The sequence below is a fragment of the Schistocerca piceifrons genome, chromosome 4 (assembly GCF_021461385.2).
Source record: "Schistocerca piceifrons isolate TAMUIC-IGC-003096 chromosome 4, iqSchPice1.1, whole genome shotgun sequence".
NCBI lineage: Eukaryota > Metazoa > Arthropoda > Insecta > Orthoptera > Acrididae > Schistocerca > Schistocerca piceifrons.
In genome coordinates this window covers 772,653,926-772,798,104 of record NC_060141.1, presented here as the reverse complement: position 1 = coordinate 772,798,104, position 144,179 = coordinate 772,653,926, and positions in this window count along the sequence as shown.

The following is a 144,179-nucleotide window of genomic DNA, read 5'->3' as shown; positions in this document are numbered from 1 at the left end:
AGGAACTTCGCGGTATGTCATAAATAGTAGGGAATCTGATTTAATAATAGTGACTCAGGTAGACAATACATTTTGCTTGGTATTTCATGGTTAAATCCAAGGGACGTCAATTCTCATTAACAATGTTCGTTACGTTGGAAAACAGTCAATCTTTTTATCTGAGAAATCGTTATCTTTCAGTTCTTGGAGATCTTCTGTAACTAATTGCGAGAGACTAAATGTACAAGTCTGAAGTTATCTCTAGTCAAAACTCCTTTCTTGGTAGTAACCTCCATCTTGAGATTCATTTAATATGCCAGCCATTATGAGAATCGTTGTCCATATCGTATGTTGCAAACGAGTCTCCGCCTCTCAGTGCTGAACACCACAGTCAAAACTGAAACACCGTATCCACTCACTACACTCAGGGTATCGAACAAGGCAAACATTTTACACTGAAGAGCCAAAGGAACTGGTACATCTGCCGAACATCGTGCGAGCAATTCAGACGTGCAGCAACATGACGTGTCATGGACTCCACTAATGCCTTAAGTAGTGCTCGGGGGAACTGACACCATGAATCCTGCACGGTTGTCCATAAATCCGTAAGGGTACGAGGGGGTGGAGATATCTTCTGAACAGCAAGTTGCAAGGCATCCCAGATAAGCCCAATAATTTTCATGTCTGGGGAGTTTGGTGACCAGCGGAACAGTCCTGGAGCCACTCTGTAGCAATTCTGGACGTGTGGGGTGTCGCTTTGTCCTTGCTGGAATTGCCCTAGTCCGTTGGAATGCACAATGGACAAGATAGGATGCAAGTGATCATACAGGATGCTAACGTACCTTTCACCTGTCAGAGTCGTATCCAGACGTGTTGGGGGTCCCGTATCACTAAAATATCACATGCCTCACACCATTATAGAGACTCCACCAGTTCGAACAGTTCCCTGCTGACATGCAGGGCTCATGGATCTATGAGGTTGTCTTCATATCCGTAAACGTCCATCCGCTCGATACAATTTGAAACGAGAGTTGTCCTACCAGGAAACATGTTTCTTGTCATTAACAGTCCAATGTCGGTGTTGAAAGACCCAGGCGAGGCGTACAGCATTGTGTCATGCAGTCATCAAGGTTACGCGAGTGGGCCGTCGGCTCCAAAAGCCCATTTCGATGATGTTTCGTTGACTGGTTCGCACGTTAACACTTGTTGATGGCCAGCATTGAAATCTGCACCAATTTACCGAAGGGCTGAACTTCTGTCACGTTGAAAGATTCTCTGCAGTCGTCGTTGGTCTCTTTCTTGCAAGAACTTTTTCTGGCCGCAGCGATGTCGGAGATTTGATGTTTTACCATTCCTGATATTCACGGTACACTGGTGAAATTGTCGTACGGGACAATTCTCACTTCATCGCTATCTCAGAGATCCTGTGTCCCATCGCTCGTGCGCTGACTACAACACCAGGTTCAAACTCACTTAAATCTTGACAATCCGCCATTGTAGCAACAGTAACCGTTCTAACAACTGCGCCAGACGCTTGTTGTCTTATACGGGGGTTAACGACCGCAGTAGCTATTGTGCCTGTTTACCTTTCTGTATATTTGAATACGCCTGCCTATACCAGTTTCTTTGGAGCTTCAGTGTATTTTCAGTTGATTAATTTTTAGGTGATCTGGTAAGGTCTCAGTCGCAGTTTCCAATCGCAGGCCGGGTCATTTGCTGCGAGCTGGATTTATTCTATCTTTGTGCGACTAGGTGCCACTCATGCATTTATTCGTTTATTACTCTGAGTCACTACGAAGCCTCGTTCTCTATTTTGTATTGCAAGAATCTAAGGGACTTTAATATAGCTTCACTCTTTTAGACACTTACATGTTCTCTTAGGATTGTTTTCATGTACGATTCTGAAGTGAGAAAGACGTTTGCTCCACTCTGTTGTCCATTTATGAGTAACTTGCTGTCCTATGAAACTATTTTCCAATTCAGATTAGTATTATTCGATTATTTTTTTACTATATGCCGAATTTCTGGACAAAATCACTAGCTTCGAATCTGCAGAGGAATGTACATAAGCCAGACCAGGTTATGAAGATAAGAGCCAGATACGGTGTTATCTCTGATTTACGTACTACGATACACCGTGTTAAAAATGTTGCAATTAGTTTTAATTGCATATCGGTTGAGTTAATTTACAGAATTAAAAAAGGCTATTGTATGTTTCAATTCGTAGCATACTTTTTCCCGATCAGCTAGCGTTAGATCATATTGAGCGAATTTTGCAGGTGGAATCCGACAAAACTCTGATGTGTAGCAGTACCAATTGTCGATGTCGCCAATTCCCTTACAAGAAAACATTTCATTACGGAGTTTGTTAGAGTGTATACAAGGTTTGTACGCACTTGCGAGTACGTTTCTCATCAGTGAGTACATTTTTTCTCGTGGTCTGTGATCCTTGTGTCATTTACGTCAAGCACAAACGGGTGCTTATTATCAATCAGGCTCAGTTTCGTATTCATGTGTCTGCGCGCTTACTAGTAATTGGTTCACTGTATCAGCTTTCCTGCCAAGTAAATTACGTGCAGTTCGCCATCAGAAACGGATTCAGATCCGGCAGAAGAATTCCAGTTTTCTAAAATCAGTAGGGGAAGTGGCGTGAGAACTGTTATGCAAGTTAGTGTGTAGAAGAAATACTAGAAGTACCATCAGGATGTTGGAAGAACATCATTCACGCAATCCCGAATATATCAAGGGCCAATAAGTGCGAGAATTACTCCAAATCAGCTTAACAGAGTTGTGCTTCGAAGTTTCTGACGAAAAAAATAAACAGAAGAAATGGAAAGATTACTCTGCATCTGTTAGATGACGAGCAGTTTGGGTTTAGGAACGTTAGAGGCACCAGAGAGACAGTTCTATCGTGCTTGATTACAGGATCAAGAGTTAAGAAAATTTACGACACCTTCATAGGGTTTATCGACCTATAAAAAGCATTCGACAATGAATAATGGTGCAAAATGTTTTAAGTTCTCAGCAAAATTTTTTTAAGATATAGGTAAAAAGTGGAAAAAGTATATGATACGCACAAAAACCTAGAAGGATTGAAAATAATGGATGACTAGATGAAGTGCACGGATTGGAAAGGGTGTAAGATAGTGCCTTTCGCTGCTACAGCTAAATAAATACATCACAAAAGGAATAACAGAAATATAAGAAAGGTTCAGGACTGCGACTGAAATTCACAGAGACAGGATACCAATGATAAGCCCAACATACACAATAACGTGGCCACCCTCAATCTATGTGAGGAACAGTTACGGGATCTATTAAATGGAAAAAGAGTCAAACTAGCACATGAGATTTAATCAGATAATGCAAATAAAGACGAAAATAAGGGGACGTATATTTAATTACCTGATCTCAGAATAGAAGGAAAGAGGGGGGGGGGGGAGCAGAAAAATCTTCCCAAACATCATAAAAAGGGGAGTGGGAAAGAATATCTCACGTCAATTGAAAGGATGTTATTACGAATAACTTTTTGTTTTCTGCAGTTAATCCCGAACATAGACATTATTAAAGGACATACAGATCTTTGTAGCGTCTCGGAACTTACTGCTATACATGTGTGAATGTCTGGGATCCCTAGAATTGAAACAAGTGCCGCACAAGTGTCAGACATTATTCAAATATTTCCCACCCTACCTGTCAGTCAGTCAGTCGTGATAATTTGCAACATATTTTGTCGCCTTAATTAATAATGTATATGATGTGTGAATAAAAGGCAGATTTGAGTTATCTACCAAAACGGTTAATACTCTTACCACGGAACCTGTTCGTCTAAAACAGTGTTGCCAAAACCGCTATTTAATACACTTTTCAAATGTAGATGCTGCGCTTTTTGTGCGAAATTGGATATGGTAACGATATCTACGTTTCAGATCCACTATAACGAGTTGAATTAAATTAATGGTTTTGGAGTCTGCCAAATGTTAGAGATTATTCAGAGGATTTCCGTTATTATAATGGATAACATTTTGTTTAATAATATCAATTACGAGCCACTTAATATGGATTTTAGTGATATGAAGCAAAACAATGAACATACCAAATAAATTAAATAGTTTTTTCTTCTTAAAAGACCTCATAGTCGCCGTTGACTGTAGAAAATATTTATTGTTACTATTTCAATTTCGGCCTTATGGTCATTTTCAAGTGACACTGCAAAAGTTGCCTAAACACAAAAATACAAAAGTGAAGCACAGGGTGTATATATGTAATTAAGCAAATATTTCATTAAGAAAGTAGCTCAGTTATAAAAATCGGAGATAAATGTACATTACTTACATTTTTCAGAATAAAGAACTTTCTGACATGGGTACATGTCGTCGTTTATTTTTTTGTTTTCCTTTATTGAATTTAGATTCCCCCCGAAGGGGGCGGGCTGGCAGCAACTTAGTATGCCGCTCTTCAGCCTACAGACTTTTTTTAAAAAAGATGAAGGTAATAAATAATAAGAAAGGCGATAAAATCGGAGACTTAAATGGTAACATGGCAAAAAAATCGAGGTACTTCAAACATAGAACAAAAGGATGATGATGCTAATAAAATACATATGAAGCAGACAGGTAAAATAATAGACAGACAATTAAAAAACATGGCGACAGTCTGGTTTCTGTTCACAACACTTTGGAAAGGCGAACAACACTGACCATTCACTGGAACACTGCACTAAAATGTTGGCAAATATGACACACTACAGCCGAGAGCATGTGGGGGGGGGGGGGGTGGCGGGACTGGACAGGTGATGGGAAAATAAAAAGGGGGAAAGAAGAGGAAAAACAAAGGGGGGAGGGGGAAAGGAGCCGATGGAGAATCAGGTCCCATAAGAGGTGTGGGGGATGCTGGGCAGACGAGACAGGGAGTGGGGAAGGCCGAGGAGGGGAATACAAGAGGACTCAGGGGGGGGGGGGAGAAGGGAGGTAGGGAGAGGTTAGGTAGGGAGAAAACAGGATGGAAGTGGGGGAATAGGGAGCCTAGGGAATAGACAGAGGGAAGGAGGGGGGGGGTGAGGATCAGAGTTGATAGGAGGGATAAATAGAGGGAGAGAGTGCATCATCCGGAAGGGGGAGTTGATGGAAGCCACCTTGGGGAAGGAGATGAAGGGTGTAGAGATGGCTCAAATGGCTCTGAGCACTATGGGACTTAACATCTATGGTCATCAGTCCCCTAGAACTTAGAACTACTTAAATCTAACTAACCTAAGGACATCACACGACACCCAGTCATCACGAGGCAGAGAAAATCCATGACCCCGCCGGGAATCGAACCTGGGAACCCGGGTGCGGGAAGCGAGAATGCTACCGCACGACCACGAGCTGCAGACGTGTAGAGATGGAGGGTAGGGGGGACACAAGAGTGAAGGCGTGGCAGGGAGCAGGGATGGGAGAGGAGAGGCGCAACCAGGGGGTGAGGGGGATAAATGTGGCGGGAGGTGTAGAGTATGCAGATATGTTCGAGGAATAGTAGCAGATGGCGGACAGGAATGAGGTCATAGAGGATCTATGTGGGGGACGGGAGGCGTATACGGAAGGCGAGGCAGAGTGCATGTCGCTCAAGGATCTGGAGGGACTTATAGAATTTGGGGCGAGCAGATATCCAGGTAGGTCTGGCATAACAGAGGATGGGATGGATTAATGATTTGTAGGTGTGGAGGATGGTAGAGAACTCCCATGTCCGGCCATAGAGGAGTTTGAGGAGTCAGAGGCAGTTGTGGGCTTTGGATTGGATGGAGCAGAGATGAGGGATCCAGGTGAGGTGATGGTCCATGGTGAGGCCAAGGTAAGTGAGGGTGGGGGACAGGCGGACTGGACAGGCACAGATGGTAAGAGAGAAATCCAGGAGCTGGAAGGAGCGAGTGGTACGACCTACGATGATTGCCTGCATCTTGGAAGGATTGATTTTCAGGAGCCACTAGTTACACCATGCCCAAAAAGGTCAAGGTGATTCTGGAGAAGGCGTTGGGATCATTGGAGGATAGGAGCGAGTTCAAGGAACATGGTGTCATTGGCGTACTGCAAGAGGTATACTGGATGGGGGGAGGGGGGGTTGGGGTATATCTGCCATGTACAGGAGGTAGAGGAGAGGGGAGCGGACATAGCCCTGGGGCACACCAGCAGAGGGGTAGAAGGTGTGGGAATTGGCATTATGGATGGTAACATAGGAGGGGCGGCGGGACAGGAAGGAGGCCATCAGATGGATGTAATTGACAGGAAGCACGTAGGTTTGGAGTTTAAAGGAGACCGGGATGCCAGACACAGTCGTAGGCCTTTTCGAGGTCAAGGGAGGCAAAAATGGTGGAGCGACGGGAGTTAAGCTGGACGGAGAGGAGATGAGTGGGGCATAGGAGTTGGCCATCGGCAGAGGAGGATGGTCGAAAGCCACATTGGGTGTGAGGAGGAGGTGGTTTCGGTGGAGGTGGTGATGGATGCGCCAGATAAGGATTGATTGCAATAAATGTTGAACAACGATGAGAGACAGATAGGACGATAGGAAGAGGCATCAGATGGAGGCTTGTTGGGTTTGGAGAACATCTGGATACAGGATGTTTTCCACAGGTCGGGGTAGAAGCCGGTGGCAAGGATTACGTTGTAGAGGGTGGCAAGGACTGAAAGGAAGGAGCGAGGGCAGTGTTTGAGATGGTGGTAGGTAACGTGGTCATGGCCGGGAGCAGTGTTGCGTTTAGAGTGTGAGGCTAATGTCCTGTGTAGTGATGTGAGGTTAAGTTCAGATGGTGGTGTGTGGCCCTAGTACTGGAAGCTAGGAGCAAGGGGAGGAACAGAGGTATCTGTATGGTCAATGACGTCAGGGAAGAGGGTATAATCAAATTAAGGATCATTTGGTATGGAAAAAACATCAGAGAGGTGAGAGGCAAAGTGGTTGGCCTTACTGAGGTTGTCAGGAAAGGGACGATCATCAAGTAGGAGAGGGTACTGGGGGGGCGCAGTTCCCAGTTAGGCGGTGGAAAGCCGACCAATACTTGGAAGAGTTTATTGGAAGTGTGGTGTTGAGTTGTGTACATGTCTGGCGCCAGGTGCAGCGTTAATTCACAGTAAGCAGGTTGCAGATATGTCGTCGTAATTGTCGGTGGCGGGTAAGTGTGTCCTGGTCATGAGTGCAGAGGAAAGAGCGGTAGAGGCAGCAGGACTCTCGAAGGAGAAGGACAGCCTGTGGAGGCAGGGCAGGGCGGTGAGGGTGGATGGCTTTGGTGGGGATATAGGTGGTGACAGCATTAGACAAGGTCTGGTGCAGGAAGGCAGCAGTGCAAGAGATGTCACCACGAGATTGGAGGATAGGGTCGTGGCCTTCAACCTGGGCTTGAATGGAGTCCCGGTAGGCATCCCAGTTGGCACAGGAGTAATCATGGACAAGTTTAGAAGGGATGTTGGGGCGAGGAGCTGGGCAGGGATGGCGACCACTAGAGATATTGAGGAGAACAGGAGCATGGTCGCTGCCAATGAGGTCAAGGAGGTTGGGAGAGGCAAGGACCACATCAGGAGTGGTGTTGGATTTGGGTCAGGTGTGCTGGGGAAGGGGTGCAAGGTCTCCCTGGATGGTGGTGAGAAAACGATTCCACCGCTGGAGATTGGCAGGATCACGGCTGTGGATATTGAGGTCGACGGCAATCACGTACATGGAGAAGGTGCAGTCAATGTGTGCCAGGAAATTGTATGGGATGGGGGTGCTAGAGCCGACATAAATGGTGGCACAGGTGACGATAAGGGTGGGGTTGAGGAGGCTGAGGGTTAGATGTTCGGCAGGATTGTTAAGGAGAGTTTGGCCAGAGAGGGAGGTGCTTGAGGTGGCCTATAGCAACTCTGCCATGCTCCAGAGGATACGGGTTATCGGTGTGGTGAGAGCAGAGGAGGCAGGGGCGCCGCTGGAGTGCTTAACAGCGACTGAAGGGTGAGAGGAGGCGTGTGGACAGGAGCAACTGGCCCTCCGGGCCACTACCCTAGCAGGGGCTGCAGGGATGGAGGGAACAGGGTGAGGGAGTGGAGGGAAGGGATCAGAGGTGGAGGCACAGGATGAAAGAGCAGGGAACGGGGCTACAAAGAGCGAAGGGAGGGTAGGAAGTAGGGGGATGGAATGAGGGGGGGGGGGGCGACTGGGCACACAACGTAATTGTGGTGGTGTTGGCGGAAGGAGAGGTATATACAATGGCGGTGGTGGTAGTATGGTAGTGGTGGTGGGGGTACTCATGGTTACAATGAGAAAAGGAGGAAAGGAACAGGAGAAGACAGGACAAAACTAAAGAAGAAAACAAGGAACTCACAAAGATGGACGAAGACAGACGAAACGCTGACTGGGTCTGAAGCCCCACTTCGCTGCCGTTGGCGGGAGGCGACCGCAGAGGCTGCTGGGCTGGATAGCTGTCTGGCTGGAACACTGGCTGGCTGACCAGAACGCTGGCTGGCTGGCTCACTGCCTGCCGGGCTGGCTGGTCCTGGAACAAGTAAAACTTTGATATGTGACTATGCCGTTATCGAAGGGCGGTACTCTTTCGAGGTACTGCCGGAGATGCGAAACATTTATACACATATAAAGTATTATACAGGGTGAGTCACCTAACGTTACCGCTGGATATGTTTCGTAAACCACATCAAATACTGACGAACCTATTCCACAGACCGAACGTGAGGATAGGGGCTAGTGTAATTGTTTAATACAAACCATACAAAAACGCACGGAAGTATGTTTTTTAACACAAACCTACGTTTTTTTAAAATGGAACCACGTTAGTTTTGTTAGCATATCTGATCATATAAACAAATACGTAATCAGTGCCGTTTGTTGCATTGTAAAATGTTAATTACATCCGGAGATACTGTAACCGAAAGTGGACGCTTGAAACCTCCGACGTTCAGTTGCGTATTGTAACAAACACGGGCCACGGTCGGCGAGCAGCATCTGCAGCGACATGTTTACGATGACGACCGTGTTTACGAGCTTGGCTGTAGTGCACTGTTATGGTTTGGTCTAGCTGTCACAGTGTCCGCATGTAGCGCTTGCTGCTATTGTTATTCTGCATTCGTCTCCTCGCGCAGACCAACTGCAGTACACCAAGTTACCAGACGTCTGTGATAGTGTAGTGTTGTAGGAACTGTGACCATGGTGTATTCGAACTCTGAAAAGGCGGAGATGATACTCATCTATGGCGAGTGTCGACGAAATGCAGCTGAAGCCTGCAGGGTGTATGCAGAACGGTACCCGGACAGAGAGCATCCAACGTGCCGCACATTGCAAAACATCTACCGCCAGCTGTATGCAACAGGTATGGTCGTAGCACGCAAACGGGTCCGTAACAGGCCCGTCACAGGAGAAGCGGGTGCAGTTGGTGTGTTAGCTGCTGTTGCCATGAACCCACACATGAGTAGACGGGACATTGCGAGAGCCGGTGGTCTGAGTCAAAGTAGTGTCATGCGCATACTGCATCGTCACCGCTTTCACCCGTTGCCTGTGTCGCTACATCAGCAATTACATGGTGATGACTTTAATCATCGAGTGCAATTCTGACAATGGGCATTAACAGAGAATGCGTTGTAGTTCTACCTGTTTACCGATGAAGCGGGTTTCACAAACCATGGGGCAGTGAATCTACGGAACATGCATTACTGGTCCGTGGACAATCCTCGCTGGCTCAGACAGGTAGAGCGACAGCGACCGTGGACTGTAAATGTATGGTGCGGAATCACTGGCGACCACCTCATTGGTCCTCACTTCATTGCAGGGGCCCAAAAAGCTGCAACATATATCGCGTTTCTACAGACGCGTCGACGTATGTGGTATCAGCATGATGATGCACATGCACATTCCGCAATTAACACTAGGCTGACCCTAGACAGGATGTTCGACGGGCGTTTCATAGGACGTGGAGGACGCATAAATTGGCCAGACCGTTCTCCTGATCTTACACCTCTGGACTTTTTTCTGTGGGGTACTTTAAAGGAGAATGTGTGCCGTGATGTGCCTACAACCGCAGAGGATATGAAACAACGTATTGTGGCAGCCTGCGGCGACATTACACCAGATGTACTGCGTCGTGTACGACATTCATTACGCCAGAGATTGCAATTGTGTGCAGCGAATGATGGCCACCACACTGGACATCTATTGGCCTGACATGTCGGGACACACTCTATTCCACTCCTTAATTGAAAACGGAAACCACGTGTATACGTGTACCTCACCCCTCATGGTAATGTACATGTGCGTCAGTGAAAAAGACCAATAAAAAGGTGTTAGCATGTGAACGTAATGTGCTTTTCCAGTCTCTTCTGTGCCTATGGTCCATCACCGTTCCCTTTGAATCCCTACGTAATTCGGTGCTCTCCGATACACATGATCGAACAGCGGAGGAGTGGTACTCAAGCGTCAACTTTAGGTTACAATATCTCTGGATGTAATTAACATTTTACAATGCACCAAACGGCACTGATTACGTATTTGTTTATATGTTCAGATGTGCTAACAAAACTAACGGGGTTCCATTTAAAAAAAGTAGGTTTGTGTTAAGAAACATACTTCCGTGCATTTTATTATGGTTTGTATTAACCAATTACACTAGCCCTTCTCCTCACGTTCGGTCTGTGGAATCGATTCGTCAGTATTTGACGTGGTTTACGAAATACACTCCTGAAAATGGAAAAAAGAACACATTGACACCGGTGTGTCAGACCCACCATACTTGCTCCGGACACTGCGAGAGGGCTGTACAAGCAATGATCACACGCACGGCACAGCGGACACACCAGGAACCGCGGTGTTGGCCGTCGAATGGCGCTAGCTGCGCAGCATTTGTGCACCGCCGCCGTCAGTGTCAGCCAGCTTGCCGTGGCATACGGAGCTCCATCGCAGTCTTTAACACTGGTAGCATGCCGCGACAGCGTGGACGCGAGCCGTATGTGCAGTTGACGGACTTTGAGCGAGGGCGTATAGTGGGCATGCGGGAGGCCGGGTGGACGTACCGCCGAATTGCTCAACACGTGGGGCGTGAGGTCTCCACAGTACATCGATGTTGTCGCCAGTGGTCGGCGGAATGTGCACGTGCCCGTCGACCTGGGACCGGACCGCAGGGACGCACGGATGCACGCCAAGACCGTAGGATCCTACGCAGTGCCGTAGGGGGCCGCACCGCCACTTCCCAGCATATTAGGGACACTGTTGCTCCTGGGGTATCGGCGAGGACCATTCGCAACCGTCTCCATGAAGCTGGGCTACGGTCCCGCACACCGTTAGGCCGTCTTCCGCTCAAGCCCCAACATCGTGCAGCCCGCCTCCAGTGGTGTCGCGACAGGCGTGAATGGAGGGACGAATGGAGACGTGTCGTCTTCAGCGATGAGAGTCGCTTCTGCCTTGGTGCCAATGATGGTCGTATGCGTGTTTGGCGCCGTGCAGGTGAGCGCCACAATCAGGACTGCATACGACCGAGGCACACAGGGCCAACACCCGGCATCATGGTGTGGGGAGCGATCTCCTACACTGGCCGTACACCACTGGTGATCGTCGAGGGGACACAGAATAGTGCACGGTACATCCAAACCGCCATCGAACCCATCGTTCTACCATTCCTAGACCGGCAAGGGAACTTGCTGTTCCAACAGGACAATGCACGTCCGCATGTATCCCGTGCCACCCAACGTGCTCTAGAAGGTGTAAGTCAACTACCCTGGCCAGCAAGATCTCCAGATCTGTCCCCCATTGAGCATGTTTGGGACTGGATGAAGCGTCGTCTCACGCGGTCTGCACGTCCAGCACGAACGCTGGTCCAACTGAGGCGCCAGGTGGAAATGGCATGGCAAGCCGTTCCACAGGACTACATCCAGCATCTCTACGATCGTCTCCATGGGAGAATAGCAGCCTGCATTGCTGCGAAAGGTGGATATACACTGTACTAGTGCCCACATTGTGCATGCTCTGTTGCCTGTGTCTATGTGCCTGTGGTTCTGTCAGTGTGATCATGTGATGTATCTGACCCCAGGAATGTGTCAATAAAGTTTCCCCTTCCTGGGACAATGAATTCACGGTGTTCTTATTTCAATTTCCAGGAGTGTATATCCAGCGGTAATGTTAGGTGACTCACCCTGTATATCAGAGCTCTGTCTTCATCTCATTTACGAGCTTATTAACAGATAACACATGTTTTATCCTCTATTATGTTATAAATAAATATTCCCATCCTATCGTACTGTCGATTACAATCACAGCACTACTTAGTAAGCTGTATGATGTCGACAGATGAAAAGACTTTATGTTATAAAGCTTATAAGTTGTATCCTTGGAGTGCACTATCTTTGCTATGTGCACAAGCAGTATCTTTAGTAAATGTATTTTCGCGCCAAATGATTTAGCTCCACATATTGTACGTGCACCTGAACTTGCATGTGTGATAGATTATTATAACGATGGTAACATCGACAGTTCAGTATATATTCAACAAGATATTACAATGTAATAAGTGTTGTACTCATCGGATCTCACAGTCAAAAGGCTTCATTTTGACAATGACTTCACATTCGAGGGTTGGATTCCACACTTCCTGATCGAGGACTCACACTGCATGGGCTACACTCAGGGTGTATCTTCGATGTGGAAGAGCCCCAACTTTTCCTGTCGTGTTGTCACCTGTCTGCACGCCGTCACTGCTGCCAGCCATCCGATCCTCGCGGCCGCCACCTGCCAGTGCTCGGCACCGCCTCCCAATGCTCGCTGCCACTGCCGCTCCCACCGACGTCGCCGCCGCCGCCGCCGCACCGCCGTCTTCGCCACCCTCTCGCGCGCCGCCATCATGTCCCAACCCACCACCAGTATCATTTTCACCCCTCCCTCCGCTCCTCTAACGACCATCACATGGCGCTCATCCTCTACCCCCATTCCTGTCCTTCCTTCCTTCCCTGTCCACCCCACTTCTGCGCCCCCCCCCCCCCCCAAGATGCCTTGGATGTCTCTCCGCCTGTCCCTTCTGCCATCTCCGCTACCTCCTCGTCCTCCTCCTCCTCCTCCTCCTCCTCCTACAAATACCTCCTCTCCCGTCATGATCCCTCCCTCCTCGAGGCCCAGAACCTCATGCAACTCCTCCGCCAACACTAATCCAGAGCTCCCATCTCCGTCCTCAATCCTCGTCGAGAATCTGTTCTCATCCCCTCCCATAGCCCCACCCTTCAGTCAGACATCCTCTCCTGCATCCCCATCACCCACTTTGCCCCAGTGTCTCCCTCTCCCCTGCTCTTTCCCCTTCCACCTAGCGCCGACCCCAAGCCCTGCGTCGCCCGCCAACCATCACTGCGTGATCACTCGGCTCAGTCCAACAATCATGGAGGAGGAGGTGCAGGTGGGGCTTAAGGTGCATCCCTACCTAGACGTCTGTGCAGTGCACAGGATCTACAATCCTGCCAGACCCATCTGTCTTATGCAGGTATTTTCTAAGCACGCCCCCTCCATCTCTATTTTGGTCATCAGTCTACTGACTGGTTTGATGCAGCCTGCCACGAATTCCTTTCCTGTGCTAACCTCTTCATCTCAGAGTAGCACTTGCAACCTACGTCGTCAATTATTTGCTTTATGTATTCCAATCTCTGTCTTCCTCTACAGTTTTTGCCCTCTACAGCTCCCTCTAGTACCATGGAAGTCATTCCCTCATGTCTTAGCAGATGTCCTATCATCCTGTCCCTTCTTCATAGTAGTGTTTTCCACATATTCCTTTCCTCTCCGATTCTGCGTAGAACCTCCTCATTCCTTACCTTATCAGTCCACCTAATTTTCGACATTCGTCTATAGCATCACATCTCAAATGCTTTGATTCTCTTCTGTTCAGGTTTTCCCACAGCCCATGTTTCACTACCATACAATGCTGTACTCCAGATGTACATCCTCAGAAATTTCTTCCTCAAATTGAGGCCGGTATTTGATATTAGAAGACTTCTCTTGGCCAGAAAAGCCTTTTTTTGCCATAGCGAGTCTGCTTTTGATGTCCTCCTTGCTCCGTCCGTCATTGGTTATTTTACTGCCTAGGTAGCAGAATTCCTTAACTTCATTGACTTCGTGACCATCAATCCTGATGTTAAGTTTCTCGCTGTTCTCATTTCTACTACTTCTCATTACCTTCGTCTTTCTCCGATTTACTCTCAAACCATACTGTGTACTCATTAGACTGTTCATTCCGTTCAGCAGATCATTTAATTCTTCTTCACTTTCACCCAGGATAGCAATGTCATCAGCGAATAGCATCATTGATATCCTTTCACCTTGTATTTTAATTCCACTCCTGAACCTTTCTTTTATTTCCATCATTGTTTCCCGGATGTACAGATTGAATAGTAGGGGCGAAATGCTACAGCCTTGTCTTACACCCTTCTTAATACGAGCACTTCGTTCTTGCTCGTCCACTCTTATTATTCCTTCTTGGTTGTTGTACATATTGTATATGACCCGTCTCTCCTTATAGCTTATCCCCTACTTTTTTCAGAATCTCCAACAGCTTGCACCATTTTATATTCTCGAACGCTTTTTCCAGGTCGACAAATCCTATGAAAGGGTCTTGATTTTTCTTTAGCCTTGCTTCCATTATTAGCCGTAACGTCAGAATTGCCCCTCTCGCCCATTTACTTTTCCTAAAGCCAAACTGATCGTCACTTAGCGCGTTCTCAATTTTCTTTTCCATTCTTCAGTATATTGTTCTTGTAAGCAGCTTCGATGCATGAGCTGTTAAGCTGATTGTGCGATAATTCTCGCACTTGTCAGCTCGTGCCGTCTTCGGAATTGTGTGGATGATGCTTTTCCGAAAGTGAGATGGTATGTCGCCAGGCTCATATGTTCTACACACCAACGTGAATAGTCGTTTTGTTGCCACTTCCCCCAATGATTTTAGAAATTCTGATGGAATGTTATCTATCCCTTCTGCTTTATTTGACCATAAGTCCTCCAAAGCTCTTTTAAATTCCGAATCTAATACTGGATCCCCTATCTCTTCTAAGTCGACTCCTGTTTCTTCTTCTATCACATCAGAAAAACCTTCACCCTCATAGAGGCTTTCAATGTATTCTTTCCACCTATCTGCTCTCTCCTCTGCATTTAACAGTGGAATTCCTGTTGCACTCTTAACGTTACCACAGTTGCTTGTAATGTTACCAAAGGTTGTTTTGACTTTCCTGTATGCTGAGTCTGTCCTTCCGACAATCATATCTTTTTCGATGTCTTCACATTTTTCCTGCAGCCATTTCGTCTAAGCTTCCCTGCACTTCCTATTTATTTCATTCCTCAGCGACTTGTATTTCTGTATTCCTGATTTTCCCGGAACATGTTTGTACTTCCTCCTTTCATCAATCAACTGAAGTATTTCTTCTGTTACCCATGGTTTCTTCGCAGCTACCTTCTTTGTACATATATTTTCCTTCCCAACTTCTGTGATGGCCCTTTTTAGAGATGTCCATTCCTCTTCAACTGTACTACCTTCTCCTAAAGGAGGGTGCCCTTCTGTTCCATCGCCAGTACAAGGTCGACCCCTCTCATTCCCCTCCTCAATCCATCTGCTGCCAGAGGTGCCTGCACTACAACACACACCCAACATCAGAGTGCCATGAGGCCCTCGTCTGCCCGCACTGCAAACACGCGCACTTCCTCAGGTAGTGTGCAAGGCCTGACCCCCCCTGCAACTCCTGAACTGACCGTCCCCGTCCGCCTTCTGGACGCGCCCACCCCTCCTGGCAACTCCCTCCGTACCCCCCCCCCCCCCACTGCTGAGGACATCATCAGGTTTGTCACTGTTGTCCTCCCGTTCCAGTGCCCCCACACCCTCCAGCAGGTATTCCTCACTCACCGCCCGATCCATCTTCCACCTTAACACCTATGCCACCTATTCCCACAACCAGGCACACTTCACCTTCTCCCGCCCCAACACCCTTGCCTAAATTCCTGTCATGGCGCGACACCACCGTATCATGTTTAACTACATCCACTCCCCACCCACCAAAAATAATGTCTTCCTGCACACCCTCACAACCCACCACATGGATGCCTTCCTCTTAAAAAAAAAAAAACTTTCTACAGCCCCAACATACCATCCACACTTCGCCCTACCTCCTCCACCACTCCAATAATCCACTCCCAATAGCGCATGGTGGATGGCCATCGACCACCACAGCCACATCCCTGTTTGGCGCCAAACCCACCTTCCCGACCCCACATAGACAGCACTTTCTCCTCCTACATGATCGCTGCTGACCTCAACATCCATAGTCATTCCGCTGCCCAGTTACGGCGGTGGAATCGGTTCCTCTCCTCCCTCCAAGACGACCTCGTTCCCATTCCCCAGCACACCCATCCTGAATCCAGTACCACTCTAGATGTCATTCTCTCCTCACCCAACCTGCTTGGCACTGTTTCCTCCTACAATCCTGTCAGCCTTACCTCAGTCTTCAGCAAGGTATTAGTATCCATCCTTACCCAACGCATCCACCAACATCTCCGCCAGCACTGCCTCCTTCCAATTACCCAGTGTGGCTTTCGACAGCCCTTCTCTACCGATGACCTTCTTCTTCACCTTACTCATCTGCTCTCCGAACAGCTCAACTCCCATCGCTCCGCCATCTTCCTCTCCCTCGACCTTCAACGCGCCTATGACCGTGTGTGTAATTTCAGTCTCCTCTTCAAGCCGCAAACCTTCGCCCTTTCCCATCAACTATGTCTGTCTGATCGGGTCCTATCTTTCCTAACGTCCTTCCTATGTCACCATCCATAACATGGATTCCTACACCTTCTACCCCTCCGCCGGTGTGCCCCAAGATTCTGTACTCTCTACTCTTCTATACCTTTTGTATATGGCGGACATGCCGCCTCCTTCACCCCCCCATCTGCCTTCTCCAGTACGCCGATGAGACGGCCTTCCTTGCCCTCCCGCCAACCTCCAACGCTCCCAAAACCTTCTCTAATCCTATCTTGACTGGTTCACCGCTTGGTGTAACCAGTGGTTGCTCAAGGTCAATCTTTCCAATACCCAGGCGATCATTGTAGGCAAAACCACCCCTTCCTTCCATCTCCTCGACTTCTGTCTCACCATTTATGGCTGTCCTATTGCCCTCATCCCCACCCTTAAGTACCTTGGCGTCACCCTTGGCCGTCGCCTCTCCTCGACACCCCATCTCCGGACAATCCAAGCCTAGGCACGCTCCCGACTCTGTCTTCTGAAGCTGCTTTCTGGCCGCACATGGGATCTGGACCCCTCCACCATCCTCCACACCCATAAATCACTCGTCCGCCCTATCCTCTGCTGCGCCCACCCTACTTGGATCTCCGCCCCTCCTACCTTTTACAAATCCCTTCAAATCCTAAAACGCCATGCGCTCCACCTCGCCTATCGTATCTGTCTCTCATCCCCCACATGCATCCTCTATGACCTAATTTTGTTCCCGTACCTCCTTCTTCTTCTCGAACGAATACGGATCCTCTACACCTCCTGCAAACTTGATCCCCCTCACCTGCTGGTCTCTCCCATCCTCTCCCACCCCTGTCCGTTGCCATGCCTGCATTCACACATCACACCTGCTCTCCATCTCTCCACTCTCCTTATCTCTCCACTCTCCTTACCCTCGCCCAAAGTGGCTTCCACCAACTCCCCCTCCCTAATGATGCCCTCATCGCCTCCATCTACCCCTCCTACCATCGTCCTCTACCGCACCCTGTTTTTCTCCCGAGGGCAATCACTAAAACTGCACAATCCCCTCTCTCCAGAGTCGTATCTAGAGGTATCGGGGGGTGGGGGGTCCCGATCACTAAAACTGCACAATCCCCTCACCATTATGGAGCCTCCACCAGCTTGAACAGTCCCCTGCTGACGCGCAGGGCACAAGGATTCAAGTGTTTGTCTTCATACCCATACATGTCCACCCGCTCGATACAATTTGAAACGAGACTCGTCCGGCCAGCAAACATGTTTCTAGTCATCAATACTCCAATGTCGGTGTTGACGGGCTCAGACGAGGCGTAAAGCTTCGTGTCATGCAGTCATCAAGGTTAAGCAAGTGGGCCATCGGCTCCGAAAGCCCATATCAACGATATTTGGTTGAATTGTTCGCACGCTGACAATTGTCAATGCCTCAGCAATGAAATCTGCAGCAATTTTCTGAACGGTTGCACTCCTGTCACGTTCAACGATTCTCTTCAGTCGTCTTTGGTCCCGTTCTTGCAGGATCTTTTTCCGGCCGCAGCGATGTCGGAGATTTGATGTTTCACCGGATTCCTGATATTCACGGTATACTCGTGAAATGATCGTACGGGAAATCCCCACTTCATCGCTGCCTCGGAGATGCTGTGTCCCACCGCTCGTCCACTACGTTCAAATTAAATTAAAACGTGACAACAGCCATCGTAGCAACAGTGACCTGCGCCAAACACTTTTTATCTTATATTGTCGTTGCCGACCGTTGCGCCGTATTCTGTTTACATGTCTCTGTATTTGAATACACATGCCTGTACCACTTTCTTCGGGGCTTTAGCGTATTTTGAGGTAAGATATCCATCATCATTCAGTCACAGCTACACTGGGGTTAAAAAAGTCTTGGAATACCTCTGAATGTCGTGCCGGACCTCATTTCGCGTAATGTACTGCAGCAACTCGACGTGGCATGGACTCAAAAAGTCGTTGGAAGTCCCCTGGAGAAATATTGAGCCAAATTGCCACCACAGCCTTTCATAATAGCGGAAGTTTTGCCGGTGCAGGATTTTCTATACGAACTCTCCTTTCGATTACGTCCCGTAAATGTTCATTGGGATTCTGGGCCGCTCGGTCATTGATTCGAATTGTCCTGAATGTTCTTCAAACCATTCGCGAACAGTTGTGGCCTAGTGACATGTTGGGGAGCATGAAGTCCATAAATGGCTGCAAATGGTCTCCAAGTAGCAGAATATAACCATTTGCAGTCAATAATCAGTTCAGTCGGACCAGAGGACCCGGTTCATCCCACGTAAACACAGCCTACCCATTATGGTTCCACCACAAGCTTGCACATTTCCTTGTCGACAACTTGGGTCCATGGCTTCGTGGAGTCTTCGTCAAACTCGAGCCCTACCTGAGTTCTTGCCAAGTGCAATGTGGACTCATCTGACCAATCCACGGCTTTCCACACGTGTTTGGCCAACCAATATGGTCACGAGCCGAGGAGAGGTACCGCAGGCAATGTTGGGTTGGGATGACATAGTCCGCTAACACCAAATTTCGCTGTACTTTCCTAATGAATACGTTCGTCGTATGTGCAGCATTGATTTCTGCGATTATTTGACTCAATGTTGCTTTTCTGCTAGCACTGACAACTCTACGCAAAGGCCACTGCTCTCGGTAGTTAAGCGATGGCCTCCAGCCACTGCGTTGTCCGTGGTAAGAGGTAATGCCTGAAATGCTCTATACACTCTTGACAATGTGGATCTCGGAATATTGAATTCCCTAACGATTTCAGAAATGCGGTGTACCATGCGTGTAGCTCCAATTGCCATTCCACGTTCAAAGTCTGTTAATTCCCGTCGTGCGGCCTTAATTACATCAGAAACCATTTCACAACAATCACCTGTGTACAAATGACAGTTCTGCTGCTTCACTGCTCTTTTATACCTTGTGTTCGCAATACCACCGCCATTTGTATCAGGGCATATCGTTATCTCATGACTTCTGTTACCTCAGTGTATATTTATTATTTACTATGCATTTGGAATCATATGGCTTGTTGTAGCTAACCTTGTCACATAAATGCTGCGCTTCCAGTAATGATCATTAATAAAGGAGCCTTGTTCTTACTGTGGGTGACTGCTCGTTCAGCCTCCTAGCTGAGAGCCTTATTGACTGCTCGTTCAGCCTCCTAGCTGAGAGCCTTATTAACGATTTGGGGAAATAATTTTCAGGATCTAATGCATGTCATTGAATAATATAGTTGGACAAACTACTATCAAATGTACATTGTTAATTTATTATTTAAACTTAGTGGCATAAAAAATGAAACTGATCAACGACTAATATGATAGAAAAACATGTGTACAATGAGAACGTGGCCATTCCATAAACTTCTGAAGTCTCATAATCATTAGCGAAAAGGAAAATGTGATTGTTATTTAAAGGAAACTAAGAGCTACAGACATCAACATATTTTTACATTATATCACTTACACCAGTAAAAATATTGATGGAATTGAGCTCTGGTTCACACTGTGTGAATGTGTACCGTATACGGTGTATGTGTTGCATATGTTTTGTTTTTATGTTTCGCATATCAGCGAAGACACAGTAAAAAACATAAATAAATATGAGGAAAATGTAAGTCGTCGATTTCATAGGTATACAGCGCAATACGTGGTCAACTTTTTCCCTAAAGAGATTGAAATAGGCAAACTGTATAACACCTACAAATCATTAACTACACGATATGTACAATATGATATATCAGAAGCCACATAATCCGTGTGAATACAATTCTGCACTTGTTTCATTTTCCTTTTTTGCTTGGTCCTGCAGAGATGAATACAGTCTAAGGAACTATATATAAGGCACTAACATATTTACAATGAACAAATACTACTAGCTATTTCTGGATGTACAAGTGTACTGCTATATGCAAATATATGTGCTTTAATTCTTTCAGAAGTCACAAAGATATTCACAACAGAAAGACACACTTGCTGATTTGAAGGAACTCAATCGAACAGACTCTCAGATTCCTAATCGGCTATTATGGGACTTCTCTCACTGCCATCTTTTTTCACCTCAGTTCATTTATGAAAGGGCGCTGTGCAGTTCAGATTTTGGTGGGGAATCAGTAAATAATCAGTTTCAGATCTAATTCACAGAAACTTTCAGTGTATAAGTTAATACATGCTATCGTTTTCTAGGCTCATTGGCAGTGTTCTTCTTATAGATACTGCAATTTAGCTCTAATGTAACTGTAGAAGTGTTTCAGTATTCCCATTTTTCATGTGGTGATCTGCATTTACTATAGACCTGCAGTTTAAATACATAGCTACAGAAGTAAAAAAACGTAATCTAAAATATATGTTTAGTAATACAATCATTAAATAAGCAGTATCTAGCACTAACCTGACCCATGTATTCCAGTCTAATTGACTTTTTTATTACCTGCTTTCAGAAGAAATCGACGTAAGTCAGCTTGATACAACTTTGACAGAAGACAAACTTGCACCATTCATTCACTACAATGCTGACCCTTATAATCAGATTTTTTTTTTACTTTCTTAGATGCATTTATAGACTAATATTATGTCCCACACAAATAGATTTGGTTGTACGTATGTTAATTATCTGACTTCTCTATGACATGCGAAATGACTAGTAGCATTTTGTAACTGATGGAAAGTGATATGGATCAGTAGAAGCAGACTTGGTGGCTATGTACGATTATTTACTGATTCCCCACCAAAATCTGAACTGCACAGCGCCCTTTCATAAATGAACTGAGGTAAAAAAAGATGGCAGTGAGAGAAGCCCCATAATAGCCGGTTAGGAATCTGAGAGGCTGTTCGATTGAGTTCCTTCAAATCAGCAAGTGTGTCTTTCTGTTGTGAATATCTTTGTGTCTTCTGAATGAATTAATGCACATATATTTGCATATAGCAGTACACTTGTACATCCAGAAATAGCTAGTAGTATTTGTTCATTGTAAATATGTTAGTGCCTTATATATAGTTCCTTAGACTGTATTCATCTCTGCAGGACCTAGCAAAAAAGGAAAATGAAACAAGTGCAGAATTGTATTCACACCAAACAAGATTGGCTTACTTAGGCAGTTAATTATGTCACATATTTATTGTACTGTGTACCTCGATAGACACAGAAAAATGGATATAGAGTTTTCTAATTTCAATTTAGTGTATGGTCAACCCAAAAGTGAGTAACATACTACTTCAGTTTAGCCATTGATGTATTAGATTAGATTAGATTTTTTCTTCTAACAAGTCCATTGTGAGAACCTCCTCAAGGATAAAGAATGTCATAAAAAAACACAATACATATATTTACAAATAAAAAGAGAAATGCTGATTTACTGTTCATACAGCACAAGTGAACTAGAACTCACAATGTGGGATAAGGGAAAAAGGGCTTAACATATAATGCAATGAAAAATCATGTCATGTTCATGTAAATATACATTGCACTAACGTGTACACACTAAGTCTTAGCCTATTATACTCACACACAATCTAAGAGAAGTTTATTTTTCAGTTCTCATTCATGTACTTAACATGTTCAGAAGATAGATTTTACATAACGCTCACATTATCTGATATTACCCATTAGTCGAATGGTGTGGAAGAAGTTGGCGACCGATAAATGCCTCTTGGCTCATTTTAACTGAACTTTATTTGTAAGTTAATGGAATAATGGACACATTTCTGAATGTAAGTGAGTGACTTTATATTTTTGTGGAGTTTGTTATTACGTCTAGTACTGATTCAATGAACAGAAAATCTGGCTGATAATGAGGTGTCTAATTTATGACAATTTTATTTAAGGAACACAAGTAGGATGTTTCACGATTCATATCACACAATTTTGGAGATTGTAGAGGGGACTCGGTAGATCAACTTTTACATAGTAAGTCCGGAACTGTCATCCATCGACGCTATAGAGCACCAAAGTTATAGTCACTGGTGCCTGTAAATGTATGTGTACACGAGATGATTCTGTAACGACGTTACAGACTTTCGCGGATGATGGAGAAGGATGAACGTATCAATTTGTAGTAAGGGTCGCTGTATCAAAAATGTACGAGTTCGAAGTTATAAACGAAAAGCGTTCTGGTACCTCTGACAGTGTGCCAGTACTGTTGTTGCTAAGACTGTAGAGTAGACAACTTTCACAAGTGGTAGAATGGACCAAAACAAAACAGAAAGTCTAGTAAACATGAGCTGTAAAATGTACGCCTTAACAGCTACAGTATGAGCACCTGTTCAATACAGGAGATGTGTTGCACAGTAGCGAAGATGAACAAGTGCTCTCAGCTATTATGGTATCCATTTCAGAGATCATGTTTACTCGTAATTTTTTCTTTTCTTGGCCCATACTACCAATATCTTAAAGTTGCATATCCTGCATTTTTAGCAACAACAGTACCAGTACATGTATTCCACTGTCACCGCGCGACTGCTACGGTCGCAGGTTCGAATCCTGCCTCGGGCATGGACGTGTGTGATGTCCTTAGGTTAGTTAGGTTTAAGTACTTCTAAGTTCTAGGGGACTGATGACCACAGTAGTTAAGTCCCATAGTGCTCAGAGCCACTGTCAGAAGTATCAGAACGATTTTTGCTTGTAACTTCCGATTCTTTCCTTTCCAAAGTGGGGAGCCTTACCTCAAACTCATACATATTTTGCCACACACGGTAGCCATACACTCTGAGGCGCTTGGCCACGGTTCGCGCGGCTCCCTCCATAGGAGGTTCGAGTCCTTCTTCAGGCATGGGTGTGTGTGTTGTCCTTAGCGTATGTTAGTTTAAGTTAGGTTAGGTATTGTACAAATCGGGGGACCGATGACCTCACACTTTTCGGTCCCATGGGAACTTACCACCAATCAATTAAACATTTTTTTTTGTCCATCATCCGCGAAAGTTTGTAAAATGATCACCGAATCATCCTGTATGTACATACATTTACAGGCGCTGGCGCTGGTGCCTATAAATTTGATGCTCTGCAGCGTCACTGGATGACGTTTCCGGAGATGGGTTGATCTAAGTATCCTATACAGCTTGTAGAAGATACTTACTAACCTGAATTAGTGAGTAACGTGAATTGTGAAATATTGGGAAATATTGGTTATTGTCTTCAGTTCCTTGAAAAGGCTCGGCAGGACGTTTCTGAGTTCACACCACGTTTGTGGACTGGAAAAACTTCAGATTTACTTGATGAGATACCCCAAAAAGTTATCCAGCTTGACTTTGTGGAATGAAAGTACGATAGCTTTTTTGTTTTAATGAAAGAGCGGCGTAAGGAGTATGGAAGTGTGACTCTAGTGATATTTGGAAGGTAGAAGCGTCGGTATCCAGTAACTCGAGTACTTCTTAAGACCGGAACCTGTCCACGAGACATCAGTCTGCTACCGGGGCTACACAGCTGTAGCTCGGAAGACAATGCCTGTTCCCCGGGAGTCTGAAGTCAGTGGGGGAGACGGCGAGCTGCTCTGCTGGCAGTTCAGACCCTGTGGCGCCGTCAACGCAGCGTTAGCAGGCCTGCCTCCGGCTGAGCGGGTGGCAGACTGGCAGAACAATGGCCGCGCCGGGCACAAAGCGCCCCCACCTGTTCCTCCGCCGTAAGCCGTTCCGAGCTCGGCAGCCGCTGCGGCTTCAGCTTCCAGATGTGACGGAGCGCGCAGAGAATTAGCGTCAATGATTAATGCCGTTCCCATGAGCTCCTGCCGTGCTGTAATTGCAGAATTAGCTGCAGGGTATGACATTTTCTGTCGTGAGCCAAAGCGTGATGCATGTGCATAATGTATGTTATGGAAAATGAATCACGAGCCTGGGTAAATCATCTCTCATTACATTACTTAGTAATTACCACTCTACGTTCTCCTAGATGGTGAGTGTTCATCGGAGGTGAGGGTATCATCTGGAGTGCCCCATGGAAGTGTGGTAGGCCCGTTGTTGTTTTTTATCTACGTAAATGATCTTTTGGATAGGGTGGATAGCAATGTGCGGCTGTTTGCTGATGATGCTGTGGTGTACGGGAAGGTGTCGTCGTTGAGTGACTGTAGGAGGATACAAGATGACTTGGACAGGATTTCTGATTGGTGTAAAGAATGGCAGCTAACTCTAAATATAGATAAATGGAAATTAATGCAGATGAATAGGGAAAAGAATCCCGTAATGTGTGACACAGTCACCTCGATTAAATATTTGGGCGTAACATTGCAGAGCGATATGAAGTGGGACAAGCATGTAATGGCAGTTGTGGGGAAGGTGGCTAGTCGTCTTCGGTTCATTGGTAGAATTTTGGGAAGACGTGTTTCATCTATAAAGGAGACCGATTATAAAACACTAATACGACGTAATCTTGAGTATTGCTCGAGCGTTTGGGATCCGTATCAGGTCGGATTGAGGGAGGACATAGAAGCAATTCAGAGGTGGTATGCTAGATTTGTTACTGGTAGGTTTGATCATCACGCGAGTGTTACGGAAATGCTTCAAGAATTCGGGTGGGAGTCTCTGGAGGAATGGAGGCGTTCTTTTCGTGAATCACTATTGAGGAAATTTAGAGAACCAGTATTTGAGGCTCACTGCACTACAGTTTTACTGCCGCCAACTTATATTTCGCGGAAAGACCACAAAGGTAAGAGAGATTAGGGCTCGTACAGAGGCATATAGGCAGTCATTTTTCCCTCTTTCTGTTTGGGAGTGGAACAAGGAGAGAAGATGCTAGTTGTGGTACGAGGTACCCTTCACAACGCACCGTATGGTGGATTGCGGAGTATGTATGTAGATGTAAATGTAGATGTAGATGTGTTGAGGCAAGATCTCTTGTGAAATCTTTCATGAGTCTTTATTTTAAGATCAGAAGATGACAACAATGTCTGTCACATATTTTTTCAAATAAAGAAACGTTTATGCGATCTTGACTTTCGAGTGTTTTTAGCGTGTTCCAGTGTGGTCATTACACTTCTTATACCTGTATTTATAACTCTTCCTCTACGACTACCATTTAAAATACTAGTAAAAGGAAGGAAAGTTAGAGTTCACAGCCAGTCAACTTCGAGATCGTTAAGAGTCAGACCATCATCTCTGAATACGCAAGAATGGGGAAGGAAATCACCCGAACACTTTTCAACGGAAGCACATCAACAATTACTTGGAGCGGTTCAAGGAAAATCAAGAAAAACATAACTCTGGCTGCCCAGATTTAAACTGTCGTCCTCCAGAGAGCGAGCCCAGTGTGTGAACCGCTGCGCCACCTCGTTCGGTAGCACGCGTGGTAAGTCTCTTTCAATGCCCAGTGGGCCACATTGAAGTTGCTTTTGTGCTGAAGCACGGAAATGGGAAACGCACGTGTATGAATTAATAAATCAGTTACACTGACAGATACATTACCTTCTGTGTAAAATTCCTGCCTCAAAACATGTTACCGAACGTTTGCGTACCAGATATCAGTTACTGCTACTGAGTCATGAAATCAGTCCAAGGTAAGCAATATTGTTATTAACTGGGATATTCCTAACTCACCGATTCATTACTACAGGTAATTTGTCAATACATTAATGGGTGTAACAGGAGTCTTTAACAAGATGTCAACTTCACTCACACACACGAATAAACAGATACTGGAATGAGCATATTGTTTCAGCCTGATCTGAGTTGTCTTAAAAATAGTACCACTTTCTCGGTTGTAGCCTAGGTATTCGAGAGGTTTCTTCGTTTCAAAGCAAATGAAGAAACTGAAAACCCCCTCACAAATATTTCAAATTCGTTGACCTCTCTTCCTAAACAGTTTGCCTGGTTCGGATGAAGAAAATCTGGACCCTCTGGGTTAGATAATGAAACGCCTTGAAATAAGGTGACACGAGGGGAATTATTCTTAAATAGACCCTCTAACTTCTTGTTTATAGCCCCAGGTGGTATGCGAAAGAACAGTGTCGTATGCAATTTCGCACGGCAAATTTGTTTTCTCCTCATTGTCGTTTTCAGAACAGATGTTCTAAACAAACCTGACATATATTGTCACTTCGTAACGACCCTCACACCTAAGTGTCCAAATTCAAAGCTGGATTATCAGTGAGGCACAGTAAACTCGAATTATCCGAATACTAACTATCCAAATCATAAATTATCCGGGTCGCGTTGAGGAAAAATAAATTTGTACTGTATGACTAAAATTGTTGGGTTTGTTCGATTGTTTTTACAGTATACAGTATACTGTACGTTCCTCTATCGTTCTACAATCAACCTGCAGTGAATGAATTGAAAGACAAAATCATCCCGTGATTAATGAATACATTAAGTGCATTGTTGTACGTGCAATACGCCCATGGTCGTGTTTGTGGCGCCCTTCATTCAGTGCGGCTACATTAGTCTGTGTCATAATTTTAACATATACACTGATTCGTCGCAATAAGTTCGGATTTTCTTGTCCTTTGTTTTGTTTTGTGCATGTATTTTTGCTTAACAATTACACAAAGGTCATTGAAGACAGCAAAGAAGTAACTGGTCGATGCGTTCAAGAACTGAAATTGTATGTAAGTACGGTCTGTACACATTCTAAGCAGCGTAATTTTGTAGTCGTTAAATTAATTATGAAAGACACCACATATATTATTAAGGCAATGACGGATAGTGAATACTTGGAGATGCACACCAAACTCCGACTCTTACGGCAATAGGCGAGATGCCGCGATTAGTGAGGCTAACGAGCAAGGGCACTACATCATTAGTGCGTCGGGTCTGTCTTGAGGGATGCTAAGATAGTTCATGCGATTGCAGTGACCAGTGTTCCCGAATGAGAAGCGATATGGTCCAAATTAGCACATTAGCAACATTTCCAATAATCCCACTCCCTCTGATATCTTTCTCATTCGTTCCTGGTCATTCGATGATCACGCTGCGCTCCTGACGATCTTCTGGTTGAAACGAGAACAGTTTATGTATAGCAACTTTGGCCTCTGATCGTGCAGCAAAAATTACTGTGTGTAGCCAGTAGTGTCCCGATACCCTGCGTTGTATGTATTACAACAGGCAGGATTGTATCTCAGTCGCCCTGTTCGACATGAGCATACATCCACAGCGCATCTGATAAAGTCATATCAAAGCGTTCTACAATGCAGTTCATCTGTGGGTGCTACACAGTTGTCATACTGTGAGGCCGACCGGAGTGGCCGCTCGGTTCTAGGCGCTACAGTCTGGAACTGCGTGACCGCTACGGTCGCAGGTTCGAATCCTGCCTCGGGCATGGATGTGTGTGATGTCCTTAGGTTAGTTAGGTTTAAGTAGTTCTAAGTTCTAGGGGACTGATGACCTCAGATGTTAAGTCCCATATTGTTCAGAGTCATTTGAGCCATTTGAATCATACTCTGAGTCTCGTTGTAACGTGATATTACCTGTGATACTAGTCTGGACCGACTGCAGATCATTACACAGGGTGATCCATACTTCAGAATGCTGTCTTTCATAATGAACGTTGCAATTTCCAAACCTTTGGCTGTTGGTACAGCTTTTTTCTCCTCCTTCCTTTTTCTCTGCATCAGTCATCTGACTGTTTAGATGCGGCCCACTATGAATTCTTCTCCTGTGCAAACCTTTTCATCTCAGAGTAGCACTTGCAAACTACGAGTATGTCATCAATTTTTTTTCCTGGATGTATTCCAATCCAACCTCTGACGTCTTATATTTATTATTCTCTGCAGTTCCCTCTAGTGTCATGGGGGTTATTCCCTGCTGTTTTAAGAGATGTTCTATCATCCTGTCCCTTCGCCTTGTCAGAGTTTTCCACAAATTCATTTCCTGTCCACTTCTGCACATAACCTCCTCATTACTTACCTTATTAGTCCACCAAAAGAGTCATCAGTGACCCATATCACTGACATCCTTCACCTTGGATTTTAATTGCACTCCTGAATCTTTCTTTTATTTCCTTCATTGCTTATTTACGTGTAAATTGAACCGTAGTGACAAAAGACTACATCCCTATTTACACCTTTATCAATCCAAGTGCCTCTTTCTTGGTCTTCCACTCTTATTTATCGCTCCTGGTTCTTGTACATGTTGCACAGTACCTATCTCTCCCTATAGCTTATCCCTATTCTCCTCAGAATTCCGAACGTCTTGCAACAATTGATACTGTCGAACGCTTTTTCGAGGTCGACAAACCTTACGATCATATCTTGGTATTTCTGATGCAGACTATTTTCCACAAATTCCCAGTAGCTGATTCAGGAACCTCCCCTTGAAGTCGACAACAGTTCAGTGTAATACACTGCAGGCAGAATTGATACTAGGTGCCTAGGAGGTAATTACATCTTGTGCTTCTGACATTGCCATTCCTTATTGTGGCTCACATATTGTCTAACGAATCGGTGGAGATATGGACAGTAATACACGTGTCTGATTCAGTGTAGTGTCTCCAAGAATCCTAGATGACCAGACGTTGCCGTGTCGTGGATAGAACAGCTGGCTATTGATGAGCCTGGATGAGAAGCAACTATTGCTGCCCCACCGAATCACAGTTTCTCTTACGCAAAGTTCCATTTATTATTTGGAGTTCTATTTTGATTGATTTCCTCTTTCTCGAGGCTTCTATGGTTTTCAGCAGTGCTTGATCTTCCTTTGCTCAGCGGCAAAGTCATGTAGAGCGGCGATGAAAGAGGTTTTATCCATGTTGCTTTGTTACCCCACAAGATTCCTTGAAAGACAGTTGCCACCCTTATGCTCATATCTGCTTTTGCATACAGTGTGTCGCACTGTTGAGGTCTGTGTGCCCGTCTCGGCAGTCGACCCAACAAGTTCTTGAGGCTAGTCAGCCAGTGTAGATTATGGTGGTCTTTTACGGTGGTAATGTACTGCGAAAAAAGTGTGGCTGGAATATTTAGACGGCCCAAGTGCCACACACTCATTTTCAGAGCCTACTCGTCATCAACTATTTCGTCCAATTGTATGAAACATGCAGCACTTGGCCAGAAATGAAACTGAAATAAGTGAAAGCTCCAGATGTCTAATAGTTTAGAAAAAACCTGAAGTTTTCGCGAATGTAGGGCGAGACATGAGCCGTTTAGACGAGTATAGGGCGAGACATGAGCCATTTAGTTTAGTGTAGTTTTCAGGCAGTGGCAGGAAGAGTGCAGAACGGTAATCCGACGGATTTAGGATCGGGTGTCCACATGGAACTTTTTTTTTACTCTACGCTCTCAGTAAACTGAAATAATGCTGATTATGATGTATTCATTATTATTTTCGTACATAGTACGAAAAGGGAAGGCAAAGGAAAATTTATCATTACGATTAAATTTTCAGTAAGGGATTGTAAGTAATCTAGAAGAACGCAGTGTACGAAATTAGATACATTTCTTATTTTACAGTCGATGACTTACAGTTTCTGGGGTGATATTCATTTTAAAAACAGGAGATGAACTAATTTTATCGGGGTCCTGCATACTCATCAGAAGATCAAAACAACTTGCAAAACGATTTAGAAAAGATATCTGACTTGTGCGAAAATTGGCAAGTGACCCTAAATAATGAAAAGTGTGAGGTCATCTACATGAGTTCTACAAGGAATCCGTTAAACTTCGGTTACACGAAAAATCAGTCACAACTGAAGGCCGTAAATTCCACTAAATACCTAGGAATTACAATTAAGAACAATTAAAATTGGAAAGAACATTTAAAAACTAATGTACCGAAGGCAAACCAAAGACTGTGTTTCATTAACAGAAAGAAAATATAACAGATCTACTGAAGACACTGCATACACTACGCATGTCCATCCTCTTTTTGGAGTACCATTGCGCAGTCTAGGACCCTTACCAGATAGGATGGGGGAGAGAGTGGCTATGACATGATACAGGATTTGGGATGGATTTCATTAAAACAAAGATGTTTTTCATTGCGACGGCGTCTTCTCACGAAATGTCAACCAACTTTCTCCACTGAATGCGAAAATTTTTTTTGACGCTGACCTACATAGGGAAAAACGATCATCATAACATAATAAGGGAAATTAGAGCTCACACGGAAAGATATAGGTGTTCGCTTTCTCCTCGCGCTGTTCGAGAATGCAATAATAGAGAATTATTGTGAAGATGGTTCGATGAACCCTCTGGCAGGCACTGAAGTGCGATTTTCAGAGTATCCATGTAGATGCAGACATTATGAGTGCTGCATTTTTGAAATTAGATGATTGTTTTGAAGTTTCTGTAGGAAAACAAACTTGGTTTACATTCATTCATATAAAGTTCTCTCTCATCACACTATTTAGCAGCAAAGCCAGCTACTGGCGAAGGTAACTGGTGAAATACAATGGAATTTTGATAATTTTACCGTGGTTTAGAGAAAATCGTGTAATGCTTTTTAAAAGAAACTTCCGTCATTTGGCATTAGAGATCAATTATTCACGATTAAGGCCTTTTCCCATTTTCAAGTACCACAATGTTGGGCACGATCACACTTCCACAAATAAAGTCAACGTTGAAAAATATTAAACTTGATTCTATAACGCACGTGTCATAGCATAAAAACGAGAACATATTCACAAAGTGTGGTATAAATAAAAGAAACGTGTGTGACATTCATTGAATAACTGTGCCACAAAATGACCACTACATTTATAGAATTATGGTTTGCTACATACATCAGCACCCCCATGAACCATGGACCTTGCCGTTGGTGGGGAGGCTTGCGTGCCTCAGCGATACAGATAGCCGTACCGTAAGTGCAACCACAACGGAGGGGTATCTGTTGAGAGGCCAGACAAACGTGCGGTTCCTGAAGAGGGGCAGCAGCCTTTTCAGTAGTTGCAGGGGCAACAGTCTGGATGATTGACTGATCTGGCGTTGTAACACTAACCAAAACGGCCTTGTTGTGCTGTTACTGTGAACGGCTGAAAGCAAGGGGAAACGACAGCCGTAATTTTTCCCGAGGGCATGCAGCTTTACTGTATGGTTAAATGACGACTGCGTCCTCTTGGGTGAAATATTGCAGAGGTAACATAGTCCCTCATGCGGATCTCCTGGCGGGGACTATTCAGGAGGACGTCGTTATCAGAAGAAAGAAAACTGGCGTTCTACTGATTGGAGCGTGGAATGTCAGATCCCTTAATCGGACAGGTAGGTTGGAAAATTTAAAAAGGGAAATGGATAGGTTAATGGGAATTAGTGAAGTTCGGTGGCAGGAGGAACAAGACTCTTGGTCAGGTGATTACAGGGTTATAAATATAAAATCAAATAGGCGTAATGCAGGAGTAGGTTTAATAATAAATAAAAAAATAGGAGTGCGGGTAAGCTACTACAAACAGCATAGTGAACGTATTATTGTGGCCAAGATAGACACAAAGCCCATGTCTACTACAGTAGTACAAGTATATATGCCAACTAGCTCAGCAGATGTTGAAGAAGTTGAAATGTATGATGAGATAATTGAAATTATTCAGGTAGTGAAGGGAGACGAAAATTTAATAGTCATGGGTGACTGGAATTCGAGAGTAGAAAAAGGGAGAGATGGAAACATAGTAGGTGAATATGGATTGGGGGTAAGAAATGAAAAAGGAAGGCTTCTGGTAGAATTTTGAACAGAGTATAAATTAATCATAGCTAACACTTGGTTCAAGAATCATGAAAGAAGGTTGTATACATGCAAGAACTCTGGAGATACTAAAAGGTCTCATATAGATTATATAATGGTAACAGAGAGATTTAGGAACCAATTTTTAAATTGTAAGACATTTCCAGGGGCAGATGTGGACTCTGACCACAATCTATTGGTTATGAACTGTAGGTTAAAACTGAAGAAACTGCAAAAAGGTGGGAATTTAAGGAGATGGGACCTGGATAAACTGACTAAATCAGAGGTCGTAGAGAGTTTCAGGGAGAGCATAAGGGAACAATTGACAGGAATGGGGGAAAGAAATACAGTAGCAGAAGAATGGGTAGCTCTGAGGAATGAAGAAGTGAAGGCAGCAGACGATCAAGTAGGTAAAAAGACGAGGGCTGGTAGGAATCCTTGGGTAACAGAAGAAATATTGAATTTAATTGGTGAAAGGAGACAATATAAAAATGCGGTAAATGAAGCAGGCAAAAAAGAATACAAACGTCTCAAAAATGAGATCAACAGGAAGTGCAAAACTGCTAATCAGGGATGGCTAGAGGACAAATGTAAGGATGTAGAGGCTTATCTCACTAGGGGTAAGATAGATACTGCCTACAGGAAAATTAAAGAGACAATTGGAGAAAACAGAACCACTTGATGAATATCAAGAGCTCAGATGGAAACTTAGTTCTAAGCAAAGAAGGGAAAGCAGAAAGGTGGAAGGAGTATATAGAGGGTCTATACAAGGGCGATGTACTTGAGGACAATATTATGGAAATAGAAGAGGATGTAGATGAAGATGAAATGCGAGATATGATACTGCGGGAAGAGTTTGACAGAGCAATGAAAGACCTGAGTCGAAACAGGGCCCCGGGAGTAGACAACATTCCGTTAGAACTACTGACGGCCTTGGGAGAACCAGTCATGACAAAACTCTACCATCTGGTGAGCAAGATGTACGAGACATGCGAAATACCCTCAGACTTCAAGAAGAATATACTCTTTCCAATCCCAAAGAAATCAGGTAGTGACAGATGAGAAAATTACCGAACTATCAGTTTTATAAGTCACAGCTGCAAAATATTAACGCGAATTCTTTACACACGAATGGAAAAACTGGTTGAGGTCGACCTCGGGGAAGATCAATTTGGATTCCGTAGAAATGTTGGAACACGTGAGGCAATATTGACCTTACACCTTATCTTAGAAGAAAGATTAAGGTAAGGCGAACCTACGTTTCTAGAATTCGTAGACTTGGAGAAAGCTTTTGACAATGTTGACTAGAATACTCTCTTTCAAATTTTAAAGGTGGCAGGGAGCGAGAGGCTATTTACAATTTGTACAGAAAACAGATGGCAGTTATAAGAGTCGAGTGACATGAAAGTGAAGCAGTGGTTGGGAAGGGAGTGAGACAGGGTTGTATCCTCTCCCCGATGTTATTCAATCTGTATATTGAGCAAGCAGTGAAGGAATCAAAAGAAAAATTCGGAGTAGGTATTAAAATCCATGGAGAAGAAATAAAAGCTTTGAGGTTCGTCAATGACATTGTAATTCTGTCAGAGACAGCAAAGGACTTTGCAGTGCAGTTGAACGGAAAGGACAGTGTCTTGAAAGGAGGATGTAAGATGAACATCAACAAAACCAAAACGAGAATCATGGAATGTAGTCGAATTAAGTCAAGTGATGCTGAGGGAATTAGATTAGGAAATGAGACACTTAAAGCAGTAAAGGAGTTTTGCTATTTGGGGAACAAAATAACTGATGATGGTCGAAGTCGAGACGATATAAAATGTAGACTGGCAATGGCAAGGAAAGCGTTTCTGAAGAAGAGGAATTTGTTAACATTGAGTATTGGTTTAAGTGTCAGGAAGTCGTTTCTGAAAGTATTTGTATGGAATGTAGCCATGTATGGAAGTGAAACATGGACGATAAATAGTTTGGACAAGAGGAGAATAGAAGCTTTCGAAAGGTGGTGCTACAGAAGAATGCTGAAGATTAGATGGGTAGATCACGTAACTAATGAGGAGGTATTGAATAGAATTGGGGAGAAGAGGAGTTTGTGGCACAACTTGACTAGAAGAAGGGATCGGTTGGTAGGACATATTCTGAGGCATCGAGGGATCACCAATTTAGTATTGGAGGGCAGCGTGGAGGGTAAAAATCGTAGAGGGAGACCAAGAGATGAATACACTAAGCAGATTCAGAAGGACAACAACAACAACATAAATCAGAAGTCCTTGATATTCTTATGATATCGATATCTCAACTGCTGTTACACCGTAGAATAAGTTCGCTCCTTTGATGTTGTTGGACTTACAGTAGAAGTTAATTTTTTCTTTGAGCAGTTATTTATGTAGTTGTAGAATTGTGAGGGGTTATTTCATAATGACCTTTTGTAACAGTTCTACTGACTGTTGAGGCAGCGATGTTACATGGTTCCAGGTTGTTTGCTTCTTTGGTATACTCTACGTCGTATCTTTGTTCCTACCAGCTTATTACATTGCTTCTACGTAGGATTAGCGTTTCGTGCGGTTCTATGATCATAAGTAAGTTAATGCCACGTTCATGGAATATTTTACGCCAGATAGTGTTGTGGTGTGTAAAATTTGTGGATTTTGCCCGATATGGTTTTCGTAATTTTTCACAGAAAATAAAGAATAAAATAAAACTACATGAGATCGTAGAACCTCATAAAAAGTAGAACAATATAACAAAAGATATGACCTAGACAATATCAAAGAAGCAAACAGCCTCTAACCATGTCACTCCGCTGACTCAAAGCGCCAAGGAAGCTATAACTAAACGTTACTATCAAATAACCTTTCATAATTCGACAACTCCGTAAATAACCACTCCAACAATGTATTTAGCATCTACTATAACTCAAACAGTATCGTAGGAACGAACTTCTACAACAGTGTGACACAAACTAGACATCGATGTCATGTGGGTATCGAGACCACGTAATGTTGTACGGTGGCAGGGTACTTTTCCACCTCACATATGATTTCCACGACACGCGATTCAATAGCTACGGCACACGCCCTACTTTGAACGTAATTAGCTTAATTTGCATAATGAGGAGTGCAATGAACAATGGGTACATACATTGTTCCTTCCCAAACTGCATGCACATGAATGCGTACATTTTTATAGCAACGTAGTACTGAAGTGAAAGAAATTAGTCGCTCAGGCTAGGACGCAGCAGCGCGACATGGAAATTCACTTTAGGAAACATTTGCGAGGGACAAGAAGCCGAGCCTCACTGCAGGGAGTCAGTTGAAGATGACAATGGTCTGGCCGCTCTTCTCTGCGCATTTCTGAGGCAGGTGGAAAAACCCTTTGCGTCGCAGTTTTAGTAAATACTGGATCATGTGATCATGTTGTGAATAGTGCGTGGGCATGTAAAAACACCTGCCCTGGCAAAACTAAGGCGCAAGAATAAAAACTCTGACGCTGACTGAAATGAAAGGAAGACAAAGAGGAAGAAGGCGACGTTATTGTGACGCAAAAGTTCACGAGAAAAATTCTGATTGGCTCGAACAAGCAAGTACAGAATGTACCGAGCGCTCCCACTGGCCGACACTAGTGTTGATGTGCGGCAAGGCAGCGGTACAGTTGGGGACATTCACAACAGAATAGTCGTGAATGATGGATAATTGAGTCGAGTGCTGCAGGAAGCGCTTAACGCCCTGTGATGATGCAAGGAGAGGTTTTCTGGGAACATTTTTGGTTCGTTAGGCTCTGTTTCAACCATATTTGTACTGAATCCCTCGTAGATCTCCAAAGTGGAGAAAACGAGATCAGTCGTTCCAGTTCACTTACTTGCGAGAAGTTGGAGGACAATATTGTGCACATTGCCCAGCCTTTGCGAATGTACAGAACAATTTTCTCTTAGCCCAGAGACATAATATACTGTCTTCCGCTTAACGGGAACTTTCGACTGGTTAAATTGTCAGAGGCCAGCATAGTGCCATAAGGTTGACAGGTAAAAGGCACGTCACACGCAGCCACCGAAGCCAATGTCGCTGCACGCTTCGAAACGAAAAAATGACACACTTCTAAGGCACTAAAATGCTGAAGTCATTAGCTTGCTTTCACTTTAGAACTGTGTAAGCTTCGAGTAATAGCTACAAGTTCGTCGTGGTTGTGACAGCCATGTCATGCTGAGGTTTAAATTTGGATAAGTCATACAGTTTATAGGAAACATTGCCCACCTACGGTAGCTTAGTTTATGTTGACAGAGTGAATGTTTCTGACTGGAAGTTTCAGTTGAGATTTCTGCTTCAACTTCTGTCATTAATTTGTAGTAGGTTTTGGTAAATTTGATGAATATACTCCTCTTTTTTTATATTTTGACACAGGATCTTCCTAGACCGTATAGTATTTTCCTAAGATTACTATTTTCGCATCCTGAACCCCAATGCGTATAGTAATTTATGTAATAAACAATTGCTATGCAGAGGGAACAGACAGTTTGTTTGTTCTAGAATAGAGGTCCCCTTCCTCACTGACATATTTTAGGCACACTGACAGCAGCTGATCTTCTGATATCTCACAGAGGGCGTCTCTGGGATCTCCCTACCTGGCAGGGCATGCGTTCACATTCTTAGCATTTACCTTTTCAGAGCACTCCTTGTAAGCTAAGTGGTGGGGTAGATTACACAAAAACCAGAGCACTCCGTATGTTACAGTTTATGTAGCCAACCACAATTCTATAACAGATTAAACTATCTGCTTGATTTTCTTTCTGCTTAAATATTTGAAATACTGTACTGAACTACAGATAATGTGGAGATGACCGTTACACCGAAATAGATCTACAATAATAAACAATACGATCAAACACAGCTCTCACAACATAATAAATTTCATATATACGATGCAATGGGCCCAGGTAAGTAGCAACTGAACTGCATAAAATGACACAAATGTTGCCATCTACATTCTCATTACTCAACAGATAATCATTTCTGAAGTAAGTGCAAAGTCACACTGGTAGATTTCATTGGAAGCTATAAAAATATCACCCACTTGGAATATTAGAAAAAGTTTATAACTCTCCATAATAGTTGAAAATCAACTTTGGCTTATTCAGTGAAATTAATAAATTAGTAATATTTAATTGTCAAATCTGAATTTCATTTTAAAAACTACTCCAAAAATATTCTAAAAGAAGAATTAAAATAAACTGACAAAATTGCCAAAAGTCATAAAGGATCTACAGCTGCTTTTTGAGAACATTTGCAAAACCGAAAAGATTCCAGTTGAATGGAAAACAGCATTAATTCACCTGCTACATAAAAAGGGAGACAAACATAATTTCAGTAATTACAGAGGAGTGCCACTTCTGCCAGTGGCACACAAAATATTATCATAAATTGTCCTGAACACAGTGGAAGATACTTTAGACAAATAACTGGGAGAATATTAGGGTGGTTTTCGAAAGGGAAGATCCCACGCAGAACAAATTTTTAACTTAAGGCCAATAATACTCCATAGAATGTTAACCAGCAAACCAAGAATAATGTCAATTATTGATTTCAAGAAAGCATTTGATTGTAAAGACAGAGAAACAATGGAGCAGGTCATTAGAGAATTTGGTGTTCATTGAAAATTAACAAATATAATTCGTGAAACACTAACAGGTACAATATCTAAAGTCAAATTTATTGGAGAAGTAGATCAGCCATTTGAAATAAAAGCTGGTGCTAGACAAGGTGATGGTTTATCACTTTTACTGTTTAATTGTGTTCTAGAAAAAATTGTAAGGATCTGGGATTCGGAACTAAACAGTCACAAAACTGAACCAATAACTCTGGGAATGAAAACAAATGGAATTAAGATAAACTGCTTGGCTTTTGTGGATGATTCTGCAATACTTTCAGAAAACCTGACAGAAGCAGTTATTCAAATAAACCTTCTGGAGAAAATAGCAAACAGAACAGGTCTCAAAATTTCAGCTGAAAAACTAAATTCATGACAAATATAAAAAATGTACCAAAATTCATAGAAACAGAAACAGGTAAAATAGAGCGAGTAAATAAATTTTAAATATCTTGGAGAAACTATACAACAGATTGGACTAGTAAAATCTGCAATAGATGTAAGAATTAACTAAATGAAAAGAGCGTATGCTCTGACCAAAAATATTTACAACAAAAAATGTATATCTAGACAAACAAAACTGAAACACTACACCACAGTGGTATGACCAGAATGTTTATATGGATCTGAAAGACTAACGATGAACTATAAGATGGACAAAGAGGCACTGGATAGAAGGACTCTTAGAAAAATAATGGCTGCAATAAAAACTGCAGATCGTTGGAAAATAAGAAGTAATGAGGAGATGTACAAAAATATAGAGAAAGTATAAGAAGTAATGGTCAAACAAAGATTAACCTCTTTCGGATACCTCTACTGAATGGATCGATATAGACTAACAATAATCCTATATTTCTGGAAGAAGAAATCGAGAATAGCATGGATTACAAAAGTAAGGAAAGATCTAGAAAGAAACAACATCAAAGAATCAGAAATAGCAGAAAGAAACGGTTTTAAAAATAAAATACTAAATTTGGAAGGCTTTCAAAGCAGAAGAAATAAAAAATCGGGAACAACATGGACAGAAGAAAGGAAGAGACTTCATGGGAAGAAAATGAGGGAATATTGGAAAAATAGGAAACAACAACCAAGGATGAAGAGGAACTGAAGTTGTCATTGTGATCCTAGTTGGTCAATATGATTGTACAAATAAAAAAATAATAAAAAAAACACTGATGCTGTATGATCCAGTAGCTTGTCTTCATCAACAGATGGTATTACTGGTAAATCTTTCAAAGAATCATCTAAGAAGCCAATCTTGGTTTAAAACGCAATTGTGCCTCAGATTCATTGTTTACCACATATATTACGCTTTCTAATTGTCACAATATTGTTTAGAAATCGATAAAAATACAACTATGTCTCATAAGACTGTTTTATTTTCGTCAGATTTGTGTAAAAACATGATTATGCACTCTCAAGTAAGTACCACAATGTTATTTTGTGTGGCCTGCTAGACAGTTATTTAAACTTAGTAATTCTGCTTCCTCTCAACAGGTGGAAAATACATAATTCCGTAGATTAAAGTTGAAATAGAATGAACGGTTGGCTTTATTGGCTGCTAAACTCTACTTGGGGTTGTTCAGCCACCTGCCGTTGGTCATTACTTGATGTCACTTTCTACGACACATGTGTCTTTGTGATGAAGATTAGATGAAATCATTAGGACAATTCAATTCAATTTATTACCACAAACTTTAGACCTCGTGTCTGGAAGCTAAACAGGCCATACATGGCCAAAAGTACATAGTAATAAGTTACGTTAATGGTTACTGTTGGTATTATTAACGTCGAAATAAAACAGAGTACTGAATATAAGAATCGATTTAAAAACAACATAAATGGAAATAACTCAAGTTCCAAGTATATAACTTACAGCTCACGTGATTATATGCCTTAGAATAAATTGTGGTTTGCCGACTAAGTACAACTATACTGATTTATAAACCCATTCTTGCTACCCTGTTATGCGAAAGTAAGTCAGTTATAATCCGAAAATAGTTATAAAACTTTATTGTAATCAAATAATAAACTTACAATAACATAATTTTCCGACATAGTCACCTTGCGTTTCAACGCATTTGGTCCATCGTTGTACAAGCTTCCTGATGCCCTCATAAAGCAAGGTTCTCGGTTGAGCTGTGAACTAGGAATGCGCCGCTTCTTTCACTGCTTCGTTCGAGGCAAAGCAACGGCCGCTTAATGCCTGTTTGAGTGGACCAAACAAGTGATAGGCAGAAGGGGCAAGATGGGGACTATGTGGAGGATGATCCAGTACTTCGAATTTGAGTTTCTGGAGCGTTTCAACAGTGTGGGCAGCAGTATGCGGATGGGCATTGTCGTGCAACAACACAACACCTTTTGACAGCAATCCTCGGTGTTTGCTTCGAATTGCAATCTTTAGCCTGGCAGTAAGTATCTCGCTGTAACGTACACTGTTTAATGTTGTGTCCCCTTCCAATAATGTTCAAGTACCGGACCTTGTGCGTCCCAAAAAACCGAAAGCATCAGTTTTCCTGCGGACGTTTGGGTCTTTAACTTTTTCTTGCACGGCGAATTTGAATGTTTCCATTCCATACTCTGCCGTTTACTCTCCGGCTCGTTATGATGGATCCATGTTTCGTCACCAGTAACGATCCTGTCTACGAAGTTGTCCCCCTTGTTACCATAGCGATCCAAATGTTTTCTGCAGAAGACCAAGCGCGTTTGTTTATGCAACTGTGTGAGTTGTTTTGGGACCCATTTTACAAAGACTTAATTAAACCCAAGTCTGTTGTGGATGATTTCATAGGCAGAACCATGACTAATTTGCAGACGATTTACCACTCTGCCTCGGGCATGGATGTGTGTGATGTCCTTAGGTTAGTTAGGTTTAATTAGTTCTAAGTTCTAGGCGACTGATGACCTCAGAAGTTAAGTCGCATAGTGCTCAGAGCCATTTGAACCATTTGATTTACCACTTCGTCAACAGTTAAGCATCTGTCTAAGACAATCATTTCAAGTGAACGCTCTATGGTTTCCTCATTTGTGGCGGTAAGTGGTCTCCCGGCTCCTTCATCGTGCGTAACAGTTGTGCGACGATTTCGGAATTTTTCAATCCGTTCGTAGACACTCCGTTGTAGCAAGACACTGTTACGGAACTGTACCGATGAATTTCGGTCCCTGATACGCCTTCCGACCACAAAATACGGATCGCGGAACGTTGTTCTTCTATGGTGCAAACAGACAGCGCAGCAGCCATGATTAACAGCACGGCAGCGATAACGAAATTAACCTAGCAGCTTGAAAATTGCAAAGATATTGCAACAAAAAAAAAGCTTGCGTCATTAGCGTAAAACGGCGGTACTACCAAAATAAACAAAAATATAGGGTAACTATATTGCGGATAGTAATTGACTTACCCTCATACATCCCCCATACTGACATGTGCATGCTTTGGCAGTACTCACGTTTATGCATACATGTGTAGGCGGCCATAGCATTCTTCGTTTTAACAGAAGCTGCTGGCCGGAATGAAGGCCACTGTTTAATATCCGATAAAATCGGATACCACATCTTACTTAAAGGGAAATCCTTATCCCTATTATGACATATATCGTCTTGCCCATTTCTTTCACCGCTGCAATACTAATTCTTTCGCACTGTGGCCAGTCGGACGGCTGAATTGTATTAAGGAGTCGCTGATTCTGTTGGAAACTGTGTTCTGGCGAGGTTGTGCATCGGCATACTCACCTGAAGATGGCGGCCAATTGGTCACGATGACTACTTTACGGGTCTGCATACTCAAGAGGAGTATCACCACTCATTAGACTGCTAAAGACTATGTAATCACGTATTGACCATAGTCTACAAGTTTTGTTCATTTACAATTCAAACACCCTGTTTTTCGAACCATCCGGGAATCGAACACTGGAGACCGAGACCGAGAGACGGTGAAATTAATCACTAGGTTGAAGTTAAGAAGTTAGCAAACAACCGGTGCATGACAGCTGTAAGTACTACTAAATGCCCCAGTGTATATGTGCGCTGGAACTTGGTGTCGACAGCTGCCTGATATGATCCATTCTTGGGCCTGAGGATGAGCCACAACAGGATAAAAAACAGACCTTTAGGCTAGTAATACGTTTCTACGTACAGGACAGGAGAACAAAAGGATTTATATCTTTCGGATAAGGTACGGGAGACCAGCTCAACGGCCAAGCATGTGATGGAAAGAGCAGCATCAATTATTGACAAGGTTAAACGATGCTTGATATGTAAAGAAAATCGTTTAACATAGCTGTACTACAAAACCATATCGTTTCCCACAGGATCCGAGTTTTACCAATTAAGTAGCAAATATTTTATGCACTGTTAGGTCTAGCTTGAAGTCTGGGATGGTAAATATTATTACGAATGAATCGGGAGAAAGACATCTGTAGATTGCAATTACAGTTGTTTACCAGTAGTAGATACAGTTTATAGCCTTTCTCTTGGGGGGGGGGGGGGGCAAAAGAAAAAGAATTATTATTTTACTTTTTTTTTAATGTCGAAAAAGTGAATATTTTGGTGGGCCACTTGGTAACAGAATCAGGGATTGATTACACTATTGTAATAACATACGTTGAGCATTAAATACCAGAATAAGAGCAGCAGATTGATTTATTTGAGATCGTTCGGAAGAAACATTATCATTTCTGTGCATTTTTATAGTCGCGATGTTGTCAAAACCGGAACAACACTCAGAGACCAGAAGATTCATAGACTTTAAAAGAAATGCAACACTACAGAATTTAAAAAAAGGAGCTGGTTCACAAGTAATAGGAAAACAATAATGTTCCTTCTGCCTCATGCTGTGTTCGGACCATTAGCGTGATCGTAATTTCTAGTGACGAACTAGCAAAAAATAATTACCATTCGTGTAAATGAGGAGATGGAAATCATCAAGGTCAATTTACTAAAATAAGCACACTTATCTTTAACACGCATGTTTTGATGCTATGTACCTTTTCATATTAAATTACAATAGATGACCATTGTGGTTAAATACTTTATAAATAAAAGTCAAAATGTCCTTTTGATGCTGTGTCTTCGTAATTAATTATAAGAAACTACATGTTTTCTGATTGGAAAAATAACAATTAGCAAATTTATTGAATATATTCACGTAAACTATAAAATACCGATGCGGAACGCAGCAAGTCTGCGTCCGCCTTTCATGGAATACAAACAGTAAAAGGTGAGGCGCCCAATGCCTCATTTGCCTTGAAACAACAGAATTCTTTTTTATATCATTAATCGATACATATACATAGAGATTTACAGGCACGGCGCAAGAACGGCAAAGATAAAGAACAATAGATTCTGTCGCTGCTATGCGATGGTTCATTTCTTTTACTTTACAATTGTTCGATAACTTTAGGCCATCAGGCGTTTACTATTGAGCGTATATTAATCTTTTTGAGGCGAAAATTACTAATATCACAAATTACAAGTGACAATTAAGGGGTTAAGATGTGTTTCTCTTGAAACAGGCACTTCCTACCATTGTGTAAGTTATCAGGGTAAACGATAGATGCTCCTAATGGCACGAATTCGTCACTGGAGTAGCGCGTGTGTCTGTCAGTGATGTCAGACTCGCTCCCCACGTAGGCGCATTGACACACATGGCACAGGCCACTTTCCCACGGGGGCAGCCGCGCTAATGAGCGCTTTGAGGTCGAAGCCATGTTGCGCCGTCTTTCTCTACTGTGCTCTGCCCTGGTCTTTATTAAAACCGATCGCGGTGCAGCTCATGGCGCCCCCGCACACCGAGATATACTGTTATTGCCTCGGCCAGTGTAATTAAATTGGACACACTCCTCCTTTGTTTGCTATATTGCTATATTCACTGCCCGGTCCAGTTACAGCCAGTTCTTCCGGACCGAATAAAGCTTCCTCTGTTAATTTACCATCGCAACGGTAAAGCTGTGTAACTGCAAAGCACGATTCGTTTCCCGTCTGACTGTAAACAAATATTCGTATGCGATGCTGGCTGCCATGTTATCTGAACAAATTTGGAATGGCTTGTTACTCTGTACCTTCACTTTCTTCCCAGAAGCATTACTAAATGGCTATAACGTCGAGAGCTTTCCTTTTAATAGCTGCTTATCGTCCAATGATGGTGCGTTGGCGAACCCAGTTTATCCTTTCAAATACGTAGACCATGTTTACAGGGTGCCACAGCAAGATGATTTGTAGTATTTATTATTTGAATTTTATAGGACTCATTGGTTGATTAAAAGTATTGATGCAACTAGACTAGTTATTTTTATCAATACTTTTCTTGACACACTTGTGTATCATGCGTCACTGAACCAACTTTCCTACGAATATTAACAAGGAGCAAGTGACAGTGAATGATTCTCACTGAACCACATGTACACCTTGCCAGAACAACAATCATAGGAAGTTCACAAGAGCGAGTTCTAACAGCAGCCTTGACGGAACTTTGCGCCACTTTATAGCCGTATATTCCTCCATTGTTGGTACAGCAAATGTTACCTCCTACGTTTTTCGTACAATTCGATACGGTCTCCCGTGATACATCATGATTACAGAGATTAAGCTACATATACAACAAATTTCAGTGCTACTTAATCTATTGTCATTTCTGTTTACTACATTCTTCAACCCATCCATGCTGCATCATTCAACCGACTTTCCTTATGAAAGGAGTACATCACTTTTAAAACAGTGTATCACATCCAGTATGTAGGTCTCTGCATGATTTATGTTTTTTGTACTTTTTTCACACTATCACACTTTCACACTATCATTCACTCTAAACACATTTTTATGTTATTTTATTATTACACATTGTAAATAATTAAATTATATATATATATATATATATATATATATATATATATATATATGATTATTTATATTTTAATAATTTTTGTTGAACTGAATTGATATGGATGGAAATATTTAAAAATCAGTGAATATATTTAAACCATGATAAGGTGGCATCGGACATATACTTCGAGAATTTCGTCGCCGTAAGAAGGAGGTTCATGGGGCATGTTATTTCTGAGCTAAAATGAGATAAATACTGAAAATACACTTTACATATAATTTTGATATTTTAGGATCATGGATTAAACAAATAATGAAATCACAATAGCGTTAATCATAACTATAATTTCTGAAGCGCACTATGCTACTTACATTGGGAATACAATATTAATCATTAGTGATATGTTGATTATCCGCACCTTTCATGCTTTATTAAGCAAGGTTCTTTGATTTAAAAAAATAGATTTACATGCTATGGCTAAAAATGTGTCTTTAAAAGATCTCACTGAAGATGATATGACTGATAGAAACCAGTTGTTAAATAAAGGACCCCTGCGACCAAAGATTTACACAAATTAAAAATTTTGTCCCAGTTCCCTTTATTGGGACCTTTTCTAGTTTTGTACACAAAAAGAATACATTTTAACGATTTCAGTGACTGCTCTGTCTACGAAAGAATTAGGTCGTAAAATGCAACAAAGGTTTCAGTTGTGAGGAAACGGAGGGAGTGATGCCTTTGAAAACACTGAATTTCCTCCGGGTTTAGCTAGGAGGGCTACATGGCCATAGTTGTCGGAAGAACATGGTGTACATTTTTTTGCATGTAACTGCGGCGCATGGTCATCAGGGACAAGGAAGTCTCTTCTAAAACTGCTTGTTCCGATAGCCTTGTAAAACTGTCAGTTCGAACCACAGGTGATTTGTGAAGGTCGTTCCTACAAGCAAAACACTTTGACATCAGTTAGTCACTAAAAGGTTGGCCGAACAGAAATAAAACGTGCTTCTGTATGAAAATTCAGCACTGACGTCATTTTCCATAATTTTGAGAATGTAATATATTCTACAATACCTGAGCAACAATAATATCTTCTGTAAGTCACAGTTTGGATTTTAAAAGAGCTTGGTAGCTGAGAATGCCATTTACGAGTACATCCGCCAAATTTTAAGAAATTTAAATAACAAAACAGCATCGGCTGGTACTTTATACGTCCTATCTACGGAATCTGACCGTGTGAATTACCGTATTTTCCAAGATAATTTATGGATTTGATAGGGGAGGCAATCAAATATCATATTTAACCAAACGAATGCAGAAATGTAACCAGGTGAGAGACTCCCGAATTGAGAGGAATCGCTTGCAAGGCTATACAAGGCTCAATCTTAAGTGCATTTCTATTTGTCATGTGCACAAAAGGTCTTCCAATTAATATACATAAAGCAAAATTAGTTCATTTTGCAAATAGTTCTAATATTGTAATCGATCTACACATAGCAGTATAGACAGCAACAGATGAAATGGTGAATAACGTATTATTCGGCAGTTACCTGCAAATGGTATCACTCTCAATTTCAAAAAGATGCAACATATTCAGTTCTGCGCATCTGGAGATGCTACAGTGATAATAAATACAGTATAATAGATGGTGAGGGAATAATAAATAAGATGGGAATTTTGAAACTCTTAGGTGTCCACATTGATGTGAACTTGAACTGCAAAAGAAAACACGTTTAGGAAATCCTGAAGGAGCTTAGCTGTACCACATTTGTTCTTCGAGTCATTGCAAATATTGGGGAGAGAAAAATCAGTAATTTAACATATTTTGCTAATTTTCATTCAGTAATGTCATATGGAACAGTCCATCTCTAAGAAAGGAAGTCTTCATTGTTCACAAAGGTGCAACAAATATATATCAATAATATGTTGTGCTCACTTACGATCATCTTTAAGGAGTTAAGTATTTTGTCTGCTACGTCACATCATATTTATTCTCTCACAAAATTCGTTGCAAATAAACCACAACAGTTCAAGAAGAACAATGATGAACGTAATGACAATACCAGATGGTAAAATGACTTTTATTATTCTAGATTAAGACTGTTAGCACAGCAAAAGGTGCAGAATGCTTCCACAAAAATTCTTATACAGTTACCCAATGATATACAATATCTGACAGTAAGCTGAAGAATGAAAACAAAATGTAATTTTCTCCTTTACAACACCTTCTATTCAATTGGAAAACTTGTATTTTTGTAATGTGTGAAATTTGCTGAGTAACAATTACGAACTTGTATCTGTATTTAACAATTAATTAACTAATTAATTTATTAAACGAAATTTGTGTGCAGAGACTGGTTTGATGCAGCCCTCCATGCTACTTTATTCTGCGCAAGCTTCTTCATCTCCAAGCAACTATTGCAACCTACATCATTCTGAATGTGATTAGTGTATTCATCCCCTTCGTCTCCCTCTACGATTTTAACCGTCCACGCTGCCCTCCAGTACTAAATTGGTTATCCCTTGATGCCTCAGAACATGCCCTACCAACCGATCCCTTCACCTTGTCAAGTTTGCCACAAATTTCTCTTCTCCCCAATTCTATTCAATATCTCCTCATTAGTTACGTGATCTACCCATCTAATCTTCAACATTCTCGTGTAGCGCCACATCTCGGAAGCCTCTATTCTCTTCTTGTAAACTAGTTATCGTCCATGTTGCACTTCCGTACACGGCCACACTCCATACAAATACTTTCAGAAAAGGCTTCCTGACGCTTAAATCTATACTCGATGTTACCAAATCTCCCTTTGTCAGAAAGGTATTCCTTGCCATTGCCAGTCTACATTTTATATCCGCTCTAGTTCGACCACCCTCAGTTATATTTTTGCCGAAATTGGAAGACTCATCTACTACTTTAAGTTCAAATGTGTGTGAAATCTTATGGGACTTAACTGCTAAGGTCATCAGTCCCTAAGCTTACACACTGCTTAACCTAAATTATCCAAAGGACAAACACACACACCCATGCCCGAGGGAACTACTTTAAGTGTCTCTTTTCCTAATCGAATTCCCTCAGCATCACCTGATTTAGTTAGACTGCATTCCACTATTCTCGTTTATTTTTGTTGATGTACATCTTACATCCTCCTTTAAAGACACAGTCCATTACGTTCAACTACTTTTCGAGGTCCTTTGCTGTCTCTGACACAATCAGAATGTCATCCGAAAACCTCACTATTTTTGTTTCTTCTCCCTGGTTTTTAATTCCTACTTTCCTTTACTGCTTCCTCAATATACAGATGGAATAACATCTGGAATAGGCTACAACCCTTTCTCACTCTCTTCCCAAACACTGCTTCCGTTTTATGCCCCACGTCTCTTATAACTGCCGTCTGATTTCTATACAAATTGTAAGTAGTCTTCCGCTCCCTGTAATTGATTCCTGCCACCTTCAGAATTTGAAAGAGAGTATTCCAGTCAACATTGTCAAAAGCCATCTACACATGCTATAAACGTACGTTTACCTTGCATTAATCTATCTTCTAAGATACGTTGTAGGGTCAGTATTGCCTCACGTAATCAGATATTTCTACGGAATACAAACTGATCCTTCCCGAGGTCGGCTTCTACCAGTTTTGTCATTCATCTGAAAATAATTCGTATTAGTATTTTGCAGACGTGGTAATTTTCACACCTGTCAGCACCTGCTTTCTTTGGTTAAGTGGTTCAAATGGCTCTGAGCACTATGGAACTTAACTTCTGAGGTCATTAGTCCCCTAGAATTTAGAACTACTTAAACATAACTAACCTCCAGGACATTACACGCATCCATGTCCGAGGCAGGATTCGAATCTGCCATCGTAGCGGTCGCGCAGTTCCAGACTGCAGCGCCTAGAACCGCTCGGCCACCTCGACCGATTGCTTTCTTTGGGACTGGAAGTATTATATTCTTCTTGATGTCTGAGGGCATTTCACCTGTCTGATACATCTTGGTCAACAGATAGAGTTTTGTCAGGGCTGGCTCTCCCAAGGCTATTAATATTTCTAATGTAATGTTGTCTACTCCTCGGGCCTTGTTTCGACTTAGATCTTTCAGTTCTTCGTCAAATTATTCACGCAGTATCTTATCTCCCGTTTCATCTTCATCAATGTCCATTTCCATAATATCGCTCTCAAGTACATCGTCCTTGTGTAGACTCTTTCTATACTCCTTCCTCTCTATATACTCCTTTCACCATCTTTGCTTACAACTAGTTCTCCATCTGAGCTCTTGATATTCGTACAAGTGGTTCTCTTTTCTCCAAAGGTCTCTTTAATTTTCCTGTAGGCAGTATCTATCTTACCCCTAGTGGTATATGCCTCTACAACCTTACATTTGTCTTGTAGTCATTTTAGCAATTTGCATTGCCTGTCGATCTCATTTTTGAGATATTTCAATTCCTTTTTGCCTGCTTCATTTATTGCATTTTTATATTTTATCCTTTCATCAGTTAAGCTCAATATCTCTTCTGCTACCTAAGGATTTCTACCAGCCCTCGTCATTTTACCTACTTGATCCTCTGCTGCCTTTACAATTTCATCTCTCAAAGCTACCCATTCTTTTCTACTGTATTTCTTTCCCCCATTCTTGTCAATCGTTCTCTAATACTCTCTCTGAAACTCACTACAACCTCTGGTTCTTTCGGTTTATCCAGATCCCATCTCCTTAAATTCCCAACTTCTCGCAGTTTCTTTAGTTTTAATCTACAGTTTATAACCAATAAGTTGAGGTCAGAGTTCACATCTGCCTGTGGAAGTGTCTTACAATTTAGAACCTGGTATCTAAATCTGTGTCTTACCATTATATAATCTATCTGAAACCTTCCTGTGTCTCCCATGCTCTACCACGTATACAACCTTCTTTGATGATTTTTAAACCAAGTGTTAGCTATGATTTAAGTTATGCTCTGGGCAAAATTCTACCAGGCAGCTTCCTCTTTCATTCCTTACCCCAATTCCATATTCACCCACAACTTTTCCATCTCTTCCTTTTTCTACTATTGAATTCCATTTCCCCATGACTATTAAATTTTTGTCTCATTCCACTATCTTTATGTCATCACACATTTTTTCAATCTCTTCGTCATCTGCGGAGCTAGTTGGCATACAAACGAGTACTACTGTGGTAGGCGTGGGCTTCATGTCTATCTTGGCTACAATAATGCGTTGACTACACTGTTTGTAGTAGCTTACTCCTGAATTACCCAAATTTGATTTTGTACTTATAACCATGTATTCACCTGATCAGAAATTTTGTTCCTCCTGCCACCGAACTTCACTAATTCCCACTATATGTAACTTTAACCTATCCATTTCCCTTTCTAAATTTTCTAACCTACCTACCCGATTAAGGGATCTGTCATTCCTCGCTCCGATCCGTAGAAAGCCAATTTTCTTTCTCCTGATAACCATGTCCTCCTGAGTAGTTCCAGGCCGAAGGGGGGAATATTTAACCTCCAGAATGTTTTACCCAAGAGGACGCCATCATCATTTAACCATACATTAAAGCTGCATGCCCTCGGGAAAAGTTACAGCTGTAGTATTGCCTTGCTTTCAGCCGTTCTCAGTACCAGCACAGAAAGGCCGTTTTAGTTAGTGTTACAGGGACAGATCAGTCGATCATCCAGACTGTTGCTCCTGCAACTACTGAAAAGTTTGCTGCCCCTCTTCAGGAACCACATGTTCGTCAGGCCTCTTAACAGATACTATTAAGATATGAGCCCACTTATTGAGGTATGAGCTCACGTACTGCGGTACAAGCGCACCTACTCAGTTATGAGCGCACCTAATGAATTATGAGTTCACATTCTGTGACATGGGAGCACATAATGGGTGCTGTTCCCATGCATCATCGAATACAGCGATTGTGTTGTGTGTAAAATAGCCAGTACAATGAATACTTTAGATATTTCCTTTTCCTCCAGCCTGGATAAATTTTAATATTATTTCTCAGAATACCACGGGTGGCCGAGCGGTTCTAGGCGCTACAGTCTGGAACCGCGCGACCTCTACGGTTTCAGGTTCGGATCCTGTCTCGGGCATGGATATGTGTGATGTACTTCGGTTAGTTAGTTTTAAGTAGTTCTAAGTTCTAGGGAACTGATGACCTCAGGAGTTCCATAGTGCTCAGAGCCATTTGGAAAGCGTCGAAGTTACAGAGGCCGCTATGCCACTCCTTCGGGAGCAAACACGAGTTTCTATGCTCTCCAGTGTTAAACTAACATACTAACATGCTGCAGATACCATGTAAATTCCTGACGGGCGTCAGCATCACTTCGGAATTTTGAGATGTCGTCCGATGTCATACTGACTAACCTAGGATGACGAAGGGGTGACGTAGACGCAGGCATTCTCTTTGTAAATTCAGCAACCTGTAGTACTATAGATGTCGTTTTTGGACATCGATTTGTATCCTCAATTTGTTCTGCACGACACATTTATAATTCCATGAGGCTGGTAGCTGTCGCTTTGTTACGACCTCTAGGCCTCTCTTTGGACCACTACTCTGAGATTGCCACTGGACGATACGTACTTAGGTTATCATCTTTTCTTACATTCTGTGTGACGTTTGTCTCATAAGAATGAGGTGGAGGTTGTTCATCTACAACTGTAACGATGAAGGCTTTTAGATAAGTTCAGTGCCACGTATGCAAATATAACAGGAGCTTAGTTAGCAAGACCAGAAGAAAGAGGCATAGAAGAGGAAAAACCAGCAGGCTTTCATTAATCTGTAGAAGCTAAGTCGGGACACGAATAGATCTTATTAAATCAAAATCTGACAGAATCACGTCCTCCATCTTCGCCTACTTTTCCAATTTTTGATAATAATGAAATAAAATTGAAAACTTGCCTGAAGAGATACGTACATCATACTAGGTAACATGACCAGAGCAATAACGTGTATTAGTCCGCTTTTCGCCTTTTCCTGATGCTACAGGGTATCAGTGTTCAGTTAAGGAAAATAACTTCTAGGATCGCAGTGTCCTATAGTTTACTGTGCTCTCTCATGTAATAACGGTTCGGTTTACTCATAAGAATCCTGTAATTGCAGCATAGAAATACTGGAGGCATCGTACACTTCAGCCACAATCGTATTATGCCAGGAATTAAGCAATTTCGTGAGTACGAATTCCTAGCACCAATAATCATAGACCGTTTCCTTGCCCTCCCTTTATGGTCCCTCTGTTATCAGAAAATCAAGTTGGTTCAGCAGTATTAAAACTGACAGGTCATAACTTGGTTAAAGAATCGGCCATAATCAGGACGTTAAGATGTTAGTGCTCTATGGGCGTAACATGTAAACTGAACATAATAGGAGTTAGTATTCAGCTCACCAATTTCCCCACCAGCCCACAGGCTCTCTCAGCTATGTGAACCACCGGCCATTCGATACTGAGGCATGGCATTCCTCTTCCCCACTCTATTTATTAAATTTCATTTTATTAGATTCAAGAGACGCACAGTGAACGAGGGACAATTACTAGTGATCCGCCCTGCTTTCGCGCTGATTGCACGAAGTATCAGCTTCTCTGACGTAGGAGAAACAGATTACATACACAAATTGTCGTCGTGAATCAGGCTACCGACTTGTAAAAACCTTGTCAGAAATCATGTAGTAGTTTCTGAGATTCACAAGGAGACAGAAAAAATGCGTCGGGTGCTTCAGTTCATCATAGTTCAGGTAATTTGCACGAAACGTTAATGAGATATATATTAAAACATCTATCTACTAGTCGAACCTCTACAAAATCCCAACAGTAGCTCCTAAGATTAGCATTCACATACAGACAAAAAACGCGGAGTGGACTTTCAGTTCATCATAATTTAGCCAGCTTCTACGAAATATTTATAACTTTTCCATCCGTACTTTCCTTACTAATCAGTCTCCCTCCAGTAGTTGCTGAGATTAACCTTCACATACTGTCAGAAAAAAATGGTAGAGAACTTAAATGTAGTACTATGCATGGATAGTTATACAAACAGGATATTTGTCTGGTATCATTACAAAATATAAAAAGCAATTGTGCAAGGTAAATCAGTCTGCAACATAGATTAGTCAGTCTGCCCCATTGAACCGAAAGCCACACATTTTTAACATAAAATCGAATTACATACACTGCATGACAAAAAAAAGAAGCACTCATAAGGCGAGGAATAAATAAAGTGAAACTGAATGGGTTGAGAACGTACGTGTTATTATTGAAGTCACTACAAATTTGAGTCGCATTTGTAAAGAACTTGGGAACATCAGACTACTTGCAACCTATCTGACACTTTGGAAGGGTATCATAAATCCATTGCATCCACTCCTGAAGACAACTGACCCACACAGTCCTTGATATCCTGGACACTGGAACTGGCTCTGAATTTCTTTCCGAGCTGTTCCTGCACATGGTCTATCAGGGACCGACATGGGAACCTTGGTTGCTGTGGGAGTAACGCATCGAGTTCGTAGAGACAGGTTTCATGGACGGACGATCATTATTCTGTTCGATAATGATTCCACGATACTGTTGGATGCGAGATAACACTTGAGGAAACAAACATGTCGATGATGTACGATTGTGTCCTCAAAGTCTTCTCAGTCACTTCCAGCCATGACCTGTAGAGTTGCCTGATGACTCTGGGCACAATGATGCCAGGAGTAACACGTCTGTGCTACTCCAAAGCCTCGTAAAAACGAAACCTTCCACAAATCACAACCATACTTTCCCGTTTTAGTCGACCAGGATAGCACAGAACCGCAATTCACAGTGTAACACAGTGTGACGACAATCATCAGCAGTCATACTCCTATACTAGAGATGCAGCTGTTTGTGGTGTTAATGGTAACCTATGCAAGTAAGGGGACAGAGCCGTTCCACAGACAGCCTGCATTGTCGCCAAGCTTCCTTCCCTTCTAGCCATTCCCTATCCCTTCCCACAAACGTCCTAGGCCAATTACAAAGTCAGAAATGGGAAATGGGTGTTACTGAGTTGGGTGGGGTATGAGTCAACCTGCGTGGGCACCAAATTGCCAGCTAGCTTATCACTATAGCTTCTGGCTATAATAACGTCATTCTTATCCTCATCGCTGTAATTTAGGACCCAAAATGGCTGCCAGAATCAAAATTTGACTGCTTCTTTAATTACACAGTCCTTCTCTTGTTGTTGTTATTGTTGTGGTCTTCAGTGCAGAGACTGGTTTGATGCAGCTCTCCATGCTACTCTACCCTGTGAGAGTTTCTTCATCTCCCAGTAGCTACTGCAACCTACGTCCTTCTGCATCTTTTTATTCTTCTCTTGGTCTCCCTCTACGATTTTTACCCTCCACTCTGCCCTCCAATACTAAATTGGTGATCCCTTGTGCCTCAGAATATGCCCTACCAACCGATCCCTTCTTCTAGTCAAGTTGTGCCACAAATCTCTCTTCTCTTGATTACTATAATTTATGACCAAGAACATGGCGGCCAGAGATAAGTTAGATATTTTGACATTTTATTGATTGTGTAAGAATGGTGGGAAATTCAAAACGGACTCAACTGATATTGCATGTCTATGATACGCATCTACAAAAATTATGTTAAAAATAGGTCTCACACACTTTTTGTTATGCAAGATAATAAGAAAAGTCAGACACTTTGACTTTACAATGAATATGTAAAAATGGTGGGACATGAAAAAAGATCCAAAGTAGATGGCACGGTCTGTTATAGGCCTCTATCATCATTATGTTGAAAAAACAGGCCGCAGATACTGCTGGCTCTGTGCTAAATCTGTAAGATAAGATGAAAACAATTATGGACATGTTATAAAAATTTTAAAATGTTAACCATGAATCAAGAACTTTTGGAAACACATAGCCATTGTAAGCAGCAAAATCAAATGCATCTGCCTGGAACTGCTGACATGTTATGACTTTCCATTGTTGTTAATTATGAATCAGAACATGTAGTCACCATAAGGAGTGAAAAATAAATATTTCGCTCAAAAAGTCACTGACACAATGTGCCAGGCACACGACATCAGCATTACACTGACAGACACAGGACTCACAGCATCCCGGCACTGCAGGCTATCCGCCATAGCTACGTCCTTGGCTATCGGAAGCTCCAGCATTCCTTGCTATTTTTGTTTTTGTTTTAGTCATCGTCATCCTTCTGATTGGTTTGATGTGTCGACCACGAATTCCTCTCCTGCATGTTCATCTCAGAGTAGCACATGCAGCCTACATCCTGATATATTTGTTGTATGAATACCAATCTCCATCTTCCACTACACCTTTTACCATCTACATCTCCTTCTATTACACTGGAGGTAATTCCCTTATGTTGTAACACATGTCCTATAATCCTGTTCCTTCCTTTTATCACTGTTTTCCACACGTTCCTTTTCTCGCCAAGTCTGTGGAGAACTTCCCCCTCTTTACTTATCATGTCACCTAAATTTGAACACTGTTCTGTATCACCATATCTCAGCCACGTCGATTACCTCCTGTTCTGACTTTCTCAATGTCAACGATTCACTTCCATACCATTCTGTGCTCCAGACGTACTTTCTCAGAAAGTTCTTCCTCAATTTGTGGACTATATTAGGTACCAGCAGACTTCTCTTGGCCATGAATGGCCCCATTGTCAGTGCTAGCCTGCTTTTTATGTCCCCCTTGCTCCATCCGTCATTGGTTATTTTGCTTCCTAGGTAGCAGAATTCCATAACTTGATCTCATTACTTTCGTCTTTCTTCAGTTTATTCTGTCCATATTCTACACGCTGTAGTTTCCTGACAGAGATGGGAGAGGGAGAAAAGGGGTTTCTGGTCAGTCTGCTCTCCCGAGCGGTACAGAGCAGAAGGCAGAAGGACAATTCACGGTGAAGGCATTTGATTGTTTTCTTCTATCTGAGCCAACACTGGTACAGGCACTTACTAGAAATGCAGGTGGTGAGAGTCGGTAGGGAACTCGTTGTGGAGACTCTTGGACAAACAATGTTTTGAAATAGTTGTTTATTCCAGACATGACTAACTAATATACTGGAGGCTAGTTCTAGGGTCAGAAAAAGCATGAATAACACTGCTACAACAGAAGCCAGTGTAGAAGTCCCACGAGTGGATGCTAACCACAGTAGCAAACACTAGCAGCATCTTAAGGCAACAACTTAGTTGCAAAACAAAACAGACTGAATGTGCCACTGATCACTGAGGCACTCCAAGTGAGAGAGCAGACTTACGCGGAGCTGCACCGAGGCTGGAGTCGACAGATGCTGATTCGGCGTCCAGATCGTCTGACTGAGAACTCCGCCAAAATGCGGATTCTGGGGGTTTTAAAGATTCGCGTGGGGGCACTGTTTTTCCCACTTAAAGCCACCCAGCCAATCCCGCAGGTCGCTTGCAGGCGCCTGCCAATCACGGTTTAGTTAGGTCCCCTTTGCTTCTCCTAAGGCGGGGATATTAATGCAGTTGCACTAACTAAGCCCGTATTTGGTATCAACATTGTTCAGCTGAAAGCTAAACGTAACTGCTCTGCCAAATAAGGCTTGCAACATTGTTTGTTATACGTCATTTAGACCCGCCCATCGGGCTCCCCGGAGTAGGGACTGCTGGGTCAACAGCTTTTGGCGTTTTTGCTCTCTTTCTAATCCTTGTGAGCCTACTGACGTTGCTGTTCTCAGGGCTTGTATGAAGTTGGCTTTATACGCTAGTACGCACCTGTTCGTTACAAAGTTCTACGGTGGCAACCTACCACAGCGTCCAGACAACATATGAAGTTACACGTTAATTCCTTGAAGAGTAACTAACGCCCTGGGACCACCTCTGGGGGCGTCTGCATTTTCGCAAGGCTCTCCCCTTACGGTTTACTTCATGTAAAAATATCTCTTCTAGTTTCGTCTGCCCTCAGCATCGTCTCAGCTTCTACTCCTTGGAGAGCCTGTCCTCCTTTCTCACAGCTTCAAGATAACACTACAGTAGCAAGAAATAATCAATATATTACAACGCATTAGACAGTTAATTTACTCCCACAGGTCCTGTAATTGTTCTCCACTTTCACTGAAGACAACAATGTCATCAGCGAATCTCATCATTGATATTCTTTCATCCTGAAATGTATTTCCAGTCTTTAAACTTTCTTTTCTGTTCGTTATTGATTCTTCGATGTACAGATTTAACATTAATGGCAAAAGATTACATCGTTGTCTTTCATTCTTTTAAATCTGAGCATTTCGTTCCTTATCTTCCAGGTTTATTGTGCCCCCCCTCCCCTGCTATTGTACATCCTGTATATCACCCGTCTTTACTGTAGCTTACTCCAATTTTTCTCAGAATTTAGAAAAATCTTGCCGCATTTTATACTGATAAACGATTTCTCTGGCTCGACAAACCGTATCAGCGTGTTTTGATTTGCCTTTAGTGTTGCTTCTATTACCAAGCCCAATGTTAAATTGCCTCTCTGGTCCCTTTACGATCGCTAAAGCCAAACTGATCGTCATATAACTGATGCTATTTTTTTCATTCTTACATATATTACTCTTGCCATCAGCTTGGGTGCAAAAGCTACGAAGCTGATTTTGCGAGAGTTTTCGCTTTTCTGCCTTTGGTGTCTTCGGAATTTTTTGAAAAATGTGATCGTACATTGTCAGTCTTAGTTCTGCACGCCTGCTTCTATTCTCGTTTGGTTGCCACTTACTCCAATGATTTTCCCTTAGCCTTATTTGATCTCAAGTCTCCTTGAGCTCTCTTAAATTCTAATTTTCGATCCCCCATGTCTGCCACATCGACTCCAATTTCTTCTTCTGTCACGTCATCTGACAAGTGCTCCATTTCATAGAGACCTTCATTCGCTGTCTGTTCTGTGTTTAACAGTGGAGTTGAAACTGCGTTTTTAACGTTATCACCCTTGGTTTTAGTTTCCCCGAAGGAATTTTTAATTTGTATGTAAGCCCAGTCAATCCCCCCCAGTAATAATTTCCTTTTAGACTTCTTCTCATCATTGCTGCATTCATTTCGCCCTTGCTTCCCTGTGCTTCGTATTTATTTCATTCCTAAGGGATTTATATTGCTGTCTTTTCCTGAACATTTCTGAGTATTCCCACTTCCTTCAGCACTGATTCTTCCACAAAAAAATGGTTCAAATGGCTCTGAGCACTATGGGACTCAACTGCTGAGGTCATTAGTCCCCTAGAACTTAGAACTAGTTAAACCTAACTAATCTAAGGACATCACAAACATCCATGCCCGAGGCAAGATTCGAACCTGCGATCGTAGCGGTCTTGCGGTTTCAGACTGCAGCGCCTTTAACCGCACGGCCACTTCGGCCGGCTGATTCTTCCACACGATTCTCTTAAACTTCAGTCTGTCCTTCATCATTACTAAGTTGTGATATGAGTCTAAACCTGCAGTTGGATACGCGTTAAAATCCAATATTTGGTTTCGCAATCTCTGTTTGCCCATGATCTAACCCAGATGGAACCTTCTGGTGATTCTGCGTCTTTTACAAGTGTTCATCCTCTTTTTGTCATTAATGAACAGAGTATTCGCCTTTGTGATGTGAATTTTGTTCCATAACTCAATTAGTCTTTCTGGATTCTCATTCCTAATGCCAACCCCATATTCTACTATAACCGTTTTTTTCATTTCTTCTCCTACAATTCTCCATAGTTATAAGATTTTCGTCTCCTTTACGTCTCTTCAATTACCGCTTGCAACACTGGTACGCATATGTGGACTGTCACTGTCGGCTTTTCTTTGCTGTAGAATTCGACAATAACAGCCCCATCACTGAAGTTTTCACACTAGCTCATTCTCTGCCATACCTTCCTAATCATATCGAATCCTACTCCGTTATTCCATTTCCAGCTGCTGTTGATATAACTCTACATTCGCCCGGCCAGAAAGCCTTATCTTCTTCTCTTTTCACTACACTGTCGCCCACTACATGTGGACTGAGCCTTTATGTTTCCCTTTTCAGACTTTCTACCTTTCCTACCACGTTCTGTCTTCTGATATTCCTTGCTCCCGTTTGTAGAATCCCCTCGCTACGCAATTGAAATGCCACAGCAGTGCTGCCACTGCATCTTACGGAGTGTAGCCCCTATCACCAGACGGCACACTCGTCGCCCGCTGTCCTGAAATTATGTACTCTTTTCTCTGTGTTATATCAAAAATGGTTCAAATGGCTCTGAGAACTATGGGACTTAACAGCTGAGGTCTCAGTCCCCTAGAATTTAGAACTACTTAAACCTAACTAACCTAAGGACATCACACACATCCATGCCCAAGGCAGGATTCGAACCTGCGACCGTAGCGGTCTCGCGGTTCCAGACTGAAGCGCCTCGAACCGCTCGGCCACTCTGGCCGGCTCTGCGTTATATCATCGATCACATTGGCTGCTGTTATCTTACCTTGAATAGCACGTCCAACACTTTGCGTATGGATTGTAAACTGCCCGCATCTCGTGGTCGTGCGGTAGCGTTCTCGCTTCCCACGCCCGGGTTCCCGGGTTCGATTCCCGGCGGGGTCAGGGATTTTCTCTGCCTCGTGATGGCTGGGTGTTGTGTGCTGACCTGAGGTTAGTTAGGTTTAAGTAGTTATAAGTTCTAGGGGACTGATGACCATAGCTGTTAAGTCCCATAGTGCTCAGAGCCATTTGAACCATTTTGATTGTAAACTCCTCTAGCAGCAGAACCTGGTGTCAAAAATAATATTAAACATAATATTAAGTAGCAGATAACAGCTATTTAATTGCTTCACAATCTAATGAACATGAAAAAATGGTCGATGCATGATGACTGTAATATATACGCACATAGGGAACATCAGACCATGCTGTGACGGAGACATCAACAAACTGATAGTTTCTGGCGAAGTTACTGAAGGTTATTTCTGCATTTAATTGCTTTTAAAATCAGTCATTAGTTTATTGCAATATATGAAGTGTGATGGAGGTGAATTATAGTGTCATTAAGCATCGCTAAAGGGCTATGATTCTTCTCTTTGAAAACTTGGTACACTTTGCGCATGAAAGGAATTCTTCTGATGCGTTTCTAGCCGGAAAGCCCGGCGACCAGGTGGACACAGGTAGTGCGCCCACGGGCGAGCGGCGGTCGCGCGCCCATGTCAGCACGCTTCACAGAGGGCAGGCCCCCAGAGGATTAGCGACAGGCGAAGACGATGCATACATGAACACGCTGCCGAGGGGAGCCGTGGACATTCGCACGTGTGCCCGAGGCAGCGGAAACTATAAACTTTGAGTGAAAAACAGCTTTGCCATGATTCTAGGTAAGACGGACAGAGCGGTGAGTTGAATAGCAACAGCACGACTTGGGTGTGCAAGAAGCTCAAGTGGCCTGGGGAATTTTGGCCGTTTCCCGCGAGCAGAACACCTGCGAACGTAGCGACAATACTCAAAGGGAGAAGTGTTGGTTTATCTGTATACTCAGTCTCACACAGGGCATGGCTCTCTTTTCCTCGCGGAATGCGACGGCAAGGAGGGAGGAAATTTTGAAAGGGACTTCTTCATTGGCAAGAATCTCATGTACGCTTTGAAAAATAGTACGAGCTACTTAATTTGCGGAAGGGCAGAGACAAGACGCTGGAGGAGAGCGGCTCTCTCTCTCCAGGTGCGAGGAGCGCACTAGTATTAGGGATTCCGAATTTTGCTTCTGAGGAGGCAGGAGTTCACTCTTGACTGCTTCCGATAAGTCGCAACGATTCTCTTATCGCCTGTCATGAGACAATGAATGCACTTTGCACTTTGCATTCGCCGCAGACAGTGTAGAGAGCAATGTTTGTTAGATCCAAGTTCGCGAGCTTCACTCACTGTGCGCGTTATCAAGAGCTTAACTCAGGATCATTTTGATTTACTACATTTCCGATGACGCTAGTACTGTTAGAACAGTTTTGAGCTTTGTTTAATGCAGTTTCACGTAGGTTTGCACTTGCAGATGGACGCATACCGTCGCCCAGTAATGATAACTTCCAGTAGCAGGTTTCGGTCACCATTTTCAGCGTAGGGCATCTTAGACGCTATCAACTACGTCGCCGGCAGAGTCTCGATGCAGCCGCACGCAGTCAGCCGACTCCACCGCCGCGCCGACCACCCTATGAACATGGCAATACAGAAAACGCCCGCTTTCCTAGCAACACATTCTTCTTTCGCTTTCTTCAATTGCCTTGCAATGTGTTAGATGCTCATAAAGACGCAAGGCACAGTATTCACCGTTTGCCGGTTAAGAAAGTCATATGATCAGCTGTTTTTTTTTTAGTCCTTCCTCACTTATTACACCAGGTCAACCCGTCTCGTACAATTGAATTATGTTAACTTAGAATGAAGTCGTACAATGCTCATGTTAAAAGACAAATACCAGGACAGGCACCTTATATAATTCACTTGTTGTGAGCTCTTGGTGCCAATTCAATTCTATGTGTTGTCTTTTTTTATATATACTTTCTACAGTGTCTGGCGACTCATTTGTTTATATTTTTGTTTATCATTATTTGAATAATTTGTGAGTGAACGTTTAACGAATTTGATAAAATTTCAATAATTATTGCATATGCAGTTTAATGCAGTTTCACTGAATAAACCACTTATATCATGAACAGCCCTCCTTGCATTTCATTTATAGAGTTTAAATAAAAAATTCACACCTCTTTCTCTCTCCCACACGTGATATCTTGCGAAGTATGTAATTGTAGATTTATAACTCCCTGCAGGGCATAGGTCCATTATCTAAACCTTACGTGCATTCAATACATTATTGCATACTCACACACAAGTTTACTACACCAGAGTAAGTAGATGATACAAAGGACTTAGACAGTGAATGTATTCAGTATCTCTCACAAGCCTGTAAGCATTCTTCCAGCTTATTACCAGAGTAAGTAGTTTTGTTGAAAAGGAGTTTACATCTCTAAAAAGACCAATCATAGATGTTGGAGAGACAAACGTACATACAAGGAAGGTAACCATGCAGTCCAAAAACATCGACTGCACAGTGACCTGCGCAGGGCGACGAAACAGCATCGAGAAGACGTTGACCCGAGCGCCAATGAAAACAGCGGCCAGCGCCTAACCTCTAGAAAGACAGAGTTCAGCGCCCCCTGTGGACATTGACGTAACCAGCCGTCCATCGCTGGTCAGACCCAGTTCAGTTGCAGTCTTCGAGAGCATCAGTACCTCGTAAAAGAAAAGCTATACTTAGCCTGCGTTCTGCGAGTAGTAATAGCGGGTAAAGTAAAGGATGTAGGAGGCATAGGTATCGCTTCAAGCCACTTCAAAATGAGAAATAAGTAATGTGTCTTTCCTTTTTAGAAATAAAGCCTTCTATTAATCTGCAAGTGCATCTACATATAATTTTGTATACCTGCCACAGGGCATCGTAAATTCTCAAGTTCCATGTTTGTGTCGAAGCTGATCCCCATAGTAGCTTATACATCTCTGACGAGGATTCCAGAACCAACGATGCCTTCGCCCTTCTCCCATCTATCACACAATGTCACTAATATTTCTCTCTCTACTTTCAGAGAGTCATTGTTACTAACTGGCCTTTGTTGCAGACGAGCCGTAACGCTTCCGCTATTTGTGTACGCGCGTTGCTTATAATTTGTTGCGGCACTCCTCTAATTAAAATGGCTTCTAACCCGTCTCCTACACTACATGCGTCTACGCCACCGGTTACTGCTGCATTTGATCGAAAGCAGTTTATTCAGTTTCAGAAGCACCAAATGTCGCAGATAATGATGGCAGTCCAGCAGCTCATTAATGCACAAGCTGCTGTCGCATGAACTCCGCCACAACAGCCAGCCACATCAACGGCACCGCCTCCATTTGTTCCACCGTTCTAGGCTTTCAATGAACAACAAGAGGAATGGAACGACTGGTGTGCTCAGTTCCACATTCATTGTACTGCACATCAAGAGCATGATAATTTTTTTTTTCAAGTTACGACTACTAGGATCAGCTGTTTTATTAATTGATGCAGGAAGTAGTGCTCCACACAGACCTCTTAGCCAGTAATCGCCACCACTATAGAGCAAAATTATGCTACTCAATTGAGGCCATGAGCACTGTTGCCCATACAGTACCATTGGAGGTGTGGCTGCGTGGAGTTCTTTTGTCTGCACTTTGATGGTATCCTTTATTTGCTTACAGCTATTACCCTTATTCCTTTTAAAGAAAATACAGGAATTAGGAAGGAGGAAATTATAAATTGAGGGTATAATTTAAGAAGAAAATGAAAAAAAAGCAGGAAAGAGTAGATATATATATATATATCACTTCACCAAAACCATCTGGAGAATGGCACCCTCATGTGGTGCTACCCATTTCAATATTTCCCACATGATCATCCGCCTTTGGAAAAACTCGATTTCTTCATTCCGTGTGGATGATGTGATCTATGTTGGTGTTGTTTGTTGGAGTGCACTGTGAGTTGATGTTTCCTAGGTTACATAACAACTACTGTTTCTACGTTAGTTAGTAAAGAAATTCTGCATGCATTTGGAAAATAACCTGTCTCAATGTTCTCTAGTTAAGTTACACACTGTTCCTATATAGCTGTAGGCGAAATAAGAAGCCACCAGTAAGCTGTTATTAATCTTACAAAAATATTTTTGTGAAATAAAAGTGGGCTTTTCTGAGCAGTGAAACTATTAATTTTGAATTTTTCCGTAATATGCATGATCTGTATGGTTTTGCTGCTTACTTTGCATTAAATTATATATTAGATTCATATTATTACATTTACAGTGATGTGTTCATTCACGTGACTTCTTAACGAAGTTGGGTACAGCTTTAACGTGAGTTCTAGAACAATATCCATCCATGGACTATTCTAATTATTTCTGCTTTTACTTAGATTCATTTATAATAAGATATAAATTGCAATCTTTGATTAATTTTCAGGTGCATAGTTGTGCATGTTTTACGTGTTTTATTTATATTTTGTGCATCTGTGTTAGCGCTGTGTTGTCATCACCAGTCGTTTCATCATCATTCCTGGACCTACTCGAGCCTGTCTTCGCCTTCTGTACTGATGAGTCTGTTTGTGTACGTCATGTTCTGCTTTTGAGACGTTGTTGGCGATGCTGTTAAAGTGTGTCCATGTATATGGATTTCTCAGTAGATCGTGTAGTGTTGTTCCCGTTATATATTATATGTCACTATGTAAGAGCCTGTACCCAGCGCATTTCAAAAGGAAGTATTCTGTGGAATCAATTTCGTCGCACATGCAACGATTGCTTTCTGAAATCTAGAGGCGCTGCAATGGTATGGGATAAGGACTATGTCCAGTCACAAAATGAACCATGCCTCGGTTGGGGACGACATGGCGCAACTGTAACTGCGCCATGATACTGAGGAAAAATGAATACATTCGATTAACTTTATAACTCACATCCCACTGTTTTTGCCAAGTGTCCACACTTCAATATTTTTAGTTGGCGCCTGTCTTCTATGAGATGCCTAGTGATCTGCAACAGTCTCTCAGTTCTGCCCATATTTAGTCACTATCTTGCAGCCTGAGATCTAATGGTTATATTGATTGGGTATATTCCAAGCACCACCTACAGTGGATCGACAGCTGTAATCGTGAACGCCCCAGATAATGTAAGTAGCTTACTCCTCTGCCCCTCTTAACAGTGATCCTGTTCATCAGTCCCCATACGTTACTACTTGCAAAGTTCAATACCGGCTCGAAATGCGCACAGTGGAACATTTTTATGTGTGTAAGTGGTAGTTTGCTTTGTGTCGAATTTACATCGCGAGTTTGTGAAGTATACGTCAGCCATTATTTGTGAGTAGTCCTATGTGTTTGTTTGTAGGCAGGACGACAGTGAACTTAACGTTCTCAGTTATAAGTGTTTATGGTATTCCTCATGTGTTCTGTCAGATGTGTTGTGACGTTGTGTTCCCAATGTTCTTGTCTAGCCGTGATTAGTACGGTTTTTAATGTAGTTTCTGCGTCCCTGTATTTTCTTAGTCGAATCTGTCTGTCCCAAGTGGTAATGGTCTTCTAGTAGAGCCTCTTCATATCCTGTGTTAGTATAGACAGCTCAGAGCTCCAGGGAGAAACTTTCTTACGCTGGTTAGTGAAAGTCGGTATGTATGTGCGTCGGGCAGTTTATATTTGCTGGTCTATATGCCCCTTACATAGCTTTCAATCGCCTCCTAGTTTCCCAAGCTTAACATATGTTTGTTTGAAAATGGTGTTTGGTGACAGTATTATGACCATTTGTCATTATGTGCAGATACAAACACCAGTTTATTCTATATTTATAGCTATATGGTCAATAGTAGTTATGTCTTTATTGTGACTGCCACCAGCATGTCCTATATATGTATGTGGATTCCTTCTTTGTCGATAACGTACAGGTTGTTCGCACTTAGGATGTCGTCGGCAAGGTACTGCAAAACTTTCTTATTTCTTGTCAAAGGCCGGCACAGGAGTTTACGCCTTGCTCAAAAGCTATTGCTAAGCCGAGAAGGAAGCGCTCGCTATTATGTAGGTCGTGGCGAATTTCACCATTAGCTATATGGTAGGAAGTTTTACCTAGTGGGGGACTATAAGCCACTTCAGTCTTTGTTCCACCACGCACTTCCCACGAGCTGCAGTGTTGCGTTTAGTTATCGTCACACAGAACTGATGCTGTGACGATAACAAAACGCATCCGTACGCTCCACGTCGAAGCATGCTGACGCCCTTTCTCGCTTCCCTATTGGTCCTGACTCTAAATTCGATGCTACTGCTGTACCTCATTGTCAGATCGACGTACAGGACACGGAACATTGACAGACTTTTGCAATGCACTGTAGGAAAACTGCACAGGCCACAGAAACAGACCCTGATTTGAACCATTTGTTGCACTACATCCGTACTGTTTGGTGTCGTTCAGTAAAACACATTCAGAATTCAGCTGTGCACCGATATTTTACTTGCCGGCATAGCTTCTCTGTCCAGCATGGTCTGACTTTATTGCAAAATGACTGTGGATAATTTTCAGCTTGGCCAAAGTCTCAATCGTCTTGGCAACGAGTGCGTATTGACTTTTCTGGTCCCTTTTGAAACACTCGCTGGCTTATTGTTGTGGACTCTTTTATATCCATCTGCAGTGACCCTGAACTTGACTACGTCGCATAGGATCGTTCAGCCTTTGTCATCTTTAACATGTTGTTCTGTATGGCAGGCAACAACAGCCGAACACCGACATTTTTTCAAAGAGAATACCACACAGGCTGTATGAATGATTTTTATTAAATCTGCGACCGGTTTCGCCAACTTATCGGTGCATCCTCAGGCAGTATACGCTATTGATAACATAGTAACGTTGGTGGGATGTGGTTACAGGGCAATGTTCAACGTTACTATGTTATAAATAGCGTATATTGCCTGAGGATGCACCGATAAGTGGTGCGAAACCGGTGGCAGATTTAATAAAAATCATTCATACGGACTGCGCGGAATTTTCTTTGAAAAATTTGTCATCTTTTTTATAGCATGGATAGTTTGCCCCACAGTGTTGGTTATAGGCAACGGACCACAGATGGCGACTCAGGACTTTAAGCAGTTTTGTACAGCCAATGGCATCACGCAGTTAACCAGGGCTCCGTTTCATCCTTCGGCGACGGAGAAGCTGAAGGATTTTTTCGTGCGTTTAAGCAACAGGTGAACAAACTACTTTCCTCCCACACGTGGGAGCAAGCGCTGCTGTGGCAGTCGCAACTTGGGTGTCTCCCTCTGGTCTGAAAGGGGAAAGGTAGCCTGTTCACGTGCATTTAAGGGGCGCGATGAGCTAGCCAGGCGGGAGTCTGGGCAGTTGGACAGCTGGGTCAGTGTGGGGCAGTCAGTGTCTGTTGTCCGGAGTGCTAGTACGTGTTAGGCCGCCAGTCTGCTCGAGTTTGTTCAGGCATTGGTCATTGGTGGTTGGATCGATCGGTTGGTCGGTCGCCCACTGGTCCGTCTTGAGCGTCGGCGCATATGAGGTCGCCACGTGAGTCCAGTGGGCCGCGCCGTTTAGCGAAGGGTAGTGGCTTCGCGGCCGACACGAGAGCAACAGGAGTCAACCCACATCGGTCTCGCCGGCGCGAGCTGCGACACCATGTGACAGATCAGCCCTCCTTCCTACGTCCGTTGAAGCAGCTGGCAGCGGACAGTTCGGGAGAGCGTTTTGGGGGTGCTGCGCCAGGTCTTCACCAGACATCGCAGTTTATTAGAAGTTAAATGATTCGTGATATGTTGTTTCATTTGCTTGTTAAATTTAGCTTGGTATCTTGGTCAGTCTCTCGTCCCCAGCTTGTTCGTCTGTCTCCCATCCGCATTTGTTAGGCAGATAGTGTCTGTCTGTCTGTCTGTCGGTCTGCTGTACGGTAATAGCTGCCTCTGTCATGTGTGTCGGATTCGGTGTTAGCGAATTTATTCCTTGAAGTGTAAAGGCCGAATTCCTGAAATATGTTTTTATCTTGCCTATCATCTTGAGAGGCGGTATATGTGTAATGTGACAAGGTGCTGTTTAATGAAGGCCAGGCGTAGTCAAGGCGCAACGGTAGAGAAAGCGGATGCTTATGCCATCTGTGGGCCAGAATCGAAGGCAAAGCAGAAGTGCTTACCCCTGATGGCAGCAAAATTAAAGAACGCTATGCAGGAGACAGTGTCTGTCTTGTGCTGCACTCTGACAACGAAATAACAAAAGAATTAAACTAAATAATATTGTTAATTGCATTAAAAATATAAATGTAATATTACTTTAATATATGAAAATGACTCTAATTGAATATTGTAATGCTATGGTATGATTAATTGCAAATAGAGTAATGTAAAATCATGTTTAGGTATGGGGGGAATCCCCGAGAATGAGAACGGTGTACAGGTTGGCGCGTAATATTGGCGGTAGAAGTAAGTTGGTGTAGCTCTGAGGCAGAACAAGTGTTAAGTGGCGTAAACGTGACTGCCGGTGTGTGCTATGGTAATGTTGCTAACAGACCATTTAGAAGTAAGCTGAAAACAGATATGGACTTCATTCATCGTATGGCTAGAAGCTAAATGGACACTAAGGCTTGTAAGATGCGGTATTTCGATGGAGACGGACCGTGAGCGGCAAATTAGTACGGTTTCCCGCTCTGCGGTACATGGCACTGCATGGTGCAATGCTGCGTCAAATGCGACGAGTTGCTTGTGCCAATTGCGTATTGTGATCTCATAACTGATGTGGTCCATTGGTGAGCTCACTTCGGTATCAACGAACTATAAGTTATCTTACAGGAGCATTATTATGAACAGTGGTGGTTATACCGACTCCATTACCAGTACATTTATATATTGTCAATCAGTTTGTGTAATAGTCAAACCAAGTTCTCTACAGTGTGTAAAGTTTGGAGGCAATAATAATTTTGTGGTTTAAATTGCATTCCCCATGTGTAATCAATTATATAAAGGAAATAGCTCATTATTACCCCATATCCTGTGATTTCTGTGTGCTGCAACATCAGTGAAAAGTTATGGTGCGTGAGTATCGGCTTAGCTATATTACATGAGAAAATAGTCGGAATTAACGCCGAAGTTGCCAGCAGACGCCTCTTCATGCAACGGATGGAAGATGTCAGGTACTGTGCCACCTTAATTACTATCCAGCTCTAAGTGGTGGCTCTTCAGTACATTGCCATAATCAAAAATTACTCGGTTCCGTCAGAGCAACGTGATTCTCAATTAGTGTTCTCAGTACTATATTGTCAAGCAGATCCATACTGTTCTTTAGTTACGAGTTCAAGGAAATTGCTGCCACCACAGTACACATTGTGCCTTCAGCACAAAGTATACTCAATAACATTAAATTCAGTAATTACAATTTGTGTAGTTTGCATTAACCTAATACAAGTTCAAGTGTTTATCATGTGTGTTTATGTATTGTGAAACGATTTCAGGCTGTGGTATGGTTTTAAATGAATAATGTACTCCAGCTAGGCAATATCAAACATACAGAATTAAGTGCTCCTTGTTCAGTCACTTCAAAGAGATTATCAGTGCTTCTAATAATCAAATATAGACGTAACAATAAGTTGGTTACTCGCCATTATCATTATTTATTCCAAAAATTCCGTGTAGTAGTTGGAACACCATAGGGTGTTTATTCAAACCTATTACACATGAGAGCCGCTTTCCGGAAGTCCGATGCTGCATGGTCTAATAGTAATACAGTAAATTCGAGTACTGGCATCGCACTTTATATATGTAATGTAGAGCATGTTTGTATATTTTATGTAAGACTGCATTTCATGGGTTTTTATTTAAAGGTCATTTTAATATATAAAGTTGCCACCCTTCCGCCGTAAGAGTTTTCCTTTAAAAACAAGTTGCTCTTTCGGTGGCAAGTAATTATTTTTTTTTTAACGTGGGTGTCTTGTACTATTTTCATCCCTCCTATGGCCGGCCGAAGTGGCCGTGCGGTTAAAGGCGCTGCAGTCTGGAACCGCAAGACCACTACGGTCGCAGGTTCGAATCCTGCCTCGGGCATGGATGTTTGTGATGTCCTTAGGTTAGTTAGGTTTAACTAGTTCTAAGTTCTAGAGGACTAATGACCTCAGCAGTTGAGTCCCATAGTGCTCAGAGCCATTTGAACCATCCCTGCTATGGGGTTAATAGTTTATGTGTGGTGTGTTGCAGATTTGCCCCAGTGTAGTCTTTCAGAGGTTGTTGTGCTCAGTCATGACTATGGCTTTAAAAGGGAGCAGCAAGCTTCTCAGCCCGAAAGCTCATACTGTCAAAACAAAACAAAAATTGTGTCTGAATAAATTGTAACTTGATATTTAGATGGTGCTTTCTGATTATAATTTTTAAAGCTGTTTTTTTGGTATTTAATTTGTTTTCATTAGTTACCCACTGGCAACTACTTCCACGTTCACATAGTGTGATTCAATGTGTTAATGCTCTTGATGAATCGCTAATAAATAAAGTAAATTCTTTAAGAAAAGATTTTGAAAGTACATCCACGGTTCATTTGTATTTCTGCCACCGACCATCACAACTTCCTTCGTTCATTGTATGTGTCGGTGCTGATTCAGTAGCCGAAGCAACAGAGACTGTGAAGAACCCTTGGGTAACAGAAGAAATACGCTAATTGAATGAAGGAGAAAGTAAGTAACGATGCATCCCGATCTCCTTCTCTTCTCCTTTTGGATGGTAAAATAGTTCTTACATTGGCTGGATGGATTTGTGTCGTGTGCACCCTGCCCTCTCCCCTCTCTCCCCCCTTCTGCTGCCACCCCGCTCTCTATTTTACATCCCAGATAATAATATAAGTCGGATGCACTGTTCAACTTGAGTTCATTTGTGGGTTACTCTGATGGTCCGTCAGCAGGAGCTATGAGGCGTTCGTGTGACAGATGTGATGGTAATGACCATGGAGCAGATGTCCTCATCTGCATTGCGACAACATACCTACAAAGTTGTTTGTGTGTGTGTGTGTCTGTGTGTGTGTGTGTGTCAGAGTCGTGCACAGAAGACCAGCCCGCGGAGCTGTGATGTCACCGCACTGGCCGAGCTGTACGGCATGGAATCACCGGTGTACTACGGGCTGAGCAAAGTTGCGCATGGAGACGCAATCCGTGGGCTGCGGCCACACTGCTCCGCACTGAGCGAGACCATGACGTCACCTCAAGGGCTGGCCAATGCCACGCGCAAGCAGTGGTGTGTGCTACGGCGTAGGGGCAGGTGGTAGCACTCACCGGTGATACGAGCTACAGTCTACGAGCGGCAAATAGAGCACTGTTAAGACTGGTGCGAGTGCCCCATTTTTTCTTAACACAGAAAATAAGCGCGGAAACTAAACGTAGTTTACAGAGTAAAGAGAGCATCTCTAAAAGAACGGAAATAACAGAAAAACTAGTCAGTGGCGAGTATAGAACCACACAGCGTAAAACAAATCTTAAAAGTTCACTTGGGGCGATATTTAAGCCTATGGTGAATGGCGATGGGAAAAACGTTAATATTTTTTGCTGTTCGTTGTGGAGTGAAATTTACACTCATGCTAAAGTGTCATGTGGCAATTCGCACATTTCTCGCCATCCATGTGTGTCTAATAAACAAGAGACTTGGGTGGTGGAGAAACGCCATCCTCAACCTGCTCCGAAGATAAATGTCACTAAATGCATGGTTATGTCTGCATGAGACCTAAGACGTGTGGATCTGAACGTGGTGAATGGTTTTTGGATCTTATTCAGACATTAGTAAACATTGGAGCAACTTACATAAAATTATCTGTGAACGCTGTTATACCTCGAACCACAATCATGTTATTGCACATGGTAGAAAGTGCTAAAAGTGTAAGAGATATAATAATGCCTGAGATAACTGCTGATACAATAGAAGGTGATGCTCTGTAACTACAAAATGGTTCAAATGCTTCTAAGTACTATGGGACTTAACATCTGAGGTCATCAGTCCCCTAGAACTTAGAACTACTTAAACCTAAATAACCTAAGGACAGCACACAAATCCATGCCCAAGCCAGGATTCGCACCTGCGACCGTAGCAATTGCGCGGTTCCAGACTGACGCACCTAGAACCGCTTGGCCACACCGGCCGGCCTGTAACTACAGACATTTTGACATGCAGCGCAGGAAGAAATCATTACCTGATATGTACTGGCCCCTATTTTGCTGACTGGTCTCTCAGATTTCGTGCTTTTTTCGCAACCGAGTTTTCAGATGAACCAAAAACGGTCAATAACATTAGAGGAGATTTGCTGACACAGTTACGCCTCTTTTGGTATCCTAGACTCTGCTTCAAAAGACACGCATTATATGACTGATCAAAGTGCCGACACTGTCAATGCACTGCACAATTATTCACGATTGAATTGTTCCTGCCATACGCTAAATCCAATGCTATGAAATATAATGCAGAGTATATATGCATCAACAGCTCACAACTTCATGGTCTTTTCACTGTGGCGCAAGAACATGTCACTTACACAAAGAAAAGTGATCTTGTTGATGGTGTTGATACATCACTGGAACTTTCCAAAGATACTCGCTGGAATAAGTGGTCGACACTGTTAGAATTGGTAGAAAGCCAATATTCGGCTTTGTGAGAAAAGCCCTCTGTGAAAGGAGAAATAGCTCATATTGAACGAATAGATATCAGGCTGATGGACGAATTGATTTCTCTTATCGCAGTATGTATGCTACTCCATGACTGTAGTTATTATTATGTTGTTGTTGTTTTTGTTGTTGTCGTATTCAGTCCTGAGACTGCTTTGATGCACCTGTCCATGCTACTCTATCCTGTGCAAGCTTCTTCATTTCCCAATACGCACTGCAACCTACGTCCTTCTGAATCTGCTTAGTGTATTCATATCGTGGTCTCCCTTTACGATTTTTACCCTCCACGTTGCCATCCAATACTAAATTGGTGGTTCCTTGATGCCTGAGAACATGTCCTACCAACTGATCCAGTCTCCTAGTCAACGTGTGCCACAAACTCCTCTTCTCCCCAATTCTATTCAATATCTCCTCATTGGTTACGTGATCTACCAATCTAATCTTCAGTATTCTTCTCTAGCACCACATTTCGAAATCTTCTATTCTCTTCTTGTCAAAAATATTTATCGTCCTCGTTTCACTTCCACACATGGCCACACTCCGTACAAATACTTTCACAAACAACTTCCTGGCACTTAAATCTATACTCGATGTTAACAAATTTCTCTTCTTCACAAACGCTTTCCTTGCCATTGCCAGTCTACGTTTTATATCCTCTCTGCTTCGACCATCATCAGTTATTTTGCTCCCCAAATAGCAAAACATATTTACTATTTTAAGTGTCTCACTTCCTAATTTAATTCCCGCAGCATCACCCGATTTAATTCGACTACATTCCATTCGCCTCGTTTTGCTTTTCTTGATGTTCTGTGACAGAATTACAACGTCATCGGCGAATCTCAAAGTTTTTATTTCTTCTCCATAGATTTTAATTCCTACTCCGTATTTTTCTTTTGATGACATTGTAATTCTGTCACAGACAGCAAAGGACCTGGAAGAGCTGTTGAACGGGATGGACAGTGTCTTGAAAGGAGGATATAAGATGAACATCAACAAAATCAAAATGAGGAGAATGGAATGTAGTCGAATAAAATCGGGTGATGCTGCGGGAATTAAATTAGGAAATGAGACGCTTAAAGTAGTAAATGAGTTTTGCTATTTGGGGAGCAAAATAACTAATGATGGTCGAAGCAGAGAGGATATAAAATGTAGACTGGCAATGGCAAGGAAAGTGTTTGTGAAGAAGAGAAATTTGTTAACATGGAGTATAGATTTAAGTGCCAGGAAGTCGTTTCTGAAAGTATTTGTGTGGAGTGTGACCATGCGTGGAAGTGAAACAAGGACGATAAATAGTTTTGACAAGAAGGGAATAGAAGATTTAGAAATGTGGTGCTAGAGAAGAATGCTGAAGATTAGATTGATAGATCACGTAACCAATGAGGAGATATTGAATAGAATTGGGGAGAAGATGAGTTTGTGGCACACGTTGACTAGGAGACTGGATCAGTTGGTAGGAAATGTTCTCAGGCATCAAGGAATCACCAATTTAGTATTGGAAGGCAGCGTGGAGGGTAAAAATCGTACTTGGAGACCAAGAGATGAATACACTAAGCAGATTCAGAAGGATGTAGATTGCAGTAGTTACTGAGAGATGAAGAAGCTTGCGCAGGATAGAGTAGCATGGAGAGGTGCATCAAACCAGTCTCAGGACTGAAGACCACAACAACAACAACAACAACAACATAATAACTACAGTCATGGAGTAGTATTTATACCGTGATAAGAGAAATCAATTCGTCCATCAGCCTGATATCAATTCGTTCAATACGAGCTATTTCTCGTTTCACAGAGAGCTTTTCTCACAAAGCCGAATATTGGCTTTCTACCGATTCTAACACTGTCTACCACTTATTCCAGTGAGTATCGTTGGAAAGTTCCAGTGATGTATCAACACCATCGTTTGCCACTCCGATGGGAGAGCGCGAATGCGTCGGAAGGAACAGCTCCTCCACACCTGTACTGTGGGATAGAGATGAGGTGGCGGCGGTTCCATTGTGCCTCAGGGAACATTCACATTACCATCCAGGGGTCAAGTGGAGCCCGTGCAAGGCACCGTGATGGCCCAGGACTGTCATACACTGGCTTTAGACCATATACTCCCTTTCGCGGCTATCATGTCTGCCGACGTCAGTGGCAATTTACAACGAGATAATGCGGCATATCACAGGGGCGTAAGCGTGATGGAGTGGTTCGAGGAACCCATTGGCGAGTTCCAGTTGGTGCGCTGGCCCCCAGCACGGGAGAGCTGAACCCAATCAAACACATTTGGGAAGTGAATGAATTTGGTGTCCAACTTAATCGCAACCATCGCTGGAATTTCGAAGAATTCAGTTACATGTGTGTACAGATGTGGTGCCAACAATCTCCAGCGACATACTAATGCCACATTGCTTCCATACGGCGACGCTTCACCGTTATCCTCCATCAAATCTCCAGGGCCTGTGGGTGGAGGGGTCCTCAAATATCGTCATGAGGAAACGCAAAACTTGCATTCTACGGGTCTGAACATGGAATGTTTTGTTCCATTAATTAGGCAGATAGCTTAGAAAATTTAAAGAGACAAATGGGTAGTTCAAAGTAAGGTATAGTGGGAATTAGTGATGTACCATGTTCGATAGGTTTCACAGAACCTATTTCTGTTGGTATGTGTATTTGGACCTATCCAAACTCAATGTAAACCATTTTAATATATGACTTAGTGAATACTCATTTCACATATTCATATTTGCTTCATATGGGTGTAGTTTTATCTACTGGGTGACAGGTTGTGTTCATATTAAATAATAAGAAGCCCTCCAACACATTCGACACGTCTGGACATGCAGCTGACCGTCCTTGTAGTATAACATAAGCAAACCACAAGCTTATCAACTTAATGAATCGAGAGTCAAACAGATGACAGACTGAAGAGTTTGAAAGTCTTAGATCGAAACTAGATGCATAACTCACTGTGATAAGTGCCACCCAAAGGTGGGCAAATGGTGGATGACGTGTAGCTGTTCATTGTTGACGATGGTGCTGATTGCCTTCCATTCGTCCCCCATATGTGTCATATCAAGTTAATATTCAATAGTGGGATAATGTGGTACACAATGTACCACAGCTGAAAATCGACCTGTCATACAGTGTTGACAAGCGTGCCATTTGCCAGGATGGAACTGAAACCCTGCTGCACTGCCAAAAATTACGCGGATGGCCCACAGAGAGTTAATTTGTTTCATTGTTGTGTATAAAATTAAAGTGTGTTTGTGTATGTGGAATACTATGAGCCATTTTTCATCGTGTAAGTAAGCGTGTATGTGTCATTAATCATGTCTGGGTTGTGCTTACAATATACATGCTTGTAAATTGTATATGTTTCGTATGTGTATGTGAAATGCGTGTATATTACACAATTTTTCCCCGCTGTTAACTGGACAAGCCACTTTAAATAGTGTTTTGTACTATGTTTGTTTCACATGCAAGAAAACTCTCTCTTACACTGAAGCAGAAGTATAAGGGAAAGAAAGAAATTTACTGGTTTCTTCATGGAGCTGTTCATTGTTATTAGTGTAAGAAGTGTCTCTGACATTGGCACAGAAAATATTGCACAAATTAATTACCAAAGAAAATAATATGCATTCCTATTAAAACAAAAATTAATTTGTTGCCGGCCGGCCGCGGTGGTCTAGCGGTTCAGGCGCTCAGTCCGGAACCGCGCGACTGCTACGGTCGCAGGTTAGAATCCTGCCTCCGGCATGGATGTGTGTGATGTCCTTAGGTTAGTTAGGTTTAAGTAGTTCTAAGTTCTAGGGGACTGATGACCACAGATGTTAAGTCCCATAGTGCTCAGAGCCAACCATAATTTGTTGCCACAAACTGCAAAAAAGTCGCAACGAAAGTAAATATTTTGCATAAACTGAAAATTATAACCTTTTTTTTCCAAGAAAACAATATCCTGATTCCCAAGTCCTATATATACAGGGTGTTCATTTTAATTCCGATTTGTATGTCTTGAAGAGGGACATCCAATGACACAACAGTCAACCCGCCACCGAAACCTGTGTGTGGGTGGTGGGCAGCAACTTCGAAACTTTCACTGGAGACCCTCCACCCCGATAGCTGAATGGTCAGCGTGACGGGACCAGGTTCGATTCCTGGCTGCGTCAGGGATTTTCTCCGCTCAGGGACTGGGTGTTGTGTTGTCTTCATCATCATTTCATCCCCATCCGGCTCGCAGGTCGCCCAATGTGGCGTCAAATGTAATAAGACCTGCTCCAAGGCGGCCAGACCTGCCCTGTAAAGAGCCTCCCTGCCAATGACGCCAGACGCTCATTTCCATTATCGGAACCCCCATTTTTTTTATTGCAGGTTACAGTGCTACAACCAAATCTACATTCGTTTTGTCTGAAGCATTTTCTTCATTTCGCCACAGATGGCGCTGTAATCGGAGGAATAGAAATGGGTACACAATCGGAATTTAGGACATGCTACTCAATGGTCCTTGAATATTCAATTCCATGTGAGATTCCACCTCCATGCTGAGAGGGCAACATACCAATGTTTTATAATTAATTCGAAACCCCATTCGATACGTTGCATTCCTCGAACATATCGAAGAAGGGATTACTCAACATGCCACCGTAGTCATATAGTAAGCTACGGCATGTCATAACAGGCAGTACACTGCTATCAGAGCTCACGTATCATGCAGACATAGTACAGATAGTGGCTCTAAACATTACAATACTCGCACAGTGTTTATACCCTGCACACTTACCTATCATTTAAAGAACAGATGTGCAAGTGTGCAATGAACGTTACAGGCACGGAAGAAGAAATTGAAATGATGCTGATTTGTGGAGAATGTAGCAGAAATGTAGAGGCTGCTGCTGCCTTGTATGCCGAGTGTTTAACAGAGAAAGCTCGCTCTTGTTATGTCTAATGGCAGCGTACAGACTGGCAAAAAGAACAGAAGCAAACGTGTTACAGACGAAGCTAATGAAACAGTTGTACTAGTGGCAGTGCAGCTCAACTCACAGATAAGCACCCGGCAATTACACCTCGATTCTAGTACGTCCGTAGGTTCTGTTGACACAATATTGCACCGTCATAAGTATCACGCATATCACGTGTCACTGCACCAACAACTCCATGGCGCCGATTTCCATACTGGGTAGTGATTCGTGAATGGGCACATCAACAAATACAAACCACCACCATGTTCTCTGCCAAGATGAGTTTACACTCAGAAACCGTGACAGCATTAACTGGCATAACGTGCATTACTGTAGTACTGACAATCCTCACTGGTTACGGCATGTAAACAGTCAACATCCTTGGTCAGTTAATGAATGGTGTGGCATAACGGCGAACAAACACACTGGCCCATATTTTATCGATGACACCTTGACTGGAGGCAAATACCGATTTTTTTTGGAACAGGAACTGCCAGAACTAGAACTACTGCAGGATGTTGCCCTGGACGTTCGACAAAGTGTGTGGCTTCAGGGTGACGGCTGACCAGCACATTACGCAACTGAAGCACGGGAGGTATTCGACCGCGTTTACACTGGTAAGTGGATCGGTAGAGGTGGCCCTATTAATCTTTCTGCTAGGTCAGTGTATTTGACATCACTAGATTTTTTTGTGCGAGGATGTTTAAAACATAAGGTGTACCAGCAAGTGCTAACAGGCTATGAAGACGTGGTCCATAACATTAGAAAAGTTCCGTTCAAGGTCACGCTGTACCTCACCTGCAATGACAGCCACACAGCGTGCATAATTTATTTTCTGTAATAGAACATACGGTCACCAGTGATCTTTATTTTACAATTGCCATTGCCTACTTTAGCCCATACGAACAAATACTCGTCGGTATTCAGCTTCTTCCCTCTTCCTGCAGGCAGAGTAGACAGAGAGTAGACAGAGTAGATATGCTTCTGTTTCGTCTACAGTCATTTGAAAAGCAGATTACAAAGTGTACTGAAGTTGTCGATAAAACGTTTGAACACTTACTCTAACTGGAAAAGTATAGTAGCATTCGACTCATGCGACAGGTACAACGACACATGGAATAGTCTCCTGTTCGATGTGTAAGAGAAATACATCATTGCAAATGGGGTTTACAATTATAATTTATGAAATACTGACTTGTCCTACCCTTGAAACAGGGGGGACCCCACCTCCACGTGTGGGGTCCCATGTGCAATTGGATAATCAACGACCATCAAGAAGCATGTCGTAAATTAAGAGTGTGTACCCATTTGTATTCCTCCGATTACAGCGCCATCTGTAGCGAAATGGAGGAAATGCATCAGATGAACGTTTGCAGATTTTGCTGTAGAATCGTAATCAGCACAAGAATAAGGGGCATTTCAATTGAAGATTTCAGAATCGCCCTCCAGCACACATGAATGCGGCCGGGGGGCGGGGATGCGGGGGTGGGTAGGGGGGAATTGGGGGGTCGAATGTGGTATCACTTGATGTCCCCCTCTGAGAGAAACAAATTGATCGAATGTGTAGGTTTCGAGATATTTCAATGTCTTGTTAAGTGAGAATAAATACCATCTATATTATTGTGTGTACCATGCACATGACTTCATGTTGGCTGAGTTCATCATCATCATCATCATCATTTAAGACTGATTATGCCTTTCAGCGTTCAGTCTGGAGCATAGCCCCCCTTAAAAAATTCCTCCATGATCCTCTATTCAGTGCTAACATTGGTGCCTCTTCTGATGTTAAACCGATTACTTCAAAATCATTCTTAACCGAATCCAGGTACCTCCTCCCTGGTCTACCCTGACTCCTCCTACGTCTACTGCTGAACCCATGAGTTTCTTGGGTAACCTTGCTTCTCCCATGCGTGTAACATGCCCCTACCATCTGAGCCTGTTCACCCTGACCGCTACATCTATAGAGTTCATTGACAGTTTTTCTTTGATTTCCTCATTGTGGACACCCTCCTGCCATTGTTCCCATCTACTAGTACCTGCAATCATCCTAGCTACTTTCATATCCGTAATCTCAACCTTATTGATAGGGTATCCTGAATCCACCCAGCTTTCGCTCCCATACGACAAAGTTAGTAGAAAGATGTAACGGTGCACTGTCTGCGTTTATAATAAAAAATCCATTATACGTTTTTTGTGTGTTTGTGTATCATGGCTCTTAAACTGCTGCTCTACCTCCTATACAGTGTAAATGTTGGAAATAATTAAAGTCATTGTCCTCCTCTCTTGGTATAATGTATGTCTGCTGCCGTAACTATTGTATAGAAGATCAGTAGCTGTTATATATTACAATCATTTCATTTTATGGAATCTCTTTCTTAAAAATGTATTGTTTCTGATAACAAGCCATGAGCTAATGTGTAATATTTGTGTTATTAATACTATTTGGTATTTTCACGATTAAAATTATTGCACGTAAATAAGAACAATATCATACCACTTTTTTATTTTGCACACAATCATCCAACTTTACAGTAGGGTCCAGATAACTGTTCTTATGTGCTTTGAATTCAGCCTGAAAAGATTTCAAGCTTATAGGTGCTATTACATACATGGGCAATCAGTCGGTAAATTCAGCCTCCAGTGAGTTTAAAGTTACAGGCGTATCACTTTCGTATGGGAGGAATACAGGCGTTGATGGATTGCTCCACTTGATCCCCTTATATACTGAAGCCAACGGCACAATCTGTCAGTGGCAGTTGATAATGCCTGAAACAGGTCTTTCAGTTTAAATATACTTAGATGACTTATATATATATATATATATATATATATATATATATATATATATATATATATATATATATATATATATGACGTTAATTCACTTTATTACCAAACATGCGAATGTCAATAGGAGTGTGAAATGTGTCATACCCTTTGTCGCCTTCATATTTATAAATTCCATCATTCTGCATACCTCTACCTCTGTAACTACTTTCAAGCCATTTTCAGGCTCAAATCTGCATTTAAGAATTTAGAATCACGTAGTTACATTGCACAAATAGAGAATTAAGGTACTCTTGTGGGACACGGCTGTCATTGTTGTGGAGGAGGAGGGGATTAGTGGTTAACATACCGTTGACAATGAGGTCATCAGAGCAAAAGCTCGGATCAGGTAAGGGTGGGGAAGGAAATTGGCCGTGCGCTTTCAAAGGAAACATTCCAGCTGTTGCCTGAAGCGATTTAGGGAAATCATGGAAAACCTAAAGCAGGATGGCTGGACGGGAGTTTGAACTGTCGTCCTCCCAAATCTCGAGTCCATTGTGCTAACGACTGCGCCACTTCACTCGATGCTGTTGTTGTCCTACAGTACAGTGACATCAGGGGTCGGTAAGACGTCCTGTAGGCCGTGACTATGGCAACATCTGAGGGTCGTTGTTCAGCACTAGGTCTGGTGCTCATTTCAGCTGCTCTGCTCGTCGTCAAGCACAGTTTAAAGACGCTGAACACTCTGTGGGCAGCAGCTGCTGCTGTGCGTCTGTAACAATTATAGCATACTGAACAGCAAATATGGTGTGCAGTATGTCAGATTATTATAAAACATGCTTAAGGAATGAGGAGCTGAGCTTGCATGCCATTGGCTGCAGAGTGCTTCATGGAAAATTTTCAGAAGTGCAGGGGGTGAGGGGTACGAAGGTTCTCCTTTCCCCTAGTTCACTTTGGCACGATTCCTGGAACTGCCTTATAGATAAGGAATTCCTGATGCTGCTACCAGGGAACTATGACATGCACAACTGCATGAAATTTCACAGAATAAACTATCGGTTGGGGTCCACGTTATCTTACATGGGCAGTGCACTACTACTTCTACTGGAGTGCTTAGTGCATAACGGACAACCAGGATAAAAAAACTAGTTTCAAGAAAAGATGTGTGTGTATAAAGATGTGTTAAATTTTTTTCGATTCAACGATCTACGACACACTAAGTTAAGATTCATATCTTGATCTAAGAATTCGACCATGTCACTGGTGTGTGCGTGTGTGTGTGTGTGTGTGTGTGTGTGTGTGTGTGTGTGTGTGTGTGTACGTTCCATGAGATACTTATTTTATTTACTAAACGAAATTTTTCTCTTTGTAAATCGGTGGATAACGCCGCGAAGCCTTGAATACAAGGAAATAAAAACGTGAACATGTTATCCTTTGACCCAGTGATTTACCAGCTGGAGATAGAGCTTGGTTTCTGTCTGTACTGAAGGCTAGGCACCACTTCGGGCCGAAAGAATAAAGAGTGTCCTTCCTACGAAAATGAATGAGTTCCAGATAAACAAAATCCAATCTAACTGCTCTCCGTTGTGAATCTTCAGACGCCCATACTTGTATAACAGAATTTAGATTTTTGACTGATATCTGCAGTAGTTTGGTACTTCTGTTGGTTAAACTTACCATTGCTCAATGAATCGTCCTAAGAATCTGTAATATGTAAGCAGCTGGTTGATCAGTGGAGATGGCTCACATGTGGAGTATCCTGGTTCGATTCCTTGTACTGCCGAGGATTTTTCTTTTTTGTCTGCTGGGATGCACTCAACCTCATAATGCCAGCGGAAGGTCTACCTTACTGAGGTGTAGCGGCTCCGAGGTCTGAACATCGACAACAGCGGGTAGAGCAGTGTGCTGATCTCATGCTCCTGCATATGGAATCTGCATGCCGTCACATGGCGGAGGAGGAAACGGCGGAAAGCAGACATCGCCTGGTCTACAGGGTCTCATCGCGGATTTAATGAGCAACACAGAAACTCGAGTATATGATCTCATGAATGTTGTTATACTGGGTGATTCAATAAGAAAGAACAGACTTCAGCCGTTTATTATAGACGAACTACACTACTGGCCATTAAAATTGCTGCACCACGAAGGTGACGTGCTATAAACGCGAAAGTTATCCGACAGGAAGATGCTGTGATTTGCAAATGATTAGCTTTTCAGAGCATTCACACAAGGTTGGCGCCGGTGGCGACGCCTACAGCCTGCTGACATGAGGAAAGTTTCCAACCGATTTCTCATACACAAACGGCGGTTGACCGGCGTTGCCTGGTGAAACGTTGTTGTGATGCTTCGTGTAAGGGGGAGAAATGCGTACCATCACGTTTACGACTTTGATAAAGGTCAGATTGTAGCCTATCGCGATTGCGATTTATCGTATCGCGACATTCCTGCTCGACTATGTTCAAATGGCTCTGAGCACTATGGGACTTAACTTCTGAGGTCATCAGTCCCCTAGAACAGAGAACCACTTAAACCTCACTAACGTAAGGACATCACACACATCCATTCGAACCTGCGACAGTAGCGGTCGCGCGGTTCCAGACTGTACGGCCTAGAACCGCTCGGCAACAGCGGTCGGCCTGCTCGACTTGATCGAGATCCAATGACTGTTAGCATAATATGGAATCGGTGGGTTCAGGAAGGTAATACGGAACGTCGTGCTGGATCCCAACGGCCTCTTATCACTAGAGATGACAGGTATCTTATCTGCATGGCTGTAACGGATCGTGCAGCCACGTCTCGATCCCTGAGTCAACAGATGGGGACGTTAGCAAGACAACAACCATCAGCACGAACAGTTCGACGACGTTTGCAGCAGCATGGACTATCAGCTCGAAGACCATGTCTGCAGTTATCCTTATCGCTGCATCACAGACAGGAGCGCCTGTGATGGTGTACTCAACGACGAACCTGGGTGCACGAATGGCAAAACGTCATTGTTTCGGATGAATCCAGGTTCTGTTTACAGCATCATGATGCTCACATCCGTGTTTGGCGTCATCGCGGTGAACGCACATTGGAAGCGTGTATTAGTCATCGCCATACTGGCGTATCACCCGGCGTGATGGTATGGGGTGCCATTGGTTACACGTTTCGGTCACCTCTTGTTCGCATTGACGGCACTTTGAACAGTGGACGGTACATTTCAGATGTGTTACGACCTGTGGCTCTACTCTTCATTCGATCCCTGAGAAACCCTCGGTTTCAGCAGGATAATGCACGACCGCATGTTGCAGGTCCTGTACAGGCCTTTCTGGATAAAGAGAATGTTCGAGTGCTGCCCTGGCCAGCACATTCTCCAGATCTCTCACCAAGTGAAAACGTCTGGACAATGGTGGCCGAGCTACTGCCTCGTGACAATACGCCAGTCACTACTCTTGATGAACTGTGGTATCGTGTTGAAGTTGCATGGGCAACTGTACCTGTACACGCCATCCCAGCTCTGTCTGACCCAATGGCAAGACGTATCAAGGCCTTTATTACAGCCACATGTGGTTGTTCTGGGTACTGATTTCTCGGGATCTATGCACCCAAACTACGTGAAAATGTAATCACATGTTAATTCTAGTACAATATATTAGTCCAGTGAATACCCGTTTATCATCTGTATTTCTTCTTGGTGTAGCAATTTTAATGGCCAGTAGTGTATAAGGACTGAAACGCATTTGTCACATAACTGGATAGAGGAAGTTTCAACGTTTTGACGCACCTGAATTGTTGCTTGTTTGTAGCCACATGACTACTACACTACTAGAGTAATCATTTTGTGTGTTGGAATTGGTCCGAAGTCAATTCATTGTTTGAGAGAAAAGTGTATTCCGCCGTCGATTCAGCCAGAAGCTGCAGCTACATAACAGATCTGTGAATGGCCTAGAAAATTCTCAGAAGGTGGTTTCACATGCAAACGGAAGAGCACTGTTCTGATGCAGTGGACCTTTCTTTTTTTCGAAGGAAACTATGACAGGAATTTCGTATGTGAACATGCTGCAAGATTTATTTTTTTTTACTCAATTTCACGAAGGTTCCAATGATTCCATTTTAATGTATGACGGCGTCCTGCCTCGCTTTCACCTAGAGTTGCGGCGTTATCGTATCAGCACCATCCAACAATGTTGGATGGGAAGAGGTGGACAAGACCCTGTTTATTGCTTTTGGCCTCCCAGGTCACCAGACCTCATACTTTGCGATATTTTTCTGTTGACGTACGTAAAAGACAGTCTTTTTCCCACGTATGGCAGCTACGCTTCTAGAGTTGAGAAACTGAATTTTTGAAGCTGTAGATTCTATAAACGGACCCTGATTATTCGTTTCGATTTCTTTCGAGCAACGCATTGTGCCCATGGTTCAGTGTATGTGAGCACATACAAAATTTGAACCTTCCTTTATCCAGTAACATGCGCAATATGTTACTCTCTTTGATAGTTTGTCTGTTATAAACAAATGCAATGTTTTCTTTCTTTTTGAAACGGCCTCTGTTTCGTTGAAATGACCTTGTAACACAACAGCATCACAAACCCAGTAAATAAAATATCGTGTGGCTATCATCTCGAAGCTCCTGCGATCTGAAAATAATTTACCAGTACAAAGACTTGTTGTTTGAGAACAACTACTACGTGCAGAAATGGTTTTTATTGGGAAAGCTGCTTTGGATTATGTGCGAGAATAATTGGTTTACTAACTTCCACGTAGGCCCTGGATGGGCGACGACGGTCTATGTGGTGGATAGTTTGGATTTGGTTTTCAGTAGTTTCCCACATCCCACTATGTGAATTCCAGGCTGGTGCCCAATCCCTGGCTCCGTTGCACAATCCGTGAACATACAGGAAAAATAGAAACTTTCTCCCACTTCCAGAGGAATCACGCTACACGAAGACAGTTGGGGTACAAATATTCTGTACCAGCTACCCCTTAAATTTACCACAGGAAATGGAAAATCCGTTAATAACCACTCCGAACCTGCATCGATGCTGGACAAAGGCACAAGAAAAAGGAGAGGACTTCCACATAGACGTTGTGCCACACCTCATGAGCGCTCGCTTCTACTATCTGATGCAATTAGTACCTCAGTTAATCAGATATGCGATACTTGAGAAATTGAAATAGAGATAGAGATTTATAATTACAACTGCTGATAGGACTCCCTGCCTTTCTCTCAGTATGTGTTAACGCAGCCACACTCGTCACCACACCGTACCGCTCACGAGAAAAAGCCGCGCCCGCGCCATGGAGCCGCGTGGTCTGAGGCGTCTTGCGACGGTTCGCGCGGCTACCCCCGTCGGAGGTTCAAGTCCCCCCTCGGGCATGGGTGTGTGTGTTTTCCTTAGCCTAAGTTAGTTTAGAGTAAGTAGTGTGTAAGCGTAGGTACCGATGACCTCAGCAATTTGGTCCCATAGAACTTACTACAAATTTCCAATTTTCCACGAGGAAAACAAGCCCTCCATCCATAGCAGCCCAAGCAGAATAGTTGAATGAAGCAGGAAGGAAGCCATGTATAGCTACCACTCCCTCGCTAGACGGACGCAGCCACTCACATGCCTCAAACGCTTCAGGTATGTACATTGTCTAATTGAAGATGCTGTGAGTATGTGGAAATCGACCGAGGTAGCACAGATTAAAGGGACAGTAATGTTCGTCTTCACAATAGATAGAAAGACCAGCTGCAGTCTACTTGAGACCAAGGAACCTTTGAAACGCTTTCGCCCTTTTATAAGTTTAAATTTCTGGCAGTATTTTTAGTAAGCGTAGACGTGAGAACAAGGATAGTTGCTAGAATGAAGCGAAAACATGTTTAAAAATTAACCGAATCGGAGTGAATACTAACCGTGAATGTACGATACATCGTTATATATAAGTTTCTCTGTGTCCAAAAATGTGGTTTTCTTTCGGAATGTTTGTCCCGGCTTGTACCACGAGCAAAGATCAGGGACCGTCAGTAGGGTCACATAACCCCTAACTTTGTAAAGGTTTTTTTTAAATTACCGACACTCACGGTCGAAGACTAGTCAAAATGGGTCAAAAACCCTAACTCAATCTCAAGAAAAATTTTCAATTCCAGAAAGAACGTTAGGCCATAGTAGCAATAGGTGGATCACAATTACAGGCGAAAATAATAATTATGTTTGTCGTTTTGGAAAGTAAATTTCTTTAGAAAAGCCATCATGTACGACCGGCGGAGATAATGGATTACCGCAGTGGTAGTCCATTACACACCCACCAGGGTAGCAGAGAGCACTAATGCGCTGCTTTCTGGACTTGGGTAGGCGCGCCGACCCCGGATCGAATCCGCCCAGCGGATTAATGACGAGGTCCGGTATGCCGGCCAGCCTGGATGTGGCTTTTAGGCGGTTTTCCACATCCCGCTAGGTGAATACGGGGCTGGTCCCCCCCCCAGTTCCGCCTCAGTTACACGACATTTGAAAAAGTTCCCACTGTTTCGTGACTTACACTAGACATAGACAGCTGGGGTACACTACTTCCGTCCCGGTTTAACGAAATTGCTGTGTAATTTTTCGTTAAAGAATAAAATTTGCTTTTAAGTTAATTTTCTTTACCTTACTTTCTTTGCGTGCGAACTTTGTTGTAGAACCTCTCTCTTATTTACGTGTGGTAATAAAAATTTCCACTTTCAAAAGAATTACGTACATTTAAAAATTATGTGAACTCATATTAACTGATTAAGAATATTTGGTTGAAAATTAAATTTTTCACATCATTCGGCCTTGGCACACATTTTCTAATTGCAGTGGATTTTTTGTTAAATATTTTTACTGAATTCTTTCCTGGCGTTAGCTTTTGAACACAAGATTATCACTATTAGCAGAAAATGGTTAATTATTACCAAGCTGACATTTAATTATCACTGATCAAACCTACTTCGCTATACATTAAAGTTATTTGAAAGAACCAAAATTGTTAAATTTCAATGTTAACTATCCGTCTAAGAATGCACAAATGTGTAACTATTTTTTTAAAATCTCAGTCAGTCTCTGGATCGCTGTAAAAGAAGAACATTCTCTTAGTTCACTGTTAATGTTTATCTATCTGTTCCCGATTTACGGGTTTGGTTGATTTTTCCTTTAGCGGAACAATTTTTTAAATGTGCCGCCGCTGCAAATCGATCGGTCGCGGCACAGCCCAGCAACACCGCTAAAAAAATGCTGAAAACTCTTTAAAGAAATATTATAGAAGACATGGGCAAGCTAATTTACATTAATAATACACACTTTTTATAAATTCTGATATATTTAGATCAAGCAATAATTCAACTCACATTAGTTCGTAATTTCTCCTTCAATGGCGGCTAAATCTAGATACAGACAAATGATGTCTACCCATTCACCAAATACATCGACACAGCTTCCTACCGCTTTCAGCTCTAAACGAGGAAGACCAAAGAATACATAGTGCATTGTGCTTTTATAGTATTGCTGACTATTAACATTTCTTTGTAATTTCACGACATTATTTCCCTCTGGCTGAATTTCACATCTCTGTTATCTCAGATATTGACACATTTCGCAATTACATATTTAATATAGAAATATTACCATCCTAAATACAGAGAGAATATTACTACAAAAAATATTACAATAATATCAAATGTCTTTTACACAAAATTCAATAATATTTTTTGTTAAATAATTACATTATATACAAATTGCTCAGAGTGGCGTATATGGTACAAATAAATTTCAGTTTGTTAATGTGTGAGTTTGCCAGGGAACGTTAGACCGGGGAGGGGGGTTCGGGGTGGCGGCAGGAAGGGCATCCAGCCACCCTCTGCAATTATCACTGCCAAATCCGTCATAACATAGCCGACCCCGCGTTGGAGCGGGACAAAGGCCCGAGGAAGAAAGAAAGAAAGTGTTAGTCCATTACTATTATACCTGACACTGCTGTACACAAATTTTCCAGTTAATAAGTACTTTAAAACAAAAGCAAAAAATTGGTATTCATAATAAGACAAAATGAAAATGAAGTCTCTTATTCATCACTGATAAGTTAGCGTTGTAAAATACAGGTAAGAAACTGGACGTCCATGAACCACTTTTCCCTATAATAGTTAAAAGTCTCTTTTATGATAAAATTTTCCACAAACAGCAAATTTTTGCGCGAATGCAGTATGCAATGTCAGAAGCCGGTTAAGAAACCTTTCTATTGGTACATCATTCGTCCCTGTACGGTTAGTGTATGTTGAGAAAAAGGGATGTTGACTTGAGAAGCCGGGCGGGGTTAGCTGAACGGTCTGAGGCGCCGCAGCCATGGGCTGTGCGGCTGGTCCTGGCGGAGGTTCGATTCCTCCCTGGGGCATGGGTGTGTGTGTTTGTCCTTAGGATAATTTACGTTAAGTAGTGTGTAAGCTTAGGGACTGATGACCTTAGAAGTCCCATACGATTTCACACACATTTGAATATTTTTGACTTGAGAAATAATATATACGACTACAATAGGCGAACATGTCTAAGGCAAAAGCTGATATGATGATGATAATGAACGTCACATTACGCCCATTCGGTGATTGTTACTTGTCTTCCGGGCGTTGGAGTTCTTCTGGCTGGCACTGTAATAATCAACGTGTATGAGAAGATTCGAAAATGAGCACCGCATCGTACAGATTTCGTGCCGAAAGCTTGACTCGGAAACCAGAGCTAACAGCAGGGGCCCGTAAGTACTGAACGCCGAGTGACGCCCCGCCACCTCGTAAATAGTCGCGCCTGGTCGGCGGTTTGGCGCCGTGCTTCCGGCCGGCGGTGACGGTCGGTGCAGATGCGGCTGCGACTGCCACTATAAATCGGCTCTCCGCCGCCGGCAGAGGCGACGAAAACCGCGCGAATAAAAACACCGACACGCCGCGCCGCCGCGCGCAGCTCCGCCCTCTATTATTTACAGCGCTCTTTATCTCCCCACCAGCAACGCGCGGCTGCGCCCACCGCCGAACGCCTGTAGGCCAGGCCACAAATTCTTCCGGCCGGAGGGACAGTAATGGCTGTTTAACACTCCCGCCGCGTGACATAATTGCTGCGTTCTTGTTGCAATTCATGTTCTGTTTTCGCTTTTCAGGCGTTACCATTTATTTCATAACACGGACTCGTACAAAAGTGTCGGCCGGCCGCGGTGGTCTAGCGGTTCTAGGCGCTCAGTCCGGAACCGCGCGACTGCTACGGTCGCAGGTTCTAATCATGCCTCAGGCATGGATGTGTGTGATGTCCTTAGGTTATTTAGGTTTAAGTAGTTATAAGTTCTAGGGAACTGATGACCACAGATGCTAGGCCCCATAGTGCTCAGAGCCATTTGAACCAAAAGTGTCGATATGTGGAACCCAGCGATGTACCAGGTGATCAAAAAGTCAGTATAAATTTGAAAACGTAATAAACCACGGTATAATGTGGATATAGAGGTAAAAATTGACACATGTGCTTGGAATGACATGGGGTTTTATTAGAAACACCCCATATTGCTGGACGCGTGAAAGATCTCTTGCGCGCGTCCTTTGGTGATGATCGTGTGCTCAGCCGCCACTTTCGTCATGCTTGGCCTCGCAGGTCCCCAGACCTCAGTCCGTGCGATTATTGGCTTTGGCGTTACCTGAAGTTGCAAGCGTATCGTGAGCGACCGACATCTCTAGGGATGCTGAAAGACAACATGCGACGTCAATACCTCATCATAACTCCGGACATGCTTTACAGTGCTGTTCACTACATTATTCCTCGACTACAGCTATTGTTGAAGAATGATGGTGGACATATTGAGTATTTCCTGTAAAGAACATCATCTTTGCTTTGTCTTACTTTGTTATGCTAATTATTGCTATTCTGATCAGATGAAACGCTATCTGTCGGACGTTTTTTGAAAGTTTCTTATTTTTTTGTTCTAATAAAACCCCATGTCATTCCAAGTATGTGTTTTCAAATTTATACTGACTTTTTGATCACTCAGTACATCAAAAGTATTAATGTGTGGAACATAACATAGCAAAATCTATCACACATGCCCTACACAAATAAATGTGAAGTACTGTATGACGGCTTTGACAGTTTTTCAAATTGTGCCGCCAAGGGAATATGTCAAGCCATAGGACACATGACAGACGCCAATGTACTCTATAGTGAGGTGACAAAAGCCATGGAATACCTTCCAATATCCAACATCGGTGGCCGAGTGGTTCTAGGCGCTTCAGTGTGGGACCGCGCGACCGCTACGGTCGCTGGTTCGAATCCTGCCTCGGACCTGGATGTGTGTGCTGTCTTTAGGTTAGTTCTAAGTTCTAGGCAACTGATGACCTCAGATGTTAAGTCCCATAGTGCTCAGAGCCATTTGATCCATTTTATCCAATGTCCTATTGCCCAGCGCAATGCAGCAACTCGAGGTGACATTGACCCAACAATTCGTTGGAAGTCGCCTGCAACAACATTGAACCATGCTGCCTCTATAACCGTCCATAATTGTGAAAGTGTTGCTGGTGCAAGTTTTTGTGCCCGAACGGTCCTCTCCATTATATCCCATAAATGTTCGATGGGATTCATGCTGAGCGATTTTGGTTGGCAGATCGGTCGCTAGAACTATCCAGAATGTTCTTCAAACAAATCACGAACAGTTGTGGCATGGTGACATGATGAACTGTCATTCATAAAAATTCTAACGGTGTTTGCGGAACCCACGAATGGCTGCAAATGGATCCAAGTAGCCAAACATAACCATTTACAGTCGATGATCCGTTCAGCTGGACAAGAGGATTCAATCCATTGCATTTAAACACAGCCCACATCGTTATAGAACCCCACCAGCTTGCACACTGTCTTGTTGACAGGTCCATGACTGTGTGGGGTCTGGACGACACTCGAACCCTACCGTCAGCTCTTACATCCGGCCCTGGTAACTGAGTGGTCAGAGTAAGGGGATGTCATACCTAACGGCCCGGTTTCGATTCCCGGCTGGATTGGAGATTTCCTCCGCGCACAGACTGGGTGTTGTGTTGTCCTTATCATCATCACTTCATCCCCATCGACACCCACGTCGCCGACGTGGCGTCAACTCAAAGACTTGCACCAGGCGATCGGTCTACCCGACGGGTAGCCCTAGCCACACGTAATTTCCATTTATCAGCTCTTACCAAATGAAATCGGAGCTCATCTGACGAGGCAGGCACTTTAGATCGTCTAGGACGATGGTCTAGAGTCCAGGAGAGGCACTGCAGGCAATGTTGTGCTGTTAGCATAGGCACCTGCGTCGGTCGTCTGCTGCTGTATCCCATTAACGCCATATTTCTCCTCACTGTCCTAACAGATACGTTTGTCTTAGGTCCCACTTTGATTTCTGCAGCTATTTCATGCAGTGCTGCTTGTCTGTTAGCGCTTACGCCTCTAGGGAAACGATGCTGCAATCGGTCTTTAAGTGAACGCCATCCGCCATTTCCTTGTGCTTGGCGAGAGCTAATGCCCGAAAATTATTTTTCTCATCACACTTGTGACACCGTGGATCTAGAAAAACTGAATTCCCTAACGATGACCGAAATGGCATTTTCCATGTGTCCAGCTCCAACTACCAGTCCGTGTTCAGTGTCGGTTAATTGCCATCGTGCGACCATAAGCACATCCGAAACCTTCTAACGTGAATCACCTGAGTAAAAATGATAGCTCCGGCAATGCGCTGCCCTTTTATATGTTATGTAAACGATACTTTCACCATCACCCCATGACTTCTGTCGACCAGAGAGCACCTCTGGAATTCTATAATGCTATAAATTACGTTTCTGGCAGTACTATAAGCCTTACTAGAATCATGTATGTATGCAACAATCTACACTATCGCAAAAACGCTATCTCAACCGAGTCCCGAGCGGCAATCATGATACTAAGCAACAAATCGCCTGTGTCACCTCTCAGATATGCAACAATTCACTAGTTGCTAAATGAGTGCAAAGAAATTACATTGAACTTGGTCAAAGTTCACAGTAACATCTGCAGCTATGAACAAGGTGACTCACCGTCAACATAATGTGTAGCTTCAGGCACATCATGACATCCACAGATAATACATCGCTTTCCCAGGACTACATAAAATGACGACAGAATGAAGTGGGTCGACGAATCCAAAAAAAAAAAAAAAAAAAAAAAAAAAAAAAAAAAAAAAAAAAAATACACTCTAGAGAAAACCAAACTCCTGATGCAGTTCACAAGGAGTTAGGAGTGACCATAAAATCATGCGCTGGAAAATTTAGATCTTATGACCATGTCACGGTGTTTTTTCTGCTATAAACACAGCTAGAAGGACATCTTTTATGAGGAATGAGCGTAAGAAAACTTTCATTAGGAAACCAAATGCGATTATGACGCTCCACGTCTTCATTAGGAAGGAGTGCAATCAAAATATGTCGCCCAGAGATGTGACTGGAACTGCTCGGCACTGAAGAAGACGGAGACAAAATGGACATACGCATTATTGCACACTCACAGACGATTTATTAGAAGTTTATGAAAATTTTACTAATTTATGTTGTAATGCGATGGTAGTGTAACGTCTCCTGGCAAAACACATATTATATTTTAAAAAATAACTGAACTGGTTGATTGTAATTTTATTTATGTATGGACAATGATTGTGTGAACTTTATGTAATAAAGAGAAACCATTAAGTGTCATGTTTTATACTTGTATAGAATTATGTATAGATTTCTTTTAAAGATAATATATGTGTCGGCGAGTACTGCAACTGCCACAGACGATACTTATTAAATATCAAACAAAGATGTAAATGTATTAAACAGAGTATAAATAGTAGTGACCGAGTACTAATTTCTCTGTCGTCTTCTTGGAGTTACGTGAGTAGGAAGAGCCTGTGACGCAATATTGTATGCTTGTGTAGCATTCTTTTGTCAAGATTGAGAGAAGGACGCCATTAGGCATTGATCTGTAAAGGTGTGTAAGAATTGAATCTGTCTAAATGTTCTGAATAGAATTACTTAGTGAAAACTTCCATTATGATTTGTAATAAGCTTGTCTAGTATTTTATCCCATCATTTTAAGACATTTTCAGCTATTTAAATATTATTCGTGGTGCAGAGCTGCAATACGAACGAACGACCCGCTGCCGCGGCGCATTCAATCTGCATTAAATGAAACCAATCATACCGCAAGGAAGCGGACAGGTAATAGTGGACCAAAATTATTTCTTTCAGCTTTCGGGATTGCAGGGCAGAGCAGCAAATTTTATGATTTGTTTTGCAGGTGGACGCTGGCTGCTGATGATGTTATATTATTAACAGTGCAAAATAGTAATTTACCTCCATGACGTAAAAGAAATCTTGCGGTGGGTAGTTCTGATCTAGCAGACATTACAGTAAAAACATTTTTTCTCTGATAATAGTCTCATGTTCTCGTCTTAGTCGTGGTATTTATTGGTGTTTTAATGTTAACACAAATCCACTGCAAAATTTTGATGTTGAACAAATATTGCGTACACTAACATCAGAATTGATAACGAAATAATTTTCAGTAACCTATTCAATAACTATAAAGTAAGAAAGATATGTTGAGCTCTATAGCGAGTAACAGTAACGAAACAAAGTTCCTTTTATAGAAAGCCAGATCCAGAATAATAAGAACATAACATATTTTGTTTTGTTGAAAACTAATGATCCCAAGAAAGTCACAGCACAGCATCCCTAAAAAGTATTTCAGGGCTCTTTTCGTAGCAACATACCTTATCTCATCCATTTATCGATATATTAGTTCTTACGCGAGCAATGACAAGGGGAGACAAAGTAGTACTATTGTTGTTCATTTCAGAAATCACTGTACATACATAAATATCAAACTTACATTTTGCGTTTTAATTCTGGATGGAAATGTGGCTACAAAACAAAAAGCCGATGGAACACAAATATTAAACATGTGTCATTCCCTACAACTAATTTTCTGGAAGATGTTAGACACTTTTTCGCTGACATATTGGAATTCTGTGGTAGTTTTCTATTGCAGCCCGAACAAAAATTGTTTAAGACACATACCTCTTTCCATAGTTATTATTTTCCTCATTTACACAGATACACCACGAAGATGACTTGCTGCAGACGCGACATTTAACCGACAGGAAGAAGATGCTGTGATATGCAAATGATCAGCTTCTCAAAGCATTCACACAAGGCTGGCGCCAGTGGCAACACCTACAACGTGCTGACATGAGGAAAGTTTCCAACCGATTTCTCATACGCAAACAGCAGTTCACTGGCGTTGCCTGGTGAAACGTTGTTGTCATGCCTCGTGTAAGGAGCAGAAATGCGTACGTACCATCACGTTTCCGATTTTGATAAATGTCGAATTGTAGCCCATCGCGATTGCGGTTTATCGTATCGTGACATTGCTGCTCGCGTTGGCCGAGATCCAATGACTGTTAGCAGAATATGGAATCGGTGGGTTCAGGAGGGTAATACGGAACGCCGTGCTGAATCCCAACGGCCTCCTATCACTAGCAGTCGAGATGACAGGCATCATATCTGCATGGTTGTAACGGATCGTGCAGCCACTACTCTATACCCTGAGTCAACAGATGGGGACGTTTGCTAGAAAACAACCAGATGCACGAACAGTTCGACGCCGTTTGCAGCAGCATGGGCATTCAGCTCGGAGACCATGGTTGCGGTTACACTTGACGCTGCATCACAGACAGGAGCGCCTGCGATGGTGTATTCAACGACGAACCTGGGTGCACCAATGGCAAAACGTCATTTTTTCAGATGAATCCAGGTTCTTTTTACAGTATCATGATGGTCGCATCCGTGTTTGGCGACATCGCGGTGAACGCACATTGGAAGCGTGTATTCGTCATCGCCATACTGCCGTATTACCCGGCGTGGTGGTATGGGGTGCCGTTGGTACACGTCTCGGTCACCTCTTGTTCGCATTGACGGCACTTTGACCACTGGACGTTACATTTCAGATGTGTTACGACCCGTGGCTCTACCATTCATTCGATCCCTGCGAAAACCTACATTTCAGCAGGATAATGCACGACCGCATGTTGCCGGTCATGTACGGGCCCTTCTGGATACAGAAAATGTTCGACGGCTGTCCTGGCCAGCACATTCTCCAGATCTCTCACCAATTGAAGACGTCTGGTCAATGGTGGCCGAGCAACTAGCTCGTCACAATACGCCAGTCACTACTCTTGATGAATTGTGGTATCGATTTGAAGCTGCATGGGCAGCTGTACCTGTGCACGCCGTCCAAGCTCTGTTTGACTCAAGGCCCAGGCTTATCAAGGCCGTTATTACGGCCAGAGTTGGTTGTTCTGGGTACTTATTTCTCAGGATCTTTTCATTCAAATTGCGTGAATATGTAATCACATGTCAGTTGTAGTATAATATATTTGTCCAATGAATATCCGCCACGTGAGGAAGGGCCACAGGATCTCCGTGGTAGTGATGAAGATGGAACTTTTCCGACCATTTAACGAGTGTGCCGTGAGTATCAGGAATCCGATAAAACATCAAATTACCGACATCATTGCGGCCGGAAAAAGATCCTGCAAGAACGGGACCAACGACGACTGAAGGGAATTGTTCAACGTGATAGAAGTGCAATACTTCCGCAAATTGCTGCAAATTTCAATGCTGGGCCATCAACAGGTGTAAGCACGGAAACCATTCAATGAAATTTCATCGATATGGGCTATCGGAGCCGAAGACCCACTCGTGTGCCCCTGATTGCACGACACAAGGCTTTACGGTTCACCTGGGCCCGTCAACACCGACATTGGACTATTGATGACTGGAAACAAGTCACTTGGTCGGACGGGTCTCGTTTTAAATGCACGTGCACTGGTATTGAGATAACGTCATGAATTTAAGGACCCTACATGTCACCAGGGGACTGTTAATGCTGGTGCACAATCTGTAATTGTGTGTAGCGTGTGGAGTTGGAGTCATGTGGGACCCGTGATACGTCTGGATGTAAGTCTGACAGGTGATACGTACACAAGAATTCTGTCTGATCACCTGCTTCCGTTCATGTCTGTTGCCTATTCCGAAGGAATTGGGCAATTCCAGCAGGACAATGTGACACCTCACACGTCCAGAATTACTACAGAGTGGCTCCAGGAGCAGAGTTTAAACACTTCCCCTCTCTACGGAACTCCCCAGACATGGACATTACTGAGCATATCTGGGATACCTAGCAGCGTGCTGTTCAGAAGAGATCTCCGCCCCCTCGTACTGTTACAGGTTTATGGACAGCCCTGCAGGTCTCGTGCTGTCAGTTTACTCCAGCAGAATATTACGCAGGTGTGCCAGTTTCGGTAGCTGTTCAGTTTAGATTCTTGAGGAACTGAAAGAAGCCATTTTTTACTGTTTGTCTAACTTCCACCATTTTTTCAGTATTGTCTCCTGCACAAATGTCATGGGAGCAACAGCCTTCCAAATTCCCAAACTTGGGATATAAACGTCCGTGCATCTGGCTGGCGCGTGCCGATTGCTGCGGCCTGCCCAGCCGCGACGCTTTGACTGTGACGGCCACGATTCTAGGAGGCCATATCACTCGCCTACATACTCATAACATTACAAAGGGTAACGTGAAGAAGATCTGTGCGTATCTGCTAACTGTAATCTAACCAACGCTACAGTTTACCTAAATCCTTCGTTGAACCCATTATACACTACTGGCCATTAAAATTGCTACACCAAGAAGAAATGCAAATGATAAACGAGTATTCATTGGACAAATATATTATACTACAACTGACATGTGATTACATATTCACGCAATTTGAGTGCACAGATCCTCAGAAATAAGTACCCAGAACAACCACCTCTGGCCGTAATAACGGCCTTGATAATCCTGGGCCTTGAGTCAAACAGAGCTTGGATGGCGTGTACAGGTACAGCTGCCCATGCAGCTTCAAATCGATACCACAGTTCATCAAGAGTAGTGACTGGCGTATTGTGACGAGCTAGTTGTTCGGCCTCCATTGACCAGACGTTTTCAATTGGTGAGAGATCTGGAGAATGTGCTGGCCAGGGCAGCCGTCGAACATTTTCTGTATCCAGAAAGGCCCGTACAGGAACTTACATCTTGATAACCTGCCTTTTAGCAGCAGTAACCGATCTAACAACTGCACCAGACACTTGTTGTCTTAGTAGGCGCTGCCGATCGCAGTGCCGTATTCTGCCTATCATTGTGTTTGAGTACGCATGCCTATTACTATTTCCTTGGCGCTTCTGTGTAGTCAGTCAAGTCAGTGAAGTATCAAAGAAAATCTGAATACATCGGCGATCCTGCGAAAATGAGTCGCATCCAGTGCCAGAACAATACTTTTAATATCTTTAAAGCCACAGAAGTCTATATTTCATATTGAATAAACGTTCTCACAATGGATCTCTGAATTAACAACTTTTAAATGTTTCAAGCAATTTCAACAAACTGTATCTCAGATGATAGTATTGCATGATTTCTGTCATCCCATGTAGTCACTTACTTTTATCTACTTTATTTATTGACTTACGACATATTTTACATTTTTGTTTATTATTCAAATAGTTTTCGGAACATCATATTCTCCACAATTACACAGCAAGTGAATACAGCACAGCATTAATTCCTCATACATCGTCATACATGCAAAGTTATTTAAAGAACGGGTCACACTTTTACCAGTAACTTTATTCAACATTTGATTGCAAGAGCTATTAAAAAACTGCTAGTTTCTGGTCAGCTTCATGCGTCAGCTGACGCTACTGTTTAAAGAGTACCAAACGACGGTTCTGTCAAGCAGGCATAAATAATTATTTAAAAATTATTTAACGACAGTTCGTTGTCACTTAACGTGAGCGCACTAGCGCAAGAACACTAGCTCATTTATTGATGAACAAACAGTTTTTGTAATTACTGTCGATGATCTGATTTGAAAACGAATATTTGTAATATTTCCTTACTTAAATATTTTCGTAAAATATTTACTTAGTCTGGAAAGTGGTCATGTTGAGTCAAGTCCTGTCTATAGAGCTTATGAACGATGTATTTTTCGTGGGGATGGACCAATGAAAAAGAAAACAGTAGCGAAACACTGCTGGAGTCGATTGGAGATTGAGACTTGTGGAATGAAGACCTCAAGGGAGTTATTCCGGACACTGTACACAAGGTGATCAAAAGTATCCGGACACCACCAAAACAAACGTTTTTCATATTAGGTGCATTGTTCCGCCGCCTACAGCCAGGTACTCCATATCAGCGACCTCAGTAGTCATCAGACATCGTGGGGAGAGCAGAATGGGGCGCTCCGCGGAACTCACAGACTTGGAACGTGGTCAGGCAATTGGGTATCACTTGTGTCATACGTCTGTACCCGATATTTCCAACTCCCAAACGTCTCTAGATCCATTGTTGACGATGTGAAAGTGAAGTGAAAACGTGAAGGGTCACGTCCAGCACAAAGGCGTACAGGCCCACAGTTGAAGAGGGTCGTAATGTGTAATAGGTAGACATCTATCCAGACCATCACACAGAAATTCCAAACTGCATCAGGAACCACTGTAATTACTATCACAGTTAGGTGGGAGGTGAGGAAACTTGGAGTTCATGGTCGAGCGGCTGCTCATAAGTCACACAGCACGCCAGTAAATGCCAAACGATGCTTCGTTTCGTGTAAGGAGCGTAATAATTGGACGATTGAACAGTGGAAAAACGATGTGTGAAGTGACGAATCACAGTACACAATGTGGCGATCCGATGGCAGGGCGTGGGTCTGGCGATTGTCCGGTTAACGTCATCTGCCAGCGTGTGTACTGCCAACAGTAAAATTTGGTGGCGGTGGTCTTGTGGTGTGGTCGTGTTTTGCGTGGCACTATAACAGCACAGGCCTACATTGATGTTTTAAGCACGTCCTTGCTTCCCACTGTTGAAGAGCAATTCGGGGATGCCGATTGCATCTTTCAACACGATCGAGCACATAATGCTTGGCCTGTGGCGGGATGGTTACACGACAATAACATCCCTGTAATGGACTGGCCTGCACAGAGTCCTGACCTGAATCCTATAGAAAACTTTTGGGATGTTTTAGAAAGCCGACTTCATGCCAGGCCTCACAGACCGACATCTGCGCCTCTCTTCAGTGCAGCACTCCGTGAAGAATGGGCTGCCATTCCCCAAGAAACTTTCCAGCACCTGATTGTATGTATGCCTGCGAGAGTGGAAGCTGTCATCAAGGCTAAGGGTGGGCCAACACCATACTGAATTCCAGAATTACTGATGGAGGGTGCGACGAACTTGTTAAGTCATTTATAGCCAGGTGTCCGGATACGTTTGGTGACACAGTATATGTCGAGTTCTTGAAGATGGCAGACCTGGGTGAGGTAATGTGCATGATTCTCTCATACAGATTGATTCTGGGCAGTGAACGGCCGCTAGCATACTTTGAATTCTGAAAGGACTTCATATTTCGAGAGGTCTGAATGTATCCGGGGTAGAACTAACTTTTTTCCGCTTGTACTACAGAACTGAAATGAGGGTAGTCAGAGTATGACTCTTAGCTCGTCACGTCACATGTTTTCATTTTTAAACCATCATGTGGAACTGTCAATTGTTTTGTGCTGGTGAACATTTCGTGTATTGTGATCACAAAAATGATTTCGTTTTTGCGTATTTTTGATGACTATTTACTTTGGGGAAATTGCTACTATTCTCGTAACACTTTCAATGTAGATTTACCGCATTTGGTAAGCGTATTTTCTGACTGTATTTTAATTGAATATCGTAAGACCACTCCCCATTTGTTTGAGATGTCCTTTCTTCAATAAACGTTATTCAACATATTAATTCTCTTCGTCTACATCAATTACAGATGTTAGAAAGAAACTCTTGTTATTAAATTATTCATTTAACTTCTGTTTTGTATTTCTGTACATTTTACTAGCTCGCAGTTCTAGCTAATGGGTAGTCTATTTGAATGCAGGTTCACAGCTACAGGTTATTATTTGCAGCTAATTGGCTATGAGGCATGAAAGCAGGCGTGCACGGCTTGATCCCATGACTAAAGCGAGCTATTCTTTTTAAACAGAGCCACGAATATCTCAGTTATCCAAGGTACCAATAACCACATGTAAAGACGCATCCGGTTTGCTTGTATGGAATGCTGCTTCTAAGAGCAAATACACTAACAGTAACCATTAGGCACCTTCCTGCTTAATGCAGCGCTAGAAAAATAAAGCGAGCCGTTAATGCCTGAACAGATGTCTTACACGTGCACTCTTGGCGAGACGGCTCTGCAAAAACTAGAAACTCCGATAGCTTCCATGAACTGAAAGTTAACGGCAATTGAATTCCAGAATAATGCTGTACACATAAAAGTTTCTAATTCTCTTCGTCTGATAGAGATACGTGTAGCACTTTGTCAATTTATCTAACACAATTTGATGCTCTTCTTCTCCTTATAGAATTCATGAGTTTGTTATCAGTAGCACTTCGATCTAGAATCATCTCCTGTTGAAATTTCATAGCAACACGTTTATTATCTTCAAAGAAGCCCATTACCTTTTTGAGTGGGATACACATGGTACAGGCGCCATCTTTCAATCCCTCTATAAATTATCCATCGTTCTGTGAGGGATTCAGTTCCGATGATGATGCAGGGCCGTATGTTTAGAGTCACCGTGATTCCAACGTGTCTGATGTGGTCTGTTTTGACGCCATTAAGTTCGCATCTTATTTCTTGAAAAGGAAAGATAAACACATTACGTGTAACGCGCGACACCATGCTGGTGCTGGAGTTTTCTTACGCACAAATATCCCTTACAAATACATGAAGTCCTTTCCTGGAATTACTATATCATACTGACGTTTTCAAAAACTAATATTAGACTTACTTATTTATTTTATTTATTAAGTTTATCAGCCTTATCCGTTCCAGGCTTATTCCATTCTCAAAAGCTCTACAAGAGAAATGCATGACAAGGTATCAGTGATAAAACATTGGTACAGTTGCACAAACCGTACATAAAACATACATCATAAGAGAAAAAGGAAAAAAGCTAGAACTAACAAAAACGAATTTAATGTATTCATATGTAAAAGCTAAACTGGATTTGTCAAACATGGATACGAAGTATTTGGTCTATATTACATGATGACATTGGAGGGCAATCTGACTAACTGTACACATCAAAGTATCAGGTAAAGAAGATGGCCAGATGACAGACATATTGACGTTTATGAAACTGATAAGTTTAAATACAGAAGTACTGATATAATTCATTAATAAAATGTCGTATTAAGTGACAAATGATTTTCTATTATATGTCTTAATGATCCACTGCACTCTTTAACAAATATGCTTAAGGACTTTGACGAAAATTTTCAACTGAATATGGGATCAGTGTATAGCGACGTACATTAAATAAGTACACTACTGGCCATTAAAATTCCTGCACCACGAAGATGACGTGCTACAGACGCGAAATTTAAGCGACAGGAATAAGATGCTGTGATATGCAAGTGATTAGCTTTTCAGAGCATTCACACAAGGTTGGCGCCGGTGGCGACACTTACAAAGTGCCGACACGAGGAAAGTTGCCAACCGATTTCTCACACACAAACAGCAGTTCACCAGCGTTGCCTGGTGAAACGTTGTTGTGAGGCCTTGTGTAAGGAGGAGAAATGCGTGCCATCGCGTTTCCGACTCTGATAAAGGTCGGACTGTAGCCTATCACGTTTGCGGTATATCGTATCGCGACACTGCTGATCGCGTTGGTCGAGATCGAATGACAGTTAGCAGAATATGGAATCGGTGGGTTCAGGAGGGTAATACGCAACGCCGTGCTGGATCTCAACGGTGTCGCATCACTAGCGTCTCGATCCCTGAGTCAGCAGATGGGGACGTTTGCAAGACAACAATCATCTGCACGAACAGTCCGACGACGTTTGCAGCAGCATGGTTTATCAGCTCGGAGACCATGGTTGCGGTTACCTTTGACACTGCATCACAGACAGTAGCGCCTGTGATGGTGTACTCAACGACGAACCAGGGTGCACGAATGGCAAAACGTCATTTTATCGGATGAATACAGGTTTTATTTACAGCATCATGATGGTCGCATCCGTGTGTGGCGTTATCGCGGTGAACGCACCTTGGAAGCGTGTATTCATTATCGTCATCACCCGGCGTGATGGTATGGGGTGCCATTGGCTACCTCTTGTTCGCATTGACGGCACTTTGAACAGTGGACGTTACATTTCAGATGTGTTACGACCCGCGGCTCTACCCCTCATTCGATCCATATGAAACCCTACATTTCAGCAGGATAATGCACGACCTCATGTTTGCAGGTCCTGTACAGGCCCTTCTGGATACAGAAAATGTTCGACTGCTGCCCTGGCCAGTACATTCTCCAGATCTGTCACCAACTGAAAAGTCTGGTCAATGGTGCCCCAGCAACTGGCTCGTCTCAATACGCCAGTCACTACTCTTGATGAACTGTGGTATCGTGTTGAAGCTGCATGGGCAGCTGTACCTGTACACGCCATCCAATCTCTGTTTGACTCAAATCCCAGGCGTATCAAGGTCGTTATTATGGCTAGAGGTGGTTGTTCTGGGTACTTATTTCTCAGGATCTATGCACCTAAATTACGTGAAAATGTAATCACATGTCAGTTCTAGCGTAATATATTTGTCCAATGAATATCCGTTTATCATCTGCATTTCTTCTTGGTGTAGCGGTTTTAATGGCTAGTAGTGTAGTTATTGTACAGTTTTACCACTTAAAGCCACTATGTACTCTTATGGTTTGTTCTCGCAATTCCTATAGCTGTTGCTACAGGAAATAAACAGAGTCCTATAGACGCCAACGCAGTACAGTATTTCGTTATGTACTGGTAGATAGGACAGCTTGGCTGTGGGAGTGGAAGGGTAGCCCACAACATAGACAACAGTATTCACAACTACAAGCGCCCAAGCTTTAATGATCTTCCAGCAATAAAGGCTCTTAACAAATCTCAAATAAGCAAGGCCATAAACTTGGTTACAAACATATGTTAACCTTCAACCAGTGAATAACACCAATAAAAAATTACCAATCAATAAAATGTAGATAAAGGACTGCTTTACAAGAATGCTTAAATTAAATAAAATCATGAAAGCTAAGTTACAAATTTTATGTTAAGCTTCATCAGGTGAATAACCCCAATAAAGAATTCTCATTTAAATAAAACGTAGATAGGAAAATGCCTTACCAAAATGCTTGAATTGTGTAAAATCATGAAAAGCTCAGTTACAACTTTTCTCACAAACTACTTAGGAATTTACAGCAAATAAACAAATTTGATCTGTTTAACCAGAAGGTAACTGCCAAGTCCAAGCGACCGAAGCCACCCAGAGCGGACGACCGCCCCTACGCTGGTCGTCAACCGACATCGTCACGGCCCAGTGGCCACCGTGCTAAAACAGACTAACGTTTCGGTAAGCGACCGACAGCAACACAGGAGTAACAGTGACTGAAAGTCGGCGTACGCCTTACGAAACACGGCACACCCTGAAGCGGGAGCAGGCACAGCTGACTAGCGGCCATACAACCGCGAGCAAACAAATCTCACGCCGCCCGTACTAACGCGGGAAATGATACCGAGCGACAAGACGCCACGCGCAAAGCAGCAACCGTGCCTACCCCTCGATCACAGAATGTGTCCTGTCTCCTTGTCTATGGTAATACAATTTATAGCACACAAGAAACGATTTAGTAATGGCATCAGTTCAAAGCAAGATCAGTTAACAGTTAGGTCCAGTAAAGATTTACCCACGGATTTACCTTCAAACCAACTTCCGGACCACAGGTGGAAATTAGTAAACTTGGCATAAGTTTGCACCAGACCGATAAACAAGAAATCAAATTAAACAGTAGCCAAAATACAGTCACGATACGCAAGCCCTTCAAGACCTTGCTATCTTACAGTTATCATTAACGACGAAACATACACAAATGAATGACAAGAAATTCACCATTGAAAGCAAAAAAAAAAAAAACACCACAAAGGTTAAATTAATTAATTTGCAGACGAGCCAGTCGCTGAAAGCTCAGTTTCACAAGATTAGGGCTAACCTCACTTGTCAGCAATAAATTTGTGTGCATGATAACTAGGTTGCCCAAAGAGGACTCCAAAACCCAAAACAGGTCACACGATAGCTGTCTTGTTCTCGGATACTAGGCACCACCGGGCTAAGACAATCGCGAACGATTAAAAAAAAAAATCTCTAAAATTACAGCTCCCTGCAGCAAAACAAATAAGTCAGGGTGCATGAACGTAAAGCACAAGCCACTGTTCTAGCCGGAGCGTAACCTTTTCAATGCACATACGGACAGAACAACACACGTGGGCATAAAGGGAGCAGCAGATGCGTACCAAGCAAACTATACTGCGCCAAAATACGATCCACGTCACGTCCACAAACCAGAGCACTGCTCCTGGAGCTGGTGTCTGCTCGCTGGACTGCCGCAACTCTCTGTTCCCCAGAAAGCGATACTGACTGCCGCCTTGCTCAACGCTCCCTTCTCGGCCGTGCACAACAACTCTTCTCTTGTCGCCTCAGAGTGCGGCCGCAATGTCCGTTCTCCCCTGCTGTCCGCCCCAAACTCCCCTACTCGCTCTCCCCCCCTCGTTAGGACTCGCTCCGACTGGAGGCGCTTGCGATCGCACATAGTGCCGACCTCGACCAGAGGAGTAATCGATAGCGTCTTGCGTCCGAGAGCCACGACACGGCTCACGTTATATTACAATTACGGTAAATCTGTGTTCTTTTGATTAAAACATAGCACAAATGTATTCCACATATAGTTTTTCCTCTTCTTTAATCTTTACGTCCTCAGTATAGTTATTCCACAGTTTTATTATATAACGCAAATATGTAATCGTAAGGTTTGCTTTCATAAAAAGATATTTACAGGTGTTTTTCTGTGCCTGTGTATTTCGTCAGTCAGTTGATATCGGGCGGTTTATACTGGTATATTAAGTAATCGTCATGGCTCTGTTATAATTTTTAGAAGTACCTATGTATCACTGTGGTGGTTCAACAACCGGATATTCCATGGTTCGCTTGTTATTATATAGCGAGCGTGTTTTTGTGTAGTAACTGGTTCGTTAATATGAAGTGCGGCTAATGTATTGTCAACAGTTAGTTTGCTGTAAGACAACGATAAGATAACTAGTTACACGTAAATTTTACTAAAAGTCTTGGTAGAGGTGAGCGACACTTATAAGCTAATCACAAAAACTATAAGGAGTTTAAAGAAGGTAAGTGATTAAGGAAAAAAACTGGTACTACATGTTTATTAGGTCCGTTTATTTTATTCCTTTTACGCATTACTATCTCTTACACATTACTTGCCATCTTCGGATAATCTGACGAAAATAGAGTAACAAATATAGACTTACGTGGTGTACATATTACACAGGTGTCTTAAATAAGCAGTCTAGTTGCAACTTATCTCCACAACAATTATTTTCGATAGACCAATACATATCATATAAGTAAATTTAAATTCAACTTTGACAAGTACGACCAGTCAGGAAAACCATGAAGTTAACAAAATAGCAGCAGTAGCTAGTTACGATGGCTTAAAACGTACAAAACGTGTTGTGGAATGGTTCGAATAGCCTCTTACACCTCCTAAGTAAACAATCTGTCAACAGATGGAGTGACTATAGTGGTACCACATTACAACATTTCATCGTTATCATTAGTCGCATATTTGTCTACTATAAAAGCCAGTTTTAAAAATTATATATTAAAAAAATATATATTTATATATTTCATGAATTATTCATGCCAACAGATTAGGCAAAAACCCTAGACCGAAGAAAACTGTTTTTTTTTTTTATTCGCTCAGCTTTACTTTTTATATAAAACGGATGACAGAAGAAAGCTAGATATAACTTGATCAGTTCGAAATAACAGGATACCTATTATGCTATAATTGTAATCTTTTAAAATCACTATGAACAAAATAGTAAAATACATGTCAGGTAGATAACTTTTTGCTCGCATTTTTTAGAAGGGGAATATATGGAGACTTAGAGCAGTAGAAGTCCAATAACGCCAACTCATTATTTACTTCTCTTTTATTCACAGGTATTTCGCCAAAAATGATAAACAACCACTCCCTACTACTGGAGGCTTGCTCATTAGTTATACGCATGGGGGCTAGCCGACTGTCGATACGGATTTCATGTCCGTTGAGAATATCTAAAATATTGTCTCTTTCTTCAGAATGTAATAGGGAAAGACTATCTTCAGTTTTGTGAGCTGGTAGTTCTGGTCTTTTACTTGACCACTGTCACTCGCATAGCTATCTTCTCTGAATCTTATCTTAATCTCTCTCCCAGTTTGCCTAATATACATGCTATATCGAAATCCATATTTCGTTTTGTAGAATCTTGCATTACAAAATTTATCCGGCGGCCCATTTAGAATGGGAGGTAGTAGCTGCCCTGGTTCGCCATTTGCTCGAAAACCAACCTGAATCTTAAATTTTTTAAAGGCATTGGGTACTTTTTCTGAAAAAGGGCCAATATATGTTAGTGAAGTGTGACTGCTTTTTTATTTTCGCCTGTGTTTATTTCTGTTTTCTAAAAAATTTTTCCATAATTTTCTGATTACTGTTTTTGCAAAACTTTACTAGCCATACGTGAACAAACGTAATATCTCCATTATCTATTGCTTCTTTGGGCATACCTAGTTTAGCCATCCTACAGAATATAGCAATAAAGTAGGCTCTTGGTGAGCATCTAGATGGTATGAGTGTACTAAAATAACCAACTCTGTTGCGGTTGGTTAATGAAACTCTTGTCATCCGGAGATCTAGGAAGCTGAGAGATCATTCAGTTTCAAATTCAACAGTAACCTTCCTATTACCTCTCATTAAGTTTAGAACATGAAGAGGTTCCTCGACTTCATCATGGCTGATTGAATGAACGATAAAAATATCTTCCACGTACTTACGGTGCAAAAATATTTTTTTACGACTCTTTGTGGCTATTAGAGAATCTATTTTGCAGATCATTCACTAAAATTTCAGGCAATATGCCCGATAGGCTAGATCTGTTACTCCTTCCCTTCGTTAGAAAATTTTCCAGTTGAACGTAAAATAGCTGAAAGACAAGGAAAATTAGGGAGTTCAGTTAGTTCAGCTGCATAGGAATATTCTATTTTCCCAAAAACAAAAGTGTTATTGAAACCAATGTCTAACGTTTCCATACTCGGTAGGTTCATGTACAAATTTTTAACGAAAAATGAAATAAAAATTGCATTTTCTGGTGTTACAACATTTTTCAAAACTTTAACCGCTTCATAATTGTTTTTTGGCTGTAAAATTTCTGAAAGTAAACAGTCCTTTTATTTTAGATTGACAAGAACGATTCACATAGTAGTCTGGACTCTGGAAAGCATTAATGACTTGACGGATAGGCTGATTTCCCTTATGCAGCTTCATCTGGGCACTTGATACAGATATCTTCTCATTTATCATCAACAAATGTTTTTATTTCTTTTTCGAACGTAATACAATATTGCAGTCCGTAGTAGAATTCCTAATTTCATTGCCAAAAGAACTTATGAGATGGTTTTTTAATATCCACAATTGCATTGTCCTCAAAGAACAGCTTAGTCTTCGAAAAGTAGTCGTCAACCTTAATTAGGATTACAGAATTGCTTTTGTATGCCTTAGTGACTAACGCAATATTTTTGATGTAATTTCAAATTACCGGATTGTACATTAAACGTAATTTATTTGAAAAATGTGTTTTGTATTCTGATTGCAACAAGGAATCGCAGATTTTTCCTGCTATACTAGCCTGTAGAAATTTTAACACTTTAGAAATTTCACATCTGTCGTGGAGCTTCACGTGAATCTAGCGACCCTTTAAGGCGTAGCTGGAAATAGTGTGATATTATGTTTGAGAGACATGGGGAAAAGAAAAGCATCCATAGGCTGAATTCGTCCAGTGATTCCAGGTGGTATGAACTACAATGTCACACACTATGCAGAAGTGATAGTTTCCTCTAAAGGAGGATAATTGTTATGTGCAGACCAGATATTAAGCAAAAGCAAGCAATTTTGACCAGATATTGGTCAAAAACAATATTCATATTGTAGTTCTCTCACGCTAATTTTCCCAATCTTGCTTGCTGTGGCGTAAATATTCTCTACTGGCCATGCAAGACCACCCACACAAGTATAAAATACTAGGGGGAAGCTTCTCCAGCTTCTCGCAGCACAATGAATAACTTTCCAGCAAATTCACCATCCAGGTTAGCCATTGTGATAACTCTATACGAATGTGTTAAGGCATTGATGATAGCTGATCTTGATACGACTCTCTTGGTACCTCTAATTACCAGGGTTCCTTTCATATGCATTAATTCTCTGTAGGAATACCTCTCCACTGGGACAGCTGCCTACTGCCTCTGCACTGTGTCTCTGATTTGCTATCTTGGACTGCCCTTGATGTCTCCCACCAGCCTTAAGCCAAACAACGTACAAGTTATTACGTCGCCAATATATGACGTCCGATGTGACTTTGATCATGAGGTCCCGTCAACCTATCTTCTAGCACGTTAAAGGCGACAGGCGTTCAGGAAACAATTACGGCCATAGTAGTGGATGCTGGTGTCTGCCTCGCTAAGAAGACCGGTATTCTAAGTCATGTCACAGGCTACTTCACCAACTACCAACGATCACAGCGTCCTTGTTTGAAGGAATACCCTGCGTTACCTCTAAGTCGGATGACACTGCTTTAGACGAGCAAGTGACGCGGCATGACATCAAGATGGTGTTGAACGGATGCCCTGCAGGAAAGTCCACAGGCTCGGATGGTCTTCCGGCGGAATTTTATCACGTCTCCTGAAATATCATTGCGGACACATTCACTGAGATGGTGAACGATATCCTTCGTTTTGCAGACGTCCCAAACAAATTTCTAGAAGGCCGAAAAGTGCTGACACCCGACGCAAAGGGGTGTGTGGTGCTGGCGATCTATGACCCAAAACAATTGTAACAGACGATTATAACTTGTAGCAAGATGCTGTGTGGCCAAAATTAAACTTGTCGTTGACAAAGTCGTCTGCCAATGCTAGACATGACCAGTAAGTCATCGAAACATCTTCCATGCTGCATCTGCGAAGAGGATGACAGTGCTGTTAATAAAAATTCTCTATTTAAACTAGACTGAACTGCATGTGACTGCTTTAGTCTTTAATAAAACTTGCATCTGACTGCGTATTGAACTGAACTGAACTTTATCTGACTGCATGAAAATATTGTTGGAAAATTAATACTCAAAATACACATCTGACTGCATGAACGTTTAGTGGTAAAAATAAATGAAAGTCTGTGGACTTAGCTCGTGCACTCCTTCCCGTTAAGCCGATAATAAAACATATATTCAACTCGGCTGTAGTGCAATGGCATAAAATTCTAGATTAACTTTACTCATTTTGGCCCTGTTTGTTACTTAATAAAAATTCTGTCCTGATCTGAACAATTTGCCAACTGTGCAATGGCATATAGATTATTTTACTCTGATAAATGAAATTATTAGCTTTACTCATGGGAACTTTACTTTAATGTACCTTTTTGTTCAATGTAGGCACAGGATGCGGAGAACGACATAAGGTGTGAGATGAAACTCTAATTTTATCTAAAAAATATTTATTGTTCAATCTTTTAAGGCACATGTGAAAAACTAAAAAAAACTTCTATAGCATGGATTTACGAGAAAGTTTCACAAAACGCTTATTGCATCAACAATGGGATTTCTATCTAGATTTTAGACATTATTTACCCAAAGAAAACCTATTTTATTAATTATTCTTTCTAGTTTCCCCAATTATGTGCCGAGTTTCGCTCAATATATAGCTTATTATGTGCATAGCACCTATTCTTACTTTGATGCTGTCATGACCCGGCTGCCTCCTGCAGGCATCTAGCTCCGGGTCGAAACACGTCTGCTGTCTCTGTGCATCTCCTCACCACTACACAAACTTTTACTGCATGCACCTAGCTCTGTTAGCTGCCAAAGATGTTACTACTCGGAGATGTACTACTCGTCCAACCTTGCGGTTGGGAACTGTGGACATTTTTTACTGCCTCTATCCTGATGGAATCTCAGCACATACCTTTCACAACCCTCTGGTCCGATGGACCAGAATGTTGTGGAGGGATCTGTGCACTTAGCACAGATTTCCCCACAAAATTCGTAAAAAAAATTACAATGGATGATACAATATAAAATATACATAGTATTCTCATGAAAAGAGTATTACAGAGCAATGAAATTGATCAATAAACCTAGGATGTTAAGTAAAATGTATAATACCATGAGATTTGCTATTCACAGTGAAACAACGAACATCAAAATGTACAAAACCAAAACATCTCTATATAGGACAAAAACATCAGACATATAGGCTATTAAGTGAGGTTTATCAAATCAAACTTTACCAAGAGTCCAGGTTTGCAAGTCACAGTGACTCAAAGAACATGGAAATGTACAAAACTGAAATACCTGTTACATAATACCAAATATAAGCAGAGAAATATGAGGGAACATACCTCACATAACATGAAACTCCACCTAACAGTTATGTAGAATGTGAGAAAAATTATGTAAAATAGCGAAATACAAGTGAATCATCAATGTCACACAATACTAAGTGTTACAAAATGGAAACATAGAAATATAAGGAAAAATACCTTGAAAAATATCAAAGTTTACCTAATAGTTACATCATATAAACTTGAATGTTACCACATAGAAGTATAGAAATATGAGGGAAAAATACCTCAAATCATATCCAAATTACCTGATAGTTATACAGAATATGAGAAAAAATACATAAAATATGCAATAAGATACTCTAATTAATAGTAGGCTTAACTAATACGTCTTTGTCACGTTATGTGACAGCATAAACTGACTTTCAGTTACCATCATAATCTTGGAGTAAACCTCAGATAAATGTCGACTGTCTTTGATAATAGTGAATAAACGGCCTTGGGAGATCAGACACCCTGAGCCCTAAATTAGGTCAATTGTACAGGACAGGTCACATCAGGTGGGAGACCACACTGACTTATTATTGAGCTGTAGTGCAAGAAAATAGAAATATGTGGTCTCAGGCGATGGGACACACTGAGCAACCGATTACGTCCTTGTACACAGCATGTCACGTCAGGTGATGTAAGACACTGACTCCAATAGTGAGCTGTAGTACAAGAAATGAGAAGAATAAAAGGCATCAGGTGATGGGACACGCTGAGCAACCGATTGCCTGTTAAATCAGGGGATAACTCACCCTGTAACACAGGTCTCAGGTGATTACAAACCCTCAGCCATGGTAGTATAGAGTGTGAAATATATGTCAAGTCAGATGACAACAACTACTGACATTCAGTTACAATTATCAGTCATAGAAGGCATGTTATGTCAGGTGGCAGTCCACACTGACGTACTCTTAACATCATTAACTTCAATTACTTATAGTAGACATTTGACATGAACAGGTAGCCCACACTGGCTTTTGTCACAGTCTCTTAAACTTACATCTAGTAGTCTTTCAGGTGATAATTCAGTCTCTGTTATAATATTAAAAGCAATATACAATAGGCAGTGGACATTTACTGCAAAATGTGTTATCTATGTTTAAGTTAACAAGAAATTAATATTTAAAGTAATATACAAGAACTGTATGCAGTGGACATTTACTGCATACAGAAAGTGTTGTATATCTGTAAGGTAACAAGAAATTAATATTTCAAGTAATTTACAATAATTGTGCATAAAAATGTGTTACATATCTATAAGATAACACTAATGTTACCAACTCTCTAGCAAGTTCAGTTGAATAAAATCTATGTACAAAAAATTCCTTTAAAAGATAGTAAAACATGCTTGCATACTATTTTTTGATAAAGTGCAGTAAAGTGATCCTGCACAAATATAGTGGGAATTAATTGTACCTAATTTTCTTACATACAACGTCAATTGAAGTGCAAGAAAGTCATGCTGCTCAATTGCAGCAATGATTAACGAATTTCATACAATCTCCTTACATACTAGTTACGTCAAATTTAGAAAAGTCATGCTGCTCAGTTGCAGCAGTAATCAATGTTCATGAAGAAATTACTTACAAGATTCAACAGTACAAGTTTAGGTAAAGTCCTACTCAGTAATTTGACTTCATAGTTACATCAGATAAATTAAACCTTCCATTTACATCATACAATATAAGCCTCTCATTATGACACAGTAAGATTAATTCTATCCCAAAAATTTGTATTCAAAAGTTTCCTTTCTTTCTACCATAAACGTACATTATTAAATAGTCTTCACATAGGTATTTCAATAAAATATTCACAGTGCAAACACTCTCAAACATCTCACACTAGGAAACATTAATTCAATCCTACAAATTAGTATTGAAAAGCTTCCTTTTTTTAAACATAAACGTAATTCTCGAAGCCTTGCATATTAAATCCTTAGTACCATGAAATGGGGCATTACAAACAGTCTCCTTTTTTTTTGTTCATATAGTTGGTCGTCTAAATCGTGCATTTTAAATCCTAAGTACAATGAAATGGGGCATTACAAATAGTGATTTTACTTAACAGAGAACTGGTACACAAATATCTGACAAAAACAACAGAAAAAAATATTTAGAACAGAAAGAAGAGCAGACTGAGAACTCAGAAAGGAAGAATGAGTTCTACAGAGCTCAAGGATACGGGACACCAACGCCACATTGTGTGTCAGTTAAAGAACAACCGACCCTCTACCCCAATTAGTCATGTTGTGTAGAACAAATGGGTAATGTGTTATCACTTCTTAATGTTAAAATCATGTCAATCATGGAATTCATGTGTGAGAAAAAAAGCAAAGTTAGTTATATAAATAACACACAGAGACAATAAAGAGCTTACTAATTACTGTAGCTGAAAATAATGGTAGTTATGGTACACCAAAAGACGTGAGTATCGTGGAAATATAAACACAGTAATCTTATATTGATATATCATGAAAATAACACACTTGGGGAACAGGCATTAGGAATGGACAACACACTGAGCTCAGTCAAGGAGGGGTACTGTCACGTGTCAGCAAGTAGCAGTGTGACAAAACGGAAGTGTGCATAAATAGAAGCATATATGCATAGTATATGGCCACATTATCAACATCACAAAGTACAAAGGCAAAGCATTGATTAAAAGATCCATAAGCAGTGTAGCCCAAATACGAATAATGAATATGTAGACAAACTGTGAAAATAGCTGCAATGAAATGCAAGAAGTTAACATCACATAATAAAGCAGATTAGCATACCAACACAGAACAAAATTTCAGCACAAAGCATATTGCAGATAATAAAGCAAAAATATCAGGCCAACACAGAACAAAATTTCAGCAGAAAGCATAAGGCAAAATTAGCAGGCCAACACATAACAAAATTTCAGTAGAAAGCATAAGGCAATATTAGCAGGCCAACACATAACAAGATTTCAGCAGAAAGCATATGACATAACATTACTCTAATCCTGAAATAGGTAATCTTACAAAAAAAAATAAAAGTGCAGAAACACAGAAAGTCACACATAACACACATGATAAGCAATGAGATAGAAACAGCTATTTATATCTTGGCGTGAAAAGCACATGATAAGAGAAGAAGCAACATATAAGGTAGTACAGAGACATTGTAAAAGGCAGTAAGTGTAATACTTTTGGTGCTGTAGGTATGAAAAAAAAGGAATATAAAAAAAATGCTGTAAAGTGGCATGACTTAAGTCCTCAGTAGATCCTCAATAACGAGTCCAAAAACAATTCCAATTGGCCTCTAGTAATCCCAAGTTATCACATTATTGCATTAATGGCATCTGAAAAATAGTTGAGCATTAATAAACAGTTTAAAATTGGAGACACAAAATGTTAAGTTTTCAGAAACGCAAATGGCTTTATTCTCAAAGACAAGGGTTAAAATAAAAGTTACCTGCGTGAAGAGAAACTGGATAATAGCATAAACCATGTGTGAACATATTACTCGTATTGTACTCATCATGAAAATACCTGAATATTCGATTGCCCATGGCAACGAGAACATTAATACAACATCTGTACTGGCAACGTAAAATGAAAATATTCTGAAAGAGGTACATTCTGGTAAACTTGGTACATCATAAAATCGTTGATACTTGTTAATAAAAGCTGTGAAAAGAAATTAACTGTTAAATAGTACCAAAGTAAAACCTGAAACTCATCATATAACCATTTTTGACAATCCTAGTAAATACAAAACGACATCGCTCACACTTCATATTTCTGCCATCGTAACTTCAGCACACATTATTTGCTAATCATCACTTGTAGCGTCCAAGATCCCAAAGTCTAAAAAAAAAAAAAACTTCAATCTAACAATACCTCATTCTCCACATAAACTTCCAATATCATCCTAAAAACTCTTATAAACCCTCATTTTCTTCAAATACATAAAATTCATCGAGAACATTAGTCTCATCTTCATATCCTCATAGTCAGTACTTATATTCAATACACGTAATACAACCTTAAGCACTAAGACTCTACATAAACTTCAGGAAGATTGTTACCACTAGCTCAACATCAACATACAAAGTAGCCTTCGTTACGACAAAATCTTCATACAAGCAGTGTCATTATGTAACAATTCCATGTAATCATCGGAAAGTAACGGTGGTGAGCAACCAACAAAAAAAATAATAAGAGTAAAATTATCACGTAGTAAGTATGAACATCAAATTGATGAATGATGACCAAAATACTCAACTGTAACGTCAACTTCGAATGCCAGCATGAAATGAGTCCCACAGAAAAAAATAACGTAGTTTATTAGTAATGTACAGGAAAAATCTCAGTTTATTACAATACGCAAGAAATCTGTAAATCTCAGGGAAGAAATCAGGTATCATTAAAAAAGGTGTCTCCAGGAAAAGATGTCTCCGAACTCTTGTCTTTATCATATTGCCAGAACAAAACAGAGATGGTGATATTTGAAGTTTGTATACGGTCAAAATGTTCGTGCTCTGTAAAAGAAAAGCGCACGAGGCACGACGATGGACGTGAGAAAGAAAAAAGTTCTACCCTCCTGGGGTAGTTGACTGGGGCTCGAGAGAAAAAAAAACTAAGTGGCCGACCACCTGTCACTAATGGGGTTCCCAGGCAATGGTTGCAGCGATGCGCTACGCGCTCGCCAACTGTACTCGGCCAGGGAGAAATAATGTGAACAAACTAGCTGGACGTATATAGCTGGGATTACAGAAGTAAATGTAAGAAATAAGATTTAGAAAGTCCCCAAAGAAAGCAGTATTGTCTATTCAATAAAATGGTTGCAGTTTGTGATGTGATGTACACCACTTGATTTCTTTGTACTTCAATTGCATTACGATGTGCTATATGGACGACACGATATGGACCGTTATATAACAGAAAGAATTTCTGAGATTGCGGGCTTTATTGGATAGCCTGTGGGAGCGGACCAGAACTTTATCTCCTACTTGAAAAGAAACATTTCTCTTTGTTCACTTCAATTGGCGCAGCTGTTGGTCAGCAGCTCGTTTAATATTCTGCAACGCAATTTGAATAATCTCGTGATGTCTTAGGCAGCGAGACTGTGGGAAACGTATTAGTTCTGTAATCTTGTCAGGTGGATGTTGGTTCTTTGAAACCAGATGAGGAGACAATTGTGTGGAAGAATTTGGTAACGAATTTATTACATCCTGAAACATGTGGAGGTATTTATCCCAGTCATTGTGTTTTGCATGACAAAAGATCTTAAATAATTTCACCAACTCCTTCATTAACCTTTCTGCTGGGTTGGAAGATGTGTGGTACCTGCAAATGAAAATCGGGGAAATTTTGTGATTCTGAAGAGTACGTCGCCAAGTACGCGAACAGAACTGCGGCCCATTGTCGGATATTACGGATGTTACATGAGCCACTTCTTTCGGGAAATGTTTAGTAAAAGCACGTGCAACAGTGCAGGCAGTAGCATTACGTAATGGGGTAAAAGTAACGAATTTAGAAGTTAATTCCACACACACAAAAACATAGGCGTAACCTCTATTTGTTGTAGGAATCGGGCCAAATAAATCAACGGCCGCCAGCTGACGAAGACGTAAAGGTATGATGGGGAATGTCTGAGCAGCAAAGGATACTGTAGGTGGTTTAGCTTTTTGACAAAGTCTGCACTTTGCAAGGACTTGGCGAATACGTTTTTCCATATTAAAAAGTAAGATGTTTGTTTAAGCAGCTGATAACATTTGCGCGGTCCATAATGAGCATAACTAAGGTGAACATACCAAATCAGTTTGTTAATTAAGTCTTCATTGATACAAACTAGGCACATTGTCGTATCTGGTTTGATACGGCGGAACAGAATATTGTTGTGTATAAGGTAATACTGTCGTAGAGAGGTATTATTAACATCGCGCCATTGTTGTTTCACGTCTTTCCAGATGGAATCTTTACCTTACTCTGACGCAATATTGTGTAGGGCATCGGAAACAAAATTCTCAAATGCGACCTGGCACATATACAGTAAACTAAAATTCTTATGGCAGAAGCTGTTGGCTGGATCGTTGTTGCCCATACAACAGCCAAAGCTTCTAATTCTGTGATGGAATAGTTTCTTTCGGAAGAAGTTAATACTCGATTAGCAAAGGCGATGTTTCTTTGTACTTTAGTTTCACCGTCCATAAACTCTTGGAAGAGATGAACTCCAAGGGCTGTGTTTGAAGAAGCTGTTGAAGTGCAAAAGTCAGTCCTAAGATCAGGGTGAGATAACAGGGGTGCATGTATAAGCGACTATTTTAATGTCTCAAATTCCTTCTGGGCAGAATTATCCCAAAGCCATATAGAATTTTTTCCAGTTAATTTGCACAAGGTAGGCGTATCTAACGCTTTGTTGTTAATGAACCTGAGAAAAAAGTTTATCACTCCAAGAAAGCTGCGAAGCTGTTTTTTCGTATGGGGAACCTGTATGTCATGAATTTCTTTCAGCTTATCAGGGTCCGATTGAATTCCGGATGACGAAATGAGATGGCCTAAAAATTTTATTTGAGGTTGTCCAAAGTGAGATTTTTCCAAATTTACTGTAACACCAAAGCTAGAGAACGAGTGAAGAAGTTGGGGTAATATTTCAATATGCTCTTGCCAGGAAGAAACGGCAATAAGAATATCATCCACGCAGGTGGTAATCCTGTCTTTCAAAGGAGCTGGGAACACAGTATTTAGTCCACGGATATAGGCTCCAGATGAGATTGTTAACCATGTAGTGTAATGACGTAAGTTTTTTATAACCGATTTTCGTTTGATATATGACCATGTGCAGACTTCGTCACCTACGTCAGTTACAACCCACTTCAAAATGATTTATATTCTTTTTAAATTGTCATAGAATGGTTCTTGAACGAAACTGTAAAGCATCAGCTGAGTCGTATGCAAAGAATTACATCACTTGGGCCAATTAGTTTTCGTACACTTTTTTTCGATTTAAATTTCGTTTGTTTCTCCTCAGAAATTATATTGACACACGTTACCTTGATTTAATCGATATCAGAATCACACATTGAATAAACCTTTGAGATTCAAAGTTTCGATGAACGCTGTCAGAATTCAATAATCTTGACAAATATATTTTTAATCTGTTTACATAATTCTTCATAAATAAATCCTCAGAACACGTGTTTCAACTTTAGTAGCATCCACTATTTTATTAGCTTCCTACACATACAGATGTGAACTTGACGGTTGACAAACTAGGACTGACTTTTCAATAAGATTAAGCTCTCTATGACGTCATTGTTATACAAAAAGAGTACCAAAAAATTCATTTTTAATTTTTAGAAGCACGACGCAACAACTCGGTTCCAGGATCTTCTATTGCTCTTTGGCTGTCGACCCGCGACGTATAGTGGCCAGCAATTTCCTCTCTGGTCGCGGCAGCAAAGATGCTGTCTCCGTTCGTTGCGCCGCCCTCTCCGTACATGAAACATAAAATAATACAAAACTTTTAGATAATTCACAGCTATTACAAATATTAGGAAAAGTACATAAACAAAACTAAATTAAACTTATATTCACCTGCAAACTGGGCTGACACTGGTGGATGGATGACGCTTCAATTTCGTCCCACTATATACCCCACCCACAAGCTCAGTTTGTCAGGTTTTAACCGAAAATAAGACCTTTTCTATATACCATATTTAACTGTTAATACATTTTCCTCACATTTTACGTAATCTAGAGTCCTTGCTCTTAGATAGATTTAATACTTTTAATACGATATTGTTGTGACTATTTGTCATTTACTCTAAATTGTGCTATTATGGTAATTCATAACCGAATATATGGAGATTACTCCTCTTCATTTAATAGTTGCTAATAAATACTAATTTTGTACGTTCTTTAACGTTGTTACATTAGGACAGAGCGTTCAAATTGTGATAAATTAGTTTCAGTTTTATTCACTTACTAGAGTTATTCTTTCCAAAAATGTATATTACTAATAAGTTTCTCACAATAACTAATAGTACTATTTACTTTACGTCATTCTTTTCCCTAATGCCTTATTTATGCCTGAGGTCAAGAAGAAATCAAGCAAAACTTTATTTAGAATCTCGGCACGGCTTTCTTTACCTTCAGACACCTTGTTGGGTAATGGCAATTCATTTAGGAGAAACAAGCGAGACAGCCCCGTCTGGTGTGTTCTATATTAACACTATTACAAACCTCTATTAAAGACACTCTGCTATGTTCTCGTGAGCCATATAGCTCTGGACGCCCATGGTCCCTAAAATTATTAACCATCCCCTTTGGTTCCTACTATCCGAGTAAATTTAAAATATACAAAATTCCTTTTGACCTAATAGCAAAATTTCTTCCGTATAAATCGCCCTTTTGGTTATCTCTCTCTTTTTGAAGTACCAGTAGATTACTGTAGAACACTTGTTTAAGCTTTCTGTTCAATTCTTTAAAATAATACGTAACTATCACGAAAAACTTCACATGAATAAACTATGAACGCTCTTCTGTGTGTAACATATACTAAATATTAACTTATTTAGGAATGAAGGGTTTCATTTGATCAACACTATATAATCCTTTAATTACACCTGATGAATGTTCCATAAGAAGTAACGCTTTGGGATGTACAATCTTATGTACAACATATGGACCTTCAAAGATAAAGAAGAATTTTCTACATTCCTTAGCGATCTTAGAACTTTTAGGATGAGATCGTACTAACACAAGATCTCCTACCTGAAATGAGGGTTCTATAGCATGTTGATTATAACTTTTAATTCTCCGTTCGGCATTTTTAACAATCTGTTCGCAAACTTTTTCGTCTGGGATGCATTGTTGGATCTCATTTACTGGTGGCCAAGGTAGAGCAGCTAGTAAAGGCTCACCTATAATTCGTTTGCCTAAAATTTCTATAGGTGATAATTCCGTCGTTAGGTGAGGCAATTCATTTAATATCTTTTCGAATTCAGGCATTAGTTTGGCCCACCGAGTATGTTTATGTGTACAATAAGTTCTACATAATCGTCCTAATTCTTTCATGACTCTTTCTACTAAATTACTATGAGGGTGATATTTCGAAATTAAGATATGTTTGATTCCATATTGTTTTATCATATCTTGAAATCTTTGACTAATAAAGGCACTACCGTTCTGAGACATAAGTCGTTTAGGAACGCCCCAGTTAACAAAGTAATTTCGGATGAGGCAGCGTATAACGCTTGCTGTATTCGCTTGTTTCAAAGTATATAGCTTCACATGTTTGGACCAACATTCCATTACAACAAACACATAAGTTAACCCTCCTGAACTACGAGGCAGAGGGCCGAAAAAATCTAATGACAGTAGATCCCACAGACCTCGAGGAATTACAGCATATAATTTATAACGCTTATATTTGTTATGAACTTTAACCTTTTGACAGGTTTCACAAGCCCTAATAATACTCCTCACAACACGGGACATATTTTTGAAATAATAATACTTCATTAGATGTTTAATACATTTATGAATTCCAAAATGCCCGTATCCTTCATGAATATAAGTAATTAACTCGTACACAACAGTTTTCGGAATGCAGATTTTCCATCTCTGGTGTTCCCTCTGTGCTTTCCAATACAACAAGTCGTTAAAATATAACCACACGCCCCGGGTGTTAACTGTTTCGTCCCCATTATTAAGGTTTTGTATAAGGTCCCTATATTGATCACCATTTCTTTGATTGCATCTAATAGCAGTTACTATCCGTTTAACCTTACGTTCATTCTCCTGAGTTAAAAGGAAATAAACATGGTAATTTGTTTCTGGTTCTTCTGCAATGTTAATATTCTCCATTCCTATGGGAAGCCTCGACAAAGCATCCGAAACGACATTCTGAGATCCTTTTATATACCTAATTTCGTACTGACATTCTTGCAAGCATAATACCCAACGTAATAGCCTATGGTGAAGTAACCGACAATTGTTCAAAAAGATTAAAGCCTGATGATCAGTATATACAATTGTTTTTCTTCTCATTAATAATCCTCTAAATCATTGAAAACCCCATACCACTGCGAGAGCTTCCTTCTCGGATACAAAATAATTTCTTTCATGTTTATTTAAAGTTCTACTAGCGAATCCAATAGGCCGATGCAATCCCTTTTCATTGGTCAGATCACTTTGGAATATTACACAAGACACACCATAATCAGAGGCATCTGTCCACATACAAAAGTCCTGATTGAAATCTGGGTGGTATTTTTGGCTTTGGTTAACGCTCCTTTTATCTTATTAAAAACTTCCTCTTCCTCTTGTCCCCAGAGCCATACTGACTTCTCTTTTAATAAATCTAGTAATTTAGGATTAACAATATCCTGCCCTGGAAGAAATCTTCTCAGAAATCCTACCATTTCTAAGAATGATTTCAGTTGTTTCCGATTTCTAGGACTCGGGCATAGAGCAATAGCTTCAATACTTGCTGGGTCTGGCCTAATACCTTTACTGTCCACTATATGCCCAAAAATCTCACTTCCTCCTTTCTGAAGTAAGACTTAGATAATTTTAAAGTAATTCCTCTGTCAATTAAACAGTTAAACAATTCCCGTAATATCATTACGTGTTCTTCCCACGTTTTAGCAGCTACCAAAATATCATATACATATAAAATAATCCTTTGTAACAATTGCTGACCCAAAGCAGAATGTAATGCCCTAATGAAAGTTGACACTGATATATTAAGTCCAAAAGGTAAAACTTGGAACTGATATGATCTGCCTTCAAAAAGAAAAGCCGTATATTACCCTGAATCCGGGTGTAATGTTACTTGATGGTAGCCAGCGGTTAGATCCATTGTACTCATATAACGAGAACCAGCAATCTTAAGAAGTACGTCCTCCATAGGAGTAGGTCTGTCTCTTTCGATCTCTATAATTTTATTTAATTCACGGGCATCCAGAACCAGTCATATCCCACCAGTAGCTTTCTTAACTACCCACAACGGACTGTTAAAAGCGCCACATGATCGTTCGATAATGTTTTGTTCTAGCATCTTACTTATTTCTCTACTAGCCGGTTCTTTGAATTGTACTGGAATAGGATAAGGTTTCTTAAAGAATGGTTTTTGATCTTTAATCTTAAGTTTACGAACGTAATCTTTAATTCTCCCCGGTTCATCTGAGAAGACGGCTCTAAATTCTAACAACAAAGATTCCAACTCTTCCTTTTCTTGTTCGGATAGACAATTCGTAGAATAACATTTTTCTTTCACTTCGGTTTCGATACTATTACTAGTCTGACATTGGTATACTGCATATTCAAGATCACTAAAATCTGTTAATAGGTTCATGGTCGGTGCGTACTTAATCTGTAAGGATTCGTAGCAATTTTCAGGTACTTGATTATTAGAAAACCTCACTTTAAAAGCACATGCCTCCTTATGGATGGTTAAGGAAGAGTCTTTAAAATCTAATATAGCTTTATATTTACACAGCCAATCTATACCTAAAATTATGGCCACATTTAAGTTGGCTACGACGAGTACAGAGTGAGCAATTAATTGTTTAGCAATTTCAAAAGTTAAATAAACTTCCTCAGTAATATTTTGACTTCTTTTACCAGTAACTCCTATAATTTTCACCCCAGTTACAGGTAAGGTTGAGAAATTCCAATATTTTCATTTAAGCTGAAATAATTCTTTAGATAAAATACTTACTTCGCTACCCGAATCAATTATAATATTTACTTCGATATCTTTAATATAACCTTTAATAACGGGTTTATAAGTTATATTCTCCCTTATCTGATTGTCTTCCTGAAGTAAATCTTGTTGCCAATCACCGTCCTTTTGGCAGCTTAATGATAAATTGCAATTGGGTCTTGTATAATCTTGAATAACAGTTCCCTTTAGTTGACCCGTACTAAAGGACTTTTCTAGTTTTCCGAACTTTCTATGATAACGTCACCTACCACTTGACCTTCATTAATTACTTGAGGATGATTTATCTCATGATCGTTATTGTGTAATTTCCGCATTTTAGAGTTATTACCACAATTTCGTTGGCTCTCTTTATCTTTAGATTGACGTTTTATATAACAAAACCGGCTATGATTGTTGTTGTTAGCTTTTTGTGGTTCGTGGTTTTTAGAAGCACGACGCAACATCTCGGCTCCAGGGTCTTCTATTGCTCTTTGGCTGTCGACCCGCGACGTATAGTGGCCAGAAATTTCCTCACTGGTCGCGGCAGCGAAGATGCTGTCTCCGTTCGTTGCGCCGCCCTCTCCGTACATGAAACATAAAAAAATACAAAACTTTTAGATAATTCACAGCCATTACAAATATTAAGAAAAATACATAAACAAAACTAATTTAAACTTATATTCACCTGCAAACTGGGCTGACACTGGTGGATGGGTGACGCTTCAATTTCGTACCACTACAACCCGAAGGGCAGTTTGCGAAATTGTTAGCATGTACTGAAGCAAAGAAAAGCTGTGTATTTACGACAATTGGGGTGTAGTTCGACTTTCCAAAAACTATTTCGGAGGTCCAGCGAGGAAAAAATAGATACACCATGAAATTGTAGTAAGATTTCATCCAATGTTAACGGCCTATCCGTTTCTGGTATGATGATGGTATTGATTAGCCTTGAATCCAAAACAAGACGAATTGAACCATCCCGTTTAGGCACAACATGTATTGGAGAATTGTATGGACTGGTAGCAGGTTCAATAATATTGTGAGCTAACATAGATTGGATTTCCTGTTTGACTTTGTCACGGTGAAGTAACGGTATCGGATAAGGTGGAACAGCAAAAGGGGTGTGGGGTTTTAGTCTAAATTCATATACAAAATCTTTGATTGTGCCTGGAGTTGTGGCGAGAACATGGGAAAATTCAGTTAAGATGGCATGTATACCTTCCTTTTCCTGAACTGAGGCTGAATTGACGACCTTGATTTTATCCTCAATAGTGTGGCTAATCTCTGAAGTCGTATCATTATTGTCCATATGTGGGTAAGGAACAAAGAATGACGTCAGTGTTACGTCCGACGGGAGCTGAGACTGAATGAAGATGATTTTGTTAATATCTTGTTCTGTTTTCGACAACTGTTTGTGAAAGACCATAAAGAAGCAAACTCCATCACCACAGAGACGAATGAAATTATCTTCAAAATCTAAAATGGCTTTATATTTGTTCAAAAAATCGATCCCCAAAATGACGTCTGTAGTGAGGAGCGGAACTATTAAAAATGTTGCATAAAGAAGGTGTGTGTCAACTTGAAATTCCATATAACATTGTTGTCTGATATCTATACTCTTGCCAGGAACAGCACCACTGATCTTGGTATGCGTAAGCGTAAGTGTTGGAAAGGTAGAAATAGCAGCGCATTTTTGAAATGCGGCTTCACTGATAAGAGAAACGGGAGAACCCGTATCAAGTACAGCAGATAATTTTTGTGTGCCAATCGAAATATGAATGACGGGATGATGAGCAATAGGTCGCAATTCGGTTTTTTCCAGCAGAAGATCCTCTCGTATATCATCACAACGGATTACGTGTGACGTTAAATTTTCTGAAGAATCATGGCACCGCTCTGTGGAGAGCATTCAGTAGGCGGAGCAGTTAATTGCTATTGTTGGTATTCTGTCTCACGCTGAGGAGCTGCATTATTACGTGGGTTTGGTGGACGGACCTCTACTAACTGTACTGTTCGACCGGATGAATTGTTGATATCTGGTCTGAGGTGGAACCGGGAATTTGGTTGATGAAATGGTACACGTCCGTCATTGCCGTAATTATGTTGGCTGTCACTGGTTTGTCTCCGGTCCTGATTTGCATAATTATAATTACTATTTGGGAAATTCTGTTAACTGTGCTGATGAGTGGATGGATGGTTAAGGGTTTGCCGTCGTTGCTAGTCATTATTGTTTCCTTACGGTTGGTGGCGGTTTTGGTGCCACATTTGGTTTCTTTGTACGAAAGCAGAGTTGGAATTATTCCGCTGATTATCCCAGGCTCTCTGACTATTACCGTACCGCCGATTATCTTGTGGGATATCATTGCGGAATGACATTGAGGGAGAGGTGTGATAATTTTGATTCCTTGATGAAGAGGCATTCACATCATTCTGCTGATACTGGGACTGTGGAAGAAACTGTCTTGCATTTCCATATTGGGGTCTGTTATTCGGAAACTGCCTACCGTTATTACGGAAACGATCGTCTCTATTCTGTTGCGTTTCCGCGAAAGAGTGTTGACTAGATCGTGAATTATGAGTTTCGTCTAGTTCAAGAAGCTGTAAGACATCACGGAAGGTGTTCAAGTTTTCCATGCGACTCCCTGTCAGCAACGGAACTCACAATGATCTTGGTAATTTGGAGATACAGAGCTGAATGAGACCAGACAGACTGTAAGGTTCTGTGAGATGTTGGTTTTGTTGGATCCTGTAATCAAAATATTGCGTCAAGGTGCGGAATTGTGAGTTAAGGAAAGGTGGCATATTTAACAACTGATCTTTCACAGCACGCTGTGAAGTGGGATTCCAGTAAGCGTCCAAAAATTGTCGTTGGAATGATTGGAAAGACAAGCATTGTCGTGCAACGTGTCGCATTCTCGTTGCAGGTTCACCCTCCAAGAAACTACAAACAAGCTCTAACTGATGTGCGACTGGCCAATTCGGAGGAAACGCAAAAGTGAATTGCTGATTCCAATCAAGCGGATGTAAATCGTTCGGGTTATTCAGGAATGTTTTGAATTTCTTAATTGAAAGGAAGTGTTTGTAATCGACATTGTCCTCGCGGGGGAAGGAAGAAACATCATGGGGTAGGGAAAAACTGCCTAGGAAGGTACTACCCTGTTGAGGGTAATCCTGTGAAAATGGAGCCTGTAAAGGTACGAAGGGGGGCTGTTGTTGTAGATAAGCACCATTATTTCCCTGGTATTCTGGAACAAAATTACGAGGCGCACTGTCGTCCTGCAATTGTTGCTGAATATCAGAAAGTGTATTCCGAATTGAGTTGACTTCTTTTTTTTTGCTGTTCGTTAATAGTGACTTATTTGCTCTTAAATTTGGCCAGGGCTTGGTATTCAGTTGTTTCTGGAAAATCAACTGTGGTTGTATGGTCTGATTGATTGTCTGCGTGCATTTCCAAAGCAGCTATTCTTTCGGTTATGTTTTCTAACTGTGATTGGAATTGTTCACCCTGTTCACTGACCTAAGTTTCAAGTTGAGTGACGTCAGATGTCAGGGATTCTGTACATGATTGTAAGACCTGTATTTGGTCTGAATGAGTAGCAGAAGTTTTTTGCAACTTGTTGGAAGTACTGCATTGATTCTGTTCGTAAGGTCAGTAATGTCACGGTTATGTGTTTCAATGATATCCTATAATTTCCTTTCATTTGCTTCCTTGTATGTTTCAATAGTGTGTGTCAATTCCTGAGCACGCTTAGCATTGTCAGCACACAAGGCATCTAATCGTCCCGTTAATGTTTTGTTATGTTCCGCAATATCTGCACGGAATTGCGCAAATTGTTTGTCACGCTTTGCGTTCTGTTCTTCACTCTTAGCGCCACGTTCCTGTAGTAGTCGAAAATAACGGTCAAATCTATCTTCATTTGTTACTGGGGGCGTCACCTCAGGATCTGAGTGTGGCAACCGATATTGCTGGCTAGGGTTACTAAGGCCTGTTTGAAAACTCTCAGATGAAACCATTTCTCTATCTGTAGAAGGATTTTGCAAGAGAAATTGATTGTTGGAGCCAACTACATTGCTTTGTGCAGGTTGATTAAGGAAAAACGAATCATGGGAAACTGTTTCTACATGGCTTACTGTGTTCTGTGAATCCGAACGCAGAAAAGGAACCGATTCGGAAATTTTGATTCTGTTGCATCATTACTAGCTGCAGTTTTATTCGCAACTTCCTGATCGGTTTGTGACGTAGGAAGATTAAGGGGCAAAATTGGGTCATTGTCCGGTAGTTGTAGCTCACGCGATTTTGAGGAACTGCGTAGTTTTACTTTATCGCCCTGTGTATTTGTTTCAGACATCTTGAAAGAGACAAATGGCTAACAACAATTTTAAAATGGACGTAAGTCACAAGACGGTATTTTACAGACAAAAAGAAGAAAAATTATTTCGGATGGACACACAAAATCTGTAAAAATGCAGAAAGCAAGCTGAAATGAATGTTCGCAAGCGTAGCAGCAAACACAATATTACGCAACTAGCAATTGTAGCAAACAAGCATAGCCGCCAAAGCAATATTAGACAACTAGCAAGGCAGCGCACATCTGAAACAATGGTGGCAAAAAAGAATGCTGGAAAACAAAGTCCACAGCTACGGAAAAAATATGTCTGGGAACGTCACCACAGAGGATGTCGCCAAGTGAAAGTGTTGTTAATAAAAATTCTCTATTTAAACTAGACTGAACTGCATGTGATTGCTTTAGTCTTTAATAAAACTTGCATCTGACTGCGTATTTAACTGAACTGAACTTTATCTGACTGCATGAAAATATTGTTGGAAAATTAATACTCAAAATACACATCTGACTGCATGAAAGTTTAGTGGTAAAAATAAATGAAAGTCACCAACCTGCATCTGACTGCGTCTGTGGACTTAGCTCGTGCACTCCTTCCCGTCTAGCCGATAATAAAACATACATTCAACTCAGCTGTAGTGCAATGGCATAAAATTCTAGATAACTTTACTCATTTTGGCCCTGTTTGTTTTACTTAATAAAAATTCTGTCCTGATCTGAACAATTTGCCAACTGTGCAATGGCATATAGATTATTTTACTCTGATAAATGAAATTATTAGCTTTACTCATGGGAACTTTACTTTAATGTACCTTTTGGTTCAATGCAAGCACAGGATGCGGAGAACGACATAAGGTGTGAGATGAAACTCTAATTTTATCTAAAAAATGTTTATTGTTCAAACTTTTAAGGCACATGTGAAAAACTAAAAAAAACTTCTATAGCATGGATTTACGAGAAAGTTTCACATAACGCTTATTGCATCAACAATGGGATTTCTATCTAGCTTTTAGACATTATTTAACCAAAGAAAACCTATTTTATTAATTATTCTTTCTAGCTTGCCCAGGTATGTGCCGAGGTTCGCTCAATATATAGCTTATTATGTGCATAGCGCCAATTCTTACTTTGATGCTGTCACGACCCGGCTGCCTCCTGCAGCCATCTAGCTCCGAGTCGAAACACGTCTGCTGTCTCTGTGCATCTCCTCACCACTACACAAACTTTTACCGCGTGCTACTAGCTCTGTGAGCTGCCAAAGATCTTACTACTCGAAGATGTACTACTCGTCCAAACTTGCGGTTGGGAACTATCGACATTTTTTAGTGGCTCCATCCTGATCGAATCTCAGCACATACCTTTCACAACCTTCTGGTCCGATGGACCAGAATTTTTCGTGCAGTTAGCACAGATTTCCCCACAAAATTCGTAAAAAAAATTACAATGGATGATACAATATAAAATATACATAGTATTCTCATGAAAAGAGTATTACAGAGCAATGAAATTGATCAAGGATGTTTAGTAAAATGTATAATACCATGAGATTTGCTATTCGCAGTGAAACAAAGAACATCAAAATGTACAAAACCAAAACATCTATATATAGGACAAACACATCAGACATATAGGCTATTAAGTGAGGTTTATCAAATCAAACTTTACCAAGAGTCCAGGTTTGCAAGTCACAGTGACTCAAAGAACATCGAAATGTACAAAACTGAAATACCTGTTACATAATACCAATTATTACCAAATACAAGCAGAGAAATGTGAGGGAACATACCTCACATAACATGAAACTCTACCTAACAGCTATATAGAATGTGAGAAAAAATATGTAAAATAGCGAAATACAAGTGAATCATCAATGTCACACAATACTAAGTGTTACAAAATGGAAACATAGAAATATAAGGAAAAATACCTCGAAAAATATCAAAGTTTACCTAATAGTTACATCATATAAACTTGAATGTTACCACATAGAAGTATAGAAATATGAGGGAAAAATACCTCAAATCATATCCAAATTTACCTGATAGTTATATAGAATATGAGAAAAAATACATAAAATATGCAATAAGATACTTTAATTAATAGTAGGCTTAACTACTACGTCTTTGTCACGTTACATGACAGCATAAACTGACTTTCAGTAACCATCATTATCTTGGAGTAAACCTCAGATACATGTCGACTGTCTTTGATAATAGTGAATAAACAGCCTCGAGAGATCAGACACCCTGAGCTCGAAATTAGGTCAATTGTACAGGACAGGTCACATCAGGTGGGAGACCACACTGACTTATTATTGAGCTGTAGTGCAAGAAAATAGAAATATGTGGCCTCAGGCCATGGGACACACTGAGCAACCGATTAGGTCCATGTACATAGCATGTCACGTCAGGTGATGTAACAGTCTGACCCCAATAGTGAGCTGTAGTAGAAGAAATGAGAAGAATTCAGGTGATAGGATTTCTATCTAGCTTTTAGACATTATTCAACCAAAGAAAACCTATTTTATTAATTATTCTTTGCTGTCCTCAGATGCACAGCCTACAATGATGACATAGGCATACTCATACAAGAAGCAGATGATACTGTTCTAATTTGACAGTTATTCATTCTGTATGAACGAGCCTTGAGTGTGCCTGTCTTCCTCCATACTGGACAGCATTGATCTGACGGCAGACAGCCTTGGCACCGAGTCGTCCACGCTAACACACGATTTTAGGGCTTGATCTCACTGAATGCCAGCAACAAATGTAGGCACAAACAGGAGACGAACGCTTGTTACTATAAAATGTCTTTGCAGAATCCACTCAAGTCGAAGGCTTAATCTGCATCAAATGATGGCACTAATCAAAACCTTCGTTCTCTCAAAGACCTGGTACGCTGCGAGTTTTTTGTATACCAAAGGTTCTCGAGGTTAATATGAGAAGTTGTATACCGGCTTTTCTGGAATTTTTTGGAAATTTGTCGTATGTTCCTGTGGGGCCAAACTGCTGAGGTCACCGGCCCCTAGGTTTACACACTACTTAATCTGACTTAACTTATGCTAAGGGCATCATACACAACGATGCCAGAGGGAGGACTCGAATCTCCGACGGGGGGATCCGCGCAAACCACACAAGACGCCTAGACCGCGGGGCTGCCCTGCGCGGCTGCTTTTCTGGAGACACGAGTTATTTAAAGCCAGTGCTGCGACCTCTGTGCTGTACATGTCACTTGGCGGACTTAGACTGGTCGACTTCAAACGCAACTGCACTGCGCTGCTGGTCCATCGAGAAACCACCTTGTGGGGTGGATCGACGACGGCACCTCTGGCTATCTATCAGTCGCAGGCCCGTAGGGCTCCATTGGCGGTGTCGAGATTCAGGTCCCAGATGACTTTTGTACAGGAGTACTTCCCCGCTAGCTGTTACGTTTTAAGGTATGCCATGGGTTCGGCGACTTCATGCTGCCATGCTGGGATGACTACAAGTCTACAAGCTGCAAGTTCAGTTGCCTACAGCGGTTGGGCAGCAGGTGTGTACGGACCACGAATATGTATCAATCAGGGTATTAATTTGGGTCAACAGAGACCATCTTCGGTCCTGAGTAGATGCATTACAATACACATATCGCATCATAACATATATAGAGGGCATAGTCATTATAATCTGTAGCATCTAGACATTTAATAACACGTTATGCCTAGTATACTGCATCTACTCAGGTCTGCAGAGGGTTAACGTTCACCTAAATTAATAGCTGATTGATACACATTTGTGGTCCATTACGGGATTTATAACAACATACACGCTTAGTTGATAATTAGAATGTGTTACTGTGGCTATGTCGCAAAGTGAGAATGTTCTGATTATGTTTAAAATAAATCTCACTACTGTGTTTGTGATTACCTTAAATATAAAGTTATTTTTAATTTTCTTGTGTCCAGTATATCCTTTGCTTCCATTTCGTACTTGCTAAGATCCTTTTTGAAATAAATCCATACCCGACTTTTCCTTCTATTTACTCTTTGTATTTTTTTTCAAAGCTACTCTAGTAATCCTTTCATAATCTTCTCATTGGTGTTTACTTCTGACTTCACTAATGTGTCTCTGGATTCTATTGCTCCGACTAAGAAGTAGTGGAAACACTTGGGGCTCGAAGGCTCTTGCTATAATGTGATTACTGAAACTTCTCATAGAAAAGTGTATTATCAAAAGTAACAGGTCGTGCCCCATGACCTGAGCCTGAAGCTCAACCCTTCCATATATTGAGTTGCACATTAGCATAAAGAAAAGCACCTACATAGTTGTTTCACTTCCTGTTCCACTCGCAAGAGGGGTGAGCGGGAAAAAAAATTACTGTTTGTATGCCTCCGTAGGAGCCGTAATTGCTTTTATCTTGTGCTCACAGTGATTATGCGCAATATACATGGGAAAAAGTTGAATCGTTCCGAACTCAGCTGCAAATGCCACCTCCATAGTGGGAGAGAGCGGTGACGACCAGATTACGAACCCTGGACCGAAGGCAGGGGAGCTGCATACAGCAGCATTGCAGATCTTTATGATACAAATTTGTAACTTAGCTACTATTTTACTGAATGTTATATATTTAAGATTTCTGTATATTTCGTGTGCTGTCTACTCAGCAGATTAATTACACTTTATCATGTTTGTAAGCCTGTTCATATTATTGAGGTTTTAAGGTAGTAAGGCCCAAATATTTCGCGCGATTGCTTAATTTTGTGCCACTTCCAAGCATTGTGGCCTTGTGCAAGGTTCTGATAAAGAAAATTTAACATTAATATTGTAGTTCAGATTTGCCCTATCGCTCTCTGCAGTTCCCATGAGTTTGTCCTCTTGTACCTTGACTAAAAGGTTTTGGTATCCTAGGTCTGTCTCCTATCCTAGTCACTAACATACTTGCTGGAGTGGGGCTACTTTGCTTGCCTTAATAGTCCACGCTTGGTTCGCTGAGAGATTGGTATTGCCAGGTCGTACATCTGCTAACCGCAAGGGTCACCTAGATATCAGGGGACATAGCTTCTTGTGTGTTACCAAATCAGAGAGACTCCTGCAAACTGTGCCTATTTCGACTAGTCCACGCAACTAATTGTTGAAGTTAAGCTGGTGTTGATTGTGCGTTGGAAAGTGGCCTTGAGCCTTTAATATTTCTTGTAATAACTGAAATTTAGTTGTTTTTCATGTTCCATGATGTTAGGTACAGCACTGTTTGATGTTTTTGCCCTGGTCAGTTTTATGGGCGTAGTCTTCACTTAACTATTCATTGCTCTGACCTTTATTTCTCTAAAGCAATGGTATTGGTAAAATGTTAATTATTCCAGTAATTTTGATCGAGTCAGTTTTCTTAAACGTGCAATTTTTTATTCAGCTAGTCCTTCAGGTGCTGATTCCCCATGGTAAATGCATTTTTTGTTTTTTGTTTTTACAAACATAATTTTAATTTTCAGTTTAGTTTTGAGTATTAGTCAACCTATGAATCTTGATTTTAATATTAATTTGAGTCACATTACATTGTCTTGAGATTTATAAAGCAAATCCCGGATTAATTGATGGTTTAAAGAACTCTTCTTTTATTTGATAAATTATTTAATAAAATTATTGTTTTCTGGATGGTTATGGTGAGTATATATTTGTGTTTGAAATTAAACTGTGAATTCTGTTGAAGTCTTTCTATGAGTATGTTTTTCTAGAAACTCCTTGGGGTGGTAACTTACGCGTTCCACAGTCTAACGAAAAGCTACGAAGTTTACTTGAGCACAACCTACTTACAGAAAACCATGCAATGTAATTAAAGCAGGCATCGTATCATTATCTGAACGTAAGTAAACCTGAAATAGCAACTGATGAAGTCCCAGAAAAGTAGAACACCTCTAGTTTCTGAAGATGTGGAAGGAATCATAGCGAAAATTATCCTGAACATGACTGATTGTGCAGCAATGGCTAGACATATTACTGCAGAAAGCTGATAGAGCATCTCTCGGAGCAGCGACTGCATCAAACCTATCTTTTTAGCTGTAGATTTAATGCACGGAAGGGAAAGGTATAATACATAAAACAGAGGGGGCTATCTGAGATGTGTTATTTGAACCAAAGGTTAATAATGGCATCAGTCATCAGAAGAAATCTGCGTTTTGGAAAATAAGGTCACGTGGCACAGGTAGAATCAAAATTAATTCAAACAGAAAGGTTCAAGCTAATGACCAAAGAAGTTTAAATCAGAGAAACTATGTGGCTTTTGAATAGAATAATTAATTCATAAGCATGTGGACAAAATTATCCATAGCCTCTTCCCAGTATATAAAATACTTAACACGTAAATCAGAAATGCACACAACGAAGTCCATAGGTGACACAAAACCTTTGATTAATTAAACAAAATGGGAGAGTGATTTAGTTAACTGATCCAGCCTCTACAATGAGTAGCTGAAAATGGATTCTGTACCAGACCACATAAGAAAACGAGCAAGCAGTGACCATCCCTAGCATGTTTCCGCTCACGACGAGCATGGGGAGTTTGGCCACTTAAATCACTGAAAATCTAACAGTATAATGCGAAAATCACTTGTAAGCCACATCTAAAACGATTTGTGAAAAGGCAATCCCTACTTGCATTCTATCGGAGGCCACGACTACATGACTTCCAATGCGCTTCAAAGACCACACTGGATAATCAAAGTGTTTGGAATTTATCCTCGTTACTGAATACCACCTTTGCGCAGCTTCAGCAATAACTGACTCGCTATGTAAGGTGAAAATGTCATTGAAAAATCGAAAGTGGAGTTCTAGCCGACAATTTTCAGTGGGATTTGAAAGCTTACTTAGTCATGTTACTTCCAATGCTAAAACAGAATAATGTACACATATAACGTTTCGTACCATTCAGTCCACGCTAATTACAGTAGACATTTAGGACACAGAGAATTGCTGAACAATAGGTGGCTGTAGTGAGCTAAATACGTAATACTCTTACTTTCTCTGGTAGTTTATATTTCTGATACTGTTCTGTTTGGGTCAAACGGCTCTGAGCACTATGGGACTTAACATCGGAGGTCATCAGTTCACTATAACGTAGAAATACTTAAACCTAACTAACCTAAGGACGTCATACACATCCATGCCCGAAGCAGGATTCGAACCTGCGACCGTAGCAGTCACGCGGACCCGGACTGAAGCGCCTAGAACCGCTCGATCACCACGGCCGGCAGTGTTCTGTTTACTACTTACCTTAGTGTACACATTCCACAACATTTTTGAAGACAGAAAGAAACATGATACTGATGCATAAAAATTTACAGTTAACAATACAAACAAGAGCTGTTGAATTTAAATTTACAGAAAGAAGTAGTATTTTTCCGTTTCCAATGAAGCAGTTCTCTGCGTGGGCTTCAAAGGCGAGATTCTTTCATTCGTCCTCTGTCTGTTGGAAATAAGGAGACTGTGCAGACATCAGGTGACTGACCTAGCATCCCCGTGAGTCTTTTGTGTTATCTGTAAAGAGACAACAGTCGATGTTTAGATATAACATTACATGAGAGATCATAAAACTGCAAATATACGAAGGATGGAGCATGGATTGCGGAAGAGACATGTGAACCTATCACTTATTCTACCTATAATTTTTGGTAACGTAAAACTTGCGTTACAATTTAAAAAAATATTCTCGAAATTCCGTTGTGCCATATCTTTAGAAGAAACAGCAATTTAGAAAATATATGTATCCCGCGGAACAGGAGAGAGAATAACTACTGAAACTGTGGAGAGGCATTGAGGAATCGTGGAATATTGACAAGTGACCTATACATCCCCCTCGGACCATTATTTACTGTTTGGGTGAACCATCTCTATCACTTACAGGTGCTTCGTAGTGGATACCATTTACACTTGAGAAGATGACACGCAAAGGCGAAGTTGTCCACAATTTAAAATCAATTACATACGAAATGGAACGGCACATACAGGATTAGCAGCATTTAAATACATTACACAGTTTAAACGAATTCGTACATGTCCCATTATACAAGCCGGTGAAAATACATAGTTCACAGGAAACTCGAACCTGTCAACACGTACAAAAAAAAAAAAAAAAATGGTTAAATGGCTCTGAGCACTATGATGAGACTTAGCTTCTGAGGTCATCAGTCCCCTAGAACTTAGAACTACTTAAACCTAACTAACCTAAGGACATCACACACATCCATGCCGAAGGCAGGATTCGAACCCGCGACCGTTGAGGTAGCGCGGTTCCAGACTGTAGCGCCTAGAACCGCTCGGCCACGGCGGCAGGCGTCAACACGTACTTTTCGTGCAAAGAAGAATTAGGCGTAAGGTCAGTCGCTCGACGGCGCGTTTTGGCGCGGGCCCGCCCGTTGCCGGCGCGCCTTAAGGCACGGAAGCTCGCACGGGGGCGTATCGCTTCCAGTCGGGTGTGTGCCGCGGCAGTCCTCACAGGGGAAGTGATGCGTCTCCTACAGCCTCTCCTTCCCAAGTGGCTCTTTCCACCTTCCCGTGGTGCCAGATGATAAGCTTGGCATTCTGCCTTGCGACAAAAGGGAGAGCTGCGACCCAACCCGATGCGAAAGCGAAGGGTGCGTGGCACAGGGGGAGCTGTGTCCAGGGCACATACCAGCAGGTGCTCTGCATGCTGGCGACTTCGTTTGTCGGCGTGGGATCACGGCGCGAGTCGGCAAGGGTGCTTCGCCGCGCCCCTGGGTAACCGGGGTGTGTTCTGCCAAACCCAGGAGGTGCTGACATCGCCTGGGCCAGGTTAGATGGGTCCAGACCGCCGAATGACTGGGGGACCGACCCACCACCTGAGTAGGAGTGGGTACTTCGCCTTCAGGTGGAAACTCGGGCTAGTAGGCGGCGAAGGGCGAGGGGTGCATCCGCCTCTCCGGAGTGCGGGGTGCACTTGCCGAGGAGCGTCGAGTGAAATCGCCGACGACGAGGCCTTCGACGGGGACCAGTGCGCTGGCAACGGCGCGCTGAACCTGGCAGCTCTGGAGTGCCCTTGACCTAGGGGCGAGGTTGGTGGTCGAGCTGCAGAAGTTCCCCCCCATGCCAGAGGAGCCGGTCTGGGGCAAGAGACGGGCTCCCATCCTTTTATCACTCGTCTACAAACATGGCTGAACCAGAGACGAGTGACTCTAGTGCGACCTCGAGGGCGTCGATCGCGACTGTTCCTGCCTCACAGGAGGAAGCGGAACAGAACGAGCAAAGCACACTCGAAAGACATACCAAAATTAATCAAATCCTTGACTCGAGTGTGAAAAACGGCAAAATCAGCCAGGCTGCAGTCCTGGCAATCAAAAATGAGCTCGCCGCTTGGGCTATTGCAAGTGCAAAGCTTGAGGGGCGACTCGAAGAACTCGAGAAAGAGAACAACAGACTAAGGCAGCAACCAACCAAAACCTGGGCTGCAGTGGCTGCACAAGCAGTCACAAATCCCCAAACCACTAAAGAGACAATTGCTAAGGTCACTAAAAGGCCAGACACGGCGGTCTTTTTAAGACCCTTGCCCGAGCAAACAGTCAAAAAAGTACAGGAAATATTCACTACTACAATTGACCCTGCTAAGGATAAAATTAAAATAAATAAATTCAAGGCGACAAAAAACGTGGTAGTAGTTGACATAGCAACTGAGGAAGACAGGGATAAAATCCTAAATAATACCAAATTCAATACGGCAGTCAAATGTGAGCCACCAAAAAAGCGAAATCCGCTGGTGATCCTCTATGACATACCTGTGGCATTAACAGAATCAGATATTTATGAGACGCTTTATAATTAAAATTTCGATGATATGGAGTGGGAAAGTTTCAGAAACGACTTCAAATTACGTTTCAGAACAGGGCCTCGGGAGCGTGTCGTCGTACATCACGCTGCCGAGGTCTCTGGAAAGATGTGGCGCAGAATCACCACTATGGGGAGAGTTTACATAGGCTTCCACGCAATAAACGTGCGAGATTACTTAGTGGTTCCAAGATGCCACAACTGTGGCGACCTAGATCATATACGTAAGCATTGTGAGAGGAGGCCGGCTTGCTCCAAGTGCGGGTCAGAAGATCATACAAGGAGAAACTGCAGCAAAGCTGGAATCTGCATACCTTGCACAAAGAGAGGCAAAAAGCCATGTAACACTACCGGCAGAAATTGCCATACATACAGGATGCTTGAGCAGAGACTCATAGCTAGAATCGACTATGGCTGAGTCCCCAAATGGGAACAGGAAGCGCAAAAGAAAGTCTCCTAGCAAGAGGTTGAGGGATGCATTAAGGGCCAACAAATTCAAAGAATTTATACAGTAGATCACTAGGCCACAACACCTTGTTATCACAATGAAAGATGTCTGTATTCAAACAGATCCTTGTGATCAGAAAGAAGCACCCTCCCCTCCGAATCGGGGACAAAGGTCGTCTAAAGATCAAGCACGACCACTCGGGCATCCTGTGGTAGGGAAATTGTTAGTGACAGAAGTTCCGAATATAAAAAGTCAGGAAGAGCAAGTACAAGTAAACAAAATAAGTAGCACTAGTGTACCAACAAACATAGGTACACCAATAAGCCCACCTATAGAACGAGGGCCAGGATTTATCCCAACCTGGAGCACGCTTTACAGCTGTCTAGACTTGAAGAGCCGGCCTCCCTCACAACAGCCTTGAGGCATGTGGTGCGTGTCGGCCATGAATACGGCAGAGACATTACCTTCCCAGTGATGGCGGCTGTAGACAGAATACAGCTCAAGACAATGAATCTCCCAACAGATTTCGGAGCCCTGCGAGAACTGGTTAAGAAAGTGTTTGAAAGGCGCAATGAACAGTTCGACCTCAATGAACTATATAACCAATCTGTCATCACCAACGGCAGAATAGCACACGACTGGCGCAAAAAGTGGCCAGAGTCTCATATACATACATACTTACCACGTGAGCCAGTTAAGAGTGGGACAGATAAACGCATATAATAGTAAACTGGTTCTGCAGGAACTCCGGAAGGTGGTGGAGGAGAAGAGTCTAGATGTAGTCTGCATACAGGAGCCATACTCCCTGGCTGGACGGATCCCGTTCACCGCAGCCAACTGGCAACAAATATATAATGCAGGGGAACCAAGAGCCGCAGTCATAATCACAAATAAAGCATTGAGAGCCACCGTATTAGCACAATTTTTGGATGACCACTGCAGCATCGTGGAGCTTCATTCACCCACAGGAGTATTATACTTGGTCAACATGTACTTCCAGTACGGAAGACAAATAGATGAATTCTTCGATAAGTTCGTGCAAATAGCCACGGCGTTGCGGGGACAAAAAATTCTTGTGACTGCGGACATCAATGCAAAATCCCCCCTGTGGTTCAGTGGTACTCAAGATGACCGAGGAGAAAAAGCTGTTGACACCATCATGTCACTACAACTTATGGTCGCTAATAAACAGGGAAACCCTCCCACCTACACCGGGAGGGGGGGGGGGAGGACACGGTACAAACATTGACGTTACCCTGGTAACGCCAAACCTTGCAACAAAAATATCGAATTGGACAGTTTGGGACCAGATTACCACAAGTGTTCATAACCTCATAACATTCACCATTGGAGACAGCGAGTGCCACTGGGACATAGGTTGGGAGACGCAGCTCAATTATAACAAAACCGACTGGGACTGGCTGGCTAGGGAGTGTGACATCCCTGCATTGCTGGAGGGTGATGTCAACATAGAAGAATACGCCCGAGATCTTACAAGTGCGATAACCAGGGCAGTTAAGGCAGCTGTACCAACCAGGAGGAGGGCTGTCGCGGCCTCCCCTTCACCATGGTCAGCTGAACTAGGGCAAATGCGCCAAGCAGTACGGAGGGCGAGGAGGTATTACCAGCGGTGTGTCATCTGGCACGAAAAGCAGCGATGGCTGCAGATATACAGAGAAGCCAAAGAACAGTTCCAACAGGAACTCAAGGCTGTCAGGATGAGGAGCTGGGAGAAATATGTGCAAAGCCAATTGGCTACAGACCCTTGGGGACTACCTTAGAAAATAGTAAGGGAAAAAATTAAATCACCTATGGTGTTATCTACCGTCAGGAGTGGGGACCGGATGACGGAGACCTGGCAGGAAACTGCGGGAGTCCTACTCCGTGCCCTATTACCTGATGATAGAGAGGAAGATGACTCGGAAGAACAACAGAGAATAAGAAGAGAGAACCAACAGGTCTATGAAAACAACCATGTGGTCTACCCCTTCTCTGAAGAAGAGGTAAACTCCCAAATAAAAGCGCTCAAAAAAGGCAAAGCTCCTGGCCCAGATGGTATTATTGCGGAGGTGATACAGTACCTCGCCCCCCAGCTGGTGGCACCTCTCACTCAGCTGTACAACAAGTGTTTACAGCTTCGGACCTTCCCCTCAATATGGAAGAAGGCAAATGTAGTCATAATCAAGAAAGGCCCGGACAAAGACCCCAAAGAAGCCAAGTCATACAGACCCATATGTCTGCTGGACTTGTTGGGCAAGCTCTTTGAGAGGCTGCTGGCAGACAGGTTGGCTGCACACCGAGTCCTGTGCGGGATGAGTGACAGGCAGTTCGGTTTTCGGACGGGGCGGTCGGCGTCTGACGCAATCGCCCTGGCTGCTGATGTCTGTGACTCTGCCCCGCACAAGTACATAGTCGGCATCATGGTGGACATCAGTGGTGCCTTTGATAACCTGTGGTGGCCTTCGCTCTTCTCCTGCTTGCGGGAGAAAGAATGCCCAGGGCCGCTATATGACTGTCTGAGGAGCTATTGTGAAGACAGGGAGGTCTGGCTATCGGCCCCTAGCGGCAAAGGCAGTGAGAAAATCACCAAGGGGTGTCCTCAGGGATCTGTCCTGGGGCCACTCTTTTGGGATATAAACATGGAACCACTCTTGGAAGAACTAAAGAGCAGTGAAGATGTGCTAGAGGTCATAGCCTACGCAGATGACCTCCTCCTGCTGGTCGGCGGCCATAGCTGCGGAGATCTGGAACCGAAAATAGAAAGAGCTATTACAATATTGACCACATGGTGTCACAAAACTAAAATGACTATCGCACCCAATAAGTCAACTTACCTGCTGCTCAAAGGCCAACTCACAAGAAATCCTACCGTAAGAATAAATGGCCTACCAGTCCTCAGGCGCCGTGAAGCCCGGTATCTTGGTGTCATCGTCGACGAGAGGTGGAACTATGCATCGCATATAGACACAGCAACACAAAGATCACTCACAGTACTACATAACCTAATAGGAATAGGACATAAAAGATTCCACCTCCCACCTGATCTTATTAAATTATACCATAACAGCATTCTCACATCCATAGTAGGTTAACGGGTCAGCGGTCTGGGCACACAGGCTCACGAGGGCCATGCCTGCCGTGGCTGTAAGAAGAGTGCAGCGAAACATGCTCCTACGTTCAGTGGGCGCATACAGAACAACTCCAGGAGGGGCACTTTCAGTACTGATGGGGCTATGTCCACTGGACATAAAAATCAGGGAACAGGCCACCTGGTATTGGATAAAGAAAAATCGAAGGGAAAAAATAGAGGAAATTATGGGGGTATATGTAGGGGGCAAACAAAGCATCAAAAGAAGGGGCATGGAATTTTGGCAAAATCTCTGGGACAGCGATGAAACTGGCCGAAGAACACACGAACTGCTTCCCAACATAAAGGAACGGCTAGAACTCACCTACATCAAACCAACAAGGGGATTGCTGCACTTTCTTACTGGGCACGGACCCTATCCGACATATCTTTGTCGGTTCGGGAAAAGGGCAACACCAGCGTGTGACTGTGGAGCAGTGCCGGGCACTCCAGACCATGTGGTGTACTAGTGTCCCCTCTTCGACGATGATGCACAACAACTTAGGGAACAATTGCCGAACAACGACACGTACCACTTGCTCAGGCACGAAAATACATTCAACGTCCTGAACCACCTAACAAACAAAATATCGAGCAAAGTCCTCAGAGAATATCTTGGTAACAATCGATAAATAAATAAACACCGGACTTGTCGCGTACGCCCCCCTGTTCCGCCGGGACGTGGACTTGGCCAGCCGCCTCACGGCTGGAATCCGCCAGGTTTTCGGAATAGGTTGGGGGGTAGTACATCACCATCGGACTTGACTATGCACCGATCATGACATTAGACATAAGGTTAGTTATAAGATCAAACTAGGATAGTAGAAATAGTATAGAACTGCAGCGAATACGTCACCGGCCAGCCCAGTGCCAGGGGCACTCCCACTGGGATTAGCTCAGTGGGAATGGCCAAAAAGTAGGTTTGTATCTATTCTGGCACACTTGTAACGCTGCAGGTAGAGTAGTCATAATAATAACAACCATTAGCAAGTAGTATCATAACAAAACAAGCTAAAATTAAGGAATATTAGACAAACAGTAACATAGAATAGTGAGTATGGTAGATTAACCCCCATAGTGGTGATGGAGTGTAGTAAGAAAAACCTGTAGTGTTAAACATCATAATAGCTGCAGATAGAACTTAGAAATAGTAAATTATAGGACCTACTAATGTATTTAGGTAGTAGGTTACATTGTAACATGATAATGATGAAATAAAGATTTTTTTTTTTTTTTACAAAAAAAGAAGAAGAATTAGTTCATTATGGCCAACAGGAGACGGTGATTCCAGTCGCGTGATTTCCATTCTAATAACGACCTGAAATTCGACGCAGAACAGCTTTTACTGTAAGTTCGTGCTTCTGTGCTCCATCGTCATAATATTGCGTAAAACTAACATCAGTAATGATAATAATTATTATTATTATTACACAGTTACCTGCTGACTGCCTTTTCGGTAAAGTAGGCCAATAACTGTAACAAGAGAATAATATAATGAGGTCTACTAGTCAGTAGGCGAAATAAGAAACCCTGCTGAAGACTGGAGAGTGACAGACACGAAACCTCTATCTATAGGCTTATGAAACTGGGATCACATACGCGAAATGACGAATTTTCAGATACAGATCTGAAGCTATTGGAGGCAACTGCTTTCTACGGGTCCCAGCAAGACGTACTCGCACGAGAGCAGAGGTCTGTAGTGAAACGTGGATGGGTCGTTACGAACCTCTTATCTTAACCACGAGCTGAGATACTTCTCGGACATCCAATGTCAGATGACAAGGGAAAATACTGATGGCTTACTGTAAACTATTTTCGGAAGAGAGTGACAAAATCTAGAGGACCTAAGTTGGTACACAACCATCACTAACGGTGTACCCGTGATTTTCAACAGAGAGGCAGAGGAAATGACTTGCGGTTATTTAGAAGACAGTTATGGTTTATATTTTCATGTGAAAAATTTACTTCAAAGAACCATTCTAATAATAGGTAACGCCATTGTTACACCGCTGTATTCTGTCAAGGCATTTTGAAATAGTTTAAATAATTGTGAAGTAATTCACTAAACTACTGTAAAGGAATATCAATGTTGTATTTACCAATTTATAACGTTTTCCGAAACAAAAGAAAAATGCAGAATAGGTATTAAAATCCATGGAGAAGAAATAAAATCTTTGAGGTTCACTGATGACAATGTAATTCTGTCAGAGACAGCAAAGGACTTGGAAGAACCGTTGAACGGAATGGACAGTGCCTTGAGAGGAGGATATAAGATGAACATCAACAAAAGCAAAACTAGGATAATGGAATGTAGTTGAATTAAGTCAAGTGATGCTGAGGCAATTAGATTAGGAAATGAGACACTTAAAGTAGTAGATGACTTTTGCTATTTGAGGAGCAAAATAACTGATGATGGTCGAACTAGAGAGGATATAGAATGTAGACAAAGAATGCGTTTCTGACGAAGGGAGATTTGTTAACATCGAGTATAGATTTAAGTGTCAGGAAGTCGTTTCTGAAAGTATTTGTATGGAGTGTAGCCATGTATGGAAGTGAAACATGGACGATAAATAGTTTGGACAAGAAGAGAATAGAAACTTTCGAAATGTGGAGCTACAGAAGAATGCTGAAGATTAGATGGGTAGATCACACAACGAATGAGTAGGTAATGAACAGAATTGGGGAAAAGAGGACTTTGTGGCACAACTTGACTAGAAGAAGGTATCGGTTGGTAAGACATGTTCTAAGGCATCAAGGGATCACCAATTCAGTATTGGATTGCAGCGTGGAGAGTAAAAATCGTAGAGGGAGACCAAGAGATTAATACACTAAGCAGATTCAGAAGGATGTATGTTGCAGTAGGTACTGGGAGATGAAGAAGCTTGCACAGGATATAGTAGCATGGAGATCTGCATCAAATCAGTCTCAGGACTGAAGACCACAACAACAACAACAAAAACATGCTATGCTAAACTTTTACTGGTACGTAATATGGTATAGAATAGCAAGCATTATAGAATACGATGTAAGTTATTTCGAAAAAAACATTGCTTTTGAAAAACGTTCAAAGCCGAACATGTCCAAATGGGAACATGTCCATATTTATGTGTATTTTTTAAGGAAATATTTTCATTGTAGCTTTGATTTAAGGATTTGAACTGCTTGTGGCACAATAATGTATTATTGTCATTCACATTTATGCCTAATAAGTTTTAAGTTGACTGAGAAACACTGCATTTAGTGGACACGTTTATTTTTGCATGTTACCCCCTCACTTGTCTATTTGAGGAACTCTCTGCAACGACTGTGAGAATAAGTTCAGCTCCCAATGGCCCCTGTCAGAATATATTAACACCCATTTTGATGCATATGAGCTGCACCGGTTTCCTTAGAAATTATCTAGGGTTATCACCAATAACATTTCAGTTTCAGGGCACATGGAAGATACATACGATGAAATTGTTTTGCTGATACTGGATTGATATCCAAATAACACACTATTAAGTTGGTAGCAGTGGGTGATAATGATGCGCTTAACGAAATTCTCGAATGGGGAGGTCAAGAAACTTAAACTGGTTTTGTAGATACGAGTCTCGATAGTTATGATGAAAACCAATGAAACTCATGACGGTAGAGGTTTTCTGTAGGGGAGTCTGTGCTCTTTGTGATGAGCCACAGAATATCAAGGTCGTCATGGTGTTGAATAGAGGCAAAGCAGAATGTCACGCCTCTTTTCATTCCGACAATATGTTATTATGCAAATTAGCAACCTTCTTATGGGCAAATTAGAGTCAATTTGAGACCTAAGTCAACTACATTTCAAATTAAATTCAATCGAAATCGAGGACACTGCAGAAACGCATCTTTATTTTCAATCTAAATACAATAACAGTGATTGCATAGATGGTCATTTCATTTTCTTCCATCTAGACGCTTGTAGATATTTCCTTTCATGTACTGAGTATGGGATAGGGTGATTTGTGTGTGCTGTGCATGCCGCATGGAAGTAAGTGCAGTTCAGTAGGGGAACGTTTCCAATGCTCACTGGTTTGTGTTGGCCTCTGGTGAATAAATCAGGGAGGGTGAGCACAAATAATGCAGATAACCGTGCACTGTGCTCTGTCGGCTTTTCGAATACACTTTGTCATCCAGTGGCACTGTGCAGCCATTCTCTGCTGACAACGCCTACGAAATATTTCCCTGACGAGAAGCGGATTTGGCAAGTAACATGCCAGCTTCTAAAACCATTGTTAAGGAAAAACTTTCTAGAAGAAATACCGATCTCGGAAGCTTTCTAAAAGACACGAGCAGTTCCTGAGAATGACTGTCTCACGCCACGGCTGCCTGTTCGGCATCTAGCGCAACGTTTCTCCCTTTTCTTTTGTTTCTCTTGTTATGTTTCCACGCTAAAATACTGCACGCAAAAGGCGCCAAATATAAGATATCTACACAGTTTGAAATATCGTGACGTACAATTTTTAGACACACGTTTCTGGAAGAGGGGTTTCAAATGGTTCGAATGGCTCTGAGCAGTATGGGACTTAACATCTAAGGTCATCAGTCCCTTGGAACTTAGAACTACTTAAACAAAACTAATCTAAGGACATGATATACATCCACG